This window comes from Mauremys reevesii, linkage group 27 (genome assembly GCF_016161935.1).
Source record: "Mauremys reevesii isolate NIE-2019 linkage group 27, ASM1616193v1, whole genome shotgun sequence".
In the NCBI taxonomy this organism is placed as follows: Eukaryota; Metazoa; Chordata; order Testudines; family Geoemydidae; genus Mauremys; species Mauremys reevesii.
In genome coordinates this window covers 2727529-2850073 of record NC_052649.1, presented here as the reverse complement: position 1 = coordinate 2850073, position 122545 = coordinate 2727529, and the positions used below count along the sequence as shown (strand labels likewise).

General features: G+C 57.6%; 3 protein-coding genes and 1 long non-coding RNA gene across 6 annotated transcripts; 1 reads left to right on the top strand and 3 right to left on the bottom strand.

Moving 5' to 3' along the window:
* The first annotated feature begins 8149 nt into the window (after nt 1-8149).
* SGCA (sarcoglycan alpha) lies at nt 8150-28230 on the top strand. Of its 3 annotated transcripts, none has more exons than XM_039516764.1 (10): nt 8150-8226; nt 9963-10097; nt 11180-11334; nt 11874-11946; nt 12262-12460; nt 12897-13059; nt 14668-14876; nt 15572-15598; nt 27146-27331; nt 28092-28230. In XM_039516764.1, exons 1-10 carry the CDS (start codon nt 8187-8189, stop codon nt 28093-28095), a joined length of 1191 nt encoding a protein of 396 aa, XP_039372698.1. In that variant the 5' UTR covers nt 8150-8186; the 3' UTR covers nt 28096-28230. The 3 variants fall into 3 exon arrangements, 2 of the variants coding, with proteins under 2 accessions (XP_039372698.1, XP_039372699.1); XM_039516765.1 differs by having other exon boundaries at nt 27146-27365; nt 28092-28176; XR_005591616.1 differs by lacking the exons at nt 8150-8226; nt 9963-10097; nt 11180-11334; ... (4 more) ...; nt 15572-15598; nt 28092-28230 and adding an exon at nt 26715-26871 and having other exon boundaries at nt 27146-27287.
* On the bottom strand, nt 19429-20627 carry LOC120392181 (histone H1B-like). Its single transcript, XM_039516766.1, has one exon. It carries the CDS (start codon nt 20144-20146, stop codon nt 19490-19492), a length of 657 nt encoding a protein of 218 aa, XP_039372700.1. The 5' UTR covers nt 20147-20627; the 3' UTR covers nt 19429-19489.
* A 651-nt stretch (nt 28231-28881) lies between the features above and the next one.
* Nucleotides 28882-34269, bottom strand: LOC120392182. The gene is made up of 3 exons (XR_005591617.1): nt 33718-34269; nt 33259-33570; nt 28882-29469 (listed from the first exon to the last, which is right to left on the bottom strand). It is a non-coding gene; the product is annotated as an uncharacterized LOC120392182 (long non-coding RNA).
* Nucleotides 34270-36500: 2231 nt separating this feature from the next.
* Nucleotides 36501-64206, bottom strand: COL1A1 (collagen type I alpha 1 chain). The gene is made up of 51 exons (XM_039516751.1): nt 63991-64206; nt 61597-61791; nt 60981-61006; nt 60835-60870; nt 60532-60624; nt 60357-60431; nt 59687-59731; nt 59154-59207; nt 58800-58853; nt 58421-58474; nt 57977-58030; nt 57360-57413; nt 57208-57252; nt 56839-56892; nt 56618-56662; nt 56222-56275; nt 55630-55728; nt 55495-55539; nt 55296-55394; nt 54771-54824; nt 54561-54668; nt 54005-54058; nt 53356-53454; nt 52965-53018; nt 52771-52869; nt 52201-52254; nt 51638-51691; nt 51477-51530; nt 51288-51341; nt 50317-50361; nt 50100-50198; nt 49491-49598; nt 48658-48765; nt 48132-48185; nt 47984-48037; nt 47430-47537; nt 47288-47341; nt 46298-46351; nt 45678-45839; nt 45461-45568; nt 44744-44851; nt 44134-44187; nt 43914-44021; nt 42061-42114; nt 41820-41927; nt 41274-41327; nt 40207-40314; nt 39825-40107; nt 39418-39608; nt 39042-39284; nt 36501-38383 (listed from the first exon to the last, which is right to left on the bottom strand). The coding sequence occupies exons 1-51, from the start codon at nt 64070-64072 to the stop codon at nt 38237-38239; spliced, it is 4359 nt and encodes a 1452-aa protein (XP_039372685.1). The 5' UTR covers nt 64073-64206; the 3' UTR covers nt 36501-38236.
* Nucleotides 64207-122545: the final 58339 nt, after the last annotated feature.

Below are 122545 nucleotides of genomic sequence, written 5' to 3'. Positions count from 1 at the left end.
GAGGTTGCACCACACGTGCTGGGATGGTGGCCAGGCAGGTCTGTTGCAGGTGTGCTGCAAACTCGCCCGGCACAGCTCTGCCGACGAGGCGCCGAGCAGCCCTGGAATGCTGCTTTCTATTCCAGTCCTTCTGTTCACCTCTCCCCCAGCCCGGGGAGACCGGCTATTCTAGTACTGGAGCGCCAAGCATTTCACTTCTGACCGAGAGCCCTTCCAGGCCTGGGCTCCCGTCCCTCCTCACACGCCTGCACACTGACCCAATCTGTCCCAGCCCTGGGGTCCCCCACATCTCTGCCGAGGCCCCTCAACCATGACCTGGTTATTCTGACCTGCCATGGTCAGTTCTCTGCATGGTGCTGACCTGCCAGGATCCCCCACCCCATCCCCACAACAGGTGCTGTCAATCATCCACAACCAAATCAGTCAGTGGGCTGGTTCTGTGATACAGGCAAAAACCCAGGAAGCCGGGAGCCCTTTTAAATCAGGAAATACGGTGTCTGCTCTCCCGGGGGCGGAAAACATTCAGTGTCAAATCAATTACAACTGGCCACAGATATCCCATCGTATCAGGCCGGCCTCCCTCCCTTTCCATCCCGCGGGGAAATCCAGGGACAAAACTATGCCAGAGTCTGCACCCAACGCTGTATTTGCTGAGCCCGTGTTAGTGTTTCCACTGGAAGGATAATGGAGCGAGGGCTGCCAGAAACACACCTTCCCCAACAAACAGACGCGCTCACCGAAACCGTCTGCGCGGAGAACGAATCAAACCCAGGTCGAGGCGGGGTTCTCTGCACACGCTGTGCAGGGGCCAGGGCAGATACCGTCGGGTTCTGGTGGCTGAAGAGCTGCTCTGGAAGCAGGAGACGAGGACCAGCAAGGGATCTGGGGAGAATGAAAATGAGTGATATTGACCAGTTCTTAGCCTGCCCGGCAGGGATCCCAGCCTAAGAAAAGGGGGTAGGTGGGCAATCTAGGCCAATCTGTAACCAAGCCAGCAGGCAGCCTGGTAGGGACCCACGGGAATAATACTAGACAGGGTGTCAGGCTCAGCTGGAGGAGCCGGGTGAGTTCTGTAAAGCCAGGACTATACACACTGCACAATGGAGAGGGGAGTTCACACCTCTGAGTGATTGTTTCAGGCTCTCTGCAGACCCAGACGGCCCCGTGTCAGTTACGCGCAGCCCTGAGGGTTGCGGGTTTTTTTCTTTTAAGGGAAGTGGAGATTCGGCACAATTTGAGTATGTTGTGCAGGCCACCTAAAGGTACATTGCCATGTGTGTCCAACCCCCCGACTGCATGCCTGCTACGGCTGAATGAGGAGGTCGAGTTTAAACGTTGTCAGACCTAAGCACTGATCAGACACTCATGATGCCGAGCCAGTGACGCTGACTGAGGAGATGGGATGGGGAGAGTCAACAGATGAGAGGCACTGATTGGACAGCCAACGTTCCCCTCACAGGGATCACAATAGAACCCAGGAGTCCTGATTCCGAGGCACCTGCTCAAACTGCTATTCGCCCCCTCCTATGCTGGGTTAAGCTACCTCCACTCCCAGCGTAACTCCATTACAGTCACTAGAGTCTCACCCCGAACAAACCCCTCGCATCATTCCCTCCCCACTGCGGTTTCAGAGTGAAGCACAGGATCCTGCTTCACTTCCTGTCCTAAACTCGCTGCCGCATCCCACCCCAGAGATGGCCACACATCAGCGCCAGGCGGGGCTCTCGCGGCCTGCGCTGGGGTTGCTAGCGTCTCTGAAATCAGCACATTTACTCCGGTGCCAAGGGGGTGAGATGGGGGATGAGGATCGACCCCTGCCGTTTGCAAACCAGTTTGTCGAGAGCCCGGGGGATGTTCGGATGAAAGGACTTCATTAAACGGCAGCCGTTATTAATTATTAATCACCATTATTAATAGTTCCATCGCCACGGGGGGCGGGGAGAGGAGGGGTATTTCTTTTCTGCTCGCTCGTCCCCTCCCAGTCCAGCCCCATCCATTTCCCCCTGGGGTGCAAACGTTTTCCAGATCGCTCTCCCAATGCCCACCCATCTGGGGTTTCCCTGCCACAGGCCCCTTCCAGGAACTCCCTTTGCTTTCCAACTATTTAAAGGGCCCGGTGCGTTCGCTAGTACTACAGTCACTCTGGATTCTTCCCTCTGGACCTGCTTACTCTTGCTTTGACATGAAGGCAGCTCAGTTGAGGCTTATCCCCAGCTGGTAACAGCCTCCCTGACAATCTGCCTCAGCAGCCAGCTGGCGTAAGGGTACTGGACTGGCCCTACTCTCAACATCCAGCACAGGGAGAGTGTTGGGGGCATGGCCGGGATGCCTAGCACTATGGTTATCCTCTGCTTCCCTGAGGATCATGGGCTACACAGCACAGATTTAGAGCAGCCTAGGGGCTGCTCTAATTTACATCCGGGTCCTGCATGGCCCTACCCAGATAAAGGGAGTGCAAATGGGCTTTAAGCCATCATCTTACCCCGTCCTGTCCTGGAGTAACTATGAGTCAGGGTCATTGACTTCAATGGAGCCATTTCCAATTGGCACCGGTGTGAGATCAGACTCAAGCCCTCCGGTCCAGGTTTGCCGGAGCTCAGTACATTGGGTGCTGATCACTTCAGCAAATCTGGGCCCAGAGGTGGCCCTGAGCCCTTGGGAATCCACGTGTGGTCGCTTTCTTCCCCAATCCCTCCTGCAGAGCCGGTCGCACCCAGGGAACAGATTCCTCGCTCTAACAGCCCCCGTTCGCATTCACACGGGGGCTCCCTCGCAGCCACCTACAATCTAGCGCACGACGGCTATATTTAGCCTCCTTTTTTCTCTTGATAAAAGCCCTGCAAATATGTATTTCGGAGATCAGCCATGCCAGCGCGGGGGCTGCACCCACCTGCAGGGAAGGGGAAGGGCTGGAGGGAGCTGATGCTGACAGGCATTCACTGAGTCTGCAGCCTGAGCGGTCGGCGGAGCTGCTCACAGCAACGGCAGCGTTTCAAAACACCCAAAGCCCCGAGGGAGTTGCATCCGGTGGTGTGGGCTAGTGGTTAGTGCAGGAGTCGAGGCAGCAGGAAACCTGGGTTCTGTTCCAACCTGGGAGGGAGGGAGCTCACACAGCCAGAGAGCTCCCTAAAGTGGAGTTTAGTCTACAAGTTAGAGCCCGACCATCTGGATTTCTGGGTCCCATTCCCAGTATTAAGGGGGAGGGTAATCTCATGGTTAGGGAAGGGGTCCGGGTGCCAGGACTCCTGGGTTCGACTCTGGGCAACGGCTTAGGGCAGGAAATGAAGGATACCAAATCCAGTCGAGGCTGCAGGGGGGAAGTTAGAGGGCGCAGAACATAAGCAAGCGAACGTGCTTTAAAATAATGGGCTAAAAACATGCTCAGCAGAGTGATCTAATGGGCAGAGACGGGGCGTTAGGAGTCAGGACTCCTGAGTTCTATTCTTGGCTCTGGACAGGAACTGGAGTCTCACGTTTCGGGGGAAGGGGGCTGGGAATTGGGACTCGTGGGATACAGTCTTGCCTGTGCCACTGACTGATTCACTGTGTGGCCTAAGGGGGAACCACTTACCTCGCTGTGGTTCACAAATGGGTATTAGACGTAAGTGCCTCCCCTGGGCATTGGAGCCGTAATTCGTTAATGGGCTGAAAAGGCCAGGAGCATCCAGTGAGAGATGCCATGGCGGGCGTGAGAGGGCTCGATCTGCTCCACTCTTAATACCGGGGGGCTGCAGAAATGCACAGCTGGATATTCACGTGCACAGATAGACGCACGCGTGTACACACACGGCCACGCGTGCATGCACCCACAGAGCAGCGCGTGCACGGAGCAACATGTAGATGGACACACGAGTACGCGCACCCGCTTGTGCGCACACAGGATCACGCACGTGCGTGCACAGACACACGCATCAACACACTCTCGCACACGCACGTGTTCGTGCACACACATGCACGGCTCTCTCCCCGTGCCCTGGAAACGTGTGGGCCAGATTCCAGCTCCCAGTGAGTTTCTAGAGCAGGTCCACGCCCTGGAAAATAGGGCTCTGTAATGGGAGCGGGGCCGGAGCGGCCTACGTGAGCACAGCCGCCCCCAGGGAGCCCCGCAAAGGAGAGAACATCACAAGAATCTTAACGGGCACTAATGAGGCTACTGGCTTTGCTCCCTGCAGCTCCCCCACAACTGAGACACCCTCCCTGCAGCCTCCACCCCCTAAGGTTACCCCACTAGCTCAGGCCCCACAGCTCAGACCCCCCCTCTGCAGCTTCCCCACAACTCAGACCCTCCCTCCCTATGGCCACCCCACAGCTCAGACCCTCCCTCCCTATGGCCACCCCACAACTCAGACCACCCCCCTAAGGTTACCCACTAGCTCAGGCCCCACAGCTCAGAACCCCCCCAACTGATCTCAGCCTCCCTCAGCTCAGACCCCCCCCCCCCCCGCAGCCTCCCTCCGAGCTCAGATCCCCCTCTCTCTACGGCCACCCCACAGCTCAGACACCCCAACCCCCTGCCCGCGCCTCCCCACAACTGATCTCAGCCTCCCCCAGCTCAGACCCCCCAGAACAGACACCCTGCTGTGGCCTCCCCAAGCTCAGATCCACCTCCCTACAACCACCCCCAGCTCAGACACCCCAACCCCCCGCCCGCACCTCCCCACAACTGATCTCAGCCTCCCTCAGCTCAGACCCCTCCTCTGAAGCCTCCCCCAGCTCAGATCTCCCAGAACAGACCCCCTGTGGCCTCCCCCCAAGCTCAGGTCCACCTCCCTGCAACCACCCCCAGCTCAGATCCCCCTCCGCGGTCTCCCACAACAGATCTCAAACTCCCCAGCTCAGACCCCACCCCTGCAGCCTCCCGCCCAACTCAGACCCTCCCTCCCTATGGCCACCCCACTAGCTTAGACCCACCCTCTCTGTGGCCTCTCCCGAGCTCAGACCCCCTCCCTACGGCCACCCCATAGCTCAGACACCCCAACCCCCGCCCGCGCCTCCCCACAACTGATCTCAGCCTCCTCAGCTCAGACCCCCTCTGAAGCCTCCCCCAGCTCAGATCTCCCAGAACAGACCCCTATGGCCTCCCCCAAGCTCAGATCCCCTCTCAACGACCACCCCAGCTCAGATCCCCTGCCCCACGATCTCCCCACAACAGATCTCACACTCCCTTAGCTCAGACCCCCCCCAACCCCTTTCTGCATCCTACTCCCACCCAGCTCAGACCCCCACCCTACGGCCACCCCTTCAGCTCAGCCCCTCCTCCCTGAAGCCTGCATCCCCACCAAGCCAGGCCAGGCCCCCCCCTCCGTGCCCCACCCAGCTAAGAGACGGGGCAAAGGGCAGCTGGGTGAGAACCTCCCACAGCAGCTGAGGCGTGTGGCCCCTCTCCCCCTGGTGGCTGTCTGCCCACACTGCACTCCCCAGCGGTACCAGCCGCCTTCTGCCGCCCCTCTCCCGCCCCGGGATCCTCCCGGGTGCTGTGTTGGCCGTGCCATGCAGGGTGCATCTTCCGTGTGCAACGCGCCCTCGGCACGCGTGCCTGTAGCCTGCCCCCACGTCCTCCTCCCGGGCTAGCAAATCCCCCCCTCCCCCGGCAGTGCCCAGCCTCAGGGAGGGGGCAAAAGCTGCCCCCTTGACTAGCAGCTGGCGAGGCAGATGCACCCTCTTCCCTGGAAAATGCATCCTCCCCCGGCATGGTCATCGCTGAGGGGCCCCATCCTGCACCTCGACGGGAGCGTTGTCACCAAGTGGAGGGAGCAGGATCTGGGCCCCCAGAGCTGGACGGAGGCGCCCCCCCCATTTCCCTAACTGGGGTGTAGCTGGGGAAGCCGGCCAGCCAGCACGCAGGCTGCTCCATGGTTATCCCCCCCGCCCTCCCCCTGGCCCCGCTCTCCACCCACCCACCTCTGCCGCATCCCAGGGCGAAGCAGGCCAGGCCGCTCAGTAGGCAGGGAGCTGCAGCCATGTGTTAATTACAGGCCTGTTGCAGAACATAAAAAGCCCCTGCCAGTGAGTCACACACACCCCGGGAACAAATAATCACAGGCCCTGGCATGGGCGGGCACGTACCTGCCAAGCCCGCTGCCACGCTGAGATGGCGGGGAGGGGGTTAAAGGACCTCCCCCCCCCCAGCCTGCAGCCTCCTTGCTTTCACTCTGCAGTGGGAGGTGCCCCGTGATGCCCATGTTGGCAGAGGGGGCAGGAGCTCACTGACAGCAGGATGTCAGGATGGAGCGGAGGGGGGGGCAAGGCCATGGGTCGGCCCAGCCCCATCCTCCCCTCTCCAATCTCTTGCTCTTCCTCTAAAGGTGTGTGGGGGGGTAGCTCTGGGGTGGGCCGGATTTGCCCAAGGCCACCCAGGAAGTCCACGGCGGAGCCTGCAATTGAACGCAGTTCTCCGGACTAGACCACCTCTCCGCCCCCGCCAGGCTGGGACGGGACACCAGCAACGCTGTAGAGATCCCACCGTTAACGAGTGGCGGGAACACACCCAGCACCCGAGTCTTCCCATTCACCCTCATTGTTCCAAATCAAGAGCGGCGGTTTCCCTCCTCGGAGACAAAATACCGCAGAATCGCTCCCTAAATCTGTGCAGCGCAGGGCTCCCGGGCTCAGCACGGGCCGGCTGTGCATCTCGCATGCAGTCGGGACACGGGAGAGGAAAGGACAAAAAGCCGGGCCCGGAGGGAACAGGTGACCTGATACGAGCCTTCGCCGGTCAGAACGTTGCAAAGTTTTTTCTAAATTTAAACATTAAAGGAGGAAGAATCAAGGGGAAGCCACAACTGCCCTCCTGGCTGGCAGCCTTGGCAGAGAGGCCGGGGGCTGAAGGAGCTACAGAGACCACGCTCCCAGCCCAGAGGTGGCTGCATTTTGGTGCCAGGCGATCCTTCTGTGAAAACAGGTTGCTGCTTTCTAAGGGCTCCCCTCTCACCCCCGGGATGAATCGCAGAAGTGTGGGGAGTTGGTACTCAGCGCTACCCACCAGGTCACGGATCTGGCTGGCCTCTGCTTGTCAGTCCCTCCAGGCCAGGCGGGGCCGTTGGAGGGTGGGACGCAGGGCTCCCCACCGGATAGAGGGAGTGGCTGCTCCGTGCACCATGCCACCACAAGCCAGCCACGGTGGGCAGATGAGCCCGGGGCAGGTTCACAGGGAGGTTAGAGGAACAATCCAGCTGGAGGCAAGAGATGGCCTCTGAGCCAGCACAGCACCGTGGGCAGGATCCTCAGCCATGCATGCAGCCAGGGCTCGCAGCTGCATGGCCAGACCCCCTCTCCCTGGCAGTGCCGTCCCCCGAGCCAGGCAAGGGCCCCGGGCTCCCGGGCACAGCAGAGAATCAGAGCAGCAAGTGGCGACTCTGTCCTGAGACAGCTGGTGCGTGGGAGGTTTTACCTGGCCGGGAGATCAAGGGCTCAGCGGGAGGAAGAAAGGAATGGGGGGAGGAGAAGGCTGGGAGGTCTGGCAGACAGGGGCCCAAAATGTGTGTGGATCCAGAACATCAGTCGCCCCTTTCTCCCTGCCCCGTACAAGCGCTGGCAGGGCTGGGTCCTCCATGGCAGAGGCCCTGGTCCCGCAGCCAGACCACCTCCACCTGTAATCCCGTTAACTCTCCCAGGCTAAGCCGGGGCAGGCAGGGGGTGTGTGTGTGTGAGGGGCTAGCAGGGATTGCTCTGCCCTGGGAGTTGCCCCTGAATCCGGCCAGCAGGGGTGCTGTTCTGCGGCAGGTCCCCTCATTCCCAGGGGACTCCTGTGAAAACAAAGGGGTGGTTGGGGCAGTGCCCCTCCTGTGCCCGCTGGCTGCAGCATCCACTCCGGGCCCTAACCTGGCCTCGCTCGCCCTCTCTGCCGCCTGCTGGCTCTCCCCTCAGAGGTGCCAGGGCGTGGCTGCTGGGCACGGCCGGCAGGAAAACCCTGTGTGGTGCAGCCTCTGGCACTCGTAGCTCCTGGAGAACAAGGCGCTGAGCAGTCAGGTTAATCAGCTCTCCCGTTATAACCCCCTGGGCACACACCCCCTGGGCACATACCCAGCGGCACCTGGCTCCCCTGGGGCTGTTAGCCAGCCAGCCAGCTCTGGAGCTCGGTCCCAGACTCCCCCCATCCCTCCCTCCCTCGCCTTGTCTGTCCTGACGGCCTGTCCCTGTCGATCAGAGCGCGGGTCTGGCTGGATTCCCAGGCGAACGGGGCAAAGATGGCAGCACGGAGGCTGCTGTGGACTCCTTTCCTTACGGGCAAGTAACATCCTCTCTCTGCCCCGGGGTTTCTCTGCAGCGAGGGGGGGGGTCTAACTGTGTGGCAGAGCCCTGGGGCTCGGGGGGCTGGGGGAGATATGCCAGCAGCCAGCCTAAAGGCCCGAACAAGGAGAGGAAGGAGGTGGGGCAGGCTATTCTGAGAGTGACACACGGTGCTCAATACAACGCTCCTCCCTAGGGGCGAGGGGTACACAGACAGACACCCGCCCTGCCGCTGGCCCCAGCCCGGAGAGCCACGGGCGACTAGCAAGGAGAATCCAGAAACTCGGACCAGCCCAAGCAGCACCAGCTAAATATAGCCAGAGGCGCCTGTGCCCCAAGCTGCAGGCGGAGTGGGACGGGTTTGGCTTCCCCACAGGCCAGGTCCGTCCCCCCGTCCCCGCAAGGCGGAGAGGCAGGAGGCTTCCGTGGGAAGGTGGCACAGAGCCAGCCAAGTTCAGAACCAGCTGGCGGCCTGAAGCCGGGTCTCGCTCTAAGCTTGGGGGGTTCTGGCTGGGGTCCAAGCTCCCCCCGGGGGTTCGGGAGGGCCTATTTGGGGGGCTGTAGTTTGGTTTGTGGAGGTTGTTATAGGGTGACGAGGTATCTGGTTTTCAATCAGAACACCCAGTCGAAAAGGGACCCTGGTGGCTCCGGTCAGCACCACCGACCGGGCCGTTAAAAGTCCAGTCGGCGTTGCTGTGGAGCTAAGGCAGGCTAGTTCCTGCCTGTCCTGGCACCGCGCTGTGCCCCGGAAGCGGCCAGCAGGTCTGGCTCCTAGGCGGGGGGGCCACCGGGCTCTGCGTGCTGCCCCCGCCCCAAGCACCGGCTCCGCACTCCCATTGGCCAGGAACTGCGGCCAATGTGAGCTGCGGGGGCGGTGCCTGCAGGCAAGAGCAGCGCACAGAGCCGCCTGCTGTGCCTCCGCCTAGGAGCCAGACCTGCTGGCCGCTTCCAGGGTGCAGCACGGACTCAGGACAGACAGGAAGTCTGCCTTAGCCCCCCTGACCCCCACTGCGCCACTGACCGGGAGCTACCGGAAGTAAGCCTGCGCCCCAACACCCTGGCCCAGCCCTGATCCCCCCCCAACCCAGAGCCCTCTCCTGCACCCCAAACTCCTCATCCCCAGCCCCACCCCAGAGCCTGCACCCCCAGACGGTGCGCTCGCACCCCCAGCCCGGAGCCCCCTCCCGCACCCTTAACCCCTCATTTCTGGCCCCACCCCAGAGCCCACACCCCCAGTTAGAGCCCTCACCCCCTCCACACCCCAACCCCCGGCCCTAGCCCAGTGAAAGCGAGTGAGGGTGGGGGAGAGCGAGCCATGGAGAGAGGGGCAATGTAGTGAGCGGGGGGCAGGGCCGTGGGGCAGGGGGTGTGGCCTCAGGGAAGGGGCGGGGCTAGGGTGTTCGATTAGAAAGTTAGCAACCCCAAGGCTGCTCCCTCCCCCTGGGCTCTGGAGTTGGGTGTTTGATCCCCAAGTCTCTCCGTGCTTGGAAGAGGGAGGTGCCGAGCGGCTCCCCCTTGACACAGAAGGAGGGGTCAGCTTGCCCAAGATCACCCAAGCTCTGTGGACTCACAGACCCACGCTGTGTGACAGGCTCCATGCTGCCACACCATCCTTCCAAGCTCCTCATCTGGCTGGCTGCCCCTTGCACCCCTTGTATCCTCCTGGCTGGACCTGGCCACAGGACGCTCGCATTCCTCCAGGCCGCCGGCTGTAACCCAGTCCCTCCCCGCAGCCATGTTCCTGGCTGGGATCCTGGCTGCTCTCCCCGATCGGAACGTCTCCCCGGTGGCCGGAGCCATCTTCGTCCATGAGCTGAAGAGGGAGCATTTCCAGGGGGCCTTTCCCTCCATCCGCAAGAACTACAGCGGTGAGTGAGTGCGCCGGGAGGGTCTCACAGCCCCATGCCCGCCCTGGCCCCACGCAAACGGCTTCCTGAATTCCTACTGTCAGCTCAGCCCCATAACCGGCCCAAGAGGAGGGCTCTCCACCAGGAACTGGGTCCAAAGGTGGCTGGTAGCATCTCTGTCCACCCCCAACATGGACTGACCAAGCAGTAGGACTAACAGCAAATGTATAGATCAGCGCTCCATATACCCCAATATCTAATCTAATCTATCACCATACACCCCCCATCTATATCTAGTCTAGCTATAGACATATCCCAATATTAATCTTATCTATCTATCCCCATACACCCCCAATATCTAATCTATCCCCATACGCCCCCAATATCATCTATCTATCCATCCCCATACACACTCATCTATCTATATACATATCCCAATATTAATCTATCCCTAGACACTGCCAATATCTAATCTAATCTATCTATCCCCATACACCCCTGATATCTATCTATCCATCCATCCATCCATCCATCCCCATAGACACTCATCTATCTATCTACATATCCTAATATTAATCTAACCTATCATCACCATACATACCCCAATGTCCGTCTGGCTGCAGTATCTCTCTCACATACAGCTATCTACCATTATTATTGCTCATTCTGAGTAGCTCTCACTCGGGGTCAGGTCCTTTCCAGCCATTCAGTAAGGGCCGGTCCCTGCTCGGAGGCGCTCGCCGTGGAAGGACAGGCGGACAAGCCGAGGATAGGGAAGGGGACCAGCATCTCTCCAGCTGTCTCCCGAGTCGCCCCTGGGAGCTCCAGGGGGAGCGGCGCACACAGCAACGCAGAGCATGGCTCCATATACGAGCCAGGCCGTGGGGTAGGAACTGGCTCCGTGGAAGGTCCCATCGCTGTTGGGGTGGTATGAAACTTGGGATGCTGGGATGGTGCCTCCCCTGTCTGCCTCTCCCCAGCTCCCCTCCCTTCTCCCCAGGAAGTCCACTGGGGACTTTGCCGTTGGTACTGATTTTACATGGAAGGCGCCCAGATACTGTGGTGATGGGCAAACCATGTGCATGTGTAACGGACCCTTTCAGAGATCCCGTCCGACACCCCCATCACCTTCCACGCCCAGCTGCTGGGATACCCCGACCTGCCCAGGTGGCTGCGGTACACCCAACGTGGGCCGTACCGGACAGGCTATCTCTACGGGTCACCCACCATGAAGGATGTTGGCAGGCAGCTCATCGAGGTACGGGGCCGGCGCTGACCTCCGCAGAGCCCTGGGGCGCTGGGTGCTGTTGGGAGTGGTGTGGGCATATGGGGCCGGAGGGGGGTTCAGATGGCCTTGGTTGCCACGTGTGTGTGCGTCTGAGGGAGTAAAGACTGATGTTGCTGGTGGGGGGGTGCCTGGCTGTGTCGGCCTAGCCATGGGGGGCAGTAAACGCTTGGTAATCTTGACTAAACCTAACACAATAAAGCTAAACAGCTCCAAAGTCCTATGGAGACCTGAGCAGGCCGCAACCTGGGGGCTCCCTTTCCTTTTATGCCCAGGGCAGCCCCCTATTGACCAGGCTCCTGGAGCTGCTGTCTGGGCACTCGCAAGCTATCTCCCCATTCAAGGACAACAGGGCAAACCCCCCGGAGCTTGGATTTCTCTGCCACCTGCCCATGCCTGCCATTTCAGCCAACCTCCTCAGCAGGAGATGGCCTAAGTGGGACATGACCTGACCAGCGGCCATTTTGTTCCGTGCAAGGATCCGAAACAATTTCTTCTTCTCTGTGTGGCAGGTGACGGCGTATAACAGACACACCTACGAGACTGTGCGGCAAAGGGTCATCTTCACCATTGTCCCCGCCCCAGGTAACGCCCCCACCTTCCCTGCCATCGCTACCCATACCCCTTTCCTAGCAACCAGCTTATCCCAGGCCCGTCGCCATCCCCTCGCCTGGGCAGGGCGAGGAGGAGCCAACAGCCCTGACCTGATGGACCCATCTGCCATGTCAAGAGCGTGATACTGCCCAGCCATCCCAGCATCCACTGGAGCGTGCCCCTTCCCCATGACACCTAAGCATGATGCCAGAGGTCCCGGCCGTAAGATTCCAAGGCCCTTATGAGGTCTCTGCAGGTCCAACCCCAATGTCTTCCCAACGGGGTCTCTCTGCTCCCTCCCCGCAGACACCCAGATGCCGTACCAGGCGGAGTTCTTCGTGAAGAACCGAGACGTGGAGGAAGTGCTGCCGGCGGACGCACAGAAGCAGTTCCAGCAAGCCCTGGACATCATGCTGGAGCAGAAGGACTGGAGTATCATCAACATCACGTCGGCCTTGGACCGGGGAGGCCGTGTTCCCCTGCCCATCGAGGGCAGGAAGGAGGGGTAGGAAGAGGGACCTTTCCCGTAGAACATCAGCGATGACGGGACAGACAACAAACAATCCAGTGGCTTTCGTGGTTCTGTTTCTTCTCGAGGTTGCCCAGTGCAAGGGCTCCCGGGGGCCCCTAGGCTGGCCCCTCAGCTTACACTTCTGGGAGACTCCTTAGAGCCAGGGTTTGGTCCATGGGGCCAAAGGGTTCCTAGGCTGGTTCTACCAGTCAGAGAGCTCCCAGACTGTTCCCCACAGCCAAGGGGCTCCCGGACTTTTCCCCACAGCTGTGGGGGCTCCTGGACCATTCCCCATGGCTGGGGGGCTCCCAAGCTGCTCCCCACAGCTTCTCTAGCTGAGGTAGGCTGGGGCGGCCAGGACCAACATTCTCGCGAGCTGTTACACCGCTTCCTCCCACCATTCCTGTCCCTCTGTGCGTCTCCTCCCCAGGGTTTACATCAAGGTGGGCTCCCGCAGGCCTTTCTCCGACTGCCTGCTGGAGACCAAGTCCTCCGACAACCAGTTCAGGTGCAGCTTGGATCAGCAGCCGGTCATTGCCTGCTACGACAGCTTTAGCCCTCAATTCAGAGTCGACTGGTGCAACATTACCTTGGTGAGGGGCTTTGACAATGTCTGCATTGCCCGGGGGGTCTCACATCCACCCCTGACTACCGGGGCTGGGGAGGGGGAGGAATCCTGGCCCGGCGAAATCCATGGGAGTTTTGCCACTGATTTCATCTGGGTTTCCTAGACCCCCTGCCCCAGAGCTGGCATCCCATCTTAGTGCACTAGAAGATGCCACCGCTTACATATCTCTGCGCAACAGCAAAGGTGAACCTTAGGGCCTTGCACGGTCAATTGATTGGGAATTGTGCTGGGAATCAGGAGACTTGGTTCTGTTCCTGCCTCTGCTACTGACCTGCTCCGTGACCTCGGGCAAGTCTCTTCCCCTCCCACCCTTGTCTATTTAGGCCATAAGCTCTCTGGGGCAGGGGCTGGCTCTCGCAATGGCCTAGTCCACACACAAAGCTGCACCTGGTTTAACTAAATCGGTGCCTTTACTTAAACCAATGCAACCTCTGTGTGTAGCCTGGCCTTTCTGCGTCTGTACAGCCCCTAGCACAGTGGGGCCGTGATCTCAGTTGGGGTCTCTAGGTGCTGCTGGAAGCCAAATGCCAGGTCTCAGTAAAAGGGAGGGCGATGCTGCACAGGGGGCGCTTTACGCCGCAGCGGGACGCTAGCCACGGAGAAAGAGGAACCTCTGCAGCGTAATAACGAATCAAACTGTCGTGTTCCCGGGAAATCCCCAGTAACTCAGCTCCCGAATGTATAGAGCCAGCCGCAGTGCTCCTTTCCGCCAGCAGAGGGAGGCGGCTCCTTTGGAGAAGGCTGGAGGGGTTGTGGGGGGGCTCTGCCAGGCCCTTATGCAGGGTCTGAACCATGGGGCTGGCACAGTCTCATTAAGTGGGGGGGGTGGTGGCAAGGGATAACTGTGGATGCTTATGGGCAAATCCCAGAGGAGTCGATAGGAAACGTTCCCCTGGCTGTTCGGCTCCCGATCCACCTTATGGGAATTAATAGGATGTTTCACTAAAGCTCTCCTCCCGCTGCCGCAGTCAAATGGCAACCGTTCTTATTACGGATCTGTATTAGGGCAGTGCCACCTAGTGGCCCCAACTCAGGTGAGGGCCCCGGTGGGCTGGGGCTGGACCCGCAGCGTGAGTGGCAAAGGGCTGACAGCCAAAGGAAGAGTCGAGCCCTGTTTTACAGCCGGGGCACGAAGGGGCAGGAAGATGGGGGTGGCCAGGGAGCGTGCAGCACCACCGGGGTACGTCCCTGCTCTCCAGAGTCTCCGTTCACCGCCTTAACCCCAGCCCACCATCCTTTACTTCCTAAGTCCATAGTCATTTCTAGGGATCCCGAGAGGTCTCCTCTCTGTGCAGTCCTCCATGGGGGAGGCTTCTCTGGTTTCACGCCCCTGCTCTCCTCTCCATCCTGGACCAGAGAAATCCCGTATGGCTAGAACTCATCTCTGGGCAGCGAGGCCTTGCCGTGACTCAAGCTCAGAGAGCCTCACGTTGTTCTGCTGGCACCGGGGACTACCGGCGGCCGGTATAAACTCTACTTCCAGGGTGGCTGCTGAGACGGCTTCCCCCCCGAGAGACCATGATCGAGCCTGACAGCGTCCTGGCTTTCTTCTTTCTCTCCTCTCCTCCTTCAGGCCGATCTCTCCAGCCTCAGCGTCACGGAGCGGGTGCCCGTCTGGGGCGACGGGGTGCTGGAGGATGGCAGCGAATACAACCCCCCGACGGACTCCCCGGAGAAGGCATTCTTGTCTGACTATCTGCTGACCATCTTGCTACCTCTGCTGGTGGCCCTCCTGCTCTGCCTCCTCCTGGCCTACATCATGTACTGCAGGAGGGAGGGCGTGTAAGTTGGGCAGATGCCCCTGGAGCCAGGAAATGGGAAGGGATGTAGGAATCAGCTGGAGACCCCCCACACCTTCCCCCATCTGATTGGGGTGCTCAGGACTTCCGTTTGCTGATGGCTCGAGCCCCCGGGGGCGGAATGAAATCCACCCTTGCCAAAGCACTTAGCACCCTAAGGGCTGCAGATGTGCCTGGATTTTTGGCTGGCCCCTCTGCTCTGGGGTGAATTTCCCCCTCTCTGGGAAACTGATCATACCCCCATCTGTCACGGTGGCGGGGAGAGAGCTCAGCTCCCACAGCTCATCTTTTGTCACATCTTATGGCCTTTTACATACTTTTAACAGCTGAGCTCACACTGCAGGTAAAATTTCTTGGCCCAATTGTTGCAACAGCCCCCCTTCAGCCACTTGTGCCGTAGGACGATCTCCCTAACTGTGAGCCATACTGGGGCTATGACACACAGCAGCTGAGTCCCTCCAACAGAGGGCAGCGGTGCGCACACACTTCACTTCTTGCTGCGGTTCACGCGGCTGGGGCCGGCCAGGCTGTCTATAAACACTTGCTCAAGGGTTATTTAAAGTTATGCTTTATCTCTGCTGGGGCCTGGCGGCAAAGCGGGCTTAGCTGATGTCAATTTTAAGCTCAGCTGTTGGCAATGTCTCATGACCCCTTTCACCTTTCTTTTCCCCCCTGTAGGCACAAAAGGGATCTGAAGACTTCTGAGTAAGTGATTCACCGTTGTGCCTGCATGGGTGTGGGTGAGGTTTGTGTGGCTGATTGGTGCGCGTGTGTGTGCGCCTTGTGCGGGGTACGTTTGTGAGTTTTCCGCCTGTTTGCGTTTTAACACGTTTCCGGGCTCAGGCGTTCCGTGCGCTTCCTTGACGATGTGCAGGTGAGCGTGGGCGTGTGTTTGGGGGGTTGTTTGTGATTGTGTTTGGTGGGTGTACACACCAAGTCATGTACACACCTGGGAGTTTTTTCTCCTCCCCCCTCCTATCTCACAGCTGTCACGTTGATGTGACTCCTGAGTGTGGGCAGATGCGGACGCAGGTCCCTGCATTGGCCTGGGCAGACCTCTGTTGACTGACCCTCAGGGCAGGTCCATGCAGCTTTCAAACTTGGCCTTAAAAGGCTCCAGGCTTGTCCCGCTCCCAGATCCTGCTCCCATCACCTTCATTCCCTGCCTCCCTCTGCAGGGACAAAGGGTCACATAGATGAATAATTACTCTTACATTTCAATAGCCCAATTCATCCCCGAGCACTGATACACATCAGTAGGAGGTTGCATTGCCCACCAGTGAAATGCAGCCACCTCTGGAGTGGAACGCGGGAGCCACTTAACAGCACATGCAGCCACGGTTTAGGACAGGAAGTGCAGGAGGCTGCCAGTTGAAGCAGGATGCAAATCCCCCGAATAGGAATTTGGGAAGAACACCAGGGCTAAATACCCCAACTCTTGTGAGAGGTACCAGGGGATCGTTAATGAGAACAAATATCCGCAGGCCAATGGCTGCATCTGAATAGAGGAGCCATCAGTAGCAAAGCCTCACCCTCACCCTCCAGGACGAGCTCACACAGGAGAGCGCCACCTACTGAATCATCAAGGCTGGTAGATGGTGTGCTTTGGAGGCCTGCCATGAGGCCTTGAAGGGTAAGTCCACTGTGTGTCAGCTGACCCGGGCTCATGGGGCTTGGGCTGTGGGGCTATAAGTTTGCTGTGTAAATGGTGGGGTTCAGGCAGGAGCCCAGGCTCTGGGATCTCACAAGGGGAGAGGATCCCAGAGCCCAAGCTGCAGCCCCAGCCCGCCCCTCTACACTGCAATTTTATAACCCGAGTGTTTGCTGACCCGGGCCAGCCACGGCTGTTTTACTGCAGTGTAGACATAGGTCAAGGTCCTACAGGACCTCACCCTGATCTGGCACCTGTGTCATTCCTCCCCCTTCACCGGCTGCTATCAGGTGGGTTTCAAACTCATTCCCACCCTTCATCCCTCCTGGGTGCCAGAGGCCGAGCCTGGCTGTGGGAGAGTTGAAATGCGACTTTGTATTCATGGCAGTGCTAGAGCTCTGGCTTCGGAGGTTCTCCCTCCCACTTTGACCAGCTGCTGGCCGGCATCCTGGCTCCCTGGGAAGATCCCTCAGCACCAGCCTTCCTCTTTCTGCCAGGCTTCCTGCTCCCAGTCCTTGGGGGGACGCCTCACTGGCGCTGCTTTCTCTTTCTTCTTTCCCACCCTCTTGCCAATTCCGAAGGAGCCCAAAGCTCCTTTGCCTTTCAGCTGCTGCAAGACTCCTTTGGAGACCAGATTCTTGAGCACCCTCTAGAATCGGTGCTTGTTCCTCCTCATGTGGTAGCCGGTGGCCACAGTTATTGTCACCCTTCTGGGAAAGGCCTGAGCGCCCCTTAGACATGGCTACAGCTTCCAGAATGAGCTTGGAGACACCTTCACTCAGTAGCTTGGAAGGGTTGGCACTAGCTGGCTGAAGAGCCTAGAACCTGATGGCGTGGGCTGGTTGAGGAGCCTAGAACCTGATGGCGTGGGCTGGTTGAGGAGCCTAGAACCTGATGGCGTGGGCTGGTTGAGGAGCCTAGAACCTGATGGCGTGGGCTGATTTGAAGAGGCTGGAATCGATGGACGGGAAGTATCAGTTTTCTCAGTTATCTCTGAATCTGGCTTATCTGAGACCGGAGTGGCTGCATCCAGGTTGGCTGACTCCGAGGACGGGACCTGGGAAGACTCACTCGTATCAGTCATTTTGCTCGCTGCTCCTTGCTTGGTGGGCTGGCAGCCAGAAGTCTTTCCTGCCTGTTTACTGTGTATTTTCCAGCTTGAGATGCAGCACCGAACCCTGGAGTGAAGTAGGCAGCCTGGTTGCTCCAGCTCCAGCGCTGTGCAAACCCAGACCCTGGCGTGGGCTCCACGTTCAGACCCATTTCCACAGCTCCTTGGGTTTAATTTCCAGGAATCTGGGTTAGGAGAGGACCCAGGAAAGTGGCTGATTCCCCGTTTCCTGAGTGAAAGTGCTGAATTTTTGCAGCTACTTTTCAGTTTTGGTTCCTTGCAGGCTGACTTGGAGATCCAGGATCCTGGCTTGGCTGCTGTTTTCTTTGAGGACTTTCTCCCTCTAGGTACCTGGGGAAATGGACTCAGCTCGATCCCTCCTGCTGGATTCCAAAGTTGGCTCCCAGCGATCAAGTCAGCTAGTTCCATGCGAGGTTGCTGGCCTATCACAGATGTCCCTGGGCTCCAGGACAACCTGGCGGTAACCATGGCAGCAAAGCTGGGCCGATTGTGATGTCAAAAAGACCCTGTGATGCCCGTGTGTGTGTGTGTGTGTCACCCCATATTGCGATTTTTCCAGACTGTGATTTAGAGATTTGAAGGATCTGCCAAGATGTAATTTGTCCAAAGGCCCTTGATTTGATTGAAATGGTGCCCAGCAGGCCCATGGGCGTGGGGTTCGAGGCTCTCCTGCTGCTTGCTGTGGAAGTTATTCTTATCCAGGGGTGGCAGAAGGGAGCTGACAGGCTGTGCCCTGAGTGCGTGTCTGTGGACATGGGCTGGAGCGGGTCTAAGTGTGTCTGCGATGGAGCGAGCGTCCCCAGAGCAGGAAGCTACTGCGCCTCTGTCAGAGAAAGGGGACCCAATCCCCGACATGCCAGCCTGGTCCTCAAGCCAGCTGGCAGCAGGAGCCAGCCCCGGTGTTCATGTGATCAGAATCCCGGGTACCTCAGTGTGCCGGTCTGTGCCTCCCAGAGGGCGTTGCACCCAGTTCCCTGAAACGGGCGGGGAAGCCAAATCCCCGGCTAACCAGCACCAAGTGAACCTCACCAGGCATTTTGTGCCAGAGCAGGTGAATCAAGTTACAGCTGGTTCTCATTAATGTGCCCATGAGGTAACAGTTTACCAGAGCCTTGATACCAGGGGGATGGGCAGTCTCTAAATACCACTGACACACTGAGGGGGAGGTAGGCACAGAGATGGGTAGGAAAAGCTCTCCTAGGATGCAGTGTGGGCAAGCAGCAAGGACACTAGCTTGGGACTCGGTGGGCCTGGGTGCTAATCCTGGCTCTGCCACTGACTCATTGCATGGCCTTTGGTGAATCACTTCCCCCGTTTCTCCTCCCGCTTTGTCTGCTCAGATTGCAGGCTGTTTGCCTTCCGCCATACTGGCTCCTATGCATGGAAGCCCTCCCCAATCCAGGCTCTCTCGCCTTCAAGTCCTTCCATAAAGGGCACCTCTTCCCTTGGGGACTATCAATCCCACTTTTGCAACAACCCAGCACGCTCTCTTTGATCACCGCACATCGTTTGGGCCTTGGTCCTCTGGCTTATTGGAACGACAGAGCCTTGCAGAGCCGAGGGTCCCTTGCCCCATGATCAATGCAGCAGCTCGACCAGCAGCAAAGGGGTGCAACTTGCCCCCCCCCCCCATAGCTTGGGAGATGTAAAGGGATCAGAGCCCCACGTGCTGTAAATACGTCACCATTCCTTCAACCCCTCCCCCTCTCTTCTCCTGGTGGCAGGTTCCCAAGGATGAGCCTGGACATGGGGAGTGTTTAAATACAACCACCATTTTATTTCTCGCAGGGGCCAACCTGTGGTAGGGGAGGGTCTATCCCTCAGGCGTTGGCTGGCTGCTGCCCAGCGTGGCTGGCCGGCCGCTTGGCTTCCTTAGAAGATCCATCGTCAGCAGCTGCCCTCTTTCGGCCAGGCTTGTTGCTGCGACGCCGACCTTGAGGGGCCTCCCTCTTTTCTTGGGGGCCTTTTTCTTCTTGTGCCCGGCGCTCATCTTCTTGGCCATCTCCTTGCCGATCCCAAAGGAGCCGGAGGCCCCGGTGCCTTTCAGCTTCTGCAGGAGCCCTTTGGTCACCAGGCTCAACAGCACTCTCTTGAAGTGGGTCTTCTTCTTGGCCACGTCGTAGCCCGTGGCCGCGATGATCCTCTTGAGAGCCTGCAGGGAAAGGCCGGTGCGCTTCTTGGAGGTGGCCACGGCCTCCAGGATGAGCTTGGAGAGTCCTTGACTCGGTGGTTTGGACAGCTTGGCGCCAGGCGAGCTGGATGGTTTGGAGGTCAGGCTGCCCGATGGCTTGGTCTTCTTGGGGAGGCTGGAACCAGACGCCTCAGGCTGTCGGGGGTTCTCATGGGTCTCTGCCGTCGGGTTAGCTGAGCCTACGTCAGCAGAACCTGGGGCTTCTGGATCAGGGTTCCCTGAAGCTGGGGTGGCTGAATCCAGGGGAAGAACCTCAGAAGGGTTTTTTGCATCATCCATTTTGCTTGGTATCCTGTACCCCGCTCGCGTCCCAGGCTATGGTCTGCCCCTAAACGTCTGTATTGTCTGTGTGCTCCGGGTTGAGACGTGGGACTCACCAGGTGGCTAAAACCCTGTCGTCCTGCTGTCCCAGGACCGGCTCGCCGCGCGCTGGCCCTGCTCACCCAGCCCAGCCTCTGGCTGGAGTTGCGTGTCCAGCTTTTGGCAGCGCTTGGTACAAAAGGCTTGGCTGCCGGAGAGGACCCAGGAAAAGCTGCACCCAATGGTTGCGTTTGGGGACGCACTGATTCTCAGCTCTGGCCTTGCAGCCTTCACCCGTCTTGGCCTGGCTGCCTCGCACCTTTTCCCACCAGGTACCCACCTTGTCTGACGCACCGTGCTGGATTCTGGGGTGTGGTCAGCTGTGAGGCTGGGGGCGAAGGTACAGGGCAAGCAAGCGATGAGCGATAAGGCCACACCTCTTGGGCTGCTAGAACACAGTGGTTGCCGTGAGAACGGAGCTTGGTATATTGTGACATCGGGCCCACCCTGTGATGTCTGCATATGGGTGTGTCTGTGCATGGGCACCCTTGTAGAGGAGCAGGGTCGTATCCCTTTAAATAGTTTGCAAGCCCGCTAGCGGTGCGCACTGCGTTCTGGGTGTTAGAAGCGGCCAGGTAGAACTAGAGAGCCAGGCTTGGCATGTTCGTATTTAGTCAACGTGGTTCTTTGGGACCCAACTGTGCTGTCCTCCTGTTGTTGTGGGTTGCGAGATGTGTAACCAAAGACCCCGGGGTGCTGAGCTCTCCCGTGTGGTCCCAGGAGCAGAGGGCCAGGCTGCTCCGAAGCACTCAGCACCCAAGCAGGGCCAGGTTTAGCAGACAGCTCTGGGTGGTGGGTGCGGAGCTCACTGGGAAATCCAGCAACGAGTGTCACAAAGGGCAGTCACGGGGCACTGATTCCTGACCTTTCTTCAACTTGCACTGGGCTCCCTGGGAGTCACCTGTGTGCAGCGGTGGGAGAACGTGGCCTGAGAATTGTAGCTGAGTGTGCACCCACGTGTGTCCGTCCATACACTGCTCTCCTGTGGGCATATTTCTTGTTATTCTGTCCTGGCCAGTCTGAGAAGAACCTGTTCCACCCTTCACATCCCCCCAGCCCCTGTAAGACTCTGCCTGGCAGCGATCCTTCCTCTGGACCATATTGTCTCCAGCTTGCAGTTGAGCAGTGCAAGGGGTGGCCGCCTTCCCTCAGGCCTGACCCTGCTGCACTCAACGCCCTGGCATCCAACTGCTGGTCCCCTGCATGCCAGCACATTGCAGAACGATTGGCCCTGCCCGAGCCAGCCTGCCATCCATGGGGTCTGTCGCAGCGTTTCCTCTAATTTTTCCCCACATGTATGTGGAATGAATTTTGTTATGTGCACCAATATAGTGTGACACATCACCTCCATATTGGTGCACATAACAACATTCACGTGGTGAGGGTGGGGCCGAGAGGTTCAGAGTGTGGGGACTCAGGGTTGGGGTAGAGGATTGGAGTGCAGGGGTGTGTGTGTGTGTGAGGGCTCTGGGGTGGGGCCAGGGATGAAGGGCTCAGGGCTGGAGTGCAGGGTGGGGGGTGAGGGCTCCGGCTGGGGGTGCAGGCTCTCAGTTCTCAGCTCTCTCCCCCCGGCAGCAGCACCTGGGCTGGGGGTGGGGTGAGGGGAATGCACCAGCACCCAGAAGAACTTGGAAAGGAAGATTCCAGCAATGGATGTGAATGATCCCCACAAGACCCCAACCCTTCAATCCCAGCATCCTGGGCGTGTAGGCACGGGCCTGAGTTCGGCCGTAACTCTCAAACTAAAGGGCCACGCGCCTGGGCAAGTCATCGGTAGCAGGGATCGAACCTGGGACTTCTCAAGCTGAAAAGCACAAGCCGCCTCGGCTTGAGCTACCAGCAGTTGGGTGCCAGGGTGCTGAATGCAGCAGGGTCAGTGCTCAGGGAAGGAAGCAACCCCTTGCACTGCTCAACAGCAGTTTTAGCCAGAGCACGTTCTGAGTGAGCCAGGCTTACACCCCACGGATCCACTGCCCCTAGCCACAGCAGCCCTGGGATTTCCTGGTGGATCCCTCACTGGTCAGCGCCATCCCTGCTGTGCAACTCCACCAGGGAATTGGCTTGACCCAGGGCTGCCTTGGGGAACCCAGCCGGCCCCCTCCGAGTCAGCCAGACCATCCCGCACCCAGAAGAGGTGAAATACAACAGCCACTTTACTGAGCTCTGCTTCCAGCTGGGCTTGAGGAGACTTCACCCCTCCCATGGCCACCTACTGGAGATGACCAGACCTTGGCCACCTTCTTCCTCTTCCCAAAGCAGACCATGGAAAGCGTCTCCTTGGTGGCCTTCTCCCCTTTCCTGGATGCCCCCTCGTCTTCCTGGTGGCCTTTGCCCTTCCTCTGGGTGGCTTTGGCAGCACCCGAGGCCTGAGTGCCCGTCACCTTCCTCAGGAGCTGCCTGGCCACCAGCCTCGCCAGCACCTTCTTGAAGCGGCGCTTGTTTCTGCCCGTTGCCATGGCGTAGCCTCCAGCCTCAAGGGCCTCCTGGATGGTAGCCAGTGGAACGGGCGGCTTGGATTTCGCCACGGCTGTCAGGATGGCCTGGGAGAGGCTGGGACACCTTGGTTTGTGCTGCCTGGGAAGCTTTGGCCTGCAAGCCCCAGCTCCATCAGAGGAAACGGAGCAAGGCTCCTTGCCAGAGGCCCTGTGGCTGGTCATTTTGCTCCTTGACCGAGTGTCCTTTGCCCCTCGGGGGCAGAGCTGCCCGTTCTGCCCGTTCTCAGGGCCTGTCTGGGCTTGAGTGACAATTGCTAGCCCTGAAACGTTGTTCTGGGTGTTGGCCCTGTTCGCGATTGTTGCGGCTCGTTGACTTTGCTGGTTGGTTTCTCACTCCCACCGTTTGGTCCTGTGCCTCCTGGCTGGGTCTGGGCCCCGGCTCGGCTGCTGCCTTCTCTCCGGGCCTGGTTCCCCGGGGGAGCCCTCGGTCCGGGCTGCTGTCAGGGTGTGTGGCTGGGCAGGGTGTGGCTAGCAGGCAGCTGCACAGCTGTTGCCACCCCAGCCTATGAACCCGGTAACCACGGCAGCCCAGCTGGTGATGTCAGACCGTAAGTACCCTCATAGCCTGGCCCCACTGGACGGGTTCCCCATGGGGTGCTTTAGGGAAGGACGTGTTGATTTCACCCACCCCCGTGTTGATTTCAGTCACCTCCGCCCTGATCCTCCTCGGCATGCCTGAGCACGGGAGCGTCCGTCCACGTTCAGCTCTGTGCTGGGGGACTCTCTCTGCCCTTGGTGGGGGGGGAGGTGGATCCTTGGAGGCCTGAGGACTCCCCATCTCCTACTTCAGCTCCACTTGCTCTCCCAAAGTGACCTGGTCTCGGGGCATGTCTCCACCTTGGGACACAATTGCTCCGAGCGTCCCCCAGCAGCTGTAGTCAGAGGGATGAGAAATCGGCTCTTTCCCTTCAGGCCCATCCAAGGAGTTGGAGCTATTCCGGTCTCTAAAGGTTCCCATGCTGCCCTCATCCCGGCAGTATATGAGCACCTTCCAGTCGGGCATTCAGCAACGTAGCCCGCATGTGTCACGTGCGGATCATGTCCTCTCCCCTCGGGAAGGAGTGTGTGGGCAGTGGAGGGTTCTGTTTTTGTAGGGTTGGGTCTTTGAAATGCGTGGGAAGGCGGGTGGGAGCAGCGCTCCGCACCTTCCACTCCAAATGCCAGGTCGCTTGGGATGGGCCTTACACCTCCTGGGGGGAGTTCGCTCCACGGACTGGGACCAGGCCCTGTCAAACGCCATCTGCCCCTCTGGGTTGATCTGACCCCCTCCTCCCCTGGGTGTTCATAGAAGAGAGGTGCCCGAGCACATCTAGGGACTCCAGTCCACCTGGTTTCTGTGATCAGCTCTTTGGGCCGAGTCTACAGCATCACAACCTGATCATGTGCCCCAGGCTGGTCTCCCATCGCCACGTAGGTGTGACTAGATGCTTAGTTCAGAGCCTTGCAAAGGCCCCAGTCCCAGGAACACAGGTTCCATCCCATCCCCACCCCCTTCCTTCCTCCGGGGCTTCAGGTGCATTCCCACCCTTCATCCCTTCTTGGTGCCAGAGGCTGAGCATGGCCGCGGGAGAGTTGACATGCAATCTTATATTCATGGCAGTGCTACACCCCTGGCTTGGGAGGTTTTCCCTCCCACTTTGACCGGCTGCTGCTCAGCCTGGCTAGCGTCCTGGCTCCCTGGGAAGATCCCTCAGCACTAGCCTTCCTCTTTCTGCCAAGCTTCTGGCTACTGCTCTGCTCCCAGCCTTGTGGGGCGGGGGGGTCTCCCTCTTTTCTTGGGCGCTGCTTTCTCTTTCTTCTTTCCCACCCCCTTGCAGATTGTGAAGGAATCCAAAGCTCCAGTGCCTTTCAGCTGCTGCAGGAGCGCTTTGGAGACCAGGTTCTCAAGCACCCTCTGGAAATGGTGCTCGTTCCTCCCCATGTAGTAGCCAGTGGCTACGATAAGCCTGCAGAGAAAGGTCAGAGTGCTTCCTGGGGGTGGCCACAGCCTCCAGAATGAGCTCGGAGACACCTTGACTTGGTAGCTTGGAAAGGTTGGCAGCAGCTGGCTGGCCGGAGAGCCTAGAACCTGATGGCCTGGGCTGGTTGTGGAGCCTAGAACCTGATGGCCTGGGCTGGTTGTGGAGCCTAGAACCTGATGCTTGTGCGGATTGGAGAAGCTGGAAAATGATGGGGGATTGGAAGTACCAGCGTTCTCAGGTATCTCTGAACCTGGACTAACCAAGGATCCAGGGTGACTGAATCAGAGGAGGGAACCCAGGAAGACTCACTTGTATCTGTCATTTGCTCATTGAAGGCACTCTTGAAGGCCAGATGTGGCTGGTAACTATCGGCGCCGTGGTTGGTGCATTGTGATGTCATGAGAACCCTGTGATATGTGTGTGTGTGTGTGCGCGGCCTTAGGTCAGATTTCCCCATGTTGGACGGAGGCCTATTAACCCATTAACAGAAAACATCCCTCTGTCCCAGGCACCTCCTGAGCCCTGACAGATCACTCCACCTCGCTGCCACCTCTGGGGTGGCACATGACGGCTGTTTAACGGCACTCAGCAAAGCTACATGATAGTAAAGGCAGGGGAGGAAAACACTGTACCCACTGAACGTGCAAGAGGAATTTATAAATTCATTCCGCCTCCCTAATTTGGGCTCAGGAGAGCACAGCCGGCTTGATTGTGCAAATTATGCCACGAGACCTTGGGAAATCCGGCTTCGGGCCACTCTTCTCCTCTGAAAGAGGAGCAGGCTGCCTTCAAAGCACAGGCAGGGACTCCAGTTCAAGATGAAGTGGGAACAGATCAGCCAAGTTCCCAAGCACCAGTTCTATAATCCCGCAGAGTTCTCCCCACCCACACAACGGCCCAGACTGCTGCAGAGGGCTGGGAAGGTATTCAGCCCCCGGCCTCCTCCCCTCCTGACTTTCCTCTTCGCATCTCACTTTGAAAGGATTCACCCAGACACGGGAGAGCTTTTAAATACACAGATCCTTTTATTAAGCCTTGTTTCACAGCGGAGCCCTGGCGGGGGACGCAGTCCCTCACTCGGCGGCTTGCCGTTTCCTGCCCCGGCGGGCTGGCCGGCTGGCTTTGGAGGACACGCGTTTGGGTGCCTTCCTCCTCCCGGGCGTCTTCCTTTTCTTGCCAGCTCCTTGATCCTTCTTCACGTCCTTCTTCTTCTTGCCGGCGCGAAAGGAGCCTGTGGCGCCCATCCCAGTCATCTGCTTCAGCAGCCCTTTGGAGACCAGCCCCTTGAGCACCCGCAGGAAATGGGTTTTGTTTCTCACCACGTCGTAGCCGGCCTTGGTGATTATCTTCTTCAGGGCCTCCAGGGAGAGGCCTTGGCATTTCGGGGAGGTGGCCACGGCCCAAAGGATGAGCTCCGAGACGCTGGGGCTGGCATGCTTCGAGGTCGTGGGGGCTCGTGGGCTTGTGGTTGAATCTTGGGGCTCTGAGCCCAACGAGGACCCCTCACAAGGTTCACACAGATCGGTCATTTTGCTGGCCGATAGGAGACGCTGCTCCTTGTCTTGCCTTCAGATTGGAGCCACCTCCCGGCTGCTCTGTCTTGTTTCCCGCTGGAGGTGCGGCCCCAAACGCTGGAACAACGCGAGGTGGGGCGGCTGGCGGAGCTCTCCGGGTTCTCCTCCTCTGATCAGGCTCTGAACGTTCACGCAGAGTCCCGCTTCCCGGGGACCCGCGGCTCGAAAGACACAGAGGACCCAGGGAAAGTGTCTGTTAACAACCCCTGTATGGAAGCGCTGGGTGATGCCCGTCACACGAGGGCTTTAGCGCCTCACGGCTTGGCTCAGCGGGGCCAGTACTCGACTGCCTCTCTTTAGTGCTGGAGGTACCCTTGCCTGGTTCCTCTGCTGCCCGGAATCAGGCCCTCTGGTTCCTTGCACGGAGGAGGCTAGGCAGGCAGTGGTGAGCTCCAAGGCAGAGCCCACCCCTGGCCCAGACTGGTAACCGTGGTAGCGCAGCCTGGTGCGTTGTGAGGTCAGAGGGGGCCTGTGATGCGTGAGCGTGACCCAACGTGACTGGTTTCCCCGGTGGCCTGTCCATGCAGCTAAGGAATAGTCAGAGATTTTAAAGAAGCAAAGCGAATCGGAGTTCAAATCCCGTCTGGGCTATCCCTGCAGAGCTCAGCTCACAAGTGCGTGTGCGAGAGAGAAGCTCTTTGGGACGAGGGCCATATCTTTGTCCTGGATTTGTACAGCACCCTGCACACTGGGGTCTGGGCCCATGATGGGTTCCTAGGTGCTATCCTAATACACCTAATACACAATGTACATTATCCTGCACAATGGGGTCCAGGACTAGGGCTCCAAGGTGCTACCACACCACAAATCAATTATTATTCTCCCTCCCCTCCCCTGTCGCCAGGCTAATTGTGTCCTCTCTGCTCTCCCCCGTCTCGTGGTTGTCAGTGTCCAGATGGTGCATCACAACACAATCCACAGCAACACGGAGGAGCTGAGGCACATGGCCAGCAGCCGGGACGTGCCCCGCCCTCTCTCCACCCTGCCCATGTTCAATGTGCGCACGGGCGAGAGGATCTCCCCCCTGCAGGGCCGGCAGGACAGCGCCCACGTTCCGCTCATCCTGGCCCAGCAGTGAGTGTTCCCCACCCGCCCGGCTCAGGGCCCAGCGAGTGGGTTTGATAATTGATTGGTTGGGTGGGGGGCAAAGCCGTGGCCTGGGGCAGGTGGCTCCTCCCCTTTAAGGGTTAATTGCTCCCCCTGGGCAGTCAGTGGGCTGGAAATAGGGGGAGCCAGGGGAGAATCAGGCCTCCCAGGCTTGGTCTGTCATTGCTGTGTGGCCTCTTCCCCCCAGCAAGGAGGCTGCAGGGCAGGTGGAAGGGCTGCGTGGGGAACACCCCCCAGCACAGGCCCTCCTTTCAAACAGGGGTGTATGAGGCCCCACGGGCGGCCCTACTGACTGATGGGCCCTGGGGCTGCCTTGTCAGCACATCTGGGGTCGGCAGGACGGAGGGACCGACCCCTTCTAGGGCCAGGAGGGCAGTTCAGCCTCTGGGGTCCATAGAGACGTTGGCCTCTCTGCTGGGGCAGCCAGCGAGGGGGTGGGAAGCTGCTGTAGTCAGGTCTCCTGCTTCCTTTGGACTAAAACACTGGATGAAAAGTGGCTGTGAAGGCTATTTGAGAGCTGGCCCTTTAACTGACGGCACGGTGGCCTAATGATTAGCGCACAGGGCTGTGCAATAGGGGTTCCGAGCTCTAGTCCCTGAGCCACCGCGGGGTCAGTTCCTGGCCTGGCTTCCAATATTTTACCCAGGCTGAGCTCTTCCAAGGGGGAGATCTATCCAGGGGTAAAGCAGTACTATTACTAACAGGGCTTTTCTCCCCTTCCCCCCAGGTAAAGACCAGCACGGGGCACTCCTGTCTCTTGCCTCCAGCGGATGCACTGCGAACAGCCAAGGAATCTTTTGGTGGTTGGGGAAGATGGGGAAAACCTTGTTTTTCCACTGTGAGAAATAGAGGAACAGGTGGGGACTAAAGAGATCAGTGTGTGTCCGTCCCAAGCAGGAGAGAGGCGGGGAAGTAATAAACAGCACTGATGAATTAAAGCACATTTTAATATGAAACTCTGTCTTTGTGCTCCAGGCGTGCTGCTCCCAGATGCTGTTCCCCAGGAGATGGGTGTAAGCTGGCAGACCTTTTAGGGTGCTTGCCAGAACAGCAGTTAAGGGGTTAATATTGCCTGCCGCCATAAGGACCTCAGCTAGGGTCACCAGATGTCCCACTTTTATAGGGACAGTCCTGATTTTGCGTCTTTTTGTGCAATCACAGGCACCCACCTTTGCACACCGGTGCCCTCCCACCCCCCATACGGCACAAGGGTAGAAACACGCTCATGCAGCTGGGTACGGGGGGGACCATGCCATGGGGACCTGGCTTGGGAAAACTAGCTCTTCTTCTCTGTAGCATGGAGCCAGGTAAGGTATTGAAGATCAGAGGGAGTATCTAAGCTATATAGACACGAGCCAAGATTTCTGGAACCCCGTTACCCAAAGCAGAGGGCTGAATGGAAGAGAGAACTGAGCCTCCAATGGGGAAGTGAACTCTCTGTATAGCCAGCATCCCATTTGCAGTGTTGTTCTAGCCATGTTGGTCCCAGGATATTAGAGAGACAAGGTGGGTGAGGCAATATCTTTTATTGAACCAACTTCTGGTGGTGAGAGACACAAGATCTCGAGCTCCACAGAGGTCTTCAGGTCTGGGAAAGGTACCAGAGTGACAACTAAATACCAGCGGGAACAGATTGTTTAGCATAAGGAGTTAACAGGTTGCAAAACACCCTCCAAGGTGAAATGGGCAGTTAACACCTCTGTAGTCCGAGGCCAAAAGAGGGCTAGTGGGTTACAGATTGGTGTAATAAGCCATAGTTAAGGCTACGTTTATGTCAGGGAGGCCCAGCAACAGGTGACAGACCCCTGAGGGGAACCACCGCAGGGTTCCAGCGACGGGGGACACTTCGGCGAGCCATGGCGGGGGTGTCCCCTTTTCTCTTTGGGAAATATAGTCACCCTGCCACAGGCAGAGGGAGAACCCCACAGCTCCGAGCCACCGTGGTGGTGGGGGAAAACCAGGGAGCCGCAGCAGCAAGAGTCAGACAGGTCACGGCTTCCGGGAATTTCTGTTTCTTGCCCATCACCTGTCCGGGACTTTTACTAAAAACAACCATAACAAAAATCTTAGCCGTAGTCAGTTGTGTGGCATGTTCAACCCGAGAGCTGGTGGAGAAACAGAATTTCCATGAGTTTGGGGGAAAAAAAATTAATTCCAAATTGGAACAAAACACCAAATTTCTAAATTTCCAGCAAAAGAAAATTTCTCAAAACCCTTTTGCTTCGTGTCAGTTGTAGGGTTTGGCTTCCTTCCGCTTTGATTTTTTTTTTTAATTACATTTTTTTTAAGCATTTTACAAAACCATGTCCCATCAAATCACTCATAAAATGCTAAAACATTTTAAATGCTCTTATCCAAATGCTTTGTGTCTATTCCCCCCTCCAAACAAAATTGTTAAAAAGTGACAGGATGTTTTGATCTTGATGAAATGGCATTTCCCAGTGGAAAAACATTCTATGGGAAGATTTCTAACCAGCTCTGTTCAATAGCAGGCCAAACTAGTCAGCCAGACGTGTGTCAGATTGTTTGCTGGATGGGTGGGATTTCTGGAAAAGCCCAGGGTACATTTGCTTTTAGGAAAGTCTCTCGCTCATGCTCCTTGCCCCCCTTTCCCAGCTTATATTCCTACGTCAGCTCCATCCTTCTGTTAGACTCCAGAGATCAGAGAGCCTGGAATAGGGAAACCCACCTAGACAAGTGGGTCAGAACCCACCCGAATCGTATACCCTCTCCCAGCCTTTTCTTTAGCGTAGCATTCAGCAGAGGCTTTGTGCCGCGTTGGGGTGACCCACTTCTGTGTAGCGAGGAAGGTTTTCACTGAGCAAAGGGGGTTTCAGACCCCAGGTGCTGGCCCCCCTGTTAATCGTAGACACAGTCATGCTAGCAAGATCCCAGAGCTCAGTCACACATGGGAGCACAGACTCACAACCAGCCTCCCACCTGACAAAGCTCACAACGAACCATACCACAGAGACTCACAGGAATCCCAACACATGACTAACCCTGCCCCCCCGCACAACTCCTAGGAGAAAACAGACTCACAAGCACACATGGAAACACAGACTCACAACCACAACTCACAATCATACATGTGCAAAAAACAGATTCACAACCACATCGACCAACCTGACAACCGCACACAAGAACACGTATCAGAGGGGGAGCCGTGTTAGTCTGGATCTGTAAAAGCAGCAAAGAGTCCTGTGGCACCTTATAGGCTAACAGACCTATTGGAGCATGAGCTTTCGTGGGTGAATACCCGCTTCATTGGATGCACAAGAACACGGGCTCCCAAACAGCCAAACACACCTCTCTATTGAGCTCTGTCCACATAAGTGTCATTTTATAGCCCACCACAGATACACATCCATGTAATAAGGCAACTCCCCCGATTCAGGTACCCATCTGCAACAACAGGTGTGCCCTGCCTCAGTTTCCCTTTCACTCCACCCAGGAAACGAGCACAGCCTCTCACTGTCCGATACAGCCTTGATTCACAGGCACCCGTTCAGTGATCCCCCAAACCCTTGTAACAAAACCCTTCTCCAGTTTCCACACTAACCAGGGAAAGATACAGCAGGATTTTCCAGGCCCCTCTCCAGGGACAGCACCTCCAGCTCCCCACCCGAGAGGCAAGAGCAGCACTGGGGTCCCAGTTCCCTTCCTCTGACCCTGGGCCCCACTCTGGCTCCCATCGAGGAGGCCTGCAGTCTCCTGACTCTTACCACAGCCCCCAGATCCGGTCTCCTACAAGACAGCTCCCTGCAGGTTTGAGTCCTACCCCTGCCCAGGACACCTCCCTCCAGGATCCCCCTCCTTGGCTTCCCCTCACTGAGCTGGGGTTTCCCCCTTTGCTCCAGGGCCACTGCCCCATCCTTCCACCCAGCATTGGTCAGTTCTCACCTGTGGTTCTGGTCCAGGTCTCTGAGCTCGGCTCTATCTAGGCTGGCCTGGGGCTCTTTCCCTGGCAGCTCCAGCGCCCTGGCTCTGAATTACCCAATCTCCAGCCCAGGTGCCCTCTCTTAAGCCTAATTAGATGGGTCAACTGACCAGACACAGGTGCACTGGCATCTCCCTTCTTAAAGGGCCGGTGACAATCCATATATGAACACAGATCTCTAGCCCCCCCCCCCCACACACACACGGATGCAGACTCACAATTTCCCCACCACACAAGAACTCAGATTCCCAGCCAGTCGCAAACCTACACAACCCCCGCCCCCAACACACACCACAGCACAGACTCACAGCCACCCCGCATCCAAACTAGGCTAATCTCACACACACACGTACCCAAGACCAGACTCACAACCACCCCCACCCGCCCCACAGGCATCTCCCCCAATCCATCTTCGGGAACCCAGACTCAACACAACCCCAGGCACATGCAAACAAGGACACACACTCGCAACCCTCCCCACAAGAAGACGGACTCAGAAGCATCCACACATGACAATGCAGCCTCCCCAATGCAGACTTGCTCACACACGCACCCTGCATTCATATACAGGTGTGTAGGTGTGGCCGGCTATCAGCTGGGTCTTGTATGTACAGATCTCTCCATTTTCCCAGCCGCTCTGCTTAGAGGCTCTCACTCCTTCAGGCATGCAGCCTCCCCAGGCTTTTCTCTGGAAAACACACGTCCTCCCCTCTGGGCCTGGCTTTCCCCCGTTGCTTCTGGAAAAGACCCTCTCACATCCGGCAAATTGCTGCAAGACCCCCGCATCTCCAAGGCAACCCGCCGGACCCCGTCAATTCCTAACGCGCTCCCAGGCCCCGGGCCGTCACTCAGGCTCCAGCAGCCGTTGTCAGCGCTGAAAGAGCATCTTTCTCCCCTCGCCTTGCTCGAGGGCGGACGTAAACCGAGCCAAAAATGCCAGGAGTGGGGAGGGAAGTTAAGAAAACAAGAGGCGCCAAAGAAGGAACAATGCGACTATGTGAAAACTCAGACCTCTGGCTAGTTCCTAAGGGTGCAGGCAGGGACGGCTCTAGGGTTTTTGCCGTCCCAAGCAAAAAAAAAATTTAGCTGCCCCCACCCCAGCCCTGGCTCTCACCCCCCCACCAGTGCCCTCCCCCACCCACACCCCTGCCACCCCAGCCCTGGGCTCTCTCTCTCCCCCCCACACCCACACCCCCTGCTGCCCCAGAACTGGGCTCTCTCTTCTCCCCATTCCACCCACACCCCCTGCCACCCCAGCCCTGGGCTCCCCCCTACCAGTGCTGACTCCGCCTGCTCCCCCCTCGCCTCCAGCCGGTCCGGCACTGGCAGGGTCGGGGTAAGCAGCGGGGGTCCCAAGCCCTCTCCAGCCAGGGCTCCTGCCTCCAGGACTGGCTGGGACCCGGGAGGGCAGAGCCGGGGGACCGCCCTGGCAGGGGGCTGAGGAGCTGGGGCAGGGTAGCCCCAGAGGGAGCGGAGCCCCGGAGAGTGGGACACGGGTCCCGCATGGCAGCACCCCGCTCTCTATAGCCCCACTGCTGCTGCTGCTGCTTCTGGCCGCGCTGCCGCAGTCCCTGGGCGGCTCAGGCCGCTTCGCTCAGCCCCAGCTGCGGTGCCCTGCGGTACCTGCAGGCGGCTTCGTGTGCCCCGCGGGGCGGCCCCCAGCCCAGGTGTCCCCTGCTCGGAGCCTGCCCGGCCCAGCCACAAGATACGGGCACTGCTCCCCCCAGCACGAACCGCAGCGGCCCCAGGGCGCCCCCCACGCACGACACGCTGCCGCTGCCAGGGCCGGCTCTAGGCTTTTGCCGCCCGAAGCAAAGAAAAAAAAAAGGCTGGCCGGAACGCCGCCCCTGGAAATGTGCCGCCCCAAGCACGTGCTTGGTTTGCTGGTGCCTAGAGCCGGCCCTGGGTGCAGGCAGTTTGATGGCAGAGTCCAATCGCATTAGGATCCTCCAACCTTTCCAATTCAAGAGCAGCGCTGGGTCCTCTGCTCGGTTCTGGAGCAGCGCTTCACCATCCTCTACCAGGGCTCCCGTCCGCCAATAAAATCCACTGGCTTGTTGAGCTACAGCTGCACTGCCCCGTCACTCCCAGCCCTCCTACGTGCTCTGGGAGGGCCAGTTTCCAAAAGAGCTCAGCCCCCGTGAAAAGCAGGGCAGGGGCTGGGTCACTCAACATCTGCAGGGTCATTCCTCTAGCCTCCTGTGTCACGGCTGCAGAAGCCGGGCGGCCCCATCCCTGTTGCATTCTGTCCGTCAGGGTTCTCCTGCTAAGGTGAAGGGGGGTGGGAAGGCAGGAATCAGTGGTTTAAAAAGTAGTCATAAATGAGAGAGTGGAAGGAGGAGAAATACACACACATGCACACACGCACACACATGCACACACACGCAATGCAGGGTGGGGAGGGGGAACCCACCTAGGAGAACTGACTCTGAACCGGAGGTTAATCGGCACAACATGGTCCAATCAATGCTCATGGCACAGGCTCCTGACAAAGCGAGTTTACTCCCCGGCAGTCCCAGTGCTGCTCCCAATGGTCCAAACCCACAGATCCTCGCAGAGGTTCCTTGCTGGCCCCACAAAACCTTCGGCCGCAAGATTCCACCTCCTTTCACTCCTGCTTTTGCTCTAAGGAGCAGCAGCAGCGGCAGCAGCAGAAAATGATGCCAGCCTCCCCCGGCTTCTCCAGGCTCTGCAAGGGAAACAAACAACATCTGCGAAGAGGGATCAGTTCAGATCACAAGCTGGGCAGGGAGAGACTCCGGGAAAAGCCGGCGACTCTCTTCTCCATCCCGCACTGGGAAGCACTGCGGAGAGACGCGGCGATGCAGTGGACCTAGGGCTGGGGGAGCGTTTGGCGAACAGCCTATGATCTCATTTTGGAGGAGGGCACGGGGCCAGCTGGGTACAATGGTCTCATTGTAAGGCCGGGGTGACTTGGGTCCTCAGCAGAGCTCAGTGGTTGGGGGGGTTTCTGTGCACCGGCATCGCAGGCAGGTGTGCAAGCCTCGGCGTGTGTGTGTGTGTGTGAAGGTCTCCGTGCCAGCACCAGTGCCTCTGTGCCCATTCGTGTGTTCTTGTGCACGGTGCGTGGGCACGAGAGTGCGCCCAGCCTTTCGGTGCTGCGGGCAGGGGTGAGTGGTGCAGGCTGTGGAAGGACCCAGGGTGTGTGTGTAATTCTGTGCATCTGGCCTGTGTGCGCGTGGGGATGCCCTGTGGGGCCCGGCGCGTGGGTCTGGCCCATTGGCAGAGTAGCTGCTTTTAATATGGGGGGAGGGGGGGATACACACCAAAGACACAGTAGCAATTCATGGAAAAGTCTGTTTCCAGGCAACCATCCCTTAGCAAGCCAGAATGGGAGAGAGAAAAGCCCAGGAGGTTCGAGAAGGGCCATTTCCAAACAGATTTTCCCGAGGCGCCAGGGGCCCTTTGAAGCAGAATGAAACAGACAGTAAAATCCACACAGCAACGGAGGTCAAAGCTGCCAGGAATCGGGCCCAGTCTCTGCACCCGTCTCCCCAGCAGCAGAACCCAGAACTCCTGCCCCTCCTAGGCTCTCGAGATCCGGCCGGTTCACTCCCAGGCCATCAGCTACAAAGGGACAGTGCAGCTCCCCCGCCAGGCCCCAGCTCCCAGCCTGCCCCCTCGGGAGCAAGTCAGGTGGTGGCTGAGCCTGGCCCCCAGTCCCCCCGAGGGGCGTGCGCTGAAGCGGGGGTCGGCCGGCCCCCCCCCGCTGAGCCGGTTCCGTGTCTCCCATCAACCCAACGCCCGCTCGGCGGGGGGGGGAGAGGGACTGACCATGGGCCGGTTCAGGCAGGAGGACGCACTTGGCGGAGGTGGGGCCGCCCCCAGAGAGGGGGCAAGCCTTCAGTCTGGTCCATGGAAGGGAAGCGGGGTGCAGGGACCGGCATTGACTGACGTTGGCTCGTCCATAAGCATCCGCCCCGGCGTGCCTCCAGTTTGCGGTTCGGGGGCTGCTGGTATCTGAGAGGAACCTGTGGGACCAGGCTGGGTTTCCCCACCGGTAGCTCTGGGGAGCTGGGCCCTGGAGAAACACAAGCCACTGCTCAGTGTTACTCATCTCAGCAGGGGTCAGGGCCACGGGTGCCAACGTCCCCGTGCCAGCGGCTAGCACCCGCCCTGGCCTCACAGGAGCTCCGTCACGTGGCCAAGCGGGCGTTGACCCCGACAAAGGGAGGCAAACATCTGGGGGCCCGATTCTGTGCAGCCCCCCCGGGCGTCTCAGCTTGGGGGGACGGGCAGGGTGAAGGCAACTTTGTACCGCCTCTGCGTCCTTTGGATTCCAGGGCTCAGCTGCCCCCCAAGCTCAGCCCCATGCTGCTCCCCAGTTTCCCCATCCCCCTCTGCCCTTCCTGCAGAGGAAGCTGATCTCGCTGTGGATGGAGAGGACCCGTGTGGCTCCTTCCTTCCAAGCATTAGGGAAAGAAAACTTGCTTTTCCCCGCTCCTGGCAAGGGGAGTGGAAAGGAGTGCCGGGAGCAGCCGGAGGACACCAGACACGGGGGAGAAGGGAAGAGAGAGCCAGCCGTACACATCTGGCAGAGGGGCTAGAGAGAGAAGACGGAGGAGCGAAAGAAGGAGACAGGCATTGAGGGGGAGAAAGAGATCCAGGCCCAGGCACTCCGGCGGGGCAAAGTGCAAGGGACGTGGGGGACAGAGGGTGGGGAGAGAAGGAATGCGTTGGGGAAGGGAGCGAAAGAGAGAACGTGGCAGAGAGCGCGAGAGAGGTGTGAGGGCAGGGATGAGACGGGGAAAGAAAGGGACGGAAGGCGGCAGAGGAAGAGAGGGAGCGTAAGAGATGAAAAAGAGGAGAAGGAAAGCGGGAGGAGGTGTGACAAAGCGGGAGGCTTGGAAGTCCCACCTCTGCGACTGCGGGGCTCCGGGCACCTGCCTCTGAAACAGCTGGTACTAGCCACCGGCCGCTGGACTACCTGATCCAATTTGGCAACCCCTGTGTTCCTAAGTGGCAGAGCAAGAGGCTGGCTCGAGGGGAGAGAGGAAAGGACAGAGAGAAAGGAAAGTGGAGCGGAGACAGACACAGCTGGGGACAGGGCTCATCTTCCTCGTTCCCGTTGGCCCTGCCTATGGGGCGCTGCCCATCAGCTCCCCCCCCACCCCGCCCCCCAGGACCTGTCTGCCGATGCGCCATGCGCGAGAGAAGAGTCCAGAGCACCACAGGTTTGTTTGGATCATTTCACATGCTTTATTTCAGCAGTCAAAATAATTAAAAACATCTCAAATTATTATACATATACAAAATAGGTACAGAATCCTCGGTTGCTCTCCCTCCCTAGAACATCTGCTTCTGGCTAGGAATGGGGCTTTGCTGCAGGGTTGCTTTGAAACCCGTGGAGAGAAGCACAGAAGAGGAGGACGGGACGAGGAAAGGGAAAGAGAGAGAGAAAGCAGCAGCAGCGGCGGAGGATGGCGGGAGAGCGAGAGGGGACAGGAGTGTGCATGGAAGAGAAGAAGCAGCAGGATAAAGGAGGGGAATGGAGGGATGGGAAAAGAGAATGAACGGAGGAGGGGAAGCAGAAATGGAATCCACCTGCTTAACTGGAAAGATAGGATTGCACACACCTTCGTTCCCTTCCAAGGCTACTTGGATCTAGTTTGCATTAGTTTCCTGTCCTTGTTTTTAGGGTTTTTTTTTTGTTTGTTTTTAAATAGCACCTTCAGAAAATTCACAAGTTGACCCTGGGCAGCAAAAGAACTGAGTTTCTTTCCTGAAAACAACAGTCCTATCTCTATAGCACCAATCGGTCCCTATCGCAGCCTCGCCGTGTGTCGGACTGTGCAGTTTTAAACCACCAACAAACCGAAAAGGGACCTAGAACTGAAAAAACATTAACACAGCGAACGAAGAAAAAAAAAAAAAAGAAAGAAAAGACAAAGTTAGCACCTTTGATTGAAACCTGAAAGCCGAGCCCCCTTCTCCACAACCTGGTGTCAGTTAAAAAAACAACACCCCAAAGCAACTTAAAACTACTCGGAAAACACAGTTGAGAGGTAACCTTCCATACAACAATAATATACAGTTTGAACATTACATTTTCTCTGCTTTGGGTATTATTATTAATCATTTTTCCCCCTCATTGTTCACCGACAAAACGTTTGATTTTTCTCTAAGCGGATTTTATCTCCCAGCTGGCCTGCAAAAACCGCTTTCTGCTTAAAAGTCAACACACCAAATGCCAGATCTTGGCTGTTTTCCACACGACTGGGTTTTGCTTAGGCAAACAATTACGACACCTGGATTTGACGTTTTTCTCATATTTATTTCTTTTGCCAACTGAACAAATGAAAGGGGAAAAAAAACGGTACATTACACACGATTTTAAGTGCCTTCCTTTCAGTGGTATAAAAAATATATATATAGTAAAGACACCAGCAGGGAGAGGTCGGCTGTAGGTTAATTTTGGAATTTTTTTCCAACTCCAGGTTATAAAAAGAGATTTTTGCATTGGCGGGAGAGGAGTAGGAGCAGGGGAGCAGGTTCTAAACCATTTGGACTAGCTTAGCATCGCTCTTGTTGCTGCAGAATTTTCAGAGCAGGTTGTTGTGATTTGGGTGTTTTGGTAGGGTCGATTTTGGATGGTATTTTTGTTTCGATTGTGCAAGTAGTGGTCCCAAGATATTACTTTAAAAAAAATATAACCAAACCAACCCCAATCTGTCTTCAGGGATTAAAAAAAAAAATAAAATAGAACCATGTCAAGCAAGTGGACCCACTTCCTTAATTTTTTTGAAAAGTCATTTATTTTTATTTTTTTGGTTTAATGCTTTTTTTTTTTAATGGAAACAAAATAGTTTTAGAGATGATGGATAGAAAAAAACACGAATTCAAGTCCATGTGAAATTGTCTCCTTTTTGGCTGTTTTTGATTTTCTTTCCGGGGGGGGTTTTAGCTCCGGTTTACAAGAAGCAGACGGGTCCGATGTCAATTCCGAATTCCTGATCTGGCGCGCCAACGTCCATGGGGGCCACGTCAATGACGGGCAGGCGAGAGGTTTTCGTTGTCTTGTATTCGATGACTGTCTTGCCCCAGGTGCCGGTGTGACTCTGTGGGGAAGGGACGGGGAAAAGGAGAACGTTAGGGTCGCTGATAGAGCCGCTCCTCCAGGCAGCAAAGCTGGCTGCAAGGAAACGCTGCCTGAGCATTGGAGACCGCGTTGCACAATGGGTGGCTAGTGATTAGAGTAGGCGGGGCCTGGGAATCCTGGGGGAGGGATAGCTCAGTGGTTTGAGCATTGGCCTGCTAAACCCAGGGTTGTGAGTTCAATCCTTGAGGGGGCCATTTAGGGATTTGGGGATTGGTCCTGCTTTGAGCAGGGGGTTGGACTAGATGATCTCCTGAGGTTCCTTCCAATCCTAATAATCTATGATTCTATGACTCCTGAGTTCTCTTCCCAGCTCTCAGGGGGTGCAGGGGACCCTGGGAATCAGGACTCCTGGGTTCTGTTGCTGGCTCTGACACTGACTCACAAGGGCAAGTCACCTTCCTGAGCCACCATATACGAGCCTGTACCAGCCCCAGGGACTTACGCAGGTTGCAGAGAACTCTGCCAGTCATGTCCAGGGCTGGAGAGACTGATTCTGACGCTCTCCCTCTCCGCCCTCACCCTCTCCGCCCTCTCATCACAAGGGCCTGGGGAGGTGTGGGTGCACCAGCTCCCGCTACCACCCGTGCTGGCAGAGCCAAAGGCAGTGGGACACTCACTGTGCATCCATCCTCGGTGACTCCATAGGTGAAGCGGCTGTTGCCCTCTGCTCTGATCTCGATCTCGTTGGAGCCCTGGAGGAGCAGAGCCTTCTTCAGGTTGCCAGTCTCCTGGTCCATGTAAGCCACGCTGTTCTTGCAGTGGTAGGTGATGTTCTGGGAAGCCTCAGTGGACATCAGACGCAGGAAGGTCAGTTGGATGGCAACGTCAGCTGGGTTGGATCCCTCGCCACCATATTCGAACTGCAGAGGAGAGAGAGAGAGACCCCCGGCAGGAAAGCAATGTTAGTCCTCAGGTCCTTTTCCCCATTCCGAGTCTCCAGATCCAGCCCTTTCGCTTCCCGCCCGTCCCGCCTCGCCAGTCCCCTAAGCTGACCTGGAAGCCATCGCTCATTGTCTCGCCGAACCAGACGTGCTTCTTCTCCTTGGGGTTCTTGCTGACGTACCAGCTCTTCTGGGCAGTGTTAGCCTGGGTTGGGTAGACGCAAGTCTCGCCAGTCTCCATGTTACAGTAGACCTTGATGGCATCCAGGTTGCAGCCTTGGTTGGGGTCAATCCAGTACTCGCCTGGTGGGGAGAGGAGAAGGACGAGTGAATGGGTGAAAGAAAGAAAGAAAGTGATGGAGGAAGAAAAGAAGGAAGGAAGGAATTCAGTAGGAATGGAGGAGGCGTGTGAGTTAGTGAGGGTGGCTAAAGGCAGGGCAGGACAAGAGGAGCAAGACAGGCTGCTAAGAGAGAAGGAGCTCAGTGAGGATGCGCCCAGGATGAGGCCGGGAAGCTCACCGCTCTTCCAGTCATTGTGGCACATCTTCAGGTCGCGGCAGGTGCGGGCTGGGTTCTTCCTGGTGCCCTCGGGGCTGCGGATGTTCTCGATCTGCAGGCTCAGGCTCTTGAGGGTGGTGTCCACCTCCAGGTCGCGGTCACGCATCACGTTGGCGTCGTCAGCCCGGTAGTAGCGGCTGTCGGTGTGGGCCTTCTCCTGAGGAGGCTGGGGCAGGAAGCTGAAGTCGAAACCGCCGCTGGGTGCGCCTGGGGGACCTGGGGGTCCAGGAGGTCCGGGGGGACCCTGTTGGAGGAGGAGAGCAGAGCAAGTTGAAGGCAGGAAGCCCTTTCACCCAGCGGCCAGCAGATCCCAACCACCCAAGCCCCAGAGAGGGATACGTACAGCGGGACCGACATCACCAGTGCGACCACGTGGACCTGGTGGGCCAATGGGGCCAGGGAGACCATTCAGACCATCTTTGCCAGGGGAACCAGCAGAGCCAGGGGGACCCTGTGTGGAAAAGGCAAACACAAAATGAGATCGGTGGGTTTTGGAGAGAGGAAAGTGGGGTGAAGGTGTGTCCATCTTGAAAGACAGACCAAGGGAGAACATGCCAACTCCCATCCTTTCAATCAAGACCCATCCCATTGCCCATCCTTCCACCCCTCTTGTCTGTTCCATCCACCCAGCTCTCTCACCTAGCTTACCTCCCTCTATTCTTATCTGTCTCACGAATTAACAGAGCACCAGTGACCACAGGGCCAAGGACCAAGCTCCACTGGAGATGCACTCAGATCCACTAAAGCCACTGGAATACTCTGGGTTTGCCCAGGTCCAGCTGAGAACAGAACCAGGCCCTGTCCTCGCCAACTGTCTGGGAAGCCCTTGGCACACAGGGAATGCTGAGAAACCTTACAATGACATCTCCTTATGGGCGCTGTGATACCTGCAGGAGGACTTCGATTTTAGGAGTCTCCTTATCCCCTGGATCATTTTTGTTCCCTTCCCAGCACCACCTCTGCCTGGGAAAGGATTTTTTAAGGCTGACCCACACTGCGCAGGGCCTCTCTTATTAAGGCACCTCCCTGCTAAGGTGGAAGAGTAAAGGGTCAGTAGAAAGCAGCAGGCATCTATCCTGGGTTCCGTGTCTCCTTGATAGAAGACCAGTGCTTACAAGAGTCTCTGCTGCATGCTCAGAGGCTACACGGATGGTTTTTTAAGCTACTGGCTACACTACGGTCCATATTCTGCCTCTGGCCGATATCCGTGCCACCCCAGCTCGGGGATCTGGCAGAATCTGATCTTTAAAAGGTGATGCCACCTGTTGTGTTGGATGCCAGCTTGAAAACGGTGCTGATTATTTCATTCATGAGCCCTCTGCCCCCAGCCCAGAATTTCCCAAGGCATCCGGTGTCTGCGCCGGATGGGCTCATGAAAGCGGCTGTTGGCTTCACTGGGGCGGTACTTACTCTTGGACCAGCGGGACCGGAAGCTCCAGAAGGACCTTGTTCACCAGGAGAACCCTGCCCCGAACAGGAAAGCAAACATCAGCTCTGCAACAACACTGGAGGCCCGTGAGGCCAGTGCAGAGGTGCTAATAAAACCGACGCGTCTATGAGAAACTCCCACTGGGCTCCGATCAGCTAGGCTGCTCCAGCGGCTGAAGCTCATGAGAGAGGGCAAACAACAGGGCAGCTTTGGAGGTTCTAGGGGGCAGCTGTTGGCCTGTGGCCTAAGATCAAGGGGCTGAGGCAAAAGCAGCCAGCTGGACGCCTGCCCTTCCCAGCCGCTGCGTGTGCGAGGCCAGTCATGAGCCGAAGGTCTAAGGGCAGCCTGAAACTGGGGCAGGCCAAGGCTTGCCCATCTCCTCATCAGGTGATGGCCTTCACTGGGATTCTCCCATGATTCCCTGGGGCAGTGAGGAAGAGGGTCCATACTCTTCTCTCCAGAGACCTGCTATGGGCTTATCTCCTGGAGCCGGCTCTATCAGGGGAGCGGGAGGCAGCCATACTCACGGGAGGACCAGGTGGGCCCTGGAGACCAGAGAATCCTCTGTGACCCTTCAAGCCTCTGTCACCGTGTTCACCAGTTTCACCTTTGTCACCGCGGGGACCTTGTGGGCCCTGGAAGAGGAAGCAGAGTCACCTCGCTGAGTGGCTGGGAAGGACACCTCCCTGCCCGTTGCTCAGCAATGTTGCTGCCAAAGCAGTTGCTTTTTCATAGCAATAAAAAGTGGAATCTGAACCCATAACTTACAGAAGGACCACGAGCACCAGCAGGGCCAGCGGGGCCAGCGGGACCAGCAGGGCCCTAGGAAAGAAAAGAGAGAGAGAGAGGAAAAGATTAGGACATTCACTGGGTTCATTAGCGTACCCTTGTGTTCGTTTCTCTGCACTGTTGTGGGGAGTGCGTCCTACTGGTTAGAGCAGGGCAGACTGGGAGTCAGGACTCCTGGGTATCGTTTTCAGCTCTGAGAGGAGAGCTGGGAATCAGGACTCCTGGGTCCAAGGCCTGACTCTGAAAAGGAGAAGTGTCCAGTGATTAGAGCAGGCAGCTGCTCTGCTTGATCCTGTCTTGAGAACTGGGCTGATTATTTCATATCTCCCCAATTCTGTTCCTGGGGTCTGTTCCCAGCTCTGGGGATGAGCATTGGCTGGGGGTTGGGGCAGGGGACTGGGAGCAGGACTCCTGGGGTCTGTTCCCAGCTCTGGGGATGAGAATTGGCTGGGGGTTGGGGCAGGGGACTGGGAGCAGGACTCCTGGGGTCTGTTCCCAGCTCTGGGGATGAGCATTGGCTGGGGGTTAGGGCAGGGGACTGGGAGCAGGACTCCTGGGGTCTGTTCCCAGCTCTGGGGATGAGCATTGGCTGGGGGTTGGGGCAGGGAACTGGGAGCAGGACTCCTGGGGTCTGTTCCCAGTGCAGGGGATGAGCATTGGCTGGGGGTTGGGGCAGGAGACTGGGAGCAGGACTCCTGGGGTCTGTTCCCAGCTCAGGGGATGAGCATTGGCTGGGGGTTGGGGCAGGGGACTGGGAGCAGGACTCCTGGGGTCTGTTCCCAGCTCTGGGGATGAGCATTGGCTGGGGGTTAGGGCAGGGGACTGGGAGCAGGACTCCTGGGGTCTGTTCCCAGCTCTGGGGATGAGCATTGGCTGGGGGTTGGGGCAGGGAACTGGGAGCAGGACTCCTGGGGTCTGTTCCCAGCTCTGGGGATGAGCATTGGCTGGGGGTTGGGGCAGGGGACTGGGAGCAGGACTCCTGGGGTCTGTTCCCAGTGCAGAAGATGAGCGTTGGCTGGGGGTTGGGGCAGGGGACTGGGAGCAGGACTCCTGGGGTCTGTTCCCAGCTCCGGGGATGAGCATTGGCTGGGGGTTGGGGCAGGGAACTGGGAGCAGGACTCCTGGGGTCTGTTCCCAGCTCCGGGGATGAGCATTGGCTGGGGGTTAGGGCAGGGGACTGGGAGCAGGACTCCTGGGGTCTATTCCCAGCTCTGGGGATGAGCATTGGCTGGGGGTTGAGGCAGGGGACTGGGAGCAGGACTCCTGGGGTCTGTTCCCAGTGCAGAAGATGAGCGTTGGCTGGGGGTTGGTGCAGGGGACTGGGAGCAGGACTCCTGGGGTCTGTTCCCAGCTCCGGGGATGAGCATTGGCGGGGGGGTGGGGCAGGGAACTGGGAGCAGGACTCCTGGGGTCTGTTCCCAGCTCCGGGGATGAGCATTGGCTGGGGGTTGGGGCAGGGAACTGGGAGCAGGACTCCTGGGGTCTGTTCCCAGCTCTGGGGATGAGCATTGGCTGGGGGTTGGGGCAGGGAACTGGGAGCAGGACTCCTGGGGTCTGTTCCCAGTGCAGGGGATGAGCATTGGCTGGGGGTTGGGGCAGGGAACTGGGAGCAGGACTCCTGGGGTCTGTTCCCAGTGCAGGGGATGAGCATTGGCTGGGGGTTGGGGCAGGGAACTGGGAGCAGGACTCCTGGGGTCTGTTCCCAGCTCCGGGGATGAGCATTGGCTGGGGGTTGGGGCAGGGAACTGGGAGCAGGACTCCTGGGGTCTGTTCCCAGCTCTGGGCAGGGAGTGGGTTTTATATTTGGGTGAATGTAAAGAAGCGTCACTTACAGTCTCACCACGATCTCCATTCTTGCCAGCGGGACCAACAGGGCCGGGAGCACCAGGGGCACCGGGAGCACCAGGAGGACCAGCTGGGCCAGTCTCACCACGGTCACCCTATTTCCAGAGAAGACGAGGAGAGAGGGAAGCAAAGCACCCAGTTAACATTTGCCTGAAGTTCAACCCCCAGTAAAAGCCTCTGGCCATGACCCTTCGGGGTCGAACTCACCTTGGGACCAGCAGCTCCATCACGACCAGGAGCACCTTCAGAACCGGGAGAGCCCTGAGGACAAGCAGAGAGACCCAGCATTAGGCATGAGCAAGACAGAGGGGCCTTGGGTAGGAGATAACCAATGAGTGACGAATTAACCAGGGGACTGGCTGCGCTGAGGCCTGGGAGAGCAGGAAGAGATGGGTGAGGTCTAGAGATCAAAAGAGAAAGGGACCCACGGGGCTTCCGTTTCTCTCTGGAACTGGCCCATTCCCTGATCCCTCCCATACTCAGCTCCTTTGGAACCCATCCCGTCCTGGGACCCTGGCTGTTCTCCCATCTCTTGGGCACTGCGCTCCGGGCATCGTGCCGTTGCTCACTGGCACCAGTCCCTGCAGGAGACCGGGGGCAAGGTCTGTCCTACCCTTCAATGGAGCAGAGCATTCTGAGTGTTGGCCCAGGGGCATGGAAAGGGTTTTCTCTCCTTGTCTTTGGTGCTGCTCCTGGTGATGGTGGTGGGTTCTGGAGCAGCTAGGACACTAATCCACACTGGCTTTTAGCGTTTCTTGGCCTTGTCGGTGTTTGGGCAAAGGAGAGTCCTAACAAGCCAAGCATGGTGGCAGCTCACCTCACGTCCAGCTTCACCAGGGGGTCCGGCCAAGCCAGGAGGTCCTGCTGGGCCAGGAGGACCACGTTCGCCGGGGGAGCCAGATGGACCTTGTTTGCCAGGTTCGCCCTGGGGAGGAGCGAGAGAGAGACCAGCCCGGGTTAGAGAAGAGGGAGAGGTGTGGCTGAGATCGAAGAACCTGCTCGTGACGGGAGAGGGGTTGAATCCCCTCCCACCACCCCCACATGAAGACACCCTGTCCCAAACTGGATCCCACGCCCTAGGGCCTCCGAGTTTGGGGCTGGAGCTCTGGCTCCAGGCTCAGAGAGAGTTGGGGACCAAGCAAGAAGGTCAGATCCAGGGGTGGGGAACCCTCAGCCTGGGAGGATTGGCTCCACCATCCTCTTCTATAATAATGATAAGATCACAGGTTCCTCCCCCGCTATTCCTCCTCTCTCATCTCCTGGCCAGAACAGCTCCCTGGACAAGGGGGAAGAGTCACGGACTCCACTCCTTGCATGGAGAGCTCCCAACCACGCCAGCAGCGACGTGTGCCCAGCTCCTGTCTCTCCCACCCCTACCCTGCCCTGCCAATGCCAGGAGAAAGTCTGAGCCTCAGCGGCTGGGCCGTAAGATCCGCTCCTGCTTGGATCCTTTTTGGGCGAGGGCAACGGGTTGAAGCCACAAGCCTCCTTTGAGGTCCGGCTTGAGGGCGTAAGAGTTCGACTTCCTACTCACAGATGGACCAGGGAGACCAGGGAAACCTCTCTCGCCTCTCTGTCCGGGAAGGCCGACGACACCACGCTGTCCAGAAATACCCTGTGGGCCTGGAGTACCAGGTGCACCCTGGAGGGGAGAGAGAGATCCTGGTTACAAACCCACCCATCTTGCTCTGGGGCACACGCTCCGACGACACCTGCCAAGGGGCCTGAGGTAGGAGTGAACGGGTACTTACTGGGGCACCATCGGCACCAGGGGAGCCCTTCTCACCAGAAGGTCCGGGTGGGCCAGCGGGGCCAGGTTCGCCAGTGCGGCCAGCGGGGCCAGTCTCACCACGGGGTCCCTTGCCACCTTCCTTTCCGCTGGGGCCTGGTGGGCCAGGGACACCGATGTTTCCCTGGGAGAGAGCAGAGAGGTGAGGTCAGGCCGGGAAGCCCAAGACTTCGAGAGGCAAGCCCTCTCCAAGGGGCGCTAATTTCCGACGGTCCGGCCCCTCAAGCGGAGCGGGGAGAAGGCCTGGCTCCATGCTCCAGTGCCACCATGGGGCAGACAGAGCCACTGCTGGGCTGCAAGTGATATCAGGCTACCGTGGAAGCTCAGCGGCAGGGCCTTGGCATTCCTCCTGCCAGCTCCACCGCTCCTCACGGGTCCCATCTCCTCCCCATTTGGCTTCCAGGCTGCCCGCTCTTGATTCCAACCATCACCCATCCTCCCCAGCGGCTGGAGGCTGCCAGTCCCGTGGCAGATCCCCCCACCAGCCTCCCCATCCCCACCCCTGCCAGCAGGGCTCGGTGCCCAGTGCCGTCGGCCCTCCCCCAACGCTACCAGCAAGGGGATCAAAAAGGAGATACTCACAGAGGGGCCAGGGGGACCAACTCTTCCAGCAGCACCAGGGAAACCAGTAGCACCCTGCACAAGGTGGGGAGAGAAGGCGTTAAGTCCCACGGCTCCGTTAGCCACGGATCTGTACTACGAGCACTGCCCAAAACGCTGCCATGCCCATGGGCTGAGAGAGGCCTGCAGCTAAGGCTGAGAGTGAGAGTCATCTTGGCAAGGTGGAAGGTCAAGATGCCTGATCTGCCAGGTCAGTCTTGCCCCTCAGGGCGAAACCCAGCCAGCTCCGGACAAAGAGACGTTCTCTGAAGCTCGGGTGGAATTTTAAGGCCCCAGACATATAGCGTTCATGGCTAAAGGGTTGCTAGTTCAGGGAGCAGTTTCCCTCCATGCAGAGGTCCATGAACGCACAGGACACTCAGGCAGGTGTATGGCGGGGACACGCTCTCGGAGCTGCACAAAGACGGCCATGTTCAAATAATCTGATCCACGCGGGAGGGGCATGCCTTCCATTGCACCTAGGGTCTGGTTTCAATGCTCTAGCCAGAGGGAAGCAAAATATTTCTTGACCCAGGGAAGAAGCTGCTCCAACTCCCAGAGGGACAGGAGGAGGGTGGGGTGTTTTGGGGTTTTTTTGGCATTTTGCGACAAACTCAGAAAGCAACCCCCTTTCCCAACCTGCCTCCTTCCCAGGGATGGGGGGGGGTGGAAAGCAGGCCCAGGGCAAAGGCCATGCTGGAAAGGTGGATTCTCACCTGCTGCGGGTGGGGGGAATCAACCTTCAACCAATTTTGGTGGGAGAAGCCGAATCAGAAGGGGAGTGAAAACTGCTCCATGCAAAACAGAGAGAGATTCCATGAAGGAATCATCAGCTGTTTGTTAGTCCCAGCTAGTCCGTAACCTGCCAGGAACTCGGGCATTTCCACTGTTGCTAAGAGAGGGACATTTTGCAAGGTGGCTCCCATCCCTGGCAGCCCAGAGGTTGAGCACAAAGGTGGAGGAAATACTCACAGGGGGTCCAGCACTACCGCGAGCACCTTTGGGTCCGGGAGCACCAACAGCACCCTGCGGGAGAGGAAGGAGCAGGAGGTCAGAGGCGGGAACGGAACACTGGCCGAACGGGGAGGGATCGGGGCAGTGGAGAGTCACTTACAGCGGGGCCAGGAGCGCCAGTGGGGCCAGCAGGGCCTGCGGGACCAGCATCGCCCTTAGCACCAGCATCGCCAGTTTCACCTTTAGCACCAGGCTGGCCGTCAGCACCCTGTGGAGGAGAGCAGAGCGGAGGGTGAGGGGCAGCGTCCGTGCGGGGAGCTCGCGGAGATGGGGGCGGAGGGTGATGGGGAAACGGTCCTTCACTGAACAAACATGGGCTGATGTGACTAGGCTGTCTCGATGGGGAAAGCCCCGGCGAGCTCACATGGGAGCCAGAGGATCACAGGCCGTAGGACTGGTCTTGTTCCCTCTCGGAGGCCTGGTGTAGGACAACTCGGTGAGTCCACCGGCCAGGGATGAGTCCCATTTCCGTACGCAGGAACAGCGCTCCCAGTATTGCAATGGTAGGTAGGATTGCTTCTGCCCCATAGCCCTGGGCTGCATGGGATTACCCCCGCAGCCCACCCCACTGAATACCACCCTCCCAAGGGAGGTCTGGGTGAGGGGAGGAGCCACTGGGGCCAGAGAGGGCCACCTCTTAACCATCATACTTACAGGGGGACCAGCGAATCCAGCGGGACCAGGTGGGCCGGGCTCACCACGATCTCCCTGGAAGAGAAGGAAACGAGAGAGACGGGGTCAGCGAGGAGAGGGAGGGGTCGATCTTTGCCTCTGAAGCCAATCAGGGAGGAATGGTACTTACAGGAGCACCACGAGCACCAGTGGGACCAGCGGGGCCGGAGGGACCAGATTCACCCTGCGCAAGGAGAGAAGAGGGAGGAGGTCAAGGCTGGGGCCTGGCAGACCAGGGCTCTTCGGAGGTGCCTCTGGGGCGAGGCTGGCTAGCTCGGGGGTCGCTCGTGAGATGTGGGGAGAGCAAGAAGTTGCCTCCTCTCTGGAAATGGGGGACAGGGATGCAGGACCCTCCTGGGCACTGCCCTGATTGGGCAGGCCGGGTCCGTAGGAAGCATTCCCGGGGGAAGCTGATGAAGCCCCATGCTCTCACTGGGAGGATCCAGAGGCACCTCTGCATCGAATGATCAGCTGGGGCCTTCCTCTCTGTCTCCCAGGAAACAGAAGCCGGGTCGAGAGCTGCTGGGCACAAATGGGACTGGCCTTTGCACCAATGCCAGGGCCCCATGGCACCAGCTCAGGTGCCCGAGAGGCTCGGAGAGTCACTGCCCTGCTCCTTCCAAGGGGACAGGGAAAGGGGGTGGGGCGATCCTTACCTTGTCACCAGGAGCACCAGCTGGGCCAGGAGGACCAATGGGGCCAGTCAGACCTCTTGGGCCATCTTTGCCGGGAGATCCATCAGTACCCTTGGGACCTGCATCACCCTGGGGAGAGAAGGCAAAGCAAGGTTACCTTCTGGTTACGGAGCACGGAGCGGGGTGGGGGCTTGTGCCAGCTCTGGTGTGGGGGTGTGGGGGGTGTTTATCTGCCCTGCACTGGAAGCCGTTCACACCAAGCATCCAGACCATTAGCCAGTCAGCTCGGCCAATGGAAAAAGACAGCGCGGTGCTGGTCATGTCCAAGCCATTCAAGCTGGTGGAGAAGACCTCTTCCAAGGGCATAACTGGGCCTCGTGGAGCAGAGACCCCAGCAGCGCACTGGGCAAGAACCAGGGCACTTCGCTGGACTCCTGGAGAGACACACACAGCAAGGCCCGGGAGTTCCTTGGTTTGGGCGGGGGGCTGGCTTTGGCCTAAAGCGACTGTCGGACGAGGACATCTAGATCTTAAAGTGGCCCAGGCACCTGGCCTAGATTCTCCAAGAGCAGAGAGGAGAGGCAGAGGAGGTGGGGGCCGGAGCTGGAGCTGGAGCAGAGAGATGAAAGAAGAGCGGAGCGGGGCGAGATGGAAGGGAAAAGGGGACAGAAAGGCAAGGAAGGAGGGGGCACAGAGAGAGCTGGGGAGAGGTGGAGAAGAGAGAAGCCGGGAAGAGTGGAGGGGGGAAAAGAGGCGTAACAAGCTGAGCGTGAGCAGGGAGATCTGAGGCATGGTCTCCATGGTGAAGACTGAGGGTCACTTTGCTGGTAGGCCTTCGGGGGGCTCGTACGTACTCTGTCACCCCTGGCACCAGGCAGACCAGCAGCACCACGTTCGCCGGGCATTCCCTGCAGACCGGGAGGACCTTGGTTTCCGGGAGCGCCAGGAGCGCCAGCATCACCCTAAAGCCCCACAAGGCAGAGCGAGGGGGGAAAAAGAGAGTCGGGGTTAGAAACGGAGCTACGGCCTCATCACAGCAAAAGCCACCCGCCTTCCAGAGACCCGCGACCCGTCCCCCATTCTCCGGTGCCAGGGCAGGCTGCCTCTGGAGCCATGCAAGGCTGGGCCATGAGTGCTGCCCAGGCCAAACAGGGCCTTCTGCGCTTTGGGCAGAGAGAGGAGAATCCTGCAGTAGTTGCAGGACTGGGTCTAAGTCGATGGGGGAAAATGGAGTCCCCCCTTCCTGCTTTGCATCTGGTTCGAGGCAGCTGCTGGCTGGCTGGACACCAAGCCTCAGCCCCCTCCAAAGCAGGAGGATTATATCCCATTGCCAATCCTATTCCAGAGCCTGCTTCCCCTGGACATGTCAGAGGCACTGATTTTCCCCTGGTTTCCCCTCCCATTTCTAGCTGAGCCTCCTTCACCCATCATGGAGGAGGAGGAGGAGGGAGATAGGTACATACCTTAGCACCATCGTTACCAGGAGCACCGTTACCACCACGTGGGCCCTGTGGACCGGGCGCACCTTGGACACCACGCTCTCCGGGGAAACCTCTCTCACCCTAGAGGAGGGAGGAGAGAGAACCGAAACGGGTTACTGCGCCATCCCGAGGGGCAGCCGGCGAGAGAGACAGAAGGGTGAGAGATTGCCGATAGCAGAGAAAACGGGTCGCAACTTACTCTTGCACCAGATGGACCGGGGGCACCGACGTCTCCGGGGGCACCCTGTCACGGGAGAGACAGAGAAGGCAGAATTAGAGCTGAGGGCTTGGAAAGGGGCATGCTACATGCTGGAGAAGCCCAGATGTTGCTCCTGAACTGGCTGGGGTGGAGCAGTGAGTGGCCGGGAAGGGGGACATCTGCTCCAACCCCTCCATCACTAATCACCAAGCTCCATCCTCATGAGGGCCAGACTCTGCCTCTGCCTCTGTCTTTCCACCGCTGGAATTTTGCATGGCTCGTACCGGTTAGAGACAGGAGCGCTCTATGGTGCCAGAGCACCGAGTCTCCTCCCAAGCAAAGCCAGGGCCGGGTCTCACCCAACAGAGGATGCGTCAGTTGTTACATTGAAATTACATTTGCTCTTAGCCGAAAGGCTGGTCTTGGGCCCCCGGCCTGGATATCTGGGCTGAATACAGAGAGAATCCCAAGTGGTCAAACTGAGATCTGGATCCAGAGTTCAATGCCACCCCTCACCAGACCCAGTTTACAGGTGCTCAGATCCACGGCCTGGGCCCATGTCCACCCAAAAGGCTTTCGGGGAAGAGGTTGGAGGCCTGGAATGAAGGAGTTTCATGGTTGCTGTGGCCTCTGAGATGAGTTTTGGGGCGGGGGGGGGGGAAAGCCTGACAGCGGCCAAGGCCCTGTCTGGAGGCAGCTCTCCCCATTCATTGGCTAAGGGGGAATCTGATACGTTTCATCACTCTGGACGTACGTCCAGTGTTGGAGGAACATCTCCAGCTGGGGGTGGGAGCCCTAAGGAAGTGAGAACGGCCATGAAAGGCACTGATGAGGGGCAGGCAAGCGAGGGACTGGGAGTCAGGGGGCAGGATCTGTCATGGAGACACCTCTCCTTGGCTTCTGGCACTAAGCGGAGCTCTCCTCCTTCTTTCTGTAAATCCCACCCACCGCCATGGTTTCTTGGCACTTACCTGCTCACCAGGCTTGCCAGATTCACCAGCTGGACCAGCGGGACCGGGCAGACCCTGGGAGGGGAAGGAAAAAACCCAAGAGTTGAGATTTCCTGGGGGAAGGGGGGGTGTGCAAAAAATGGAACAAAATATGATTGATCAGGAGGGATTCCCCCGCTGTGATGGGGCCTTTAATTGAACACTCCTCACCTGGAATCCAGGAGCACCTGAAGGTCCTTGTTCACCTCTCTCTCCAGCGGGACCCTGAAAGAGGAGGGGAGAAAGTCAGGAAGAATCCAGCGGGGTTCGGAGCAGCACGCTCCCCAACAAGCCAGCGCAGAGGGCAGGGGCGACAAAGGATTCATACTCACAGCTGCGCCAGGAGATCCCTGGGCACCAGCTTCACCATCTTTGCCAGGAGCACCCTGTGGGGAGAGGAGGAAGAGGTTAGAAAGAGCTCAGGGAAGGTGTGGTGAGCCTACAAGGTTCAGAAGCAGAAAATCTCAGGGGGCTTCAAAGGTTGGCTTCACGGGTTACGTAGTTAACCTGTGGAACTCATTGCCACAAGGTATTAGTAACAAGGCGAAAAGGGCATAAGGGATATAAACCCTCCCCCAGAAGTCCAGGGAATAAGCAATTCTGTGGCTTAGGAAGAACCAGCCACTATAGGCATGTCATCCCAATGCAGAAGGTTTTATATCTTCCACTGAATCCTGTGGTGGTAGGCCAGAGCCCAGATATTGGCTAGACGGACCCCGGTCTGCTCTGCTGTGGAAAGCCCTATACTATATAGATCCGTTTTACTGTCACGGTAAATTCTCTCTTTCTCATCTTGAAGAAAAGAGGCCTCGGGCTGGCAAACGCCAGGCTGGACCCAGCCCTGGCTGCGAGAGACAGATTGTTAGAGGCCATCAGTACCAAGAAAAATACGTACAACAGCGCCAGCGGGTCCGGGAATGCCTCTTTCACCGGGTTTGCCGGGCTCGCCCTGAGAAAGGGAACAAAATGGCTTCAGTGAAGGAACGCGGTACGCCCCGGGAACAAGCAGCGAGGGGCTATCGGGGACAATTAGCTCTCGTATGGCCCTAGGATGCAGCCACAGGAGGACACGAAAGGCGCCATGACAGGAAGCAGGCGGGGCTGACCCTGTGGCAGTTCTATTGACGCTCTAGGCTGCCTCCCATGACCGCCCCAGCTTTGTCTTTCCTCAGGGCCTGGTCATCTCCCCGCCCCATGGTGGGATGTCTTCTGGGCCGCCTGTCTCTGCCGGCAGCTAACCCCTGAGGGAGAGGTTCCCAGAGTGCCTCCCCTCACATAAGGCCCTTCTTTACAAAACGGTACCCAAAGTGGCCACTTATCCATTGTGCTCTGTACGCAACCACTCCCGGGCGGCAGCCAGGGTGACAGGAAGTCCTGAAGGCGGCCATTTTGTCACGTCCCTATCACTGGGCTGGGCGACTCACCCCGAGGCGACGGTACAGGAAGGGAGCACGTTGATACTCACAGCAGCACCTTTAGGTCCAGGGAAACCCATGACACCAGCCTGACCTCTGGCACCGGGTGGGCCTGCGGGTCCGGGGCGACCATCTTGACCAGCGGGACCCTAGCGTGGACGAAGCAAAGGCACGGGTTCAGAGGAGGCCATTGCGAGCAAAGGGAGAGGAGGAGGAGGAAGGGCCTTGATAAATCACGACTTACAGTGGGGCCGGTCTTGCCATCGGGACCTGGGCTACCTGGGCTTCCAGTCAGACCCTGAAAAGGAAGAAGAGCTGGGTTAAGCCATCGGGCGTCCGGCCTCCTTCGCTGTGCGCGAGGGGTCAGAGCAGGGTAGGATGTGGTGGGCGAGGGCGGTCAGCGCAGCCGATGGGTCGCTGCAGGGGGTGGATGTGGGATGGCCTAAAACGCCCAGTTGCTCGAAGCTGGCTGCACCCACAGAGCGCTGGCGCCAGAAGAGGCCGGGGCAAGGATGTGGGCAGAGAGTTCACCTTGAGATGGCGCTTGGCAGAAATAGCAGCAAAGTTCGGTGGGACTTCTCGGGCAGCCCCTCCATCCCGCTCAGAACCATTGCCCGGCTCCTCCACCTTCTTACCTTGGCGCCAGGCAGACCAGGCTCGCCAGGACGTCCAGATTCACCAGGGGATCCTTTGGGACCAGCAGGGCCAGGGGAACCACGTTCGCCAGCGGGACCCTAGGGTGGGGAGGGGAGCAGGAGAGAGGTTACACGCTGCAGTAGAGACCCGTATGGCTTCTTCTTGCTGGCACGGCATGACGAGCCAGCAGGGACCCACCGTGTCACTTGACAGAGGAGGGTGACTAAACGGAGCCGAGTGGGCACTGGATGGGCACTGAAAGGGCTTTGCCAGGGCTGGCCACAAAGAAATCACTGGGCTATGCCATGGGGTGAATAACCCTAGTGAAAGGGCCATCCTAGTGTATGTACCATGTGGAGACGAGCCAATTCCCACCCCCAAATCCAGAACGTGGGGTGTAAAGAAAGGGGATGGGGCCAGGGAGTGGCTGGGTAATCGACCAGATCCCACAGGGCAGAATGCACCACTCCCAGAAAGTCCCACTAACTCCCTCTTCCACAGGCGTTAGCTGCTCCCAAGCCCCTTGCAAAGGAGGCCCTGGTGGGAGCTGCCTCCGAGCCCCTTGTGTATTTCAGTGTGATGGACATCTGAGCCTCTTCTGTCTCTCTCACATTAGGAGGGAGCAAACGGCGGGAGACTAGCACCTACCTTAGGACCAGAAATGCCATCAGAGCCAGGGAAACCACGGCTTCCAGGAGCACCCTGCAATGGGACACAAGAGAAACCGGTGAGGTAAATGCCCACTCAGCCAGCAAGTGAAACAGGGAGAAGATGGGAACGGAAAGGGAGCTTCACAGAACCCCCCATCCCAATTCCCGTCCCCTCCTGGGATTGCAGTGGGGAGCAACAGGCCCTAGCTGCCAACTTTGGGGGTGAAAATTTGAGGGGGGCGGCGACTCCAGAGTTGGTTGGGTTTGGGATGGTGATGGGGCTGGATTGCATGTTCAGCTGATCTGGGTCTGACCTCCTCCCAGAACCTGGGCGTGTGCCGGGCTGGGATTTCAGGTCAGGCCCCTTATGGGATCTGGATTTGGTTCTGGGTCCAGATCTGAATTTCCCATCCCAAGATGCGGGAGGTGCTTGGATCACTGAGAAGGTAGGTCGGGAGCCCTCTGTGTCCGAGAGACGGAGCTCCGGGTCTGACCGGAGGACCCAGCACCATGCCAATGGGCATGATCTCCAGGGAAACACAGCTGTTACTTACACGTTCGCCAGCAGGGCCGGGCAGACCAGCAGGGCCGGGCTCACCACGGGATCCTCTCTTGCCTTCTTCACCAGATGGACCAGGGGGGCCTTGGACACCAGCAGGACCCTAGAAAGCACAAGCAAGTCAAAGCGGTGAGTGTCTCCCTGTGGCTAGCAAACCAGACTGTGGGCAAAGCTTCTAGCAGGCCCCAGCGGGGCTGGTACTTACAGGTTCTCCCTTGGCACCAGCATCTCCCTTGTTGCCTTGAGCACCAGGTTCGCCCTGAAGGTAGAAGGAAAGAGAAACGGATTCATATCAGACGTCTCCCTGCATGAACAAGGGCTTAATGCTGCCTGCCATCTATGTTGCACCCTCAACCCCTTTTCGGCGCCAGAGGGAATGACAGACACAAAAGGCCCAGCCCCACGAAGGGACAGGGACCTTCGATATTCTGGAGGGGGAGGGGAACTGTGCTGGCTGTAACCCAGGTCAGAGGATCCCCGTCCCAGGGCAGAGGGTGGAGCAGAGACATCTCCAGCAGAGACAGGTGGCTGATAAGGAGGGAGGTGCTGGTAGATGCAGAGCTGCAGAGGTGAAGGCTCAGAGAAGGAGCCGAGGGAGGGGGTGCACTGGGCGCTGGGGTGCCAGGGGCAGAGATCACTTCACAAGGCCTGGCGCATCCCTGCCTAGCCCTGGATGGTGAAGAAGGCCAGTCTAATTCAGCGGAGACGGGGAAGGAGGAAGGACACTTACGCTGTTACCCTTGGGACCAGGAGCACCGCTGGGACCCTGGGGTCCGGAGGGGCCACGAGCACCGGGGAAGCCGGGAGCGCCAGCGATGCCAGGAGAACCCTACGGGAGGCAGAAGAGATGGTGAGGCAGCTGGGAAAACCTGGCTCCTGAGAGCCGACCCGCTACAGAGGACGGAAGGAGGGGGGAGATGGCTACTTACAGTTGCACCTTTGGCACCAGGTTGACCATCGCTACCAGGGTTGCCCTAGGAGAGAGAAGAAGAGAGGGAGGGTTATCACCGGAGATGACAGGGCAACGGGCAAGAGGCGGGAGGGGATCGTGCAGTTCCACTCACAGCAGGGCCGGCAGCGCCAGCGGGGCCGGGGGCACCGGGCTCACCACGGGCGCCCTGTGGGCCTTCACCACCACGACCGCCTTGGGGACCAGTTTCACCCTAGAGGACAAGAGAGGAGAGAAAGACCGGTGAGCACAGTGACTGCTCGGAGACCCCCACACACCCCCACGCTCCGCGGAAGCCATTTGCCCTCAGGCCTGACCAGGCTCTGACTGGAACTGAATGTCTTGCTGCACCGAGGCCTGGTGCTCCATCCCTCCAACTCACTCGGGGGGTGGGGGACTGACTGGGGCTTGCCATGTTTGCTCAGGGGGCAGCTGCAAGGCCTTTGGGGATGACTGGATGCAACAATCGTGCTGGTATCAGCTTAGCAGAGGGTAGGGTCGGCATAAGGCAGAGATGGACCCGCAAGGCTCCTGACCCACGGTTTGGCGAGGGTTATGGGGCCAGGCCATCTGGACAGTATATTTGAACTATGATGAAACCTCTAGTTGAAGGCTGGGATCAGCTTCCACCCAAGCCGGCTGCGGGGCAAGCTCCCACCGCAGCGATGGGGAGGTGCCCCCCGGCGAAGAGGGGCTCGTGTCCTTACCTTAGCACCGACAGCGCCAGGGAAGCCAGGGGGGCCAGCTGGGCCAGTTGGACCCTAGGTGAGAAGGAAGCAGGTTAGAGAGTGATAGCAAGGAACCTCTGGGGCTGGCAGGTTCTCATCACTGCAGCCATCTTGGCCTTGGCCAGAGATCTGGGCTGTGCTTTGACGTGGGTGGGAACAGAGGCCGGAGGGAGGAAACCTTCCCATCCGGGCACTGGCCAGTTCCTGAGCGGGGTTGTGCTGTTGCCACCTGTGGGGCTCAAGCCAGCAAAGCTCCAGGAGGGGAGCGACATGGAGGTCGTTGTGGCCAGTGTCCGTGTGGCCGCACCACCCAACGGCCAGGGCCCCGCGGCTGAACCATCTCATCTCAGGGCAGCGCGAGGTGAAAATACTCACTGGGGGGCCAGCACCACCGGGAGCACCGTCGTTACCACGAGCACCCTGCCGGGAAGAGAGGAGAGACGCACTGGTTACAGACAGGCTGGCCCAAGACCCAGAACCCATGAGAGGAGCATGCTGCACATTGGAGCTATCCCAGCCGGCATGGCCCAGAGAGGTGCCACCGGGGAGGATGCTTCAAGGTGCCCGCAGCCCAGCAGTGCAGCACCGATACTCACAGCGGGGCCAGATGGACCAGGGCGGCCTCTCTCGCCGGGAAGACCACGGGGCCCCTAAAAAGGAAGAGAGATGTGAGTTCATCTACAGATGCCACCGTCATCATCTGCACCCTGCCCTCTCCCCCAGATCTCCCAGCCCTGCCCTGCTCCCCACCCCCTGTGGGGCTTCATGCTGGTAAATCTACCCCACTTTGTTCTCTAGTCCCTTGGAAAACCAAGCGCTCCGGAGAGCCAGCTCGACCCTCCCCATGACCCCTCTTCTTGCAGGTCCCTGCTGCTCTCATAAGCTCAACGCCTGCCCCCCTCACCACCTCCTAGTCCAGACTCCTGCTATCAATGGGCAACAGGAAAGCATGACGAGCTACTCACTATTTGTCCGGGAGCTCCGTTCTCACCAGGGCTACCAGGCTCACCCTAGAAGGAAGACAAAGCTGGGGTCAACAACTGGTTCCCAAAGGGGACAAGGAAACTTTTCAAGGGAACAGAGAGGGCCAACGTGCCTCGTGGCAGAGGGACCTTACCTTGGGGCCAGCTGGACCGGTATCACCCTTAGCACCATCAAGACCGCTGAAACCCTAGAGGGAAGGGGAAACAGAAACACAAGTGTCCAGTGATGAGGGTCAGGAGAAGACACTGTCCTCCCAGGCGGAGGCATGATTGAAAATCATCTGGCTTTGCAATGGTCCCTCACAATGTGCATGGTGGGGTGGGGTGGAAGGGTAAGGCCCCATCTGTTTGCCAGCTGAGTGGCATGAGAAGGGGGGAATTCCTCCAAATGGTGGCGAGGACAAGGGGCTCCATCAGACCATTCCTGGTAGAAAGGAACTCGCAGGATTGCCTTGCAACAAGGCCAGCTGAGGGCACTGTGGTGCGAGCTCAGCTACTGCTTATGTTTCTGCCGGGGCCAAGCATTGGCCTGCTAAACCCAGGGTTGTGAGTTCAATCCTTGAGGGGGCCATTTAGGGATCTGGGGCAAAAATCTGTCTGGGGATTAGTCCTGCTTTGAGCAGGGGGTTGGACGAGATGACCTCCTGAGGTCCCTTCCAACCCTGATATTCTATGGTTCTGTCTTTGGGGTTGTAGGGGTCCATCTTTCCTTTTCCTTTTCCAAGTGCAAAGAACTAGAGAATCAGCTTACTCTGTGACCCTTCATGCCTGGCAGGCCAGCAGTTCCGGGCAGACCACGGGCACCCTGGGGAGAGGAAAAGACAACGATTTAGAGACAAGGACACCAAGGCCGCCCCACATCAAGCCAGTTACCGCCGAGGGGAACCCAGCGCCCCAGGCAAGGTTGGATAATTGGAGCATCCCTGGTCATGAGCATCTCTTGCTGTGATCATGACTCCTAGCCATTGACAGTGATCAGCTTTAGCCAGGACCAGCTTGCTAGAGCCAACCGTCTTCCCCAGTGAATGGCAGCCATGTGAAGTAAGCGAAACCAGACAATGAGACCAAGAGGTTTCAGGCAGGTTTGCCCAGCCAGTGCTTTTCCAGCCGTGTCACAATGGTGATGCTGGTCAAAGGTAAAAACCCACCTTAACCCGAATGCCAAGGGGGGAACCAGACAGAAGGGACGTCTCACCTGGGGGCCGGGAGCACCACGTTCACCAGGACGTCCAGGCTTTCCAGCTTCGCCCTTGGAGAAGGAAGAAGAGATGGAGTCAGGTCAGTAGCCCGCCCAGCTCGTTTGCAGTGACAACTAATCAGATGCTAAATGCACCGGGAAAGGGACCCAACTCTTCGCAAAACCCTGTCTGGGGAGAGGTGCCATTTTCTTGTCTCTCGGTGTTTCATGGCATCATGGAAGCCAAAGGCTCACCATGCTCGTGCAAGGCAGGCCATGTACCCGACAGGCTTAGCACACCCATCACTATCTGGCTAGCAAGCAAGGCTATCCCCTGCATTTGGGGGCGGGGTGGGGGATCTTCTCTAGAGGGACTTTGATTTTGAAGGACACTTACATCATCTCCGTTCTTGCCAGGTGGACCAGGTGGACCACGGGGACCCATAGGACCCTAGAAGAGGCAGAAGAAACATGCGTTAATATTCGGAGACCGGGCAAGACTTTCCCATTGCCACCCCTCCACTAGCCATTCACCCCACAGGCCTGGGACGGGTTCTCGGCTTGGCTAGAGAAATCCCATTCCCCGATGAAGTCTTTTCCGCAAAGGTAGGCCAGGCTTTGCACCAGCTGCCCCCAAGTGGCAGAAGAGGGGAGGTGCAAGGACTAGTCCCAGGCTGGGGCCGGGAGGTTCAGCGTGCAGCCCATCCCGTTATGAAAATGAAGAGCGAGAAGACGATTGACCATGACTTACAGAAGCCCCAGCCTCTCCAGGCTCACCGGGAGGACCTTGGAAACCTTGAGGACCCTAGAAGAGTCGGAGGAGAGGACGGGTTAGAAAATGAACATACCCGCGCCCAGCTGCTCACGCATCAGTCCGATTTCCCTCCGCTGCTGGCAACGGCTGCCTCGCACGGAGCATCTGTGTCTATCGCGGTGCGAGGTGTCTATCGCCAACCACCAGGAGGGAGCCAAGCCCACACTCCTCCCCCGCCCCAGGCAACTAGGGTGACCAAATGTCCCGATTTTATAGGGACAGTCTCGATTTTTGGGTCTTTTTCTTCTATAAGCTCCTACTACTCCCCACTCCCCGCCCTGATTTTTCACACTTGCTGTCTGGTCACCCTACAGGCAACTTCCCGTCCCTTCGCTGAGAAGGTCTCTGGGAGCTGAGGAGCCTGAAAGGGCACTGGGGGTAGCTCGTTCCCAAAGGGGGCAGTTACAAGACGCTGGCTGAGGGCTCAAATGGGCCATGTTTTCTCGACAGGGAAGATGTGAGGTACTTACAGGAGAACCAGGAGGGCCGGGGAGACCGCGGGGACCAGCTGGGCCCTGGAAATGAAGAGAGAGAAAAGAATAAGTCAGGTGTGGAGATGAGCTGGAGCAGCCGCCATGTTGCCCAGGCCCGGCCTCCCCTCCATCTCGGTTTTCGGTGACTTCCTCTTTTCCAGCAGGCCTCTCTCTTCCCTCGCCACCCACAGCCGCCTGGCTCGGGGTTGACTCTCCCTGGCACAGACCATGCCGCCTCTTGCTGATCTTTTCCCACCCCTCCCCTCGTGGGCGGAGTCCCTGGTGACCCCCGGAGGTCCCAATCCACGGAGCCACCTGCCAAGATGTTCTACTTGGGGAAGAGAGCAGGCCCCAGGTCTCAAGCTGGCCTAGGATTAAGGCAAATTCAAGTATCCTTTGCCGATCCTGCGTAGCACTGGCCAGGAAAACACCAGCCCCAAGCAGCGGGTGGTCCTGTGCCTGCCCCCAGGAAGAGATCTGCTGCCCCCTCCCCTCGGCCTTGTGCGTTCTAAAGCCAAGCTAGGCCAAGCTAGCTCCTGTCTCTCCTGCTACGTAACTCCGACTCCACTCCCTCCCATCCTTTCTCCCTAACATCTTCTCCTGTCTCAGTCCTGGCCCTCAGGTCGGCCCCTGCCCTAGCCCCTCGAGGGAGACGCTGGACGCTCACCATAGGGCCGGGCATGGACAGGCCACCACCAACGGATTTCTCGTCATAGCCGTAAGACAGTTGAGGTGCGAAGTTCTGCGGGAGAAAGAAAGAAGGGAAAGCCGGTGTGAAAATACTGTGCTGCATTCATCCCGTGCTGGGGAAGAACTGAGTGAATGATTGGAACCCAACTCACTCCGCCAAGGCCTGGAGGTCCTGGGGGGCCTGGGGGGCCAGGAAGACCAGGCTGTCCGGGAATGCCATCTCTACCAGGTTGGCCTGGGGGTCCCTGCAAAAGAAGAGGAGAGAACCCAGAGGTTAGTACTGCGGTAGCGTCATCCGGGCATGAGACAAGGCAGGATAACTGGACTCGGTCGCCATTGTCCACAGTTCAAAAGTTTTCTTTAACACGGCCATGGAAATCTTTCCCCCTCCCTCATCCCCATTTCCTGACCAAACTCCAGCGACCAATGGCCAAAGCATGGCTGGAGAGACCTACCCTGTCTCCTTTGGGGCCGCGTTCTCCTTTGGGGCCCTGGTGGGGAGAAGAAAGAGAGGTGTTTAGAGAATTAGCGTGGAGAGAAAAGACCCTTCAGAAAACAACAGGGAAAAGGTTTGTGGAGGAAGGCTACGGAGTGTCATTACCTCTATTCCAGTGCCTTTTGGAGAGGCTGCGGAGAGAAGGACAAGGGATCATTTAAAAGGGTCAAGTCGTGTGCTTCTCTAAAAGCCACCCCCACGCTGCACCCTGCCCTGGTATAAATGACAGCAAAATGCACCCCTGTTGCTTGAGTAACACCTGCTTAAGTAGCATGGCTGGCAGAAAGATGCACAAATGTTCTATCTGCAAAAGACCTGCATGTCTCACTCACTGTCTCCCTGACCGTGATGCACGCTAAGGAGAGGTCATAATTGTGTCCACCACAGTTTATGCTGGTCCCCTGGGCACCTCCGCCAAGAAATAATCAGTCCCGTTTGAAATGTCTCTTTAGAAAGAAACGCCCTAGAAGCTCAAAGGCCAGGAACAGGCTTGCTATGCCTTATCTGTGACGCCATAGCTAGGGGCTCTAGCGTCACCAGGGATGATGGTGAAGCTAGCAGGTCTCCACGCTAGGCTCTGCTGATGTCCTGGTCTCCAACCCCCTCCCTGTCTCTGCATGTGTAGGAGGAGCTGATTGTATCTGGTGCCAGCATATCCTGGTGCTTCGCACCTTAGATCAGGCTAGACAGACAGAGCATGCACACGAGTGTCAGTCAGTACCATCGGCGCCAGGGCAGGTAGGACAGCATTCTCCGGGTGCGATCTTGGCATTGGGGCAGTCTGAGACATCGTCGCAGGTCAGCTCATCGCACAGGATGTTCCCGTTGTCGCACACGCAGAGCTCGCAGGGTACAGGTTTCCACACTTCTCCTTCGCTGTATGTTAGTCCGTTATGTATGCAGCTTCCAGATGGAACTAGAGAGACAACGAGAAACGGGAGGGGGGGCGCGTCAGGAGCGAAAGAACTGAATCAGGCCCTAGCCCAGAAGCTGCAGGCGAGGAACCCCCAATCCAGGGACAAAGAGGCTGATTAGACTCAGTTCCTTTTTTATCCAAAGGCGTTTTTCTTTCCTGTCCAGTTCCCCCAGCGTAGGCCTTTCCTGCCCCCCCTCTTCTCCTGGAACCCTTTATACACTCATCTGCTTCTCATCAGCACAGCTCCATGACATAGGAAACATGCCAACACCACAATAACTATTTCCAGTGTCTCTGGAATTTAAACAAAACCCGCGGCCAATTGTTACATCCAACTATAACCTCAGCTTGCTGGAGCCGAGGCCAAGCCAAATGAAAGTCTCCTAAAGGGAAGAGGGCTGGACTAGGAGTGGAGGGGGGAGAAGGGAGGCAGGGGTCCAGAGACAAGCCGTTCTGTGGAGGGGCAAGGCGGGGGAGTGAAATCTATTCTGTCTGTTGCTTGGGAAATGGGATCAAGTGAAAATGGTTTGGGTGGGAAGGCGAATGAGACCAGGGTGGGATACGAGGCCAGGCGAGCCAGGTTGTAATTAGATTCAGGAGATGACACATTCAGGCAGGCACGGTCTGGGAGGTGGCGGCGATGGATCAGACCCAGTAAAGCAGGAGGTGGCCTCAATAAAGAGAAGCCCGTGATGGGGAAGAAAAGCGGGCCAGCTGTTTTTCTTAGCATGGAATTGCTTCCACGCCGGTTTCAGGTTTGGTAAAATCTCGGCGTCGTTCCCCCACCGCGGGGAGACAAACGGGATCAACCTTCCTCGCGTGTGAAATCCCGTAGGGCGGGATCACGGTGGAGAGGCCAGATGTTTCTACTCTGTCGTCCCCAACTTCTCATGTCTAGCTTAAATTAAAAAAAAAAAGCTATGGCTGGCGGAGTCCCTGGGAGCCAGCGGTTTTGCAACAGGAAACTGCTGTGTTGACACCCGCGGGGTATGCAGTGGGGGTGCAGTCAGTCACTCTGCCTGTAGGTGGCAGGCCAAGGCTAGATACATGCCTGCAGCAGGATCTAATTAGGGATGTTACTCCTAGCATGGGGATGGGGGAAAGTTTGCTCAGCAAACCTATTCCACAGCTGACCCCGGAAATATGGCCCCTTTGGTGAGCGCTGTCCAGTCCCAGGGCTCCCAATGGGCCCCAGGGGCGGTGATGCAGTCCAGAGAGGGCTTTGCAGGAGCAAGGCCAGGTGGTGGCCACCAGAGGTCGCCATGGGGACCCCCCCCCATGAAACTTCACTGCAGAAACATGAATCCAGTTCCTTAGCATCCAGGAGGTTTTGTCTGTGAAGTGATGTCTAGACTCCTCCGCTTCTAAAACATTTTCCTTATGAATCATCTGAGACTTTTCTAATTCTTTCCTGATGGCTTTTGCAGATCAGAAAACCCCAGCCCCCCGGGCTCGCTCCCCGCTCCCTTCGCTTGCCAAGGCACACCATGGCTTTTCCATCACTGGCTTCCCCCCTCCCCTGCCTGCCTTAGCCTCCCTCCCATGACAACCCCTCCTAGAGGCTGATTGTGCTGCTCCCGCCCCCCCTCCCCATCTTGGCAAGGAACCTCACAGCTTCTAACTGATACAACTTGTCTGCACAGAACATAATGAACACGCCCAGTTCCCTTCTGCAGCTGGTTAACTTTGCTGGTGGAAGGGGATGTTTGCCACCACCGAGCTGCTTCAGTGGGGGAAGAACGGACATCAACAAATACTTCATTTGTCCACTCCCACTTTTTAAGCCGCATATTCAAGCCCCTTCTGACCTCACCCCCCCCCCCCCACACACAATTCCAAAGGCTCTGTAAAGGTTGAGAAATTCTTGCCAGCACGCCTCATCCCATTTTAAGACACACAATCCTTTTTTTTAAAAAACACCACATTTCTCCCCATCTCCCTAACCTGATCTTGCAAACGCAGTTTCCTAACTAGAAAAGCATGCAAAATCCCCCCCCAAACCCATCCAACTCATGCAAAGGCATTAAGTGTTGCAATCCCACTCAAGACTTTTTCTTTGCAGAGCAGTCCAGCTTTGCATCCCTCTTTGCTCTGAAGTGCAAGGTTTACATTTCCCCCCCTGTGCATAGGGGAAACTGCTTAAACAGACAATTTCTCTATTTCTCGTACAGAAAGTTAGCGAGAAAGTTTTTTACTTACTGTCTTCTTCGCCTTGACCTTTGGTGAGTAGTACAGTCGCTGCTATCAACAGCAGTAACCGAGAATCCACAAAGCTGAACATGTCTAAATATTAGACATGTAGACTCTTTGGGCCCCTTTGGTCTGTTTTAGAGTCCAGTCATACAGGGATGATCTGACTATGTAGTTCCAATCCAGACCCCAGCAGAAACCTCCTACTGACTCTGTAAGAGCCTAGGTTCCCTTTTTATATGATCCAGCATCCCAGAGAGGTGGGTCCCAACCTAGCTTGCCTCTCAGTGCAGAGGGGAGCCTGGACAACCCCTCAGCCAATCAGAGGAGCTCAGCTAACATAGTCCCAGGCGGGGACACACACACATACACACACACACAAAGTTGGGAGGCAATAGCCAACCCCCTTTCAGCCCAATCACAAGGGTACGGACCCATCTATGTAGACTTCCAAAAATCACTGGATCCTCTACGTTGGCAGGGCAGGTTGCATGGACAGAAGGGATGTGCTGGGTTCTAGTGACACGGAAAAAGACCCGGAGGAAACCAGGGGGAAATTCTTTGGGGCAGTAGCCCCCTTTGCTTTTGACAGGTTAAAAGGTTGGACGAGTGGTTCGTTAGGAACAATTCTGCCCAGAGTGGAAACCCATTGCGTGGCACCACCAGCTGGAATGCGGTGGGTTCTAGGTGTCCCAGGGATGCGCCAGTAAAGGGGTTTGGGGGCAGAGATTATCACCTTTTCTTTTGCATGTCTCAAAGTGTTTACAATGGTTTTTCCGGGTGGGAATTGCAAACAACTTCCAGATAAGGCGGGGGAGCGAGCTGAATCCCTGCCTTGCTGTGGCTTTCTCTAGCAGGAAACCTGCCTTGTTTTGGTTTTTGAAATAACCGTAATCCTTTGTTAATTACAAGTAACGGCTCAAAAACTGTATTAAAACATTGTCCGATGGGACCGTTCTGCTTGTTAAATTGTGCTGGAAATGACAGAAAAGGACCAGGTTTGAAAGGATCTAGAAAGAGAAGGAAAAAAGAGAGAAGAGAGAGACAGAACCACTGGAAAAATGCTGTAATTTCACAAAATTAAGCTCTGCAAAATAATGTCTTTAACATCTAGAACAAATATGCACATGGGACATTAAACATCGTAAATATAATTGTTCATTAACCCCAACTCTATGTGTGTATATATAGATCTAAACAGCTATATCGATGTAGATCTATACCCATGTATATATTGCAATATACACCTTGCATACAGGCGTTGCACAGAGCAGTAATGCAATACACAATTGCTCGTGGGCGTTTTTCTAAAAGCAGAAACAGTGTGAAACCCTAAATAAATTAAAAAGCCCCATTGTTTGTCTCTGATGGAGATTTCAGTGGGCTGGTAAAGTCCCTGATTTGTAACTTTTCATTCTCAGCCCCTCGGCAAAGCAAAGTAAAGGGAAAAGTCACCCAGCTGCCAGAAAGTGGGACACTGAACTTCGAAAAGAAAACATGGTGCCATCTCGGTGAGAATGCAACGGCACCGAATGATAAAGGGTTCGAACTTCGGTTTCATCTGCTGAAATACTGAAGGTGGATTTTCTAATCCACTGGCTAAACTACAGCTAAGGAGGTCTTTCTTTCTTTCTTTCTTTCTTTCTTTCTTTCTTCCTGGCAGGGCTCCACAGCTGTTTCCACATTTGAAGAGCCACGTTGGTTGGAAAAAGAAAACGCACCCTGACAATAATACATACTATACTGGACAATTTTTAGAGGCTATAATTACCCGCAAAAATATATATGTTTACCAGGCAATAGCAGACTGCCGGATCTTTAGTAAAAAAAAAGGGGCCGAGGAAAACACAGAGTGCAGAGAATTCTTTCTAGGTTATCTAGACAATGTGGCACTTTTTTTTTTTTTTTTTTTTTTGGGTAAGGAGAATGCTAAGTTTGCCTTTAGCCATAACATAAGGATGTACCTAGGGGTCATCTCTGGATATAGCTGATGGGATTGCTGGCGGAGCGGTGCCAATTTACGCCACCCGAGGAGCTGGCCCTGTAAATATTCTCTGTGCTCCAGGGGCCAGATCCTTCCGGCCCCTCTTCAGGAATCCTTAGTCCTATTGACTTTGTTGGACTCACGGACAGAGTAAGAATTTCATCCTGCCTCTGCCCAAGTCGATGATAAAAGCCCTGCTGACATCAGGGCCTGAGGATCAGGCCCAAAGATAGCAATGGGGGCCGGAATCTGGCCCCTAGATGATCATATTAAGCAGCAGCCCCCACCCCAAATGTGTACGTTATTTGGCATGGCTCACTATTCCTTCTAGAGCAGAAGGCATCTGAAAGACAGATCCAGCTGGTGTAAATCAGCATCACTCCATTGGAGCCAATGGGCCCAACCCCCAGCGGGGGTAAATCAGCATCGCTCCATTGGAGCCAATGGGCCCGACCCCCAGCGGGGGTAAATCAGCATCGCTCCATTGGAGCCAATGGGCCTGACCCCCAGTGGGGTAAATCAGCATCGCTCCATTGGCGTCAATGGGCCCGACCCCCAGCGGGGGTAAATCAGCATCGCTCCATTGACATCAATGGGCCCGGCTCCCAGCGGGGGTAAATCAGCATCGCGCCATTGGCGTCAATGGGCCCGACCCCCAGCGGGGGTAAATCAGCATCGCTCCATTGGAGCCAATGGGCCTGACCCCCAGCGGGGGTAAATCAGCATCGCTCCATTGGCGTCAATGGGCCCGACCCCCAGCGGGGGTAAATCAGCATCGCTCCACTGGCGTCAATGGGCCCGACCCCCAGCGGGGGTAAATCAGCATCGCTCCATTGGAGCCAATGGGCCCGACCCCCAGCGGGGGTAAATCAGCATCGCTCCATTGGCGTCAAGGGCCCGACCCCCAGCGGGGGTAAATCAGCATCGCTCCATTGGCGTCAATGGGCCCGACCCCCAGCGGGGGTAAATCAGCATCGCTCCATTGACGTCAATGGGCCCGACCCCCAGCGGGGGTAAATCAGCATCGCTCCATTGGCGTCAATGGGCCTGACCCCCAGCGGGGGTAAATCAGCATCGCTCCATTGGCGTCAATGGGCTCAACCCCCAGCGGGGGTAAATCAGCATCGCTCCATTGGCGTCAATGGGCCCGACCCCCAGCGGGAGTAAATCGGCATCGCTCCATTGACGTCAATGGGCCAGACCCCCAGTGGGGGTAAATCAGCATCGCGCCATTGGTGTCAATGGGCCCGACCCCCAGGGGGGGTAAATCAGCATCGCTCCATTGACGTCAATGGGCCCGATCCCCAGTGAAGAACCAGGCCCTAGGCTAGGCAATGCTAAAATAAGATAGCAACATTTGCAGCATCCTAATCCCCCCGTTCTTCATGCACCTTCCAGCGAGTCTGGGGTGAGGACTCGCACACTCACTGCCCTGGTGGCTTAAGAAGTTTTGCATTTCTATTTTTTTTGGTTAAGTATTTTTTTAATGCCTGTGTGTGTTCTCTCTGTGCAAACAACAGAAAAAAAAAAAGGACACGTGGAAATTGGGACAGAGAGCGGATCATATGGAGAATGCTACAGTTTTTTTATAGGCTGCCATTAAATGCAAAGAGAGCTCCACCAAAAGCAGCGATCTGTGGGAGGGGTGGTTTCGACGACACACACACACACAAAACTCTCTGGCCGGCTTTCAACCCTGTATCTATGCACCCAAGACACGTTGCAGGCGAAATCTCCTCCAATCGTGCCTTTCGGAACTTGGAAAACCTGGCGGCTTGCCAGGGTGAAGATGTGTCTTTAATTTTTGCAGCATGACAGAAAAGAAAAGAATGTCATCTTTTTTATATAGATATGTATGTAAAGAGAGAGGGAGAGAACGGGGGGGGGGGAGAAAAGACGCCACCTCATCATTTGGAATTAACGATCGTGGCTGTTTCAGGAATGCAATGGTTTTGCAGAGAGAGAGAGAGAGCTGGGAGGGAATCGAACACGAGCGAGGAAAGAAAAATACCCCCCCAAAAAAACTGGTAAAGCCATCAGGAGCTTAGGAAAAGGAATCCGAGGGACAGAAAGAATAAACAGAGGCGAAGCAGGAAATATATGCTGATTTCTGCATGTGGATATCTCTGTTGAGAGGGGCTCTGATGGGAAGGTGACTTTTTCGTGGTGTCACCCCGACCGTGTCCAAAGCTCTGAACCCAAAGCCTGGTGGAATCCTTGCATTGACGCCAAGCAGCATTTGGATTCCTTTTAATAAGGAAACTCAGGGTCCAGATTTTCCAACGGGGTCTGCACGGGGAGCGCTGAGCTCCTTGGAAAATCTGCCGCCCGATGGGAGCTGCCAGGTGCCGCGTTCTCTTGAGAATCTGGCCCTTACTTAGGTGCCTAAATGGAAGCCAGGTTCTTTGAACAAACAGCCCTAACTGTGGTACTGGGAGACCTGGCTCCCCATGGTGGGTGCTGAGCTCTGGGAGATCTGGCCCCCTTTGCAGGTGTTGAGCCCTGGGAGATCTGGCCCCCAGCTCTTTGGAAAATGTCTCCGTTGGTGCCAAATCCATCACCGTTGTCCCACATCCGTGGAGTTACCCCGGGTGCTCGGCCCTTTTCGGCCCCTTGGAGCTCCACCAAATCTAGAAGGAAGATCCCGTCGGGGGAGGGGGTGGATCATGGAGCCCTGCAACATCACCAGTTGGAGTATCTCATTAGACGGACCCCACCCTTGAAATGCTCTGCCCCTCCCCAAGCCCCCCCCCACACGTGCCACAGCCGAGCCCCACGGAGCAAAGCAGAGACGTGGGACCTGCCTGGGGCAGAGCGTTGGACGCTAGCCGAAGAGATGCCTTGTGGCTGGTAGCTGCAGGAGTCCACTTCCTGCTCCTGCTCCATGGCACCCTCCTGACACTCCCCATATTTCCTCATGGGGTTTAAGCAGGGCACGGGCTGCTGCAGTCCCGAATTCCCCTGAGAACAAGGAACACGCCCCCTTTCAGGGAGTCCCCGGGGGGCTGAGAGGATGGAAAACACAGCAAGGTGAAATAGCCTGGTGGATTCCCATCCCAGAGACGCCCTTTCTCTCTGCTGGCTTCTAGGGACTAGGAAATGACACAAGGTAAAAAGGGCTACAGGACCCAGGTCCCCAGCTGGTGTCAACTGGTGTCGCTCCACTGAAGTCAACTTACGCCAGCTGGGGATCTGGCCCCCAGAAGCCCTGACAGCTAAGAAATTACAGTGCTCAAGAGGTGGCTTAGCTTAAAGAAGCCCAGCTCCTTTCCCTGCAGCTGTGAAATAACCCATGGTCCTCACGCCAGTCTGACCACTGATTCCAGGAGCGATATCTCCTGACTCACGCTGGTGCAGGGCAGAGGGGTTGCAAATCCACTCTGAGTCCTGCAATGCATGAAAAAGTTTCAGGCTCCTGCCAAAAGCTACGTGCGGGGAGAAACGCCATGGAAGATGGGTGAGATTCATCACCTGCGTGGAATTCCAAGGGTGACTCATGGCTTTCGAATGGGAATTGACAAGTGTACGGGACACTGGGAGCTTGGGCTGAGATGTTCTTGGGGGAAGGAAAGTGGGACTCAAGGATCCAGTCTCTCCATGCTGGGCTGGAATCCCAGGAGACCCAACTGCAAGACTTCAACTCCAACCTCCCCCTCATACACCTGGTGTTTTACAACAGAGCCCAAGAGTTGACTCCCACACCAGGTGGACTAAAAGTAGGACCTACAGAAAAACAAAGCTGAACAGGAACTGATCTCGGGGAAGGAGAACCTGGGTTTTGTTTGCTCTCTGCTGGGATAACTGGAGCAGACACAAGGCATCTGGGATAAGTTAACTTGCATCAACAGAACAGACACATGGGTTGCATTAAATTCCCTTTTTTTCCCTCCAGTTAATCTGAACGCTGAAATGTCTCCAGTGCTTTATGCTGCTGGCACTGGGAAGCCTCCATGTATGTGCAAAATTTTCTTCTGCTTTCCTTTAAGTGGTCCTGCCAGCAAGAACTCTATATTAGCCCAGGCCTGCTAACTTTGCAAGATTGCACTGTGCACATTCTTTCTTTCTTTCTTTCTCCCCCATCCCGCCATTTCCCCTCCTGCGAGTTCAGATAAGCACATTTCTTTTGGGTTTCCTTTCATGTGTGCTGTCGCGCCGGCCTGCAACCAGGTGCAGAGAGCTGACGTCTGCAGGTCGAGTCCTATCCCTGCCTTGGCGTGTGTGTCTGTGCGCGCTCAGCCAGACTCACTCCGGGCTCCCGAGCTGCAGGGTTGAATGTACCCTCCAGTAGCAGGAAAAGTTAGGGAGGAGCGGGGATTTCTGAGGAGCTGGAGGAAGACTGGGAAGCCAGGCAGAGAGGACACTGCCTTGGAGGTGGGTGGCTGGGTGAAAGTGTCGATCTAAGGACTAGATCGGGGGCAGGGGGGCAGGACTCCTGGGTCCTATTCCCAGTTCTGCCACTGGCTCACTGTTCCTTCACCTCTCGGGCCCCACCTGGACATTTAAAGCCCCCCCGTACACACACACACACACGCTTAGAGTGACCAGACAGCAAATGTGAAAAATCAGGACGGTGGTGGGGGGTAATAGGAGCCTATATAAGAAAAAGATCCAAAAATCAGGACTGTCCCTATAAAATCGTGACATCTGGTCACCCTACATGTGCTCCCTGATATCATCACACACTTGGAGACTATCAGCAGGACTGGAGCATCCCGATCTGCCAACCAAGTGCCCTTAAGATACTAAGGCTGGCAGGCTCAGGGAGTAGGCACCTAATCCCCTTAGGCTATGTGGGAAATCCCAGCCCGCTTCAACCAACCCATTCATCAGATAGGAGTCACGGCCCCGCTCCTGCCGTCCTTCCACTGCCACTGTCTTCAGCGGGTCCCATCCCAGCAGCACTCCGCTGGGCAACGGAAAGAGGAGAGGCTTGGCCGGAGGGTTGCCATGTGCGGCGTGGCAGGGGGCGGTGCCATGGCAGTCAGAGGTGGCATTTTTGCACTCCCCAAGCAGGACAGGGCTATTCTTGCCTGTCAGATGGGGAACTGTTAACACAGCAAGCCGGAGCGACTCACCCAGCAAAGCAAGGAGCTGAGCTCGGGAGCGCCTGGTCAGCACCCTAACCACTGAGCCAGGCTTCCCCCATTAGAAAAGGGTCAGGGCTGATTACTCGTGAGGTGTCGAGGGTTGCTGCCCACCCCCTCTGCTGCAGCGCCTCTGCCATCTGGTGCCCAGCACCTGCGGGCCCCAGCGGGTAGGATGCCGGATTGGCACGCCCGAGAGGTGCTGGGGGAGAGTGGCCCCACATGGCCTTTGCTGCAAGCCTCCATCCTATGCCCAGGCCAGCCCCAAGGGCCCGATCTGCTCCGGTCAAAGCAGACGAGCGGTTTGCCACGGGCTTCGATAGGTGAACGAACCGGCACCTCCCACACTCCCACACAAATACAAGAGCGCTCCCCCTCCACTGGAACAGCGAGGCTGGAACTGCCCTGCCACACCAGGGCGCTGCTGAGCCGAGAAGCAGAGCAAGAAAGTGGAGTGGCTGAGCTAAATCAATGACCAGCAACGGGGGGGGTCTGAACCCAAACCATTCTGGGCTTCACCTCCAGAGGCGGAATAACAATCCCTGTCCAAATGGGCGGAGGTTTGGGAGGGGAGCGGGCGATTGGCGTGTGGATAGTGCCAGGGGGTGGCTATGGGCCTAGATAGAGGATCTATCTGTATCCCCGCTCCAGGGGTGTAAGGCCATGGTATCAACGGGTGTAACGTCCGAAAGACAGTCCCTCCAGAGTCCTGACTGGCCCTTTGGAAGAACCGAAGCCGGGGCAGCCCCTAAGGACGGGGCCTGTCTCTCACTGAGCATCTGTACAGCACCTAGCACCCTGAGCGCCGCTGAGGGACGCTAGACACGGCTGTGATAATAAAGTCGGGTCTGGCTGCAGGTGAGGCGGTGGCGTCTAAGAGTGGGTTTGGGGCCAGGGACTGGGAGCTCCTGGGTTCGAGGCCCCACTTTATCTGGTGCTTCCCAAGAAAGCAAGAGGCTCTTATTGGCTGCCCGCTTGTGGAGCAAAGTATCAGCTCGTTATCCTTCCGCGTCACCTTCCACCTGCAGGCCCCTGAGAGTAATTGCACAAGCCCCAGAACCTCTCTGTTAACACCATCCACCCTGCTTTGCAGAAGAGGAAACTGAGGCAGACAGGGAAATGACTTGCCCAGGGTCACACAGCCCATGGCAGAGTCAGGGATAGAACCCCAGAGTCCCGACTGCCAGTCGCACCAGAGAGACCCCCAGACCCTGCTTTATTCTGCAATGTACCTTAACCCCTTACGGCGCAACGTCAGTGTTTGCACAGGGCGAGCCCGTGATTCAGAGGGGAAGGGATTAATAGGGAACCCAGCTCGCACGGTTATTTAGCATGACCTTGGTAGCGACCCGGGACCAGGTAGGGCCGGCAGCTGCCACCAGAGGAGTCACTGGCAGAATCTAGGAGTTCGGTAAAAACAGACTTAGGAAGGGGCCCGAGGCAACTCTTCTGGTTGGTTAGTTGGTGGAGAATCCAAGGCCTGTCCCAGCTTCTCCAGGCTGCTCTGCAGTGGGGAGGGACCTGGCCTGGCCCAGACGCCGCTTCGCCTCTCTCTGCTTCTGTGTTAATTGGGGGCTGGAGCTGTCCCTCACTGAGTGTCTGTTCAGTGCCCAGGGCCACGGAGGCCTGCAGCAGGGTCTAGGGCAAGTCACTTCCCTGCCTGGTGCCTCAGTTTCCCCTCCTGCCCTTTGTTGTCTCCATTTGGATTTTAGTCTCTTTGGGACTCTGTCTCATCTGCACAGTGCCCCCCGCCCCCGGTCAGTGTGCTGCTGTAATAGAGGACTAGCCAGCCAGGCTGAAGCCAACAGGACTTGTCCTGGTATCAGTCCTAGCCCATATTCCTCCACCTCCCCGCCGGTGGCTGAACGCAGCCGATCCAGCAAATGCCACGTTTGCCCCTGCTCAGAGAGAGGCGGGTTGCACCCCACCACTGAATGCGTAGCGTAGAGCTGTCCACCCAGCAGATAACATCAGCCTCTGCTGCCCCCCGGCTCTCCGAGACAGCATCCGGCCGGATGACCGGCTAGCTGGCGTTAGGCTCCCACGTGGCCAGCTTCAGGAGTTCAGGCGTGGTCCGGTCTGGCGATGCCCAGGACACCAGGCCAGCCCACCGTGCAGCGGCGGTGCTGGGGAGGGTGCTGCAGGCATGCCGGGTGGTTGCTGTTTTCGTGCCGGGCTCCCTGGGAGCTTTCTCCAGCTGAATGCTGCTGACTCAGAGGCGATTGACTGGCTCAAGGCTCTTGTGCTGCTTTCTAGCTGTGCTGGCCTCACCCACCTGCGCAATCAGTCCACAGCTTCGTTGTGATACCCGGGCAGGGTCACGTTAATCTCCTGCCCGGGCGCCAGCATGGCTGCTACCTGCCCTTCCAGAGCCGCTGCGTCTCCGCCCTGACAGCTCTGCCCCCTCGCTCGGGACTTCGGGTTTCACCTCTGCATTGTGGGGTGGCTTCCTTTGCACCCCCCCAGCACATGCTCCACAGCCAGGCAGCGGAGCTCCTTCCTTGCTCCACACCCCGAGCCTCTGCCTCCGGCAGCAGGCTCAGCCACAGGCCACAGGCCGGCCGACACCCAGTCTATTTCGGGCCGGGCTGCCAGGGCGCTGGGGAAGCTTTTCCCTCTTCACCCTCAATTGTGGCGGGCGGGGCGCCGCCCAGCCATCGCTCGCAGCGAGCTCGGGGGCTATTTCCAGGGGCCGTTCAAAGGGCCCGGGGCGATTTCGTAATTGAACTCTTGCTTGCCAAGAAGGCGCGAGGCCCATTAGACGGGACCGTAAGCAGGGCCTTGGGGAGCCGAGCCGGGAGGGAATGCGCTTGCAGGGGGCTGGGAAATCGTAGCTCCGCTCGGGTCACGTTGCAGCGGGGGTGGGGGTGAGGAGACTCCCTCAGGGGGAGGAGAAGGAAGGAGAGAGACACCAAAGCCCTCTTGGGTCCCCGGGCTGCTTCCATAAAGCTCTTTGCAAGGCCCTTAAAATCTGCATCGGTCCCTTAGTGACCTGCTGGTTTAGTGCCTGAGAGCCTGGCGCCTGGTCCCCAGAGGATAACAGCCTGCTACCTAAGCACAGCTAATGGAGTTACCCCTCTAGCTCATTGGGTTGGTGCTTGCCCCTGTGGGCCCAGCAGACCTGGGTTTGATTCCCCATGGAGGGTGGGCTGTGTGCTGGCACAGGAAGGGAGGAGAGGGGGTCCCCATTCTAGGCTGCTGGTGGTTGACTCATGCCCTTCAGGAGCTCCTCTGATCTGCATCTGGCGGCTCATAGTCCCTCTGGGCCTTGAGGTAGCCAGGGCCGGCTCCAGCGTTTTTGCCGCCCCAAGCGGCAGGAAAAAAAAAGAAGCCGCGAGAGGGACTCGCCACCGAAGAGCTGGACGTGCCGCCCCAAGCACATGCCTGCTGCGCTGGTGCCTGGAGCCGGCCCTGGTGGGAGCCAGGGGGCACCCTGGGACAGCCACTCCAGGGGGAGCTCTTATCAGTGGGGCTAGAGATATCTCCACGGGGGGCAGGATTTCAGCTATTTCAGGACACCCCCTACCAGCATCGCTTCAGGGGAACACTCAAACGGCTCCTCATGGCCTGAGTCTCTGCGACAGGACAGGAGAGGTGGGAGCTGTATTCTGCGCCTTTGACCCCTGGATGTCTGGGGGCCGGTGAAAGTTCGAACAGTCCCAGGGAGCTTTGAGAAGATTCCCCTCCCATCCCGTTAAGAGTATCCCCACCTTTACCCTCTCGTCGGTGTTTCCGTTCACTCCCGGACGGTCCCACGCGTGTCCGGCGGCCCTTCCGAGCTGCGTTTAGAGCTGATCCTTCGAGCTCCAGCAGAGAACTTTCCCCGTGGGGTGCTTGTCACCAGGATTGCTCTGCTTTTAGTGCGTGGCTGGTTCGGCTGGTGGGAAGCTTCTCTTCCGCGCTCGGAAGGATGGACGGCGAGCCGACCCCTGTTCCCCGCCGGAGCTGAGAGGGGATGAATTCAATAGCTCACAAACCCTTCCTTCCCTGATAGAGGGGAAGGCCCTGGTGCTGTGTTCTGCCTGATTCCCTGAGCACAACCCAGCTGTGACGGGAGACACCAGCGATGGCCTTTCGTTTGACGTCAGTGGCCTTGGGACTAGGTTCCTACAACAAAGTGGGACTGTTCTTAATGTTTCCTCTGAATACTGTGTGGGTGCCTCAGTTTCCCCTATGCATTAAAAGTCTCCAGGGTGCATAAATGGCTGACAATCTGTCTCCTAGCAACAAATGGCAAGGGGATGGCTAAAGGTGAACAAAGAGATCAGGTGACCTCCTGGCCTGGGAAAGAGACAAAGGCCAGTGTGGCAGGGCTTTAAAAGCCCTGCCAAAATGCTGTCTACAGCCTGCTCTCTGTGGGCCAGTAGGCCAGGTGTGGAGCTGCAGGTACTCAGCAGGGAGCCCAGCTGCAAGCCCTAAGAACACGCTGGGCTACGTAGTCACAGCTGGGCTGGGCTGTAAAAGCCCTGGGCAAACCTCAGTGGGGAGGCTAGGCTGGGAGGAGACAGGAGGGCAGGATCTCTGTCTCCGTGCCAATAAGGAAGCCTGAAGGGCCAGGAGACCCTGGGGAGGGTCTATGGGGCACTGACTGTTGGGGGATCTCGGCACTGCACGAGCCCTGTAAATAAAGACACTGGGGTGAGTCAACAAAAGAGGGAGTGAACAGTCTTTATTAAACCAGCCTAAACACAGGGTGCAGGCACAACAGTGGGAGAGCCAGAAAGGAGGGGCTGGAGGGGGTTTCAGTTGGGAGCTGGCTGGGGACGGGGAGTGAGTACAGATGGGGTTGTCTGGCTCACTGCCCCCCAGGATGGACCCGGCTGAGGGGTCCGGTTCTCTGTACCTACAAGCTCTGTTTTAGACCGTGTTCCTGTCATCTAATAAAACCTCTGTTTTGCTGGCTGGCTGAGAGTCACGTCTGACTGCGAAGTGGGGGTGCAGGACCCTCTGGCTTCCCCAGGACCCCGCCTGGGCGGACTCGCTGTGGGAAGCGCACGGAGGGGCACATGCTGAATGCTCCAAGGTCAGACCCAGGAGGTGAAGCCGCGTGAGCTTCTTGCCCTGAAGACAGTCTGCTCCGAGGGAGAGGAGGCTCCCCAAAGTCCTGACTGGCTTTGTGGGGAGCAGTTCCAGAATATCGCCCGGGGACTCCGTGACAGCGCCCAGTGCAGACAGTTTCCCATTTGGGAGTGGGGATGGATTCCCGTTAGCTGGGCTTAGGCGCCTTCGGCGTTTGCTTCCCGGGGGAGGGTGCATCTGAGATCTTCCTGGAGAGAGACCGTTATGCTCTCGCCCGTGGATACTCCAACTAGAGCCTTTATTCTAAGAGGACTATGTTGCCTTGGGTGACCATGTGGCCATCAATTCTCTGGGGGCAGCAAAGGGCCAGGACCCCACTGGACTAGGTCTGGTACAAACGGTCCCAGAGAACTCACCCGCTACGGGAGATTGCATTGCTAAGGAGGCAGTGTGGGCCAGTGGCTAGTGTGTGAGTCAAAGGGCCGGGGTTCTACCTCACGCCGCCCAGGAGAGGATGGACTTTTGGCTACGGCATGGGGCTGAGACTCAGGAGATCTGGGTTCTTTTCCCACCCGTGGTGTAACCTTGGGGAAGTCCCTTCCCCTCCTCGTGCCTGAGTTGCCTTCTCGTAAGAGGGGGATGATGCTGACCCACCTCTATGGTGTGCTTTGAGATCACGGGGTGGGACGCACTAGCCAAGGGTTAGGCCCATCCCAGGGGAGGCGAGAAGCGGCATCACCTGACCAGGCACAGCTGAGCGACACGGTTTGGACCTCCGGCCTTGACTGACACAATCTGCAAGAAAACAGGTGGTGAGGGCATGGAGGAGATCGCCAGCCATTCATGGAGCTGCCCGAGTTTGGAGGCTGCAAAGTTTCCTCCTGGGGGATTTGTGAAGAGCTGTCGAGACTGGGGATCTTGGTCCCAATATAATGGTGTGCAAACCCTGCTGGAGACGCGCCACCCCAGGGATAAAAATATCCCTGGTGCAGACGGGCCCAAGGGCAGATCTCCTTGGTCTCATCCCTCCTCCTCCCATGGGATGGGCATAGCTCTTTGCTAGTACTCTGCACCCAGGACATGCACAGCTGCACCGGGATTTTTTTCTCGGGGGGGGGGGGGTAACAGCACATCTCCCAGCACCAACGGCCCCTTTGGCACAGGGCTTTGCAGGGCTCAGCTGCCTCCCGGGGACGCAGAGGTCTCAGCAGAGTAGCAGAATCTGCCTGTCTGTGTGCAGAAGTGGAGGTGGGACTGAGGCACAAGGATCCTGCCTCTGCGTCCCGGGGCGCAGAGCCGGCCCTTGTGCTAAGATAGGAGCAGGGTGACCGGAGGGGTGTCCAGGGCTCCTCTGCTGTGGCTGCAGGTTCTGGTTGGGACGGTGAGGCAGGGATCTTGGAAATCCTACTGTCAAGCCTGTTCTCCGGGTGTCTCCCTGGGAAGCGTGGGAAATCTGTGCTTCCGTGAGCCCAAAGAACCCATCCCCACGCCCATGGGCTGCACTCTCTTCTTCAGCAGTCCCCTCCAGGGTCCCCCCAAACCCTCTTGCCCGGGCTTGGGGGGAAGTGGTGGGCCTGAACTGGTGGGGGTGGGAGCTGGACCCTCTGCAAGGGAGAGTGAGAGGAGGGGAAGGACCAGGCGAGCGAGAGGATGAGGAGGAAGAGCTGGCAAGTTAAAACAGACGCCGGCTTCCTTGCTGAGCCGGAGGCGAATTCATGCTGGCGCGGTGTCTCCCAGCTCATGGGGTGAATGCAGCCCCCTCGCCCGGGGCTGGAATTCCTGACGGCGAATGTAAGGAAGGAGGCACTGGCGGGGGGTTGTAAATCAACTCGGGAAGAGGAGCAGCGACCGGAAGGAGCCCGGGGAGTCCGGAAAAGAGCTTGGGAAACTCCCAGGTTCTCTGGCTTCACCCACCTGAATTTCAAAGGCGATTCGAAGCAGCTGCAATGTGGGGGCTGCGGGGCGTCAGGTCTGGGGATGAGGTCTCCGGGGGTTACCGTGGGGCCTGTGCTCAGTGGTCAGCGGGGGGCTGCCCCAGAAGGGGCCAGGGGGTGGGAGTGTCAGGGGCAGGTGGAATTAGAGAGAGGTGCAAGGAGGGAGGTTCAGACCTGCTAGAGTAGCAGCGGGAGGGGCAGGTGTACCAGCTGGAGTGTATCAGTTCAGAGCCCACGGCCAGATGGGGGCCGGTCTCATGAGCCTCCGCCACTAATCCCTGCTCAAAGCTTGGATTTCTCTTTGGGCTACAGCACGTTGTCAGGACAGACGTCCAGTCCTGCGACAGAGACTTCGGGGGATGGAGACTCCGCCATGCCCCGAGGAACGGTGTCCCAGTGCTTAATTCCCCTGGCGGCTGAAGATCTGTGCCTCGCTTTTCATCCCAGTTGGTCTCGTTTCTGTTTTCCACCTGCTCTCGGAAACCTCTTCCGCGCGGACCTGCGTCCGGACAGTGATCATGTTACCCTGTAACCTTCTCCTGGGTAAACTACCTCAAGCATCTTAAGTGTCTCATGGCCCAGTTGTTGCAGTAGCTTAGGCCTCGAGAAACCCAAGTTTAATTCCTTGCCCCATCACTGATATCCTGTGTGGTGTGGGGCAGCGTCTCTGTGCCTCAGTTTCCCCACTGTAAAGTCAGGGATCCCAGCCCTGCTGTGCCTCACAAGGGTGCTGGGAAGATAAATACATCAGAGACTGTGAAACGCTCTGAGGAAAAGCAGAATCCTGCATTAGGACTGTAGCTCTTTTCTGAGCCCTTTCCAGTTTTGGCTCGTTCTTTTGGCGGTGTAGATGCTAGAACTGAACGCAGAATTCCAGTAACAGCCTAGCTAATGCTGCAGACAGAGGTGGTACCACTTCCTAGTCTCAGCTGAGATTCCCCTGCTTATATATGCAAGGATCACAGCACGCTAAGCGCAGGTTTGCCATTGCTGGACCCGGATCTCACAGCCGCGGCACTACGCAGACCTTCTGACTCGTGTCTGCGGCTTGAGCTGCGTCCACACTGCAAAATGGCAGGACTTGGACCTGAGTCTCCCGAGGACTCAGGCTCTGAGCCACCCCGCACCAGGGTCCTAGGACCCAGATCCTGCGTGTCTGCTGACTCGAGTCAAACTGCTTTGTGTGTGGACAGAAAGGAGACTTGGACTCAAACCTGAGTCAGAGCCCAGGATCAGAGTGCATTGCACTGGGCACTCGCGTTCTACCATCATCCTTAAGCCTGTTTCAGAGTCGCAGCGGCCAGGCTGCAGCCCCCATCTTGTGAGCATCACCTACAACGTTTTTCCTAGAGCTCTGACCTTGTGTTTGGTTGGATGAAAACTGTGACAGACCCAGACCAGTGGGGTCCAGGAGTCTGGTCGAGGGCAAATATACTGGTCACTGGATGAGTAGTTTTCTGTTCCCTGAGTGACCAGAGCAGGAGCTGCACTAGAGTAATCAGGAACCTGCTAGAACCAGTTAAGACAGGCAGGATAATTAAGACACCTGGAGCCAATTAAGAAACTGCTAGAATCAATTAGGACAGGCTGGCTAATCAGGGCACCTGAGTTTAAAAAGGACCTCACTTCAGTTTGTGGTGTGCATGCGAGGAGCTGGGAGCAAGAGGAGCTGAGAGTGAGAAGACATATTGCTGGAGGACTGAGGTGTCCAAGCGTTATCAGGCACCAGGAGGAAGGTCCTGTGGTGAGGACAAAGAAGGTGTTGGGAGGAGGCCATGGGGAAGTAGCCCAGGGAGGTGTAGCTGTTGCACAGCTGTTACAGGAGGCACTCTAGACAGCTGCAGTCCACAGGGCCCTGGGCTGGAACCCAGAGTAGAGGGTGGGCCTGGGTTCCCCCCAAACCTCCCAACTTCCTGATCAGACACAGGAGGAATTGACCTGGACTGTGGCTTCTACCAGAGGGGAAGGTCTCTGGGCTGTTTCCCAACCCACAGGATGAATGTGTCAGGCGAGGAAATCCGCCAATAAACGCAGGACCCACCAAGGTAGAGGAGGAACTTTGTCACAAAACACATTGATCAAATGCGTCCCCTGTTCCAAGCGATCCAAATTAGCCTGAATAACCAACCTGTCCCCGTCATTACTTACCACTCCACCAGTTCTGGAGTCATCTGCAAATGTTACCAGCAATGATCCTCCAGACCACTGCTAAAGATGTTGAGTAACATTGGGCCAAGAAGAGACCCCCTTAGAAAACCTCCCCTTGGATGATGATTCTCCATTTAGAAGTACTTTTGGAGATCTATCAGTTAACCAGTTTTGAATCCATTTAATATGGATTTTGTATATGCTAATCTTTTTTCTCAGAATGTCATGTAGGATTAAGTCAAATATTTTAGAGAAGTTGAAGTCTTATATCAAATCCACCAAATTTGAGCTCTCACTGAAAGACAATCACAAGTCTGAGTAACAAGACGTATTTCCATATAACCATGTGCTACCATCCTTTATTTCTGGCCTCTCTGTATCCCATATCCGCCTTGGCATGATTTTGCCTGGCATTGACCTATAGGTACCAGCTCATCCCCTTTGCCATTTTAAATATCAGACCGACATTTGCTTTTCTCTAGTCCTCTGGGACTTTCCCGCTGACCCAAGATTTGTTAAAAATCAACATTAAGGGTTCAAGAGCTCCTCAGCCAATTCTTTTAATACTCCTGAGTGCAAGCTATCCAGGCCGGCAGATTTTAAAACGTTGACAGGTTCCTGCTTGACATCCTCCCTCCACTGATGGAATACAGTGTTTCATTATCTCTGTAAGATCCCACTACATCATCCAGCTTCCATCCAAACACAGAGTAGAAATATGTCTTGAGCATGCCTGCCTTTGCTACGTCACGGTTGACAATTCCTCCATCCTTGCCTAGCGTCGGACCTCTTCCATTGCCAGGATTTCATTTGTTCCTGATGCAGGTAAAGTTAGCGGCTGGTGGAGGAGATACGGCTGGGGGCAGGTGTACCCCGTGCGGTAGATGAGGTGGAGGTAGGTGAACTGGCTGAGAGGCCGATACAGCAGGTGAGGCGAAGAGCTGTTCTGGCAGGGAGGGATGTGGTCTGGTGCCTTATGGGGGAACAGAAGCAGCAGGTGGGCTTAAGAAACTGCACAGTGGATGGAGTCAGGCGAGGTATAGCAGGAGGTTTAGGGTTAGTTATGTAATTAGGCTTTGGGCCAGGTGGTGGACGGATACTAGGCTAAATACATATCTGCTGTCTTCTCCTTCCCCTGTCGGGGAACACCACAGAGTTCATGTGACGGGCCTTCCATTCAGTGGTGCCCCGAGGAGACAGCCGTTAGCAGGAACGGCCGCCAGGGCAGCGTTTCATAGTGTCTCGTTGCCACCTGTCCAGGCTTTCCAAGGATTGTCCCTTTTCGGAGGTAGCCGTCCTGGGAAATCTGCCCAGTACACACTGCCGCTGGGCTCAGGGTCACCCCGGTGGTCCTGGTTTCTTGGACCTCTGGAAAACCGTAGTCCCGCGAGAGGCCTGAGTTGGATCCCTTGGTCTCCCAAGCCAGCAAGGACAGCGAGGAGCTGCTGCTGGGGGTCCGGAGAGCTCCATGGGGCACTCAGATCACTTGAGACCAGGAAGGGTTCTCCTGAGCTCCAGAGCGTGTTCTCCCTTGCCCAAGAAAAGCCACCAGAGGGGACACCTGCCCTCCAGGACTCAAGGATTCCAGATCAGCCCACAATGGAGATACAGGCCAGGTGCAACATTCGAGTCCAGGGCATCCAACCCCTGGGGAAGGAGGGGGAGGGTTTGGGGTGGGCCTGACTCACTTGGAGATCAAGGGAGATACTTTCAGTGGCAGGGTGCAGCTCCCACGCTCTTGCTCCCCAAGGGGCTGTTTGATCATCAGCTGCATCCCATGAATTCCCTGCTCTCAGCTCCAGAGACTCAACCGGGAAATGCGAAGGGCAGACACATGCACGGGGAACATTTTCCATATCGGCGTCTTTCTTTCTTTTTCTTTCTTTCTCCAAAGTACAAAGCTGCTGCCAATAACTTAACAGGCACTAAAAGGTTTCGAGGAGGAGCTGGCTAAAGAGACCCTCTCAGCTATTGTCAGAGAGGAACAATCCATAGGTCTTTGAGGCCGGGGCGGGGGGCATTTGGATCATCTACTCTGCCCTCCTGCCTAGCCCAGGCCAGAGACCCCCACCCAGAGAGTTCTGTGTCCAGCCCAATGAACGGTGGTTCCTCTTTGCTGGTGACCCACATAACCAGCCACAGAGATCCTGCCCCGAGCCTACGCTCATGGCACCCCAGGGGCGTCAAAGATCTTGCAGAGAGGTAAGAGAACTGGCCCCTGGGTCTAACCACCCTTCGCCCCTTCCTCTTTTGGGGTGTGGGAGCAGAGTCTTGGGGACCTATTCAAGCCAGCTTCCCTCACTAACGAGAGTGGAAGGGAGTTTGGGGGGAGACGCTGACCCGACCAGGCCTGATCCAAAGCCAGTGGGACTCTTTCCATGGGATTACAGGCTTCGGATCGGGACCCCAGAACTGGCAGCTGTCGTGAGGCCCGGATGCAATGGAACTAAAGGCTGGTAAATTTCCTCAGCCTGCTCTGGGCAGCTCCGCGCTATGCACAGCGGGGGGGGGGGGGAAGGCACAAGGAGCAAGTGGGGGGGCAGGGAGGGAGGTCAGCCGGCCTTAGAAGGCAGGGGTCTGTATCACAGCTGGCTCCCCTCTGCAACCACGGTAGGCCCACAGCCTGATGGGGCCACGGAGGCTCTCCATCCTTCCAGGTGGATCGGCCAGATCAGCACCTCTCTTCCCGCTTCATCCTGAGCCTTGTTTGCCTTTGCTGACGGGGCAGCTGAGGCCGCTGAGCTTTGCCTCCCCGGGAGTGACTGGCAGCGCCCGGGAGCCTGTCAGATCTTCCCATTGTTTTAATCACTACCACACTGGAGAGCCATGGGGGAGGATGGACGGGGCCTGGTTTCAGAAGGGGTGGGCGGGGTGGGGAGGAGGAGAGCTGGGGGAGGAGAAACAGCCACATCAGAAAACTGTCTTGGCACTGAGCGCCTCTTTGATTCATTGCAGCTGGGTTGGGGCTGGAAGGAGCCCGTCCGCCCAGCCAGCGGATGGAAAACGCAGAGAGCTGCAGTCCAGGCGTGGAGGGGCAGGGCTGGGGGGGGAGGGGGGGCAGGGGAGAAGCGCCTCTTCCAAAATGCATCAAAGGCGGGGTGATTTATTCAGCAGGCCTGGCCCTTCCAAGTGACCTCATTTCAAACGGCTGCTTCTTCCCCCGGTTCCCGGCGGAACCAAGGGGCCAGTGCCACGTGTGACGGGCGCTGGGAGCCGTGGGAGGCGCTGGCGTCTCCAGATCACACTTGCATCCCCCGTCCCCACCTTCGTCGCTGGCTTAAACTGGGGGCAGCGTCTCCCTTTCAACCCCCCGAGCTTCCCGCTTCTCGGCTTGTCGTCCCCTTAATGGCAGGTCATCCCGGGCATTATTGAGGCGAGTGCCTTTGTCACTTGACCATACCCCCGGTTAACTAACTTTTGGGGGAGCTGTGTGTCTAAATCCTCTCTCTGCCTTTGCAAATCTTTTTGGTCAGCTGGCGCCGTAAGAGGTGGCCTGCTCTTAAGAGGCCAAAAAAAAATAATTAGTTACCCGGTTCGTTTAATATAAGCCAATTCAAATTGCCCCTCCAAAGGATAAGAGGTCGTTCAGCGGTAGCTTGATTCAGGGTACCAATAATGAGTTCCGGGGTCTCTCGCCTCTGGATCGCTGGGTCCAGGTCAGTGCTAATTTAGAAGTTAGTGGTTTGATGGCTTTTGGGTAGGCGCGATCTGAAATGAGTTTGAGGAATCTCAGGCCAGGTGCTAGTGCACAGATGTTCCCCGGGCTGGAAAATTGCTAGTGAAATAATTTTTCAAAGAGCTCAGCGCCCATTTAGGCACCAAAAGAAGTGGGCAGATTTCACCAAACCTCAGCACGGGGCATGCGGAGAGCTTGGGAATCTGGCCCCAAGCTCTTGCAAAAACAAGGCCCTAGCTAAGGAGCACCAGCCTTGCCTTCCAGCACGGAGCAGAGGCACATCAGCACCATGACAGGGAGAAAGATAACGCTGCCTTCGCTTTGCTGTCCCTGCTCTGTGGCTAAATTTGCTCTCTGGGGCGGTCAACACAACGCTGAATCCACCCCGAGAATTTCAAAAAGATCCACTTTCTTAATGCCACGTGACTGTGTTTTAAAGATACCTCTTAAAACGTCCCATTTTCTTTAAACGTCCCATTCGAAAACCGATATAAGTTCAGAGGAACCGCGCGGCTTGCAACTCGATGGATTTAACCCACATTCCTTATGGGGTGCTCCTCCAGGACTTTCTCGCTCCCCCTCTCTTTTTTAATAGATTCCATTTGGATTTCTGACACGGGGGGGGGGGGGCAAAAGTATCTCCAGGGTAACTCTAGCGAAGACGCAGGAGTTGGTTAAACCGCAGATGAATTTGAGCTATTGCCACTGCAAAGCTGGGAATGATTCTAACATTTCTACATTCCACTGTTGCAGAGCAAACGCCTTGGGTGCGCTGCAGTATTCATCCTTGGCCGTTAGTCACCGATAGCTTCAATGAAGTACGGGGCTTGTGCGAACAGGGCCTGATCCTCCACTTCCAGGGCCTGATCCGATGCCCCCCCCCCGCACCAACAAAAAATCCTCCGATTGACTTCCCTGGGCTTTGACTCAGACCCGGCTTCAACCCCGGAGTGCCTCCTTCACTGATTTACGTAAGGGAAGGGAGAATCGTTTCCTAGGTCTCTGGCTGTGTTCCAGGGGCTGGCTGAGTAGTCATTTAAAAGGAGACTGTCAGATTCATTAGGATTTAAAAAAAAAACAAACCCAAACAGGTTTGGAGCAATACAAAGATTTTGATGAACTAATTCCATCGCAAACAGCACTGGTGGGAAAAGACATGGCCCCGGGGTGGGAACCGAACATTGCAGACAGCCCAGATCGTGAGGGGCGAATCAGCTGGGGCCAGACCCTCGTGTCAGTTTAGGAAATCAGTGGAGACCTGCGCTGATTTAGGCCAGCTGGGGATCTGGCCTGATGTGTTGGGGTACGTGTGATAGACAGGCCTTCATTTCACACCCAGCCCGCTGCCCCCCTCTGCAGACCCCGCCACCCACCCTGCAGGTGTGAGCTGTTTGTTTGCAGACGGGAGTGCTCAGCGCTGTCCCGTTCACACAGTGCCTGCAGTCCCGCCCGGAGAGACAAGCTCCAAGGGCCAAGCGTTTTCGGTCTGGGTGCGGATCCACGGGGCCCCAAGCTCGGGGGAGGGGCATCATCTTAGAAACATTCGGTGGGGGGAGGGCAGAGTTGTGTCAACACATGGGACATGATGTGAGACTGGATTATCTCCTGCCCAGGCTGGGGGAAGACGTGGACACACAATGGTGCATAGAGACCTATGAAAAGTTGGTGGGGGGGGAGCATTTCTCCCCCTCGCCCCACAGTCAGTGACTCCCCCGCACAGGGGGTGGGGCATGGAACTGGGGTCCTGGGTCTGGTTCCGCTGTGAACGGGAGGAACCAGGTGAAGCTGGGGGAGAGCTGTGCCCTGCCCCCTCGCTTACTTTAAGGCCGGGTGTAAATCGGAGCTCTCCGCCTCGGCATCTCTTCGCTCACTCTAGTGACCAGATGGCCTGATTTTATAGGGACAGTCCCGATTTTGGGATCTTTTTCTTCTTTAGGCTCCTATTACCCCCCACCCCACTCCCGATTTTTCACATTTGCTGTCTGGTCACCCTAGCTCCCGGTGCTGATCTCAGCCAGGGTGACTCCGGAGTGAGCCCACCGGAGGAGCGGACGGGTTCACACCCGGGCAGCCGAAATCAGAGCCCAGCCATGCGCCAACCTCTCCTTCTCTCTCGGGTCTTTTCACATCTCTCAGGCCCACGTCAGCATCTCACCCGCCCCCCCCGCCCCGCACCTCCAAACTCGGATCATCCCCCTTCCCCTCTCTGATCCTGCCTCCAGCCTTTCTCTCTCGCCACTGCGGACTGGCAGGAGTCGCTGCCACAGAATGAGCTGCAGCCCGATCTGCCAAAACCTGCCCTCCATGCTCAGCTTTGACAGGGTCTGAGTCATACAGAGAAGTATTTGGCCTATTTTCTGTAGGGCTCACGGAAGGGCAGAGCTAAGTGGCCCTGTCCTGCCAGCATCACTCTGGGCATCTTCAGTGCCACCAGCACAGGGCATCGGGATCTGCTGAGGGGGGGAAGGGGACGGTCCTGTGGAAAGGAGTGGGGCCCCTCGGGATGCAGCAGGCCTGGTTAGCTGTGCATTGGGTGGAGCCGTCGGGCCAAGGAATGTCCCCCACCAAAAAGCCTGTGTTAGCAACGGGCTCCTTGCAGAGGCTTCCAACGGAGATCAGAGCCCTGCCGTGCCAGGCGCTGGTACAGACGCCAAGTGAGAGACAGTCCCGGCCCCAAAGAGCGTCCAGTCTGAATGGACAAGGCCGAGAACAAGCAGGAGGGGAAACAGGCTCCGTAAGGGGGAGGGACTGGTGCCCGGTTAAACAGCAGAGCCGAGGACCCTGCTCCCTCCCCTGGTCCAGCACTCTGGCCAAAGCTGCCGCTCAGATCTACCAGCCGGCCGATCCTCCCACCAGCCCTGCACAGGGAAGTCCTCGCGTCATGACGAGTACAAAGGTGTGTTCTTGACTTGGGGTAAAATCCTAGTGGAGCCAAGGCAGCGGGTGGGTTTCGGACAAGTCCGTGGGCCGAGTGAAAGGCTAGGGTCTAATTCTCCCTGCTAACCCCAGGGACGGCTCCCCCCGCCTCGTCTTCACTAGGGCTTCACTTCATGTGAAGAACACGCCTTCGTTTTTCCTCGTGTTATTATGGGGCAGCAAAGCCGGGTGTCAGGACCAACCAAAGGCCGTCAGTGTCCGGCCCAGGGTCCAGATCGAGGGGTTGCCATGTGTCAGGCTAGGGCTAAGGACGCCTGGCCAGCTCTGCCTCCCCAGAGCGATCTAATTAACCATAAGCCATGGCGGGGGGCCTGCTGCCGAGCACCGATCCTCTCACGTCTCTCATTCGCTCGCCGGCTCACTCCTCACTCTGCCCCTCGCATTAGCACAGGAGCTGCTTGCCTAGCAGTGATGCTCGGGCGTGAGGATGTCAACCTCGCCCGGCCTTAAGGAGACAGAAAATGAGTCCCCCCGGTCGTGCATTTACCCAGAGGTCGCATGCCCGGCCGTGCATTCTCAGCACCCTGCAGGCACATCAGCGCACCGAACTGCGCCACACCTAGGGGAGGTAGAGAAACGGCCGCTTTGTGGAAGGAGAAGCAGAGGCACGGGCCAGCCTTAGGGCACACAGGGAGCCAGGGACCCAACCCGGGAGTTCCTGGCTCCTCCTCCTGCGATCAGCCCACTAGAGGTTGGCACTGCCTCAGGCGCAAGGCAGCATTGGCCAAGGGGTAAGACGCTGGATTGGGACTCCAGAGACCTGGGGTCTCTTCCCTGTTGCCTGACCTTGGGCCAGTTGCTTCTCCTCCCACCATCTGTCTGGTCTATTTAGGTGATACGATCTTCCAGGCCGGGACCATCCCCCGCGATGTGCATATACAGCACAGAGCGTAACGGGGCCCTGATCTCGGTTAGGGGCCTCAGCGTTCTACCCCAGCGTAAATTCGAATCACTTTCGATCCGCAGCACCTCTCCGGGCAGAGCCATCCCGGCCCCTGCTGGAGCATGTGGAGGGCGGCGCTGCATGGGAGATGGGGAATCGTGTCTTCGGGGCTTTGAAAGGGCTGATCGGGCCGAGGAAGGCGAATCCAAACTCTCTGGGGGACTCGGAAGTTCTTGAAGGGGGTATTTCAATTGGGGAGGCGCTGAGGCGGGTGGCGGGGATGTGTGCGCGGTGGGGTTCCCTCCCCAAGCAGCAGCCCCCAGCCGGCGTTGACTCTTGAGAGGGGTCTAGGCTGCTGGGTGCAGTAATTGAAAGCAGATCATCTCCACCCCCCGGCCGCTGAGAGCAGCGAGGAATTTGCCTTCAGCTTCTGTACCCGGCACATTTTTCTGGGCTGTTTCATTCCTTCTGTCTCCTCCTTCCTCCCATTGCCGAGATCTCTCCCTCTCTCCTCCGGCCTCGGCCGCTCCCGCCCCAGCCCCGCTCATGCCAAGGCCCAGCTGGCGCCCGCCCCGAAAACGCAAGAGGCTTCTGAAGTTTCCAGCCGGGAGCTGACACGTACCCGGGGCTGGAGCCCAGCACCTCGCTGCAGCTCCACGTCTGCAAGTCGGGGGAGGGGGGCGGCCAGGCCTCTCAGGGACTCATGCCCTGGAGATTGGGGCAAGGCAGTGGGGGGAGACACCCCAGGCCAGGGCTGGCATGCCCAGGAGGTACACGGGGCGGTGGGACACCTGCTACCCTTCCCCTTTGGCCAGCCAAACTCCAGGCTTCATCTTCATCCCCACTCCATCCCCCTCTCCCTCCCTCCATCCCCACTCCTTCTTCCCCTCATTCTTCCCTCACCCCTTTCCCATCTTCCCCCTCCCTTCGTTCTCCTGTCCTTATCCCTCGCCACACACACGGCATGGGCCGTGCCCCCTCAGGGTACCAGGGGAGCAGCAACCCCCATCCCCCATCCTGACACAAGAGTGAAAGATGGCAAAGCTCCATCCCATATTTGCACTGGCTAAGCTGGAGCATCACTTCCCCCCACCCGCTAGCTGAGGGAGGCCACTCCTGGCCTCACCTGGCTGCAGCTGCTCCCCACTGGGAGGGAAGCAGTTCCCTTGGTGGGCCAGCATCTTTTATGATGCTCCCTAGAATAAACCCAAAGGGTCTCAACCGTCATGCTTCAGGGCATAAACTGGGCCCTAGTCCGAGGGTCAGGAAGGACCCTTCCCGGGCATATCATGAGCTCACTACATTATGGAGGGATCGTGTATTCCTCTGAGCACCTGGCACTGAATTGCAGGATCACCCTAGTCAGACGGAGCATGAGTCCAAGGTAGAGGGATTCCCTGATCCTGGCACCAGGTGTCGTCACTAGTGTATGTTAGAGCAACCTTGAGGTGGGCTGCTCCAGCGGCCGGTGATGGCATGTGCTGGCCACACCCCTTTGCCGTCAACCACGCCCCATGCACTGGCAACCAGGACCCACTAGGATGGCTCTGCCCCACCTCAGGATTTCCCTACCTCGGGCAAACCTCAGGGGGACCGGCCCTGCTGCCTTTGCCCTGCCAAGACAGCTAGGCATGGACAAGAGGCTGAGCTCTCGCAAGCAGGCCGTGCCACTGCTGGAGCCTGGCTCCCGGGCCACAGGGACCAACTCTCCCTCCCCTGGCACCCTTCGGTGGTCACCTCCTGCTGTGGAGTGCAGTGACCAGCGAGGGAAATTGACACCCACCCCAGGCACAGGGCAGCAGGGACACGGGCTCTGCGCTGGGCTAGAGACCTCCCCCAGGCTGGATGTGTTTAGACATCCCCCTTGCAGAGGATCAGATGGGTCCCGGGGGTGGGGAGGGGATGCTAGCTCCTGGGACAAGCAGAGGCATGACAGCTCCAGCTGCAGGGTTTAGCTCCCAGAGCCTCACGCCCCCTCCCCCCAGTTCCCATCCCCTCCCTCCCAACACACACACTCTGCTCTGGGGAAGGAACCTGGTTTCTGTAGGTCAGGTAAAGCTCAGGAATATTTGCTCACACCCCTGCCTGGGGGCGGGGGGCAGGTCTAAATCGCTTCCGCTTGAGTTTCCAGGCCGGAAGAGGCTGGAACCTGACTGACCCCCAGCGAGGGCTCCCCAGCCACAGCCTGGAAACGCCCGAGTAACACGGGGTCTTTTCCTGCCCATTGACTTCACCAGGAGCCGCGCAGGCCTGGCCCCAGGAGGGAATGGCTGTAAGCCCGGGGCTCCCTGGGAACGTGGCTGCCAGTCCCACGGAGGTCATAGAGGTGAAGGCCAGAAGAGACCCCCCACCCCTGCCTGTCACAGACCACCGAACACCCTCCCAAGCAGGCAGGGGACCAAAGTGTCCCAGCTCTTGGGTGCGACAGGAGGGACTCAGTGAGATATACCCAGTAGCATTGGCCCCGTTGTGCTAGGAGCTGTACAGACACACAGGAGGAGGCTGGCACTTACAATCTCCATAGACAAGACTAAGGCACAGAGACGGGAAGCGACTCACCCCAGGGCAGGGGCAGAGCTGGGATAGACCCCAGGGCTTCAGAGTCCCAGGCCAGGCCACCACCAACTAGCCTGCGCTGCCTCTCCCCTGTAGCCTGCGTTTCGATGGCTCAGTCGTGGTTCTGATCAAAGCCCAGCTCTGCAGGTGACCTCTTTGGTTTGCTGGGGCGGGCCGTGCACCTGTCTCCTCGCAGGGCTCTTAGAGATCCCAGGGGACACCCCTTGTAAGAGGAGGGTGTTTGCAGCCAGCACCCTTCATTGAACTTCCCTCTCTCTCCCCACGGGCCGTGCGTGCGCTGCTCTCTGCCCTCCCAGGCTGCATGGCAGCAGGCCGGCCATTTCTGTGCCTGCCCCGGCTCCAGGGATGGCGGTTGTGCATTTTGTCCAGCTAGTGCCCTGGAAGCTCAGTGAGTTTTCCTGCTGGTGTCAGCATGGGGATACTTTCCCTCACCAGCTGCCCCCACTTCCCCTTCCTGCATTTCTTCCACTTCAGGGGGAAACGTCTCTCTTCCTCGCCCCATCCCTCCGTTTTTCTTTCTTTCTTTCCTTCCTCTCCCCTTTCCCTTTTCTCTTCACCTCCCTTCACTCCCTCTTTCCTACCCAACGTACAATACAAAGGGGCTGACACTTCCTTTAAGCAAAGCACGCAGGGGTCCTTGCATCTCTTGGGGAATACTTTCCCCTCTGTGCTACCCCGTGCTCTGCTCCCGAGCCCCACTGCAGGTCAGGGGCATGATCCACCCCCCCCCCAAGTGATTGCAGGTGGGAGGTTCAGGTGCTTTTGTCAAGCCCACCAGCATCTCAGCCCCAGCAGTGGCCTTTCTCCTCTCTTAAGGGGCTTAAGCTTCAAGCCAGATTTTCTTAGAACCCTGAAGCTCTTACCTGCCCGACCCCCACACACAATCAGTCAACCTGAGCACCACCCCCCGTCAATGCATTGATCTTCCCAACCCCTGCAAGACTATCTTTAATGATAGGGATCCGAGGCCTAGAGAGTCCCATAGGAGTCTGTGGCAGAACTGGGAATCAAACCCACATCCCCACCCGAGGGCCCTAACCATTAGGCCATCCTGCCTCCCTCGGCAGCGGGAAGGGACAGCATTTTCCTGAATGTTTCCCACATCTGCAGCGAGGCAGCTAGCAAGGACCGCCCCCGTTGGAGCGAGCGGGGAGCTCGGATCCTGGCCGTGGCGTGCCCAGCAGGAGGGGGAGGGGAAGAGAGGAATTTTTATGCTAAAACTAAAAAAAAAAAAAGCATCCACGTCTCAGCGGTTGAGAGAGACGGCAGCGTCCACCCCCACCCCTCCAAGGGATCCCGCCTGGGCGGTCGCAGGCTCTCAGGGTTCCCAGCGTGGCGTGACAGGGACCCAAGCAAGTGGAGTCATGTTGCTGGGAGCTGAGTGGGGGCAGCCTTGTAATGTCGCCTTCTGCACGGCTGCCTCAATGTGGACAAGAGATGGGGCTGGAGGAGGGAGAGGGGGTCAGAATTCTCCTGGGCTCTTCCACAGAGCTTTTCATCCCTAAATCTCAAAGCACTTTACTAAAGAGGTCGTAGCGTTATCCCCATTTTAGCTGGGGAAACTGAGGCACAGAGCGGCCATTTGCCCACGGTCAATTAGAAAAGCGGAGGTAGAGCTGGGAAAAGAAGCCAGGTCCCCTGTCTCAGGCCAACACTCTATCGACTAGGTGTCTCTGCCTAGACAGGTGCTCGCACAGATAGGTAGATGTCTCGTGGTTGCAAAGAAAATATTCAAAATGCTTAAAAAACACCTCATGATTCTGACGCCAAGCTCATGAATTTGGGGGCCTGGCGGATGATTTTCGAATACTTGAGGCTGGCAAGAAGGGATCGGGTGGGAGGGGAAATGGGAGGGTTCTTTAGGACGTCAGCTGGTCAGGAATCTTTCGGGGAAACTTTTTCATCAGAAAATGCTGATCCATCAAAAAACATTTCTCGAGCCCAGGCTGGGATTTCTGCTGAGAGCGAGAGAGACGGCAAAATTCGCCACCTTCCAGTGTCGTCATCGCCGTGTTGGTCCCAAGATATTAAAGAGACACGAGGCAGGAGAGGTGATGATGTCTTTTAAGGACCAAGCTCGGTTGGTGAGAGAGACACGCTTTCAAGCTGGAAAGCTGGAACGCTTGTCTCTTGCCAACAGGAACTGGCCCAATAAAGACGTTATCTCCCCGACCCTGTTTCTGCACAGACACAGCCTGACTCCCCCCCGCTGCAGAAGAGCTTGCAGCCTCGGGGTTCGCCCGCTCACCTGGGAGATACAGGGTGTGACGAAGTGGGAATGTTCTGGCTGTGTTATGTGAATGCTGAGTGGGGAGCATTGACCTGGGAAGGTTGCAGGGGAGTTGGGCTGGGACGGCCTGCACTGGGGAAGGGAGGATACCTGAGCATGTAACCTGAGAACCCAGGAAGGAGGTTGGAGGCCAGGTAACACCTCTGCCGGGGAAACTGGACAAAGGCTGGAGGAGGAGCTGCGGGGAGGCTGAGTGAGAAGCTGGAGGCTTTTTCAGTTTTGTAGCTGGCTGGGAAATGGACAGGGCTTGGGCTTCCCAACCGGGCTGTGGCCTCCCTGATGGACCTAACTAAAGGGGGTCCTGTTGTCTGTACCGGCAAGAGCTGTTTTGGACTCTGTTCCTGTCATCTAAATAAACCTCTGTTTTACTGGCTGGCTAAGAGTCACGTCTGACTGCAAAGTTGGGGGGGCAGGACCCTCTGGCTTCCCCAGGACCCCGCCTGGGCGGACTCGCTGGGGGAAGCGCACGGAGGGGCATTGGATGCTGAATGCTCCAAGGAGAGACCCAGGAGGTGAAGCCGTGTGAGTGTCTTGCCCTGCAGACAGTCTGCTCCGAGGGAGAGGAGGCTCCCCCAAGTCCTGCCTGGCTTTGTGGGGAGCAGGTCCAGAGCATCGCCCGGGGACTCCGTGACACAGGGTCAAAGCCCTGCTACAAGGGAGAGCAAGGGCATGAACCTAGGCGAGCGCCGTCCCCACCGGCCTCTCTCTTGCTCATTGTTTTTCCACTCCCAAAAGCCGACAGGTCTCGATTTCGTCCCGACGCGGCCCGGCCGCAAATTCAGAAACCTCCACGTTTTTCACAAAATGAAATTCTTGTTTTCCAGCCAGCCCGACTTCGGGTCTTCCCCAGACCCTCCAGCGTCTCCCGTCCCACGGCGAAGCACCCACAGCCCCCAGCCCCCTGAGCACCGAGTCCCTCCACGCACAGCCGGGTCACCCAGGGCGGGCAGCCGGGTCACTGCTGGAGTTAATCCACCTCCCCTTGAGGCCGTAGCTAGATTGATGGAAGACCATGGACCATAGACCATAGATCTAAACTTAGGTCGGTCTAGCTACACCTCTCCGGGGGGTGGATTTTTCACACCCCCGAGAGACGTAGCCACGCCGATGCCAGTTTTCAGAGTAGACAGTTTCGCCTGTCCTGTTCCAGATGTCACCAGCTGCCTCGCCCCGGCCCCCGAGCTCTGTACTACATCGTCACTGGGGAGCCCCCAAACGAAGAATTATTACATTAGATTGGGATCGAAAGCTCTCTGGGGCAGGGACCGCCCCACTCACTATGGGTCTGTGCAGCGCCTGGCATGATGGGGCCCAGATCTCGGCAGGGGATTTTAGGCATGAGTGCCTAGATAGCGACCTCTCTGCCCTCCAACCACGCCTCAGGGAATGGCGAATGCTTCCTGAAAGTGCACAGCCCAGGCTGTGGTGGATCCAGCACCCCACGGGCTGTCCCTTGGGGGAGCTTCCAGCTGGGGACTGGTGGCAGCGCCTGCATTTTTTCCTTAGACAGCTCACTCTGTCCCAGAAGGGCTGCCAAGGAATCGCTGGCTGTTGGCGTTCACCCCGGCGGTGAACTCACTGCACATGGGCAAGCCGAGACTCTCCTCTCGCTGCACATTCCTCGCTCCTTTCCCAGGCCAGCAGAGAGGGAAGGGGGGAAGAGTCCGGTTCACTTCAGGAGCTCCACCGCACCGAGAGCAGGCAGGCAAAAGGATCCCAGTCCCAGCCGCTAGCTCTCATTCCAAACCACCTGGGATTTTCTTCACCCATCACTGCAATGCAGCCACCTCTGGGACTGGACGTCTCGACTGTTTCAACAGTGCACCGAAACGAAGCACATGAGGTTAGGGTGTAGCGTGAGATAGAATATCATCTCCAAAACAAGGGGGTGGGGAGATTTCAGGCAGGCAGGAAGAGTCGGGTTTGTCCAGGAATCTGTAGTTAATCCCTCTCAGCACAACAAAGCATAGGTAGGTGGCATTTTGGTTTCTGCATCAGGCACCCAAAAACTTTCTATTCTGCAGTTGGCATTCACCATGCAAACACCTTGCACTCTGCCCCTGGCATCCAGTGTGCAAACATATTGCACTCTGAAGCAGGTATCTGGTATGCAAACACCGTGCACTCTGTATGGCACCCAGCGTGCAAACACCTTGCATGGTGAGGCTAGTATCTGACTCTCCAGCATGTAATCACCGTGAACTGAAAGACTAGATGTATGTGCAAGAGGCCGCAAGCACGCCGCTCGCCTCTTGCAATGGGCAGCTGGCATTGAGCCGTCAGGACCTCAATGTTGTGATGCCAATTGTGATTCCTCCCCAAGTCACTTGGCATAAATTCCTCCCCAGACACGATGTGTTTAAAAAAAAGTCTCACGGACATTTCCCTCCCAGAGCCAAGGGGCAGCGAGGGGCCCTGCCATCTCGGAGCATCACCTGCTTCCTGCCTGTGCCCTGCACCTTGGGATGGAGGGGCTCCTGGTTGTTCCAGCCAGGATCTCGCTGGTGTCGCCCTGTGCCTATCTAGCTGTGCTGCTTGCATCGCTGCTGAATGCCCCATCTCCCGGTAACGGATGGGCATGTGGTGCCTGTGCCACCTCTCTGCCTTCTGCCAGCAAAGCAGCGCCGTCGCCGGTGCCCTCCGCTCCATCCCTGCAGACAGGAAGGCAGCCGCCAGAGCTGGTTTCCCAGGCTTGGCAAGCAGCCAGTCAAGGAGAGTGTGAACAGGTTCCCCTGCTGCGAGCAGCCGGGCGAACGGAAGGAGGAATGAAAGGAAAGGAAACAACCCGCGAGCCACCTGAGTGCACCTCCAGGGCTCACAATTCGGGGATGGATCTGCCAGGTGAAACCATCGCCTGTCAGTGTGAAAGAATCCACAGGGGCTGGTCTCTTGTAGAGGGGGAAAGAGTGAGTGGCAAACATGGGGTGGGGATGCTGAGTGGGGTCAGAGTACCTGGAGCTCCCCCCACAGCCAGCGCTCCTGCCCTGATCCCTACAGCGCCTCCTGCTGGGGGAGGCTGGGACTGGAGCAGCCAGGAGCTCCCCCCACAGTCAGCGCTCCTGCACCTTCCCCCACAGCGCCCCCTGCTGGGAGAGGCTGCGACTGGGGTAGCTGGGAGATCCCCCACGGCCAGCGCTCCTGCCATGCTCCCTACAGCGCCTCCTGCTGGGAGAGGCTGGGACTGGATTACTGAGATTACCAACTGGGGAAAAGGAAGGGAGTGTCTGGACTGGGTTTCTTATCTCTCCGGGCCGTCTGGAGCAGCCTTGCTTGGAAATCCATCTTCTGGCAGCCAAGCAGATGCTTTCTGCAAAGAGAAACCACCAGGATGCCTAAGAGCTGGTCTAAGGATGGCCAGTGTTTGGACCGCAGACCTGCAGGAGGGAGCCAGAGCAGCTTCCTTGGTGGGGAGGAAGGTTCAGTGTGTAGCTAGGGTCAGTACAAACCGATCACTGCACAAGCACCCAGGCACACACTCCTAATCACACACTCAGCTACACAACCCTCTCTGCCATAAACACATCCCCCACAGCCCTCTCACAATCCTGTCTCACACCCGTGCATGCGCACACAGTCCTCTCTGTCACGGACACACATGCAGGCACAATCCTCTTTGTCACACACATGCACACACAGAGTCCTCCCTCTCTCTTTCTTAACCCCCCCCACCCATCGCACAATTTTCCTAGATCTCCTACCGAGCACGCTGTGACACGCGGCTGTGTCTTGTGTCTGGCATCTAAATGTAACACCTTCTCTATGAGAACATCCTTGGAAAGGCCCTGGAGAGAGGGAGCTGCCGAGAGCTCATGTGCTCAGCCGAGGAGGTCTAGGGGAGTTTGCTTGAGGGAGACCCCTACCCCACAGGAGTGTTGATGGGGAAGGAGGGGTGAGTGGTTAGCTGTCCATCTCCAAGGGTCTAGCTTGTGACACCAGTTGCCATGGTGATTAACCCTCCATCTCCAAGGGTCTAGCTTGTGACACCAGTTGCCATGGTGATTAACCCTCCATCTCCAAGGGTCTAGCACGGGACCCCAGTTGCCATGGCAATTAACCCTCCATCTCCAAGGGTCTAGCTTGTGACACCAGTTGCCATGGCGATTAACCCTCCATCTCCAAGGGTCTAGCTTGTGACACCAGTTGCCATGGCGATTAACCCTCCATCTCCAAGGGCCTAGCTTGTGACACCAGTTGCCATGGCGATTAACCCTCCACCTCCAGGGATCTGGCACGGGGACACAATTGGTTTGGATCAATGGGACGCAGCACCGGGTGTCAGGATCCATGGCCTGCAGCAGAACCAGGCTCTGGGCAACCTAATGGGTGCGGCTGGCCCGGAGTAGGCAGCCTGACTGGCCATACGGCCTGATTGCTTGGAGGGGCTCTTAAGCTGTGCGGCCGCAACAGGTCAGTGACTGCTCAGAGCACTTGCCTGTGGACTACGATAGCTCCTGCGCCTGCTTGTTCCCAGCCTTGCGCCGGAGCCTTGTTGTAGCCTGGGTCCCAGCTCTTACCCTTAGCTCTGCCCCTGGGCTCCAGTTCCTCATGACCAACTCCTGCTCTAACCACTAGGTCCAACTCCTGCTCCCACTACTAGGCCTGGCTGCCCAGGCCCCAGTCCTTGACGTGGGGCCAGTGGTTAGGAGGAGGATTAGCCTCCAGCCCAGAGAGCCTGCCCGGGGATGAGGATTTCCAGGAGATTCTCTCAGTCGCAGGCCAGCCAGCAGTGGAGCAGCGGTGACAGTGTGTAGCTAGGGTCAGTACAAACCGATCAGCCTCTCCAGGTGCAGATTACCTCCTGTCTGGAGCAGGGAGGCTGCAGGGGACCGCTCGGCATCTCAGCCTAGATCTCTAGGTCAACTCTGCCCTCACGCCGTGCATGGAGCAGACTATACATGCATTATGCGGCTGCGCATGGGCCGCGCAAGGTACGCTGTTCAGGAGAAAACTCCGGCCCATCCAGAATGATAAGGGAGTGTCTGGGATGATGGACAGCCCGCCGGGGGGACCCATAGGAACATGCTGTGGTATATGGGCGCATGGCGGGAGAGGCAGCCTCTGGGGATGTGCCGGGATGCATGGGCCCCTGTAGAGATGTACAGAAATAGCTGCTGGGAGCCTCTGAGGATGGCTGGGTTGGTGGCTAAGGCACCGGATGGGACTCTAGAGATCTGGGCAAATCAGCACAGGACTGAGGTGGTGATGTTTTTCAAAGCCACCAATGGGATTTAGCTGCCCCGCTCTCCCTGGAATCAAGGGTCTAAACCCCTTAGGCAGCTCCGAATAGCTCAGCCTGTGCCTCAGTCCCTCAGCTGTACAATGGGGCTATCGATGCTGGTGGAGGGTCAGCCCATCCCTGTTGGCGAGGTGCCCCTTTACCGTGGCAGCGCCCCGGGAATACAAAGCAGTGGGAGGGGACAGAGTTAAGCCCCCAGCCGTCCCTTGATGATTTCACACCCACATCCAGGAAGCAGCTTCCCGGACTGGATCGGGCCCGATCGGAACAGACACTCGACCCGCATGCTCAGGGCCGGATCCTCTCAGGGCGTTCGCTTCGCTCGTTGTGTTCCGGGAGGCTCCATGCCACACGGCCCCTGTACCGGGAGGAGGGGACACGCCGGAGCACCGCGAGGGTCTGAGCCGCGGCGGTTCCCTAGAGCAAAGACACCAGCACTGCGCTACTATGTGTGAACCCAGCCAGGCCTGGCTTGTGCTGCAGCATGGAAATGGGGGGGGGCAGGGGAACCCCCCCATTTCTCCACCCCTAGGAAATATTTGGCTTAAGTTTTGCAGGCGTAGCCCCAAGCCTAGCTGCAAATTAGGTCCGCTGGGATGGATCCGCAGCGAGGAGCCAGGGGGCTGCGAATATGGTGACCAGACAGCAAGTGGGAGTGGGGGGTAATAGGAGCCTGTATAAGAAAAAGACCCTAAAATTGGGACTGTCCCTCTAAAATCGGGACATCTGGTCACCCTAGCTGCGAACAACGACATGGTACAGCTCCATTTAGGGGCAGGGCAGTGACTCAGTCCGGTCTCCTTATTAATATTATTATTGTTTTTTATTTCTATTTCCAAGGCCCCTAGGAGCAGGACCCCATTGTGCTAGGAGCTGTACACACAGACCGTGACAGGATCTAGCTGGCATTGGATTTGCAGAGAGCGCAGGGCCTGATCTCCAAGGGCTCCATACCCACAACCGAAGCCCAGTTTTCTAAGAGCCCGGCACCTCCACCAGAGCCAGCCACTCATCCTGCACCCAGCCCGCTGAGCCCAGGTTGGGGGGCTGAGCTCTGGCCACAGTGAGCGTCTGCCTGGGAAGCCCAGCTTAGCACCAATGTTTCCCTGACTCTAACCCAGTCTAACCCTCCCGGGAACTGCCCCTGGATCCACCCTGCTTCATTCCCCATCCCCCAGCCGTTCCTGCCCTTCTGGCCGGACCCGTCCTGCAAAGAGATCCCGGGAACATGCTGGAGGGATGTGTCCGAGGGGCTAGGGGAGAGGAGGGGGCGTTCGAAGGGTGCTCACATCTGGCTGGGAGATGGGGAGGGGGCTGAGGTGCTCGGGGAGGGGGATAAGGAGGAGGACTGAGATGACATTAAAGCAAAGGGAAGCAGGACAGTGCTGTGTGACCTATCAGGCCATGGGACAGACTCTGGGGATGTGAACAGACTCTCCGGAAAACACGCCAGACAGAAAATAGCTTTGCCCTGGGAAGGAACAAGGGACACAGAGGCGTCCCCTGGGTCTTCTCCTCCTCTGGTTTCTAGGATCACATGGCAGCTGCGACACCCTTCCTGTTAGGTCCTGCAGCTTCCCTAGGGTGGGTCGCTGGATGGTCCTGGATCTTGGCCCCGTCTCTGGAAGCGGGGAGTGGGGCATGATCCAGAAGGGGCGGGAGGGGAGTGAATGGATAATAAACATTACAGCCCCTCTCCTCCTCTCTCAGCCAAGTCCTGCTCTCAGGTCCAGGCCCTGCCTCCCCCGCTCACTCACCCTCCAGATATATCCTGCCCGACGCCTCCCCCACCCCCAGCTGCTCCCGGCCTGCGCTTCAAACCCAAACACCGCCTAGCCGTGGAAAATCTGACTCCGGCCCAGCGGCCGCTGCAGATAATGCGCCGCGGTGATGGGAGCCAACTGGAGCAGCGAATGCTTCGCTGGAGACATCATCTTGAAGTGGCAGGGGTGGGGGAGGGAGACGGGGGGGGTGAGGAAAAGGGAAGTCGGATGCCAGTAACCGTTCCTGCAACCACTCCTCTCCTAGACAGCGTGCAAAGCCGGGGTGGGGGGGTCCCTCCGGGGCCCAGCATCTCCTTATCTGCACCGAGGAATATGCTTTCCAGGTAGTGGAGGGGCCAGACGCTCAGCCCCCCCCCGCTCCCCTCCCCGTGAGCCCCTGGGCAAACCTCAGAGGTGTCAGGTCAGGAGGGCTCTTCGGTGTCATTCACACATGCCCCGGGGCCGAGCTCTCCTCGTGGTGACCCCTCCACGCACCCCACTGGCGGGCGGACTCACACCAGGGTCAGAACATCAAATCTGCCTGGTTTTCACTTCGCCGCTGGCCGGGCTGTGGGTGTGGGGCAGGCAGGGGCCTTTTACACACTCTGAACCCACTTGGACATGGGGGTGGAGTTTGACCCCAAAGTTGGTCCATTTCCCCTCAGTTCCAGCCCTGCAGCCCCCGATATCCCAGCCCTGGGCTCCCCACACCCAGCTCTGCCAGTGCCCCTCACTCCTGACCCACAGCCCCCGGCTATCCCAGCCCTGGGCTCCCCACACCCAGCTCTGCCAGTGCCCCTCACTCCTGACCCACAGCCCCCTGCTATCCCAGCCCTGGGCTCCCCACACCCAGCTCTGCCGGTGCCCCTCACTCCTGACCCACAGCCCCCGGCTATCCCAGCCCTGGGCTCCCCACACCCAGCTCTGCCGGTGCCCCTCACTCCTGACCCACAGCCCCCGGCTATCCCAGCCCTGGGCTCCCCACACCCAGCTCTGCTGGTGCCCCTCACTCCTGACCCACAGCCCCAGGCTATCTCAGCCCTGGGCTCCCCACACCCAGCTCTGCAGGATTCTGGATGACTCATAGCCCTGGCGGATGATTCAAAGGGATCCTGAAGGCAGCTGGAGATTAAAGGGGATGGAAACACAACAGGAGGCTCCGAGGGCTGAACGTGGGGCAGAATTGGGGTCTGGGAAGCCGATGGGGGAGGTGGGGGGTTGAGGATGGTGTATGCTTCGGAGCAGCAGCACCAACAGAGATCCCCTGCTAGGAAGTAGATGGGGTCCCCAGACAGGCCATGCTGGGTTACTCATGGAGTCTTGTGTATGGGTGAGACAGGCTGAGGAGGGAGGTTAGTTAGTGCTGGGAGGCTGTCAGGGGGGCAGTGTAGTCCAGTGGGCAGAGCACTGGGCTAGCACTCAGCTGGCCTGGTTTCTATCCCTGACTCCCCAGTGTGGCCTTGGGCACATCACCTCTTTGCTGTTTCGCTGAACCACGTGTCATCTGTCTGGATCGTTAACTCTTCGGGGCAGGGGCCGTCCCTTGCTGTGTGCCTGGACAGGACCCAGCAGGGCCCTGGTCTTGGTTGGGGTCTCTAGGCGTGACTCCCATGCAAGGAGCAATACAACGCAGAGACCTAGCACTTGTTTTGTGTTAGAACCCCAGGACCCCACTGCGCTAGGTGCTGTACAAACAGAACAAAGAGACAGTGCCTGCCCCAGACTCACCTCACTACTGGGCCTCGGTGCCTGGATTTCAGGAGCTTCCTCTAAACTGACCCACAACAACGTCCTCTGCAGGGAGGGTTGCAGCCTGAGGAGCAGGCGCAGGTGTTGCGATCATTCTGCAGCCAAACATCACGTGAATATGATGCAGACGAATCGCATCCCCTGGGCTCCCACCAAGACACCGGCATAGCCCCCGGTGTCCCAACATGCGGGACGTCCCCCTCGTCTCTGTGATGTCTCCATCTGGGTCAAGCCAGGGACCTCCGGAAGCTGCTCCGCCTGTGCCAGGCTCCTATCCCGCGCAGATCGGGGATCTGTAGGACACACTCCCCGGGGGCTCGTGTCCCTCAGTAACTCAGCGTGGCCAGCTCAGCTCATTAAGGATCCACCTAGCCAGAGCTCTGCTGACTGCCAGAGACAGGGCCGTGTCGCTGACAGCTTGATGCAGTTATTCCTGCTGCTGCCGGCCCTGGGAGACGGCCCCGGAGCAGCAGGGCGTCCCACGGCTCTCGGGAGAGGGTGCCTTCTCACCCTGGCTATGGGAGGCAGGGGTTGTATCCCCGACGCCGCGGCTGATCTGCTGAGTAACTTTTAGCAAGTCACTTCTCCTCTCTGTCAGGTACTGATCTGGCCTAAATATCTGAGCACCTCACGGTCTTTATCCTCCCAGCCCCGGAACTGGGACACGGAGGCTACGCATATGGGGGGGGGGGGAAAAGGACTTGAACCCTATTCGCCCAACTCCTAGGTTAGTGCCTTAACCACTGCACCAGCCTTCCTCTGTGCCTCAGTTTCCCCCGGTGTAGCCTGGGGATGATGCTCTCTGCCCAGCTCACACAGGGATGAAGGGCTTGGAACTCTTTAGGGGACGCTGCTGAACAAGCACAAGTCCTTGTTCTTGTGGGACCCCAGGAGCACGGTCCGCTCAGCTGTGCAGCTGGCCCGACAGGCCACGCCGGGACTTTGCCCGAGGAGAGCCGGGCCGGTGGTGTCTGCTGGGTCAGCAGCCAGATGACCTCTGGCCTAGCAGGCAGTGATGGGCAACCAGCCCCCTCTCAGAGTCCTGGGCAGTGACACGAATGATTGGCAGGCCGGTGATTACCCCTCCTTTGGGGGGGCGCAGGGCTTGGCCAGAGGGAAACTGGCCCAGCTGTCCATGCAGTCAGTAACCGAGGTCAGGAAGTGGGCATGCTTGTGTGCAGGGATGGCGTGAGTGTATGGGTGTGTGTGTGTGCATGGGAGGATGTGTGTGTGCATAGGTGTGTAGGGATGGGAGAGGAGTGTGCTGGGATGTGTGTGTGTGCATGGGAGGATGAGTGTGCAGGGTGCGTGTGTGTATGCATGGGAGAGGAGTGTGCAGGGGATGTGTGTGTGTGCATGGGAGGATGAGTGTGCAGGGGTGTGGGTGCATAGGTGTGTAGGCATGGGGTAGGAGTGTGCTGGGATGTGTGTGTGTGCATGGGAGGATGAGTGTGCAGGTTGTGTGTGTGTATGCATGGGAGAGGAGTGTGCAGGGATGTGTGTGTGTGCATGGAGGATGAGTGTGCAGGGGTGTGGGTGCATAGGTGTGTAGGCATGGGGTAGGAGTGTGCAAGGATGTGTGTGTGCATGGGGGAAGAGTGTGCAGGGATGTGTGTGTGTGCATGGGGGAAGAGTGTGCAGGGATGTGTGTGTGTGCATGGGAGGATGAGTGTGCAGGGGTGTGTGTGCATAGGTGTGTATTCATGGGGGAGGAGTGTGCAGGGATGTGTGTGAGCAAATACACACGAGGATGGGTGCGAGAGCACATGGGTAGGTGACCATATCTGGGTGCGCATCTGTTGATGAGCAATGCACAGGTGCACGCATGGCTGTCTGCCTTCGTGTGCCTGGAGCAAGGGCATGGGTGTGTGCACTATGAGTCTGCGGCTGTGCACATGTGGGAGCAAGCGCACGGGTGTGTGCACCAGGGCCTCTGTACATGTCCCACGTGTGCTCAATGTGTTCCCCAGCTCCCTCTACCACTGAGCCCGCTCTGACAGCGCGCAGATCTGCAGGAGCCTCCCACGCGGGGCCCGTCGAGCCTTCGAGCTGGGGGGTGACTCCCAGCCCAAGGAGACGCGCCCGCGCTAGCCCGCTGCAGACAGAACGCCCTGAGGACGTCCCGAGGGTCTTGGACGGGGAGTGAACCCCGGGCTGCCGGCCCCTCGTGTGGCCGCAGCTGCGTTCTCCTGTGAGCGCCGGCTGGATCAGAGCCAGCTCGAAGGGCGGACACGCCCTCCGGCTGCAAAAGCAGGGGCAGCCACCCCCCTGGGGGGGGTTCCCAGATCCCCTCTGTGCCCCCCAGCCTGTGCTGTTAAACCCATATGGTGAGACACACACACACACACACACACACACACACACACACACACACACACACACACACGAGGCAAAGGGGATGAGCGGAGCTGCAGGCAGCGTGAGAAGCGAGCCTGGGGCTCGTCTGCGGCCACTGACTCATCCTGCCGTCAGGGAAGCCCAGACAGTGCTGGGCGGGGACTAGGTGAGAGGGAATAAGCTGCAGAGAGAAGGCCCCCCCCATCCCCACCCCACACAAACACACTCACCAGGGCACAGCGGGGGTGGGGAGGGATCTGCAGGGGCCTGTCTTCCCACGACACTGGAGATGGTGGGAGATGAGCTCCACAGCCTCCAAGACCCACTGGAGTCCAGGCGAGCCCACTCCAGCACCAGCTGCCTTCCCCGTCCTCTGCCCTCCCATTTAACTCCACCGGGGGCAAATGGGGGAGCAGGGAGATGCCCAGAGGGCTGACGGGGAGATGGGCTCTGCGGCTCCCCCCACACACACACACCCGCACCATGTCCCCAGAGGAAACCCCAGCCAGGCACCTGGCTAGGGAAACTGGGACCTTATTCCACGACCCAGAGGTTGGAATTACAAGCAGCCAGGGCGCCGGGATGCCACGGAAGAGCCAGTGGTTCGGCATTGAGCACGGAGAGTCAGGACTCCTGGGTTCTTTGCCACGAGACACGGAGCCTTGGGCAGTCACGGAGGCTGGGATTGACAGAGGGGACTAAGGGAGTTAGGAATCTGATTCCTGTCGACCGTCGGTGCGCCCAACTGCCTTACCCGATCTGTGCCTCAGTTTCTCCCGTCGATAAAATGGGGATAAAACCTCACAGGGAGACAGTGAGGCTTTGTTAAAGATGTGACACCCAGCGGACATGATCCGGGGCTCTCTGCTCGGTGCCCTGGTTCCTCTCACCTGCCCCCCATTGCTCATTTGTCATCCCACAAACTCGCTTGACACCTGGGTTCTGTAGCCCCGCCCTCACCCGAAGGGGTGGGACTTCCGTTGCTTTGGGAGGCTCCGCCCACCAATCCCAGTCATCAAATAGGTGGGCAGAGATCTCAGGTGGCAAAACAACCCGGTCTTCTGCTCAGTCCTGGCCCAGCCGCCACTCCCAGTGGATTTGACGTTCCTTCAGCTGCATCAGGACTGATCAGAAATGTGGGCTCTGGGCCGCAGGTTGGGAACTCACTTTAAGAAAGAACACACACGCCCGACACCAACACACACCCATGTGGTGACACTGGCCCTTTAACAGAGAGTCGGGTCCCTCCAGTGCACCTGTGACTGGTCATCTGCCCTCCAGCTGGGCTTAAAAGCGAGCACCTGGGCCTGATAAGGAGGAGATCAGCAGGTGGGAGCTGTCTGAGAGGAGACAAGGGAACTGCTTGGGAGAAAGCTACCAGAGCTGGACCGGAACTGCTGGTGAGAACTGACCAAGGCTGGGGACCCCCATGGGCAGAAGGATGGGGCAGTGGCCAGGGGGCCGGAGAGGAAGCCCCAGCTCATTGAGGGGAAGCAGAGCCAGAAGCGAGAGGATGGACCCTGGAGGGAGGTGCCCTGGGCATGGGTAGGACTCACAGGGCAGAGAGGCCTGGGCAGTGGAGCTCTGCGAGGAGCTGTCTTGCAGGGGACCTGACTCGGGGGGCCCTGGTAAGAGTCAGGAGACGGGTCACTCTCTGGGCGGGCTGGACCAGAGGCAAAAGGAACTGGGAGCCCAGTGCTGCTGTTGATACGTGGGCGGGGGGCCTGGACAAACTCTTGTCTCTTTCCACGTTTACTGTGGGTTTGTCGAGAATGGTCTGACCACGAGGGTTTGCGGGGGACTAAGACACAGGTGAATGTGAATAAATGATGCCCAGAGATGGGATTTTGTATCAGACAGCAAGAGACCGTTCCCTTCGTGGGCAAACGGAAGGGGAAACTGAGGCAGGCATGCCTGTTGTACCATGGCTCCCACAGAAGGGTGGGCCCATTATCACACACCCATGCCCACCCCCCCGCACAGCTGTTTCTCAGACAAACCCGCCCTTGATGGTGACGCACACCTCCCTGGAAGTTCACCGAGTACTGTTCTTGGGACAAGCACTTCCTCCAGGGCACCAATACTGCATTGTGGGGGGCAGGGAACTGAAGGCTCCTCCATCCCAGACCCTCCTGAGATGGAGCCGACTAAGTGAAGCACCTAGTTTATTAGACAGGACGCTCGGCATTTGCTTGGCAACATCCCAGAGGAGTGAGGAGCTGGACGTTGGTGCTCTGGAGGAATCTAAGGGATGTGCAGTGTCTCTTATGGTGGAGAAGAGACAGAAATTGTCTGGAATGAATATAAAGGGGTCTCTTTACTGAGGCTGCTAGACCCTAACAGAAGTTGTGGTTCCCTCTAGCTTTCCCAGAGGCTGGGCCAAGAACTGGCCCAAGACTTCTGGACAAAACCGTGTTCTCTTGGAAAATGGAGTTTCGTCCGAATAGAAACGTTTTGCAGGAAGGTGGCAATTTCGATGACATTTTTTCGAGGGGCGAAAGTTGAAATGAAGCCTTTCGGCTGGAAGGCAATAGAGAGTCGCTGGCTGGGCTCAGCCCTCTTGTTTCGAGAACGTCGAAACGTTTTCGTGCGGACGCTGAAATGTGTCGACTGTCTCAGTTTGGCTCTTACGCGAAGCCGCAGACCGCGAGGAGCAGTTCTACAGCGTTTGATCGTGGCTGCGGGCGTGTTTTACTGGAGCGTGTTGTCATGTGGAAATGAAACGCGGGGCTGCTTTCAAAATGGAAATTGTTCGGCGCTTCTGTTTTGGGGCAAACGTCGAGTTTTCGTTCCGATTTTGGAACGTACATAAACAAATGTGGGAATTTGTTCCTGCGGGGCGGGGAGATTGCATTTTCTTCTCAGCACCCCTCCCCAGCACCTCTAAAAATCAGAGCCAAGATGGGCACTCAGAACCAGGGGCCACTTCTGCATGAAAGTGCCTTGCTCAGGACCATAGGATCAGGCAGACACAGAGCCCAACTGTGCCTGGCCACTGGAGCTGTGCTCAGACCTAATCCCAGCCCCGAGGTCGTGCTGCTTGCACGTGTAAACCGCCTTGGGCTTTCCCAGCTCCTGCAGCTCTGGTCTGAACCTCTTCTAGAGGAGACGACCGCAACCAATATGGCTGCCGAAGCCCTCTGGCCGCTGCTGGGAACGGGCTGGGGGCTTGGACAGCCATCCAGGGGCTTGGACAGCCATCCAAGGGCTCGCCTATATTTGAAAGGCAACAGCAGCAGGGCCGCGGGGGCGATTTTTCACACCCCTGAGCAACGTCATTGGGTTGACCTATGTTTTTAGTGTAGACCTGGCCTTAGTTGTAGGCACCTAAATACCATTGAGGTTCTGGGCCTAACTCCCCTAGGACTTGGCTCCGATCAAAGCTCCGGAAGCTGGGAGACCCCAAGTGGGTGTTACGCCTGGGACCTGCCTCAAAAGCGAATGGAATCCAGGCCGGCTCTCTGGGTTCTGTTATCCCACTGGTCAGACCTTGGCTGGAGTCCCACGTCCCCTTCTGGTCAGCCAGGTTCACGCAAGATGAAGTCAGCCTGGATCAGGCGCGGAGCCGGGCTGCTGGATCAATCAGGGGACCGCAGAGCCGATCTCGCCGGAGGAGACTCAACAAGTTGTTTAGCCCAGCAAAGGCTGAGAGGGCACAAGATGGTTCTGGGTCCGTCCATCTGGAGGCACAAGATGGTTCTGGGTCCGTCCATCCGGAGGCACAAGATGGTTCTGGGTCCATTCATCTGGAGGATGGACACCGGGGGGAGAAGAGCTAATGGAGCTAAGGACCGACCCCTGGGGCACTCCACGTGATACCGGCTGCCAGCTAGACATGGAGCCATTGATCACTACCCATTGAGCCCGATGATCTATCCAGCTTTCTATTCACCTTGTAGTCCATTCATCCAGCCCATACTTTAACTTGCTGGCAAGAATCCTGTGGGAGACCATATCAAAAGCTCGTGTGTCTCTGTCTCCGGCCATACATACACCCCTCTGGCCTTCTGTCCACCGCTGGACAGATCCCTCTACCTATCTGTCCCTCTCTCCTTAGTTCTCCTTGGTCTCCAGCCCAGGAGCTGCCCTCTCCTTCCCCAGCTCCCTACAGCCCTGTCCTTTGCGAGGAGGCATCTCCTTTTAGGGACAACTCCAGCTGAGTAATTATCCTGGAGGAATGTAGTGGGAGGCAGCCCTCGGCCTAGGTGCAGGAAGCGGCTGTCTCTGCGGGGGAGGAAGGCAGGGAAAGGGCTTCCCTGGGTTTATCCTTTAATTTAAAGGAGGCAGGTTGAGCTGCTGGCCGCTGAGTGGAGGAGGCGCTGGTTGCTACCCCCCGGCAGGCCTTCAGAAGCTGCAGTTGGGACCGGCACTCATTGATTTCCAGGCAGCATTGCTCGATGGAAGAAACCAGACCGTCCTTCCGCAGGGTGGGAGGGAAAGGCTGTCTCTGCCCCCCCCGCCCCGCCCCCGCTGTTAACGGTATGGCTGAGACCCCAGCTGAGCAGTACAAACGCCGCCAGTGAGGCACGGTCCCTGCCCCAAAGAGCTTCCCCCAGGACTGAGAAGGGAACCGTCCTGGAGCAAGCAGGCGGGTTGCTGTGCCAATGGGCCCACTGCCTCCCACCCTCTCCACAAGAGCACGGCTGCCAGGGTGGGGGGGAGTGAACGGGGCATGCTCCCCTTTCAGCATTTGCCTGTCGGCGGCATCACCGCAGCCGTGGGAGTCCCCTGCTTCGCCCTGTCCCCTGGGTTCTAGTGTTTAATGTGGCTGCATCCCGCCTCTCCTGGGGTGGGAGGAGGATCCAGTCCCCGTGTTCGCTCCGCCCCCCCACCCCCCAGCAGAGGAACAATCACCCAGAGCTCCAGGGGGTTGCAATAGACACCGGCCCTTTAAGCCACCTTTGCATTCCCCCAGGCCTGGGACTGCTCAGCCACACCCCCCTCCATCTGGCCACGCCCCCAGCGAGGTGCGGGGGGAGGGGGGGGGTGGGCTGTACGCCAGCCAAGCATCCCCTTGCATTGGGATGACCCGTGGGTGGCGAAGTCGCTGCTCTCCAAGGGCTCAATCCAAAGCCCATTGGGACCAGGGGAAACATCCCTGCGTCAGGCCCCATTGCTGGGGGGCAGAGAAGCCCCAGAGCCCAGTGCAGTCAATGGAGGGGGGGTCACTGGATCTGGGAGCTGCCAGGATCAGGACCCTAATGCAGCCAAGCACCCAGGCCGCGGCTTTAACTTTGCAGCTGGGGCTGTGGCTCCTGCCCCACAGAGCCGCTTCTCCTTGTGGGGAGGAGGCAGCGGCCGCTGCCCACCTCGGCCCGATCCGCCAAGCCCACGCCTCACCCCCTGGTTCTCCCTGGCTCCGGGAAGGGATGGGGAGAAGAGGCCCCGGAGCTGTGGGCTGAGATCAGCTGCTGTCCAAGGAGCAGGGTTTGTTTCTCATTAGCTGCTCTTGGCAGGAGCTGTGGAAAAAACAGCTTCAAACTTCAGAAAGCTTAAGGGGGGGTGGGGGGGAGGATCAGATGGGGGAACGTCTGGCTGAGCCGCGACCTTGCCGAGATTCAGAGATTCACGGGGAGAGATCTCCCGAGAGCGGATGGGGAGGGAGGGGAAGAGATGGCGAGATACAGAGAGGGGACAGGAGGGCGGGGGAGAGTAAGGGAAGGGGGGAGTGTGGCAGAAGGAGGGAGAAAAGGAGTCCTGGTGTAACCCGATTGGGACCAGTCCTCAGCGCTGCTCCTCCTGTTCATTCACACCAAGCAATTGGCATCAGTGGCACCGCTGGGGGCAGCAGGTCCTGCCCAGGGGTGTCGTGGTCAGAAAAGTGTTCCAGGCTGGGCAGCGACCGGGGGGGCCAGTAAGAGGGTGGGGTTTGAACTGGGCTTAGGCGAGGGTGGCGTCACAGAACCAGAAGGTTCCCCAGACAAAGTGACCCAGCCCCCCTTGCTGGATCAGCTGAGCCGCCCTGGTTGAGCCCCCGGGTAGGATCTAAGCGGGTGCTCTCTGCCCCAGGGATCAGGCCCCTCTCACGAAACCTTCCCTCTGCTGAGCCTCTGTGGTTCTTCTGAGTCCCCTAGTCCCTGGCGTTCTCCAGCCGGCAGCTCGCTCCTCTCCAGCCAGCGGTGTAAATCCTGCCTCTGGCCCCTGGCTGGGCTCGACTCTCACCGCTGCTGCACTGGCTTCAAAGCCGCGAGTCCTGAACTGGACCAGCACGAGAGGAGCGACAGGCCCCGGGGCTTGGGTCCGACCCAGCCTCTTGAATACGTTGTAGCAAGTGTGCCATTAATTTCTCAAACTCTACTGGGTTGGGCACCCCCACTAAGACACCCGGGTGAGGGTTGGGCCACACGGCTTCACTACATCGCTCAGGGCTGTGAAAGGTGTCATGCCCCGGTGATGTAATTAAAACAACCTGAGCCCCAGTGTAGACACGGCTAAGTATTGGGAGTATCCTTCCCTCGACCTAGCTCATCCACTACCACTCTAAGCACCACCCACAGGGACAGGAGGGGTTTTCCGATCAGTGTAGGAATCAGGGAGGCCGGAGCTGTGTCGATGGAAGAATTCTTCCCTTGACCTCCCGCTGTCTACATACCCCAGGGGTGAGGTTGGCTTAACTACCGCACTCAGAGGGGTGGATTTTTCACACCCCTGAGCGGCACAGCTGGGTTGATCTAATTTTTTTAGTGTAGACCAGGGCTTGGAATTGCCACAGTTAGACAGAGCCAGCGTTCCAGGAGCGAGTGGTAGACAGATTCATAGATTTCCCCAGACCAGACGGGACCATGGGGATCATCTTGTCTGATCTCCTGTCTACTGTCCCCAAATAATTCCTTCTGATCTAGAACAGATCTTTTTTAAAAAAAAACAGATTAGACAGGAATTGGGGTCTGTGTGGTGATAGACAGATCACCATTCCCGGTTCTAGGGATAGCTGGATACGGAGGTGTTCTAGGATCTCGGGAGAGACGAAGGAATCCGAGCTCCCACCTAGCACATCTCTGCCCCCAGCAACGGGACTGGCTTCAACGGGAGCTGGGCTGGGCTAACGCTGAGTGTCAGCAGGCCCATGGACCCCCAGCTCGGCAGGGTGGCATTGTATGGAATCATTTTGATGAGAGCAATTTCTTTTTAACCCTTTGCCCAGCTTTCTGGGATTGTCGCTCAGGCAGGCTCAGGGCAGGTCTGTCTCCTCGTGCATGCAGCCGGGAAGGCAGGTTGACGGGCAGCACGCTTGCCAATGTGTGGATTCACTTCTTGCGCGCCTTCCGCTTGCACCTGCGAAGAGCAACCTGGATTTAGTAGATTGGGCACGAGACTGGAATGCAGGAGACGTGGGTTTTAGTCCCAGCTCTGGCCTGGTGGGCAAGTCACTTCCCTTTCCCATGCCTCAGTTTCCCCCTGTGTAAAATGGGGCTAAGGATCCTGCCCTCCTTTATCAAGAGCTTTGAGATCTAAAGACTAGCTGTGTTCTCTAAGAGCTCGGCGTTGTTATTATTACCCCTCCCCATGGCACTTTTAAAATGACCTCCGAGCTTTGCAAAGCCACCCAAGTCACAGAGACGCCCAATGCCCATTAGAAATCCTCTCCGAGGGCTTCTCTGCAGCAGGGCCCCAGGCAAACAAGTTACGGATAAGGCACTGCAGGGATCGCACAGGCCCCCATCGTCCCCCAGACGAGTGGGGCTGGGCCATATGCTCCTTCCTTTTCCGCTCGCCTCAATTCGCTGGCGTGACCTGGCGGGACAGAGTTTTCGCGGTCACGTTTCGGCATCTTCATGTGAGCGCTCCATGCCTCTGGAACCCATCGGTGGCCCGAACGCCAGGCAGCCAGTGAGCCGGACTCTTGGAGAGGGTTTATGGTCTTAAAAAGACTTTCAGCCCAGATGGGGAGGCTGGCTGGGTGGTCAAGCTTGTGGCCTTAGGTTTTGGAGACCTGGTTTCGCTTCCTTGCTCTGCCACAGTCTCCTTGTGTGACCTTGGGTCACTCACTTAATTGTTCTGCGTCTCAGTTCCCTGCCAGGAACGGAGGCGTGGTGATATTTCCGTTCTTCTCCTTTGCCAGGCTAGTCCCCAGACTGTCAGCTCCCTGGGGCCTGCACTCTCTTTTCTTGGTATCCGTACAGCATCTGTCCCAACAGGGCCCCCCTCTGGGTCAGGCGCCGCACTCCTGGCGAGATCATGACCGGTCCGTGGCGGGCGGCATCCCAGGTTAGCAGAGAGACCCGGGCCCCACAACACCAGCGTGGAGCCGGATCTCCCCTGTGTGAACTTCGCCCATGGGATCAGTCACTCTCCCGTGGAGCCTGCTGGAGCAGCGGAGGTGCATGGAAGAGATCCCAGGCAAAGCACCATTGTAAAGCGTGTTTGCTGCTTATTAGACCATGCTCCCAGAGGATAAAATCCACCCCTGTGCACGGGTCCAGCATGCGACATCGTTCGGTGCCATTAAGCCCCTGGGGCCCCCGGCCAGTCCTTAAGGCTTAAGTGGGAGGCAAGTGGTTCCCAGCCCCCTTTTGGGGGGGGATTTTCGCCCTTTGCTGCGATCTAATCCCCCTCGCAGGGCGCTGTCCGGGGAAAGACAACACTTGCCCTCTGCGTAAAGGGGCGCATCTGGCACAGGAAGCAGCTGCGGTGCAGATGCCGTGCGGCCACGCAGCGGCCACGTGTTTGCAGCTGCCGAGCGAGGCGGAACGAGCAGTCCTGCTGAGCTCCCTGGGGTGCAACCTTCTGACGCCCTCTCCGCCCCTTGCCCCCGCCAGGTGGAGCCAGACACAGCTGCACCCCCATTAACTAAACCTCCGGAGAGCTGAGGTGCGGGGCTGCTTTGCACCTGGGGCCACAGGTGCAGGGATAGGGGGGCTGTTTGCACCTGCCCTATTCAGAAGCTGTGGGGTCCCACAGGGGCCCCCCAAGGACTGCCCTAAATTGCAACTCAGCCGCACTGACCACTGCAGGGGTGCAGGCTGGCCAGGGCACGTGGCCTCTCAGGCCATGGCTCCTCCCCACACTCTCGTCCGTGCCCCCGGCTCAGCTGGAGGTGGCACAGAGCTGGCACAAGGGCAGCCCGCCCCTCCGGCCCTGTGCCCCTTTATGCCAGCCTGGCTGCCCAGCCTGCCCCGAAGGCCGACGCTCCCCCCACCCGCGGGCTGCACTTCGCAAAGGACCCTGCCCGAGTGAATTCCTGAAGCCTCCACACTGGCAGCGGGCGAGCAAGCAGGATGTTGGAAGGAAGGAATAAAAGGAGAGCGAGAGAGATGCTGTCAAATCAGAACCAGGCCAGAGAGCAGATCCGCGCCATTGCACAGCCCATCCCCCTGCCGCCGCCATGAGGAGCCAACCTCCAAGCTTGGGTGGGGACCGCTGCTCCCAGGAGCTCCGTGACAGCCGCCCCTCTGCAGAGCATCTGCCCCGGGGCTTTGCACAGTCACAGCTGCAGGGGGCCAGACTGGGGGAGAAGGGGGAGGTTAACTTTTGCCACGGGTGCTGTAGTTAACCTGGGGCCAGTTTCCCGCTGGGAAAAGGCAGTAGCGCGTCGGTTTGGCGATCAGTGGCCAGGTTCGGCAGTGGAGGAAGAGGGGAGGAAAGGGATCTGGCCGGGCTGTTGGAGCAGAGAGGTGCAGAATGCACAACCTGGACCGGGGCAGACGAGGGGCCCTGCTATCCTGGCAAGACGTGTGGCACGAACCCCAACTCTACAAGTGCAGCCAGCGTTAGAGGGTTCTCCCACCCCCCGACCCCGGCCAGGTGTCGCCCTGCCGCAGGCCTCCGTGCAGGCAGGTGTAGAGCAGAGGTGGAGGAACTGCGAAGGCGCTTAAGGAAGTGTCACCGGGTTATAAATCTTGCAGTGGGAGCACCAGACAGGCGGAGGCTGTTTGCATTGGCAGGGTTCCCCCTGCACAAACACACACCGGCCCTGCCTGAGAGCCACGGCCCAGGGCTTCCCTTCCTAATGCAATACACCCTGTCCTGGGTGCACGCGCTGGGCGGGGGAAGGTGAACAGCGAAAATTGCTGCAGCTCTTCGTGCCAAACCCTCTGACATGAAATATCTCAGTGCAGCAATGCAATATGCAATAGCGCCAGCGTGTCCCGGGCTCCCGCTGGCAGAGAGGGAGGAAATATCTTTCCCTCTCACTTTGTCTTTTCCCTTTCTCCCGGCTGGAGGAGAAACGGTCTCTGGCCAAAGGCAGGAGCAGGGAATCTGGGCTTGGGTGCCAAACGGCTCCCTCAAGGCGTGGATTTGCTGATGAGGGGGAAATGGATGACTCAGGGCGATGGGAGTCAGGGACCCTACAGCTCTGATCCAGCCCGGGGTTCGTTAGTACTCGAAAGTCATAAGGCCATACGAACGGCCATAATAGATCAGACCAAGGTCCATCTAGCCCAGTGTCCTGCCTTCCGACAGCGGCCGGCATCAGGTGCTTCAGAGGGAATGAACGGAACAGGGCAACGATCGAGTGATCCATCCCGTTGTCCAGTCCCAGCTTCTGGCAGTCAGAGGCTTAGGGACACCCAGAGCATGGGATTATGTCCCTGACATCCTCCCTAATAGCCACTGATGGACCTGTCCTCCAGGAACTTACCGAATTCTTTCTGGAACCTAGGTATATTTTTTGCCCCTCATAACATCCCCTGGAGAGGAGTTCCACAGGTTAACGGTGTGTTGTGTGCAGAAATACTTCCACATGTTTGTTTTAAACCTGCTGCCCAGTGATCTCCGGGTCTTGTGTTATGAGAAGGAGTAAATAACACTTTCCTATTCATTCTCCGCCCCGGTCGTGATTTTATAGACCTCTATCATATCCCCCCTTTGTCGCCTCTTTTCCAAGCGGAGCAGTCCCAGTCTTTTCATCTCTCCTCATGCGGCAGCCGGTCCATCCCCTTCCTCGCTTGTGTGGCCCTTCGCTGCACTTTGTCCAGTTCCAACGCACCTTTTCTGAGACGGGGCGACCAGAACAGCCCACAGCGGGGGCCTCTTTGGAATGGGGGGGGGGCTGGTTACAGTTCCTAGGGGGAGAGGCAAGGGCATGACAGAGCCCTCCCTCCCCCTCCCCTCCCCCCACCCCCCTGCCCCTACTGACCCCCTCGGCAGCCTCCGCTATGACCAGCTTGTGGCAAAGTGCTCCGTGAGCCCCGCCCCCCGGGCCCTCCCCACGCCCGCTTCTGAGCCCCGTGGGCCAGGCCGTGAAACCCGATGGCAGCCGGTTTCACAGGACCCTGCACACTCCAGAGCCGCCCGTGGGCCCGGCAGGAAGGGAGGGGGCCGGATGAGGAACGGGGCTTGCAGAGGGAGGGGGCGGAGTAGGGTGACCAGATGTCCCGATTTTATAGGGACAGTCCTGACGTTGGGGTCTTTTTCTTATATAGGCGCCTATGCCACCCCCCCAGCTCCCACCCTGATTTTTCACACTTGCTGTCTGGTCGCTCTAGGGCGGAGGCACGGTAGCAGGGTACGATCGCTGCTCTGTGGACCCCAGGGGAGGCGGGTCAGCGGGACGAAAAGCAGGTTGGAGACATCAGGGAGATGGGCAGGTTGGAGACATCAGGGAGATGGGCATGGGACACCCGATCCAAAGCCCCTGGCTTGGCAGGGCAGGGGCTCTGGCAACCCACCAGTGATGCCCCTCTCCTGCCCAGGAACAGCAGGGAAGACCCAGGGTGGAATCTTTGCATCCGCACCAGCCAGCGCCTAGCAGCCTTGGCCATAACCCCATCGATCTGCTCCCGCTCCTGCTGCGTCCCGCTCTGGGCTAGCGCCGCTTCCAGCCCCGCCGGCAAGGTGGACTCCCACCCTGGCGTGCAGCCGCGGCCGGAGAGGGGAGAGGAGCCGAGCGGCTGGGACCCGAGGGTGGGGGGGTTGCGCTCTCCCCTCCACCCCCCGCCCCTTCTGTCTAAACTGCTGCGCTGGCAGCTCCTGAAATAAAAAGCAAATGTGCGTCTGGCCGGGCGACAATAAACGCGAGCGGCTGCAGCCCCGCAGCTTTCGCTGGGCCCTGACTTCATTCTTTCCATCCAGCCGCCTCACCTCCCAGCCGCTGGCATTTTAATCACGGCTCGGGAGGAGAAATCGCCTCGGCTACTGATCCGCCTCAGTAGTCGTACAGCCCTTGTCACCAGAGGACCCCAGCACCTTGCCCATGGAGTCACCCCGCCCAGGGCTGGCAGTGTTAGCCCCTTTTTACACCGGAGAAACTGAAGCACGCAGTATGTGCAATTGACTGGGCCTGGCTCACACTGTTGGCTTATCTAGGAATCAAACCCCTGGTCTCCTGAGTCCCAGTCCCCCACATTGTCCTTTCTACCCTCGAGCAGCTGCTTTTTATTTCCTGGTGTCAGCATTCGAGTGTTGCCTTTTCTCTCTGTTTGGCAGTGCTGAAATCAGGCTCCTGCTGCACCAGGCACTGTTTATATTCATGGGGAAGGCTGATCTAATGGTCAGACAGCTAGCCTAAAACTGGGAGTGCAATTCCCTGCCCCGCCACAGACTTCCTGTGTGACCTTGGGTGAGTCACTTAGCCCCTCTGTATCTCAGTTCCCCACCTGTACAATGGGTTTAGGAGAGGCGGTGACATGTTCAAGGAACACAAGGGGTCAGTAGCAGAGGTCAGGCTAGAAGCCAGCTCTCTGGTCTCCTAACCACTGGTTTAGCACCCTAACCATTGTGCCACGCTGCCTATGCTATAACCCACTGATGCAAATCCCCAACGGAGACTTGAGGAGTCTCTTTGAGTTATAGACTGAGAAGGGACGGCACGGCAGGGTCAGCCCCATGGATGTGTTGGTCAGGATTTGGCCCGAAGGAAGCTATATGGGGGTCCCCACTGTAGGAGCAGGGGCTTCCTAACTCTGAATGGAGACTGCAGGGAGGATGCTGCCAGAGTACCATGGCCCGAGAGGCCACGACACGTGATGCTCTTCCTCCAACACATCGCAGCCTGACTCGAGAGAGGCCATCCCAAGGGGAGTTTGGAAAGTGCTGAGCCCCAATGGCATCTGGTGGCAATGAGTTCCACAGGCCAGTGTGTGGAAAAAGCACTTCCTTGTAGGCGTTTCGAATTGACAGGTTTCGCGGAGCATCCTCTTGTCTGTCTGTGGACTAGCAGGGACCCCTGAGTGCTTTTCTGTCCCTTTACTTATCTGTTGGGACGGCTCCTAAGAAAATACTGCAGGGTGGCCCCGCGGAATTATTTTAAGAGCTACCCTGCCTCTCCTTGTAATAACAGGAAATGTAAAACCTAGGCACTCCAGCCTGTCCATTGATCACAGCGCGCCCAGAAAAAAAGCAACCTTCTGCATGGCTTTTGCAGTGCAACTGGCCGCCCGGGCCGGGACACAGAGCTAACGAATCACGGTGGGGAGAGGAAGAAGCTGCTGGCAGCTGCGCTGAGGTTTCTAGTTGTGCGGAGACTTGCCAAGACGCTTCGCAGCCGAGATCAGCCTGTGCTTAGAATGCGATAGGAAAACATGGCAAGCTCACAGCAGAGGCGGCTGCTGGCGCGCTCCGTTTCTGAGCCTGCTCCTTAAATCGGAGCAGCCGGGAGTCGAACGCGAACTCTGCCCCGAACCTACAGATCCGACCTGGATCCTGCTGCTTCGCTTCGTGTCTGCAGCCTCCTGTTAGCAATTCGGTTTGCAAGATGCCCAAGGGGTTTAGATGTCCAGCTCCCATTAATTTTAATTAAATCATAATGAATTATGATCTGACCATCTATAAATCCCCCTCTTTTTCTTACAGGCCCCAAGTAACAACAGAGCCTCTTTGGGCCGGGCCCTGCCCCCAAAGACCTTATCCATCTAAAAACAGAAGGAAAACTGAGCACGGAAGTGACTTTGCGTCCCTGTGCCGTGCCTCAGTTTCCCTTTTGTGTTTAGATGGATGCAGTCACCCAGCAGGTCCGAGCACTTTCTTTCTTGCGGCATCCGGGCCAGTAGCGACGGCGTGACAGCGCTTGGCTCTTACGCAGCCGCTTCACATCCAGCCAAGAAATGTCAGGAAGGGACTGTCTCTTTTGCTGTGTTTGTACTGCACCTTGGGGGCCTGAACCACGTCTAGAGCTTCTAGGCATGACGGTAATACAGATAATTGCAATGAGTGGAACTAGAGAAAGAGGGTCAGGTTTCAGGAGGGACCTGGTTTAGTGACACCAGAGGATTGGTTTATACAAGCTGGGCCAGGCTGGTACCAAACTCAGGCATCTCAGCATCTACCTGGGCTTCGATGCAGGCTCGGTAAAGATCTCTCTCCTGCAACTCTGCCTGCCTGCCCCATCACTTGTCGCTAGCAGTTATCCCCATTTCACAGAGGGGAAAACAAAGTATGGAGAAAGTACAACCCAGGAGAGTGATTTGCCCACGGTCAGTGACAGATCTGGGAATAGACTCTAGGCTTCAGGAGTGTCACTCAGGTGCCCTATCCACTGGGCCACACTGCCCCCTTGAGCTACCATGGGCACAAATGGGGCTGAACTAAAGCAGCATAGCCCAGCACCCTCAAACTTTGGGGGGTGTTTGAAATCCAAGACTGGACCCAAATGTCAGTGTTGCAAATGACCCGTGTTTTTATAATGGGTTGAACCAGTATCCTGGATCCAAACCTACCTACCTTTCTTTCTTTCTTTCTTTCTTTCCATCCATAGATTCTAGAATATCTATCTATCTATCACCATATACCCCCAATATCTATCTATCTATCTCATCACCCTGGGCTCTGAATGCCGCTGCATTATCTGAGTGTATCATGCAGGAATTATCTGAACCGATGGAACATCCATTGCCAGCGGTGGCTCCAGGCAGCAGCGCTCCAAGCGTGTGCCTGCGGAGGCAAGCCACAGGGGGCGCCCTGCCGGTCCCTGCAAGGGCGGCAGTCAGGCAGCCTTCGGCGGCTTGCCTGTGGGAGGTCCGCCGGTCCCGTGGATTCGGCGGCAATTCGGCGGCGGGTACGCCGAAGCCGTGGGACTGGCGGACCTCCCGCAGGCAAGCAGCCAAAGGCTGCCTGCCTGCCGTGCTTGGGGCAGCAAAAAAGCTAGAGCCGCCCCTGTCCATCGCTGGCCACCCTTGCTGTGGTCAGCCGTGCCCATCCCTGTGGTCCTCGGGAAGGCTTGAAGCGCTGTGCGTTACTTATGCTGGGCAGCTGGGGAATCTCAGTGCCTTGACTTTACGGAAAGCTCCCCACGCAGCAGGGGAGCCCTGACCTCACCGAGGCTTTGGCAGGGCACATGCAGTTGGCTCGACTGGCATGAGTGCCCAGCCTTCCAGGGAGCTGAGGGTGCAGGGCCGGGGCGGCCACGGGTCCGGTGCTCAGCGGTCTCGAAAGCAGCAGCGCTGGAGAAGCCCTCAAAGCGCTGAATCCTCAGGGCAGAGACACTGGGATCCTGCAGACCACCTGGGTAGCCCGGTGTCCCCACCCGCCATTGCAGAGGCTGGATTCTCCTCTCCTAGGACACAGAGCAGGGCTTGCAGCTGAGATCCACGGGTGGGAGGCCTTTACGCCTGGGGAAATGAACGAAGGGAGGATCTCACCCAAGGAGAGGGGTAAAGTTAACGGAGGGCTGTGGACCAAGCTGCTTCATCCCCCAGCGAAGACATTAAAAACAGAAACCGGGGGGCTTGGAGGGGTCCCAAGGGACCGACAGGCCAGGCCCCAAACTGCTGGTTAGCCGGGAAGCTCCTGGCCAGACTGTTTCGCCCTCCAACCAGAAGGTAGTTGTCCCTGCAGGCTAATCACAGAGGGTGTCTCGGGGAATGGTCGGCAGCCGCTTCAAAGCTAGTTGCAAGGAGGCTGGGATGCATGGGAAGGAATCCGCTTCCCGTGGCAGGCAGCCAGCGAAACAGCCCACAGGATCGGCTTCTTGGCAGAGGTACCCAGGCCACAAGGACACACCTGTCCTGCCTGCCATTTAAGCCTCCAGAATGGAGTTTAATTCTAGCATTGGTTAGGCTGGCGTGTAATTAGAATCCTCCAAAGGCATTTAAACTTCCAAAGCCCGGCTTGTAATCTTCTGAGCCGGATGAACACACGGTGCTGTCGGGTTTTAGCGCGCGGGGAACGGGAGGCAGAAGCCGTGCCAGTGAAAATAGACTAAACGCACCCTCCCCGGTCCTTAGAACCACGGGCGCCAGGCAACCGAAAGCCAGCAGGGAGGGGGCATGGGGCGGGTTCAAGGGAGCCGGGAGCCGTTGTCTGTTCCCGGTGCACCAAGAGGCGAGGTGCTTTCGGCCCTAACGGCTTCTGTTGTAGTGTAAGGGAAAGCAGTGGCCAATGGGATGTTGCCGGGAGAGGGAGCACACATGTGATTATGCACATAGGCAGGGTCCTTGTGATTTCAAGCAGCTAAAAGACATCATGGTTTCGCAGTTACCTGCACTGGCTATTCCTGGCTCTCCCAGATCCTGCGGGACTTACACGTCCTGCCATGTGGGAAGATTTTGCCAACAGAAGCAATGCAGTCCAGCAGATAGGGCAGCGACCCAGGGCTCAAACCACATGAGTTCTATTACGTGCTCTGTATCCATCTAAACACAAAAGGGAAACTGAGGCACAGCACGGGGAAGCAAAGTCACTTCCTTGCCCAGTTTCCCTTCTGTTTTTAGATGGATACGGTCTTTGGGGCAGGGCCCAGCGCAAAGAGGCTCTGATGTTATTTGGGGTCTGTAAGAAAAAGAGGTGGATTTGGGGTAGGATATATAGATGGTCAGATCATAATTCATTATGATTTAATTACACACAGCCGTAAAATTAATGGGAGCTGGACATCTAAACCCCTTGGGCATCTTGGTAAATTGCAACCTTCTGGGGTAGATTTTCTAATGCATAGGTGGAGGGAAATGACCCAAAGAGGTTCTGGTTTGGGGTTTTTTTATTTTACGGCTGGTTGACATTTTTCCATCAATTTTTTTTCCCCGATAGAAAATCGGGCTTTCAGCTAAGTGAAACTTTCCGCAGGAAGTGTCTGCTTTCCTCTCAAATGTGTATTTCTTGTTTTCTTTTTTTTTTTTCCAGTGAAAAGGCAGAAGCCCCCTGCCCAGCCATCCACCCAGCTCCAGTTGAGATGCAACGTACGGCGAGACCCCTCCCAACCTCGCTGCGATGGCCAGCGCGTAATGAAGTCGCCACGTGCTGTCGTAACGTACGTTTCATCGTGCAGCAATTCCAGTCTAGTACAGGCCGGCAGGAGATCACTTGGTGTGTGGAGAAGCATGTGTCTTTCTGATCGTTCCCCATGTTCTCAGGATGGGCTCCCAAACCACAACCTCCTCTAGGGTGGCTTTCGGTCACAAGCACTGCCGGGTGCACCAGGCTGAAACCCACCCTGCTGGAACCGAATCTGGCCAACTCAAACAGTGCTCGCACTGTTCCTAGCCATCCCTCCACTCCTACATCCAATGCCCCTTTCTCCATTCTGGGAATTCCCCCTTTTCAAGTGTTTTCTGGCAGCGGGGAGCAAAGGCACTTTGGGTTGAAGGGCCACTTGTATGATACACCAAGCCACTGAGCTCTGATCTGCATGTATCCTGATTGCCCGGCCTCTGCACCCACCCAACACTGACTGAAGACCCAAAGGCCCCATACCCTTCATCCACTAGGCTCAGTGAAAGACCTGAGGTGGATTCTCTGGGGAGGAGCTCTTCTGTAGTTATTCCAAGGTAGATAGATAGATTGATCTTGTCTGTGGACCTTTTGGTGTCTTCTAAAGATCTCCACAATGTCCTGGAGATACCCCTTCCTGATTTATGACCCATGATTTATTGATGTATCTATCCATCCATCCATCCCATGGTATTTATGGAGCGCCCATCCCCATAGTCTCTTAGTACTATCCCAGGAGCCTTCCACAGCCAGGCCAACAAGGAGCAGATCATCACACCAGGACATTTTAGTCCATAACAGGGCTACTGTCTGAGGCCCGGCCTAGCCTTGGTTTGGTTATCCCGCTGGGTGGACACTCAGGTTTAGTGTAAAGGTTTTGGTTTAGTGTAAACCTCCTCCTGCTCCTCATCTGCTGCTAAACCGACAGAAGCTTACATAAGAACGGCCCTACTGGGTCAGACCAAAGGTCCATCTAGCCCAGTATCCTGTCTACCGACAGTGGCCAATGCCAGGTGCCCCAGAGGGAGTGAACCTAACAGGCAATGATCAAGTGATCGCTCTCCTGCCATCCATCTCCACCCTCTGACAAACAGAGGCTAGGGACACCATTCCTTACCCAGCCTGGCTAATAACCATGAAAGGACTTAACCTCCATGGATTTATCCAGTTCTCTTTTAAACGTTGTTATAGTCAAGCTTGATGTAAACGGAAACAAAAATGCCCACCGGACTTTCCAAGCCACACTTTGAATTAACCCGGTGCAGCCCTGCAGGCGCCGAGAGCAGCCTGCCTTTGAGACGAGCACGGGAGAAACACACAACTCCTGCAGCACCCGTGCCAGCGCGCAGAGCAGACGACATCGGTAAGGGGGTCACACTGCCTAGCCCTCTAGGGGCCACCGTGACATCTGGTCCCGCTGGCAGCGGGACGTGGGAAGGACAGGACAGGACCCCTCCCCCCAGGACCGAAAGGCCCCAGCCCTGCTGAGGTTGGTTCTGAAGGAGATCCAGGATGCCAGAGGGCCGACGCTCAATTTTCCCCTAAAAATACCTCCCAAATTATACATTGCAAGGAATCCATCCCAGCCTTCCTCTCACTCCCTCCTCCCCCTCCTGAACTGCGTCCCCCCGCCTCCCCGGCGCACACAGATTGGAATATTTATATTCGTCTGCTTGCTAGCTCACTCTTTTGCTGGCTCTCCGGGTTGTTGCATTTGGCGTCTCCCCAACCAGGCAAAACAGCCCTGAGCAGGCTGTTTAAAGGAGCGGGGCTGGAAAGCGGGGGACCAGAAAGGAGCACCCGGGCTTTGAACAAGAGTCGGCGTCGACGCAGAGCAGCGGGGTGGGTACTTGGGCAGCTGT

Excerpts from the sequence above, each read along its gene's own strand:
- SGCA (XM_039516764.1), top strand. The coding sequence starts at position 8,187 with ATGGCAGCACGGAGGCTGCTGTGGACTCCTTTCCTTACGG. Across the intron at positions 13,060-14,667 it reads ACTGGTGCAACATTACCTTG|GCCGATCTCTCCAGCCTCAG; the intron begins GTGAGGGGCTTT and ends CTCCTCCTTCAG. Across the intron at positions 15,599-27,145 it reads AGGGATCTGAAGACTTCTGA|TGTCCAGATGGTGCATCACA; the intron begins GTAAGTGATTCA and ends CGTGGTTGTCAG.
- LOC120392181 (XM_039516766.1), bottom strand. The coding sequence starts at position 20,146 with ATGGATGATGCAAAAAACCCTTCTGAGGTTCTTCCCCTGGATTCAGCC.
- COL1A1 (XM_039516751.1), bottom strand. The coding sequence starts at position 64,072 with ATGTTCAGCTTTGTGGATTCTCGGTTACTGCTGTTGATAGCAGCGACT. Across the intron at positions 44,188-44,743 it reads CTGGTGAAGCTGGACGTGAG|GGCTCTCCCGGTTCTGAAGG; the intron begins GTGAGCTGCCAC and ends GCTTGTCCTCAG. Across the intron at positions 44,022-44,133 it reads ATGGAGCTGCTGGTCCCAAG|GGTGACCGTGGTGAGACTGG; the intron begins GTGAGTTCGACC and ends CTCTGGAAATAG.